Consider the following 141,944-nt stretch of genomic DNA (forward strand, 5'->3'; position numbering starts at 1 on the left):
TCCGTGTCCACAGATTGCCTAGAACTCGGGGCCGGGATTCTCACGTTATCTTGAGACCCCGCCCCGGCTACGTGCCCAAGGTTCCCACCACTCTCCCGAGAGACCAGGTGGTGAACCTGCAGGCGCTCCCCACCGGGGAGGAAGACCCAACCTATCCGTGTTGTGTCCAGTACGCGCACGGCGCCTCTACTTGGACCGCACGCAGAGCCCAGAAGCTCTGAGCAGCTCTTTGTCTGTTTCGGAGGTCAGCAGGAGGGCTGTCTCCAAACAGAGGCTGGCGCACTGGATCGTGGATGCCCTCGTTAGGGCATACCGATCTTTTTTCCTACCCGTTGGGGGTGAGGCACACCCCTCGTGGCTGGCTCAGGGCGCCTCTCTGGCAGACATCTGCGGAGCTGCGGGTTGGGCTATGCCTAACAACTCCGTGAGGTTCTAATACCTACGCGCGGAACCGGTGTCAGCCCGCATCCTGGCAAGGTGTGGGACCGGCAGCCGGTAGGGCATACGCCTGCGGAAGCCCTTCCCCCTCCGGGGGGAGCAGTGGCGATCCCGCCTCACTTCTTTCCCCTCGGGTAAAGAACAGGCATTCCATCCATCACTAAGCACCCTTCCAGGGGACAGGCTGGGCAGAGCAGCCCTGCCCCCTTAGGCCGGGGAACAGTTGAGTTATCTCCCACATAGCTCTAACCGGACCTAGTGCTCCAGACGTGGTAACCCCCCCTCCGTGGGCTGTTCCGTCTGATGTATCCTCATGAATGGTTCCCACCTTGGCAACCCATGACCTCCCCAGGTGGACTCCCACCTTGCGGTTAACTCCTGCAGTCCGCACATTCCTCCCATGAGTTCTCCCCTGATGGTGAGACCATGTGGTGTCTCCACTAATTCCTCCCTACGGTAGGTAGTGGCCTCTGCAGCGTGTTTTCCCCCCAGGGGGGAATAATGCTTACCCAGTGGCCCGTACGGTGCCGGGCGGCTTCTCGCCATTTAGAGAATCAGGCCTCCGCCCGTGACGGCCGGCGTTAGGGGGCTTCCCAACTTTTTGTGGAAAGCTCTGGGTCCCCCTTCCTCTCCACTGGAAGGTCATAATTTCGCGTTAGCGTGTTCGTCTGACTCGCCCAGGCCAGTCAACGTCGCTCCGCAGAGATTGTGACGCGGCTCAGTGCTGTGGCGTTTTCCATAGGAACCCCATTCTGTCGGTTCGACACAACGTCGAGAGACCGACAGAAAGGGAACGTCTTGGTTACGGATGTAACCTCGGTTCCCTGATGGAGGGAACGAGACGTTGTGTCCCTCATGCCACAACACTTGGCCGCCCACCCCAGCGGTCGGGGGAGGATGCTTAGGCTCCTCAGACCAAAGGTGAATGAATGAGCACGCCGGCTTCCCTCTTATACCCGGACATCCGGGGAGGAGCCCGGCATGCAAATTTCATTCGCCAATTTTCATTGGCCTTTTCAATATACTCAGAAGATGATAGGTTCTCAAGACAACCCCATTCTGTCGGTTCGACACAACGTCTCGTTCCCTCCATCAGGGAACCGAGGTTACATCCGTAACCGAGACGATTCTGTTGATAATGCAGATGTTCGCAGTAAAGTAGATTCTCTCACAAAAGCAGATGCTGTCAATAAATGTTGACATGTATTTAACCCTGTTTATTCATTTTAAAAGCAAAATTGGGCATTTTTCCTGTCTAACAGTTGTTCTAGAGGAACACATTTGCTGACACACATTCTTTTCATAAACCTATACCATCTGTACTGTCCAGACTGTACAGACTTCACTAACTACTGTTTATCACATAAGTCCTAATACAGTTTACATGGAGTCATGTACAATTTGAAATTACATTACATAACAGCAATATCTAAAAAGTCTCAGTAGAGCTTCTATGTATACCGTAAACCAACCTCCACAATCACCATGTGGCATAAGGGCAATATGACTTAGTGAAGCAGGGCGGGTTAGAGCGTTCCCCGGTTCCACATAATCATGATGGATGCACTTGGGCAATGCACCCAATAACTCCTTTCTCCCATCAGAACACATTCGCTTAATCACTTCAGACACCAGGATGCTCCAGCCAGTCACGCTTAATAACCAAACTAGAAATAGATGGTGCAGTGTCTCTTCTCCATGAATGTCAGTCAGACGTTTAAACCTTATCTTTGGATCAGTCGTCTTTTTATTGAAGCCATCAGGGCAGTGGGTCACAGTCCATTGGTAGGTGAACAGTGTAGCATTCATCTACTCACCACCTCCACCTGAAGCTCGATCAGCCTGGATTATTGATCACATCTTTATGATTTATATATATATATATACTGTATATATGATCTTTATATGTAATGCAATCCAGTTAACTTTCACAACCATCAAAAAGATGATGTAAGCTGGGTATTGACATCTAAGCAGCATCATTTTGAATCCAGGATTATGCATGTTAGAGCACCGGGGACTGAAATGGATATTTGATAACCTTGAAAAGCATACAAAGAAGAAGAAATCAGTCAGGATGCTATATTCATTGTCGTCCACTGTGTCTGCTGACTTGTTTTCTTTCGAGGAATAGTTCACCCACGACTTTCTTCAAGGTGGATTCTTGAAAAATATGTTTGGCCACTATTTTTAAATGAGATTTTTTTGTTAACTCATGTTCAGTGTTCTGTGTAACTAGTTACCAAGTAATTAGTTACTTTAATTTAATTACTTTCCCCTTGAAAAGATAAAGTAAGGGATTACTCTTATTTTTTCTGTAATTTAATTACAGTTACTTCTCATGTAATTGAACTAAATACTGTGTAATATATTCAATAGTGGAAATGACATAAAAATTATACGTCTAACTTTAAAATGTGTGCTTTAATGTATCCTTCTCACATTTGTATACTTTGGTCAGTTAATAAGAATAATTTATGTAGTTATTTATTAGAATTAATTAAATAAACCGTTTCATGTCTATCCTTGAATCAATTCTATTCAAGGTTGATGTAGGATATAGAAAGTAATTAATAATAAGTAATTAAATACTTTTTGGAGCGAGTAGCTTGTACAGTAATCTAATTACACTATTGAATATGTAATTAGTAACTAGTAATTAATTATTTTTTTCAGAGTAAGGTACCCAACACTGCTCATGTTATATTCTAAGTCTTCTGAAGCCATTTCATAGCACAGAAAATGAAAGACATCATTATTCACATTGTTTACTAGCTCACTTTGGCAACTTCAAGAGAGATGTAGACACGAGTGGTTCACAAACGAAACATTCTTTTGAATCAGACATGTGTAAACTGCCAACACAGTCTCACGGGAATATTAATCGAACTGTAATCTATCAACTCATGTTTACTGACACGAATTTCCCCCTGTTTTCATGTCAGTCAGCACGACTTTTTTCGTGTCACCCAGACTTTCAATCTAATATATTTTAATATGTGGTATCTTTCATATGTATAAATATATATCAACGCAATCTGATGGGAATTCATAACTATTTTGACAAGGTGACTCATTCGTGTGAATTCCTATTTCCTACGATCTCATTGGTATGTTTTGTTATGATTTACATTTCCCCTGTGACGTTAGGTTTAGGGGCGGGGTTAGGGAAGCCATTTATCATTGTTTTGCCACCTCGTGAAACTCGCGTTTTTAGCAAAATTAGCTTTTGCGGATGTGATTTTAGGGTTTGGGGTTTAGAAAGGTGTTGGTTAGCCACATCCTAAAATATGTACGACTTCTTTTGATATCAGGTTATAAATATATAAATGTAAATACACACGCAGTCCGTGTATTGAAAGTCGTGCTGAGTGACATTAAAAAAAGGTCGTGCTCACTGACACGAAAAAATGGGAGATTCCAAATTTCGTGTCTATGCCATGAACTACCGTGTGACTGGGTTGAAACTGCACTGTGCATAGCACAGCATTTGAAAACCTTTATTCAAACTATTGCAGATCCTTTCACTTGTATTGTATCTAGATACAAAAGGAAACGGCAGGATCAGGAATTTTTGCAGTCTAAAAGACTACCGTATTTTACATCTTTGGCAAATGTAGGTGCCTGAGAGCAGCAGGCGGTGGAATATGTTTCAGCAGACGCGATTCATTAGATTTCAGATAATGATGGATAATTGTGTTTTACACTGAAGTGCATTTTTGTGTAAGTGGTTTTGTGACCCTGGTGTATTTGGGCCAAATGCCAATGAGTCCCAGAGCACACATTCTGGTTCTCTCTGACAGCCTGTATTTGTGGTTGTGGGAGATTGATCACTTCTGTTTATCCTCCTCCATGCTCCCAGAAACAATGGCAATCATTTCTTCCTGTAAAAACGCTGCTCACTGTGAATTTACAGATGATGATATGCTGTAATAATAATGTTCATAATTCCCAATTGAACCATAGAATAGTCCATTGTGGTGCTGATGGTTGTCTCTGACTCATGATTTTTAATGAACCACAATTCCCCTGGTACCATGGCTTTCACAACCCAACGCTGCTGCAGCACCAATTAACCAGAGCAAACTGTGATCATATGAAGAGATTTGGTGGCGTGACCTTTGTCACACTTCAGGTCATTATTGGAAACGTGAGTAAAAGAGGACAAAAGAGAAAAAGATACAGTACAAGAGTTTTGAATATTAACTTTAGATTAATACATCTGTGGTGATGAACATTTGACACTTTAATATGTGACATTTTCATGGGCTACGTCATATAGACCTAGACTTTGTATGCCGTTTATTTCCTGTATTCTGTTTCTACCATGTCCGTCATGTATTTTCCCTTAAAGTATGACTTAATTTCTTCCGCATAACACAAAAGAAGATATTTTGAAGAATGATGTTACCTGGCCCCCATTCACTTGCATTGGTTTTGTGTCCATACAATAGAAGTGAACGGGGGCCAGTGGTGTTCAGTTACCAACTTTCTTCAAAATATCTTCTTTTGTGTTCTGCGGAAGATAGAAAGTCATAAAGGTTTGAAATGACAAGATGGTGAGTAAATGATGACAGAATTTTCATTTTGGGGTGAACTATGACTAATAAGAACTAATTCTTAATTTACTTTTTCATTGTTTAGTGTCTGTTTTGGTACTTGTTGTTATACTGTGAATGTTAACACACATGCTAGCAATAAAGCTTTATTGAGAGAGAGAAAGAGAGAGGTTGTCCAAGATTAGTTCATGCTGTTCAGGTTGGTTTTGTGTCTTTTGAAAGAATAATGAAGCAGCTTTCTGGTGGGAATCTATCTCACCATTGTCATTTTTCTATTACTCACATTCACACTATTTCACCCATGGCAGAAGAATTCAAATCCCGCTGGACTCAGTGTCAGTGCAGGCTATGTCTACATCCCTTAAATCCGCATGTGTGCTCTGTTTAAACAGCATTTGGAGATTATATTTGGATAGAAGTGAAGCACTAGGATAACTCCAACTCTGAGTAATAGCCATCCATATTTATATCTCTTTAAATCTCCTTTTCCTTTGTGGATATGGCTGGCTATTTGGTTTCACGCACTTCAGATTTTTTGTTTTGTTATAAACATGTGTTTGTTCACTGATCATTTTTTTCTTTTTAAAAACCACAGTCAAGGAGAGAAAAGAAGACTCAGGACAAAATTCCACTTAAAACTGGGTACATTTTACTGTAAAACAGATTAGGAAACATTTTCATTGCTGTGAAGTGGTTGCACAAGGAAAAACAACCTTTTCATAAAGTACAGTTTTACAGCAAACTACCTTCCTGAATACAACTTATGCAAATACTGTGCTAATAAAGAGTAAGAAACTTTTACATCCAGTCTTTAAGTAGCAAAAATAACAAGATGAGCTAGTTTCCTCAAGAAATGACCGTTGAACTAGACACTGTGAAATATTTGGCAATTTAGCCAGACTAAGAGAACATGTTACAGTCATACATTTTCAACACTTTCCAGATATTGTATCTTTCTAGGTAGAGACTATTATCATTGCTACTGAAAATGCTTAGAATAGTGATTAGACTCACACTAGAGAATATAAGAAAGACATAGCACGTCCTTTGTAAAAACATTTCTACTAAAAACATAATGCGCTGAAGTGTCCAACTGTGCAATCATGATGCTGTCAATCATTCCACACTTAATCTAATCAACAACATCACATCAAACAGCAGGACGTCACCTTAGAGCAGCAGGAGAAGGAAAAAGTAAAATAATTTTGTTCTGCTTTGAAATGCTGAAATAAAAGATTTTACATTTTCAAGTAGTCTAACATGGTCCAGCCATTAACAAATGTCTCCTTGAAGTATTTTCTGTCCCTGAACCAGGTATCACATTAAACCAGAGAGAATCATTTGCAGACATTACATTTCAACACATCAACAAACCCTTCAAGTTTTGGCTATACAGTATATGTTTTCATAATTCATGTCATGTCTGTCAATACTATATTCATATTAAAGTTCAGAAATTATTCATATCAATATTACTGCAATAACATAACATCATAACTCACAAATTATTTTATTGTTTCATATGGGAATCATCAATTATTTGTACTGTCAACATTAAAGTGAGACAAACCCTGCCTGAATCTTTCAGATAACAATGACTACGTTTACATGCGCACCAATAATGCGATTATCTCCAATAATCAGAGTAAGTACTTAATTGCAGTAACATGTTTACATGACATGAGAATTCCCATTTACATGAAAGTTTTATTAGTCTGATTATTTGCTATAATACACAGCACAAACAATGGTCTCGGGTACAGTAGGTGTGTTACTGGCTATCGTTTTAATGTATTCGCGTCAAATGCTAAATGCCTTCATCCGGATTTGTTTCATAGTTATTCTGTGCTGTGATAAATATATAAACATGATGAAAATGCCTCCACAGCGTTTGTGTACGCTGTCATCGCGTTCGCGCTGTTTCCATATGAAGATAAGGGGACAGACTGCTGACAGTAAGTTGTGTTGATGGTAAAACTTTAGACTGTCATGTTTACCATGAATTTGCGCTTACGATGCATGACAGAAGCACGAGTGCCTTGGTCAGAGCAGCATAAATGCGATTAAGGTGTTTACATGCATATTGCGATTAAAATCAGCATATGCCACATGACATGTTACTTCGATTATGCTTACTGTGATTATGAGCTTAATCGCATTATTTTGATCGAATGATTGCGTTTACATGAGGTAAAGTGTATCACAATATTGCCAAAATCCTATTATAATGGTATTATGAGGGTGCATGTAAACGTTGTCATTGAACAAAGCCTACTGACATCCTCCATCATCATGCCGCAAAGCCAGCATTTGTGGTTAAAATGGAGGCTGTTGAAAACATGATCAGCATCCAAAGATTCAGACAAGAGTACAAGCACTACAGTCTTCCCTAGAAACAATACGGTTAAGGTTACCATTGCTACAAAATCGCTCAAGATGGATGTATTATGAACGAAACACACATGCGATTTTAAATGGAGTAACCTCAGAGTAAAGTGCTGAGCTGAGCTTTCCATTATATTCTGCTTTCATTACTTTCAGACCCCCACACACATATGCTAAATTGAATATGTAAAGTTTCTCTCAAAGGTTTTAGCCATGCCTACATAATAAACTCAACACAAGGCCATAGGCCACACTAAATGTCTTATTGCGAGTGGTGGTGGTGGGGTTCATAGATCTTTCACAGAACCTCAAGCTGAGTATTTATGGAACATATTTCTTATTGACTGCACTTTATCTGAGACACCACACAATAAGAAACCTTCTAAATCTAATTATATCTTCTATTACTCCCACAATATTATATTAAATATAAATATATACAGCTGCAAAAAATTAAGAGAATTAAGAGAGAGAGCATTTCTAGATGTTTTGTGGTCATTTCAGTCGTGTCAAACATCAGGAGTGACATAAAGTCATTCAACAGCAATGTGAAAGACTGACAGCATGACAAGACACATGAAAACTTCGATAAAATTGAGGTTATCACATAAAAAATAATTTTTGAACTTCCCAAATGAATGTACAAATATTACTGTTGTATTGCTTAAAAGTGAACTGTGTTTGCAGTATTTGAGAAAATACGAAACATCTTTTCTGTTATTTTGACCCGTTTCTCCAGTTTTCATTTTCTGCAAATAAATGCGAATAGAAATAATGTTTTTAATTTAAAATTTGTTAGAAATATTGTTAGTAGTTCATAGAATGAAACAAAAATGACCGTGTTACATATACTGTATGTATTTTTAGATATATTTACTATTTATAAATAGTAAATTCCGAAAAACTGAAAATAAATTTGAAATGTTCTCTTAATTTTTCTGCGGCTGTATATTTATCCTTTTTGACATAATAATGGCATTCAATGGCTTTGGTAGAAATAGTGTAGAAAAGATTACATAAATCGAAATGAGCCAAAAGTCAAAACACAAAGGTTTTGTATTACGCAATTTGATACAATGAAACAATTGTATTACATATGAAGGCAAGCACTTGTCTGAAACAACAATGTTTTGATTTCCTCAGTAAAGGAGTGGTTGGATTGCTTTGATTTTATCTCAAGAGAACACACTCCACTACTCTGATGGACCTACAAGTACATAGATATGCCTTTGTGCTTTATTTGATTTTCTGGGTGGCTGCACGAGATCAAAAAAGTGTGACAACTCAACACAAGGAAAACACAGATGCATGAAATCACATCTCAGTGCCCTTTTCCACATCTCTAAACTTGAAAAGCCACACTCCCAAACACAGTATACAAGCACACACATACTGTACATGTAATTCTGCACATCAACAACTCAAGGCCACATTTAGACTGTTTGTTGTTCTAAAGGGCTACTGAAAACCTCTGCAAATAGATATTGCAATGGAGTAACCACACTGCAGATTATATATCTGGCAGCATTCTAATACCATTATTGTACCAGCTGCAAGTGACCATTAAAGAACAACTATCTACCAATCTATCTTGTTATCTCTCTGGTGCGTCCAAAAAACACCCACGCACCAACACGAGAGTTAAGAGAACATTTCCCTCCCCGGAGAACCACTTTAGAGTCTAAGTGTACTATCTTGTATACTATTTTTAAATTAAACAGCAAGTGTGAAAAGCTTTATATCTAAAACGTGGTCACGGTCACATTTAGTACTACTACTATGCAAAAAGAAATGTTGCAGATACAATTGCGATTTAACTTATGAGATGTAAATATTATCACTTTTCCTCCAGCTACAGAGAAAACAGCATAAAACAGAGATGCCTGCGATATTGAAGACCTAAGAACAGCTTGTGACAAATACATAAATTCATGTGACAAAACACAACCAGAGGAATACAAAACAAACATGACGCAATCTGCGAGAAATTCATCGTCCACTGTTGTCTATTTTTAACTGAATTATTTAAAACATCTAATTAAATGTTTGTCTAAGATACTACAAAATTTGAAAGATGTCCACCGACGGTAAATGTTAAAAGACACCACAAGACAAAATGTATCTATAATGAGCTCTGTCTACACATGCCTTAACATGACACATGATTACACAATTAATATGTAGAAATGTTGACAATGGATCTGCAAACTAAATCTATAGAAATCTAAAACTTACTCAATCAGTCATGAGTGTTATTTCATCCCAGCTCAGGAAACTCAATCATTCTGACTGAACAACTGTCTCTTGAGGGAAGTCAGAAATAAAATGAAACCTGAGTTTTCCTCCCTCTCAAGAATCCCAGTAAAACACCGTAATCATTTCAAAAATTAAACTGTGCAATATTTTTACGCTGAAATGTAAAGGACAGTAGTTATTCTATAGAGTGGATAAGTAAAAACAACAGATCTGTAGTTCCACAGTTTACCTGTACTTGTAATACGTCAAATCTAGTCTTGTTTAGAAAATGAACCTTGTATTACTGTCCCTGTTAGTTTACCACAAACACGACTACTCACGAATATTTCCTAAAAATGTCCAATTTTTCCATCCTCTTCGCTTTTCGCACAGAAACCGAAGAACATTGTCCATACCTTTACAAAGGCTAAAAGATAAGATCAAGTTATCTAGCGAATGTTCCTCTTGTACTTAGACGGGGTGAACATACAGCACCTAACAGTAATGGCTGCTTCCCCTCTCCTTACATCCGAAGGTGGAAACGTCTTCCGAACGTCATCCACCATCCTCAAGCTCATCTCCATCCTCCACCTCAGGACATTGCCTAGGCTCTTTCGGGAGGGAACGTTGGCGCGTGGGCCCTAAAGTAAGCTACCTGCCTCTTGGGCTTCTTAAATCCATGCCACAATGTCACAGAAGGTCATCGTAGTCGAGAAGTTTGGAGTGCTGGCGGCTCTTCCACAGACGGTACAGGCGGAAGTCAAAGTACATCTCGATCATCTCCTTACCTGAGAACAGAGAGAGTATTTTTAGCTCCCCTAAATATATCAAGATGATAAAATCACAGGCAGTATATCACGTCTACTGCACCATCCGCTGTGTAAAATACATCTATATTAGGAAGCATTTCTAGGCGTTTGTGGGTGTTTTAAATACTGTTCTCTATTTAAAACAGTGGTAATTATCCTCAACAGTGAGAATCAAACTGCGCAGCGTCCATAGGGGACAAAGGAGGATGGGAAAGGAGAGAGAGGAGAGAGATGGCCTCCTGAGTCCAATGAAGAGAGAAACAGCGGGAGTGATAATGAGGTTTTAATTGAAGATTAAATCAATGGGAAAATGGTGTTGGGGTCAGAGTTCACCTGGCACAAAGGTTTCGGCTCACGTAATCTGACATTTAAGGGTTTATTTGTCTGCCTGGTACAGCCTGATGAATTAAGGTGTCAATATACATCAGGTGAAATTGAAGAACGAAAGTGTGATGCAATATCGAACAAATTTGGCCAAAAAAGAAAACTGCAGTAAACCAAAGTGAACTTTCCAGAAATGTTTGGTCTGCCCGGTAAACACCTTCGATCTACCATTGGTCCATAGCCATTACTTTATAGGGGGCTGCGTTCTGGGGTACTGCCTTCTTTGACATGGGGATCTTTTGGGGTTTATTTAATTTCTGCATAAAAAATAGATAATATAAACAAAAACATTGCATGATCGAGTTAGGGAAAAGAGAGAATAGGGAAAGGCATTATCAATGACGGTTGATTTTTGCATCAAAGGATGCTCTCAAGAACTACGAAAAGCATGACAACAAAGAGTGAAGATGAGGTAAGCTAAACGCTATTGAATTTGCAATGTCTTTGTTTAATTTTTTTTACAAAAGCATATTTGTAAAAAAAGATCAAAACTAAAGATCTAAACTCAGTCACAAACTTCTTTTCTCCACTTCAGCAAAGAACAAAAACTGTAGTATAGAGGCCCTTAGGTGTATAGTATAGTGTAGTGTAGCACAGTATATCGATGCACTGTATGGTATAATCATCTGTTTCTGTCTGAGATGGTCAACAATGTATGTGTGTGTGTGCAGTACACTCACCCTGTGCTGATAGTTCCAGAGGAGACTTAAATTCAATGACTCGTGGTTTCATGAGTCGCTTGAGGTTTTGAAAAAGCTGAGGAAGAGGGAAAACGTTTTGTGAGTTCATTACAATTTTCGCAGTTATTAAAAACAAAAACAGACAAAGAAACAGAAAGTTCAAGAAGTGAAAATGTGAAAAACTTTTATTACTCAATGCACTTCTGGTTCAGTGGCATGGGGACTATGAAGCTGTGATGTCAATGTAGGGCTAATTAATATTCATAAGCCAAGTCCTTGGTACTGTTTTTAAAACAATTGATATACTGTTGTGTATAAATATTGTTGGATATAGACGTGCTTAGACATTCCATGCTATTTGGATCTGTCACCATTTATTCAACCTCATATTGTTCAAAACCTGTATATGATACTTTCTTCTGTGGAAACCAAAAGGAGATATTTTGAGACATGTCTTAGTTGTTCAATGGAAGTCAATGGGGTCAAAATATCTTCTTTCGTGTCATGCAGAAGAAAGTAAGGCAGGTGTGGAATGGCATAAGGTTGAGTAAATCATGAAAGAACTGTCAATTTTATGTGAACTCTCCCTTAAAAATGCCAACAATTTAACATCAAAATACAACTAGTTAAAATGATTCTGGCACCGCAGCTCTGGTTGACTGTGATGTTATTTTAATTTCATAGCCTGCTAATGGGAGCCATATGGTGTGTGTGCTTTACACACCAGTGGGAAGTGAACAGAAGCCAACGGTTAAGAGTTAAACTTGTTCTGCCATGCTGTGGTCGACCTCCGCTGGACGGGGTCTGGTAATGTCAATTAAAATCCTTCATATCAGGACAAAGCTTTCAGAGTGCATTATCTGCCTCCTGCCATTCCCCTCTCAATCCTTCGATTTCTGTTTTTGTGGTGGCTGTCAGCATTATCCCTCATCTGGTGTTTCCACAATTCATATGTACAAGAAGCTCCTCTCCACCTCTTTCATCAATCATGAAAGCCACAGATCGCCTAGTGAATCCCCATGCTCCTAATCAATTTGATTTTTTCCGTAGTGAAGATAAGTGTCAGCCCTTTGGGCCAGGCCATTTCCAAACCATTACTAAACAAAGTGCTGCCATTAAGAACCCTGTTTTATCAGCACAAGCCAAATAGGAAAGACGCCAGAGAAAGTGTTAACATTAAAAGTTAAACCTACTGGCAAGACAAAATAGCATAAACAAGCATAAGCTTGTATTTGTTGTTTTAGCTGGCCTTTGATTGGTCTAGCTCGTCATTAAAACTGGATAAGCCCCTAAAAATGAATAAAACCAATACAATTTTTTTTTTAAATCAAATTAGGCATAGGCACAATTATGATAAAACTAAGCAGATTCTTTCTATTTCATACACAGTCTACGGGCAGTTGTTAAAGACTTATCATCTTTCTGGTATAGAACACAGAAGACATATGGCCGCCTGCTTCTGCCTAACAGTAACACAAATCACTGAAACAATGCATTAGTGATTATCTGACATTAACACCACAAAGAACAAAAGCAGGAGTGTTACATCAAAGCAAAGAGAACTTGACACAGGGGATATTTGCTGCACCTGGTAAGAATCTATATAAAGAAACACCACCTCAGCTCCACTCCTGAAGTAACAGGCCACTGCAGAGAGGACAGCGGGGGAAAATTGCTAAATGCAGCAAAAAAGCCTCCATGTTGTTATTGTGCTCTCTGTGGACCTGCCTGCAGAAACCAGTTGGCTGAATTGCTCAAGTGGCAGAAATTCTAGCAAGGTACACGTCTGTGTGAGAGTGGGTAAGCACTACGGGTTCGTGCTTGCCATGTCTACATGCAATTAAGTCCGAAAACTGTGGCCACTTCAATCAACAGGTTGTATCATACAAGGATAGTTTACCTGGGGTTTGATTGCCAATGTCCAGGCAGACAAAAACTGATAAGAAAATAATATATAAATATAAAACAAAACAATAATGGAAATACAACAATAACCTTTCAAAGGGAACACTGCTACAGTGACATCAGTGGATAAAGTCTAAGAGGCATCTCTTATCAAATGTCACTGACTGCAGCTGTAATGCGTCAGAGGAGAACTGGCCCTCCCGGCTGAGACTAGTTTCTTGGTTTTTCTCCATTTATTCATCAGTGGAGTTTTGGTTCCTGTTGCTGTGTTGGCTTGCTTACCGGGAGACTACCATTATAATACCTTAGGGTAAAGCAAATTCCATTAACAGTGCTTTATTAGGATGGTCCTCTCTGTTTGTATTCTTTACATATCATTTTCCTCTTTTGTGTTTTCTTTTTCATATAAAGTTGCTTTGAAACAATGCAACATTGTAAAAAGCACTATACAGATAAACTTGAATCCTTGAATCCACAGCTAGCCGTGCGTTAAAGGGTTTTAATGCGAGGCCAAGAACCACCCGACGCGAAGCGGATCCTTTAATGCACGGCTAGCTGTGGATTATCCCGCTTATACCACGGTCATTTGCCAAGTTAAAGCTTTTATTGATGTTTACAGTGTAATTTTAGATCAAACAGGTGAAAATTACAGTTATTTTGTTAGTTAATTTCAAATGTAATCAAACTGACTGGAGCTACCCGTGCGCTAAAGGGTTTTAATGCACACCTTCCAGCCAATCAGAATCGAGTATTCAAACAGACCGTGGAATAATGTATATATAGTCTGTGCTGATAATTTTAGCGATTTCTTTAAATGCACATCCGCAACTTTAACACTGAAACCGTATAGACATGAAAGGAACTGGAACTACAAAACTAAAATGAAAAGACAGGACCGTAGTTCCTTTATTAGAAGACCACCAAATGACACACAGCATACACAGCATTCTAAATCTTATCACGGTAATGATGTTCCATTATAAAATGTGCTTAATAATGATTTGTAGAAATACTTCGCTAATTCTTAAATAGATTGTTGTCCATAATGGAGCTCCTCTTGGTCTACAGAATTTAGTTAATATATCATAGAGCTATTAAGAAAGAATTTTTGAGGAATGGATACCATACCACCATGGTACACATTGTAAAATCCAATGCTAGTACTGTCTGATACCATCACTGTACAACAGTGTACATCCAGCCTGACACAACCAATTACATGTCCAGAGCTACAGTGGCCAAAGGGTGTGTGTATGTGTTTGTGAATGTTTTTGTGCGAGTGTGCCAGGCAGAGAAATGCGGGGGCTGTGGGGTGACAGACTGTCTATCTGTCAGTCACAGAACAGTTGGCTGTCAATCTGGCACCCTCCATCTCTTGTCATCAAATCCCAGTTTGACCCTAAATGCACTCCTACATTTCTTATACCATGAGTGCTAAAGAATATATATACAGTATACTGTATAATAAGTACAAGTACTGTAGCATGAATTTAGTTCTTATGTTAACACTGACAGACAAAATATTGCTTTCGTCTTTTTAAACTGCAATTTTGAAATGAGTGTGTATACATTATCTACCTTTTCACCATTTGCATTTCCCAGCACATAGCAGCCCATTATGTGGATGAGGTTGGGCTCTGGATTTAATAAACTCATCAATCTGCCAAGTCTTTTCCAGAACCTGCGCATGAACGTTCCAGACAATTACAGCAAGAATAAATGACATTTCATAGATATTATAGTCTATCATTTGTTTTAACTTTGGAAAGAAGACCACTCACTGTATCATGTCCTCCTCCTTCTCCACCTTTGCAAATGTGGCCACCTTATTCTTCAATAGGTAAAGATGACCCGGACCTCCCTGGAGAATACAAAAGAGCCAATTTACACACTGCACCCTTACGTGCACATAAAAACACCACATGAACACTTCTAAACAAGCCAGATATGCAAATTACAACACATATTTTTCCAACCTGACAGAAGATAAGCATGTTCCAGATTTTGCAGCCTTTTCTGTAGGCGGTGAGCTTCTTTTCAATCTCCTCTGAAGAGCAGAGATGAGAGAAGATAGAAAGCACAGAAGTGGGGAGAGAGAGAAAAAGATGAGCGAGAGTGAGAATTAACAAGGGAATGAAATTACAATCCGGCATTTTCATAGTAAACAAACGGCAGCAGGCATGCGCGCAGAAACACATTTATCATAATATACCTAGTATATCATCAAAGGTGGCATGTTCGTGATCCTGTGGAGAGAAAACAGGGCATGCATGAACGATGCAAGAAAGTATATGCTGGTAAATAGGAGGTGACACTTTTATTTATTGTTTATCACAATTTTAGCATAATGTCAGCACTAAGTCCTCTGCATTACAAAGCAGTCGCCAGGGCAACCTCAAATGATGATTTGCACTACTAAAACTTACATGAGAGAGCTGACTGGAAAAGAGAATTAACACGAGGGCCTTTGTACTAGATTATAAAACTTGGGTAGCCTTTGATCGCGCGTGTGACTGCGTCAATAAACTACTCACGTAGAGAATAGGAATTATGGATGGGTCGTCCCGGCGGATGATGTTTGGAACGTACTCTGCCTTTGGTACTTTGGATGAAATTAGCTGTTCAAAAACAAAGATGAATAGAACATATGCTTATTAATGAGCCCGTCCGTGATCAAACAGCTCTTTGTAACAAGCAGGTCGTGAGGAGGTCATCTGCCCCGTGTCATGGCAGGATACACGCACCATGATTTTGGGTGGGATGAAATCGTCGCCCTCGCAGGCTGCTTTTTCCATCTCTCTCTCTTCCTCCCAGTCCACGTCATCACAGTCTTCTTCATCTAGGTTGCCAGATGATGCCTGAAGGTCTCCACCTGGGGACGAGAGCACATGCACGCGGGCAGAAACGCACGCAGGCATGAAAGCAACAAATGACTGGTCTGAGATGAGATGCATTGTATAATTCATGTCTTAAAAAGTAAGAGTTCTAATGTGACCCCCTTCTGCTCGTTGTTTGTGAGAAAGAGGTTTGAAGACGTCAAGAGCAACAGAAAACCTTAAAACAAGTCAGGGATTTTAATGCTATGTTTAAACACACCCATAGACACAGATTTACACACAGATGCTGAGAACAAAATGAAAACAGTGTCTGAGTGAGGATGTTGGCCAAAGCATGAATGTGTCTTTGTATTTTTTGTGCTTGTGTTTTTGTATATGTGTGCATGTCTCAAACCTGTCAAGACTGACAGAAAATATATTTTGCATATTGAATATTTTTGTTAGAACCAGTAGGGCTTCTTAGGCATTATTATCAATAATTAAGCACTGAGTTCTTATTACTGTGACACAATGCAAAAATCCAAAATGTCCTAAAATAGGTCCTAAAAACTTTGCTTTTAAATAGCATTTCTGCATTGTAGCAATTCCAGCACAGTACCTGTTAAATTTTAATAGAAACAAAGTCAGGAGTGACAAAGTCACCCAACAGTAATATGAAAGACTGAGAGAATGTGAAAACGTGAAAGCTGTCATTAATAAACGGTTTCAATCAAATATTCATTTTTGAACTGATCCTAAAATACATGTAAAACATTTTTTTAAGAAATGTTGTCAGTAGTTTAAAGAATGAAACAAATCTGATCATTTTACACATATCTATAAATAGTAAATTTTGAAAAACTGAAAATAATTTTGAAGTGGTCTCTTAATTTTTTGGCTGTAGCCTATACAGTATAAATACATACAGTACACATTTTGGGGGAGATAAAATATGACCCGGACATATTCTCGACTGGGTTCGTGAGGTCCACCTGTGTATGTCTACTCTTTCAAAAAAAAAAACCTTAGCTCTGTATACTGTGGTAGGCTATATGAGACCAGTTTGTTTTTATTGCACTTATGCTTTTTGTTGTCCTTATGTTGTTCCAATCGCTTCCATTGCTTTGGATAAAAGCGTCTGCTAAATAACTAAATGTAAATGTAAATGTATGTGTGTTTTGTTGCAGTGAACAATAACTGTGCGTTCAGACCGCGGCCGTCGACCAGGAGAGTTTGTAATGTAAATTGCACACAAATTAATGTTAATTAAAGACCAAGGCTAGTAAATGTCTCCTATAATGTTGAAATTAGACTAGCACTTAACCATGAACACAAAAGCCACACCACACAAATGGCTTTTATATTGGTTTATTTCGTTAGCAAACATGTAACTACAATAAAGTTCTTTCCACCGATCAATTTCTTGTGGTCAGTCTGCACAAGATCAACAAGCTTGTTTGCTTGCGGCCCCTTTAAATACAAGATAAGATTTCGATCTACATCAGAGCGTCAGCGCGCCCAAGACTCTTTCTACAGCGTTGCTGGCAGGGCGGCCAGAGCGATTTTTGACGCTCTCAACGGCGGCGGTCTGAACGTAAAGTAATGTGCAAGTGATCAAATCAGAAAAAAGACAATGTGTGTGTGTGGACTCACTGTCTCTGGAGTCATGGAGAGAGTCAGGCTTGACGGGGGTGGGGTCACTCCAGGAGCGGCTGAAACTCTTTGCTTTGCGATCAGCAAATGCTAATAATGAAGCGGAGGAGGAAAGCATCACACACGCTGCTCTTCAACACACACAAACACATTCTGGGCTCTTATCTGAGTCTGGACTGGTGTGACGTGTTTGAGGTTTTCTGTGTTTTCAACTGACTTAACTTTAAAAATCAATTTCACCGCATTGTATTCATTTCTGATGAGAGGGATATCAGTCTGACCCTGTTTACACCTTAAGATCTTAAAGCTTGGGTAACACTCGCAGATTCTGCCAATCTCACATTAATCTTGAGTGCCTATACGGTAGTATTGCATACGTCGTATCTTCGAAGAGTATTTAGTTTGATCAAATTTATAAAAGAGAGATACAGCTATACGATTATTTCTGGAAAAAGACAAGCTGCTGGAGGCAGGCAGGGGGACGGAACTACAGCACGAGCACACAATACATCATCTCAATAATCCCTTCGTGTTTTTTACATTATGCACATACACGCCGATTGCCAACAAAACACAGACATATGACTTGCACTGACCAAAATTATAAACGCAACACTTTTGTTTTTGCCCCCATTTTTCATGAGCTGAACTCAAAGATCTAAGACTTTTTCTATGTACACAAAAGGCCTATTTCTCTCACATATTGTTCACAAATCTCTCTAAATCTGTGTTAGTGAGCACTTCTCCTTTGCCGAGATAATCCATCCACCGCACAGGTGTAGCATATCAAGATGCTGATTAGACAGCATGATTATTGCACAGGTGTGCCTTAGGCTTGTCACAATAAAAGGTGCTTTTTTCACATCATGCTGCAACATGATGTGATGGTCATGGATGAATGGCACAACAATGGGCCTCAGGATCTTGTCACGGTATCTCTGTGCATTCAAAATGCCATCAATAAAATGCACCTGTGTTCGGTTGTCCATAACATATGCCTGCCCATACCATAACCCCACCGCCACCATGGGCCACTCGATCCACAACGTTGACATCAGCAAACCACTCACCCACACGAAGCCATACACGCTGTCTGCCATCTGCCCTGTACAGTGAAAACCGGGATTCATCCGTGAAGAGAACACCCCTCCAAAGTGCCAGACGCCATCGAATGAGAGCATTTGCCAACTCAAGTCAGTTACGACGACGAAATGCAGTCAGGTCGAGACCTTGATGAGGACGATGAGCATGCAGATGAGCTTCCCTAAGACGGTTTCTGACAGTTTGTGCAGAAATTCTTTGGTTATGCAAACAGATTGTTGCAGCAGTGGTCCGGGTGGCTGGTCTCAGACGATCTTGGAGGTGAAGATGCTGGATGTGGAAGTCCTGGGCTGGTTTGGTTACATGTGGTCTGCGGTTGTGAGGCCGGTTGGATGTACTGCCAAATTCTCTGAAACGCCTTTGGAGACGGCTTATGGTAGAGAAATGAACATTCAATTCACGGGCAACAGCTCTGGTGGACATTCCTGCACTCAGCATGCCAATTGCACGCTCCCTCAAAACTTGCGGCATCTGTGGCATTGTGCTGTGTGATAAAACTGCACATTTTATTGTGGCCAGCCTAAGGCATAACTGTGCAATAATCAGGGGCGGACTGGCCATCTGGCGTTCCGGGAGTTTTCCCGGTGGGCCGCTAACGTATGGGGCTGGAACGGAGGCTTGGGCCGCTCAGACGGATGTATTATAAATGCGAATGCACACAACGCGAATGCAGAGGACATGTATGCATGCCATTCCCCCGGTCAACAGACCCGACCATGCACCACCCACCCCCGTCAACAGAAATGGTGGAGGGCGAATGTGAGCCAAAAAAGCCCTGGCAATAATCATGCTGTCTAATCAGCATCTTGATATGCCACACCTGTGAGGTGGATGGATTGTCTCGGCAAAGGAGAAGTGCTCACTAACACAGATTTAGACAGATTTGTGAACAATATTTGAGAGAAAAAGGCCTTTTGTGTACATAGAACAAGTCTTAGATCTTTGAGTTCAGCTCATGAAAAATAGGGGCAAAAACAAAAGTGTTGCGTTTATAAGTTTGGTCAGTGTAGTTTGACTTACCGCACGCAGTTCATGTCTGGCATCTTTTAGCACCGGGACAGCGCCATCTATCATTTTCAAACGATTTCCAAACCCAGCGTTATATCCACCGTTTATATAACATCTATCACTGAAATGCCATGAACAAACAAACACACAACTTCTCTCATTATCGCAAGAGTAACAAGCTGCAGCTGCAGGCCCACACCACAGCCAATCTTGACACAGCGCAGCCAATCTTTATAAGTGGGTCTTCCTATCGCTCGTTGGTTGGTGCGTGGGCGGGCTATTTCTTTCGCCTTGCTGTGGGCGTGCTTTTCCGGGAGAATTGCCCAATAAAAGGAAAAGGACCCCTGTTACGAAACAGGGATCCAGACTTAGAAAAAACTTTCTGAAACAAGTTGGAGTGCTGGGGGAGTGTAGCACAGAAATACTACATCATACGTCCAACTTGTTTTTGAACAAGTTGACCATGTTAAGCATGAGAAGCCAGCACGTTTAAAAGTGTAAAGAAGCCAGAATGCATGAAATAGCATGTTACCCGATCTTTAAGATCTGATTCGGGTGGTCCCATCACGCATCAGAGGCGAGATGCATCAGCGTTTGCACCTGGAAGTAAAATGCGTCTCCAGTTGTAAACATGATGTCACAACCATGTTACCAGTTTATCAGACAAGAGCACTGAATGGTTTTGTTCCATTACTTTCATCAAATGGAGCACCATTCATATGATATCATGAATTATTGTCAAGCAATGACATGTTTATATTTTCATATAAGATTTGCAAAGCATAACACAAACATACAGATGATATCAGACAAACACATAACACACTCTTAGACATAAACACACACACACACACATTTCTTTAATCATACACAAACACACACACACACGCCAAAAACTCTAAAACGCAAAAAAGCACCCCACACACACTGACATCTGCAAACACTCACTTTGGACCTTCCCCCGCCTGCTGCCCACCATCCTCAGGTGCTTCCTGAAGTTTCTGGGATAGAAAAGATTTGCAAAGGTACAGTGGATTGTAAAGAGGTATAAGAGAACAAGAGAAAAAAATGGGAGATGGGACAAAAATGAAGATGTTAAATACAAGCCATGCTTGAATAGCAATGAGTGTTTGAAGTTATACGACAACCTTAGTGCACTCCAGACAAAACTCATTCCTCATAAATTCTCTGCAATAAATGAGCTGATATAAACAGTTTTCCCCCATTTCAACATTGCTTCGAGAGTATAATATACAGTGAGACATTTCTGTCTGTATTTAAGATATTTTCATTTCTCTATTCCCAAAGCACATCATCTGAACTATTATGTTAAACTAACAATAATTTCTTTACATCTGTAAAATGTATAGTACTTTAAAATATAATTTTCTATGATTTAAATAATGTACACAAAATTGTTATTCACAATGTGTTATTCTTCATAATGCACATCACAACCTCATGGGTGCTGCCATGTTGAAATCACATGATCAGACAAATAAATATTTATTGTAGTACTGTAATAAATTAATCATGGTAAACAAATATGCCTGTAAATAGGGTATTTTGCCAGTGTCATTGGAAACCAATGACTTTTGTGTGGTGACAGTATAATGTTTATATATGTTATATATGATAAAATATGATTTGCCATAAATAATTATTATTACTCTAATCACCCTTCATGTTTGTCACTGGATTTTGCTAATATCTAACCAATGTAAAGCATTAAAAAGTGTCAACTTTGACAACACAGTATTTCATTATTTAAAAAGTACATTTCCTGACAACAGCGAATTTGGACATCCAAGGTTTCGGAAGGACAGCAACAATATAGAAATATAAAAAAAAATTATTGACTGAATTTGACTGTGATTGTCACAGTGATCAAAGCATTTAAATGCGCTTCACATCATCATCAGTACCATTTGCTATTTTTCGTGCACTGAAACTAAAATCACACATATAGGCTCACACAAAATTTACCACTACAAACCAGAAAAACAAACCATCAGAAAACAAAGCAAGTTCAGCTGACCCTCTATATCATACACTCTCTCTCCTCTTGTTAGCACTCCACACTTGTTTACTGTGCATCACGTCTCCATGGTGACACCGTAGTGTGCTATAGTAAAGTAGGCGTGTGGAAAGGTAGATGGACTTTTCATTTTCCTACTAATAATACAGCAGCTCATTCAGTCAAAACCTTATAATAAATGACAGCTGGACCAGTGTTTGGTGTAACTAGTTACTAAATAATTAGTTACTGTAATTTAATTAATTTTCCCTTGAGTAAGGAAAGTAAGGGATTATTCTTATTTTTTCTGTAATTTAATTACAGTTACTTCTCATGTAATTTAATTAATACTGTATACATATTCAATAATGGAAACGACATCTAAATTATAAGTCTAACTTTAAAATGTATGCTGTAATGTATCCTTCTCACATTTGTATACTTTGTTCAGTTCATAAGAATAATTTATGTAGTTATTTATTTGAATTAATTAAATAAGCTGTTTCATGTCTATCCTTGAATCAATTCTAATCAAGGTTGATGTAGGATATAGAAAGTAATTAGTAATTAAATACTTTTTGGAGAGAGTAATTTGTACAGTAATCTAATTACACTACCGAATATGTAATAAGTAAGTTGTAATTAATTACTTTTTCAGAGTAACTTACCCAACACTGAGCTGGACTAGGAGGTATGGAAAGCAGTTGGAAAAAAAGGCATAAAACTAAACTGAAACTGATAGGCAGGGTGTCATTTCCAGCACTTGGTAGGCTGCTCATTTTTTACAGTTAGCAGTTTTTTATGCAGGCATAATTCTGCAGCATAATACCGCAATATTAGATAGCAGTATTGCAGTGAAATAAATAGCAGGATTACTAATATTCTTTCAGTGCAGTGATGTATAGCAGCGATGACTTTTATACATAGCTGCGCAGCTATGAGCTTCTAATCAAATCCACCAACGTGAACATTTCAGAAAAGACACAAAGGCTTTTTTAAAATACCTTTCTCATATTTGAGACGGTTACAAAGAGCACTGTGACAATGCATCTGCATCTGTTGTCAGAATAGATTTTTTGCATATGTCCGTCTTGCTGACATCCCTCTAAACTGCTGTCAAAGTCATTAGGCGGAGTGACAAGGAAGGAGTGCAGATCTTCATCAAGGTTCAAAAATAGAAAGGCATACAAAGAGAACAACGTCTTTTCAGCACTTTTTTCTGGCTTTTTAATGAAATGCTCTAATGATCGTGCTTAAAATAAAGAGATAAGTCAGATTGTCGGCCATATAAATTAAACCATATAAATTAGACGTTTCTCAAGGACCATAGTCGTCCACTGGGCAGAATGGAAATAGCTCATTCTGACAAACCGCTAATCAGGTCTGGATGGTTTATTGCAGTTGTTCTCAACTGGTAGGTCGTGGGTCAGATCTGAGAATGTCACAGAAATATGGAAATGAAAAATATTCTTCATAATAATAATAACACATAAACATGATTTAACTAGAAACTTTAAACTCTATGGTAGTCTGGCAAAGATTTATCTGTCACTTGCTAGGGCTGTTCAATTCAGATTTTTTTGGAGTCGATTCCGATTCCTATTCCGGGTTTGGAAATCGAAAGAATCGATTCCAAGAATTGATTCCTAGCTGCTGTTTTCGATCCTGCTCAATTCCCTGTTTTACAACAGATCTTTATTAATTATAAAAAAATGTACACATTTTTAATGCAATAAAATTTTCTAAGCTGTCACTTTTTACATTTATTAATTGTTTATTGTTCCTATAACAAATACCTTAACCAAATATGTCGATCTTGTCCTGCAATTCCAATGTATCATTAATAATATCATTAATAATCTAATTTACTAGCTGTTTTCAAATTAATGCACAGGTCAAATTACATGATTATGTTATTCAGCAGTGTACACAAAAGTAATTGAGGAATATAGATTGACAGATCGATAATCAATAAATTGTATTAAAAATATGTAAGAATACTGTGCGCATTCTCTAAGTGTAAATGACAGACAGATCTCTAGAGATCAGGTACTAAGTAGCTCTTTTTGGAATCTATTCCCAGGTACAAGGTTGCCAGATTGTTGGATTGTTGGATTCATATGATGTGAATCGCACAAAAACGTATGATTAATAGAAAAAACAATACTGAAACCCCCCAACCCTAAACCTAACGTCACTAGCGAGAAAGCAAATCGTATTAAAACATACAAATATGATACGATATGATACGAATTAGCCACTTCATAAAACATCTGTCTCACAGTCAATGGATGAACCCATAAGAAAGAAAAATCACAGATAAGATCTATTTCTGCTAGACATCAATGAGATGAAATGGACAGTCTTATGTGTCTCAGATATTTTTCAGAAAAAAAGCCAGAAATCTTGCATATTTCTCCATTACACTTTCATACGCGATCTCAACAGTATTAAAAAGAGAGCTTAGATTTGCCAAGTCTGCAATGAAAAGTTAATTATAGTAAATTATTATTGAACATTTTAATATAAACTTAAACATTTATCAACAAATTAACCCATATCCTGATTATTTTACGTATCCACTCTACATTCATTTTACAATTCCATACTCTCAGTGGGTTTTGACAATTGTCTGATTTTCCATTTTTATTTCTCCTATAAAGCAACATCTGAGACTTAAACAAAACACAACCGAATCCCATGAGATAATAAAGAGCAACCTCTGAGCAATAAAATTGGGTAAACAGGCATAACGTAATGTTCCCTTTCTGTCGGTCACTCGACGTTGTGTCGAGCCGACAGATGGGGGTTCGCTCTTGAGAACCTATCAACTTCTGACTAGTTTAGAAAAGGCCAATGAAATTGGCGAATGAAATTTGCATGCCGGACTCCGCCCCCGGATATCCGGGTATAAAAGGGAGAACCTTTTGTTCTTCGGAGCCTTCACACTGATCGAGTTCGAGACTTCAAACTCTACGCCGAATTACTGCTGGAATCTTATGACGTGGTGCAGCGGACTGTCCCTTCCTGCAGCGACTTCCCCGGGGCGTCTCGGCAGTGCCAGAATTGTTCAAATTTTTTTCTCTAAAAGAGCAAATTTCTCCAGCGTGGCATGTCCTGCTGTTCTCATGGGTGCAACACACTCATCGAGGAAGGGGACGGACATGATGTCTGCTTCCAGTACGCTGGGGCAGACGTTGTGGATACGTCCTGCCCACACTGTGGGCGGTTGACGATTCAGACGTTGCGTCACAGGTGGCTGTGTTCCCACGGGACTCAGCCACCACCTCGTCTGCTCCCCGTTCAGTGACGGCAGGACTACGGCCCTGCCGCCCGCTACGGCAAGCAGCGAGGGTGATATGAGGATACTGTGAGCGTTAATCCGCCAGCCACTGGCTCACGTACCGTTCGCACCTCGTCTCCCTCGTCTGACCGTTCCCCAGGAGACGGTCCCACCGTCTTGTTCCTCAACCACGTATTCGGACATGATGCGTGATGATGAGATGTCTCTTGCAGCATCGGGGGGTGACGTACTGCCATCCGACTCCGACGATTCCTCGGGCTCCCTCCCTCGGGGGGTCGAGCCCAGGAAGAAGCGGACGTCGAAATGTCAGCCATGCTTTCCCGGGCCGCCGTGAGCGTTGCGTTGCAGTGCCCGCACTGCCTCTCCCAGCGCTCGCACCTGCCCCCAGTGCCGTGTTTTCCGGAAGTGCATGAGGAACTTAGTAAGACCTGGAACGCCCCCTCTCCGGCACGTTCACGTCTAACAAGTTCTGTCACCCTCTCTTCCCTCGAGGGTGAGGCAGCTAGAGGATACGTCGATGTCCCCCAGGTGGAGTGTGCCGCCGTGGTGCACTCGTGCCCGCAGGCGGCGGCCACCTGGGGGACTCGACCTAGACTCCCGTCCAAAGCATGTAGGGTCTCGGCATCTCTCGTGTCGAGAGCTTACATTGCTGCGGGCCAAGCTGCCTCCTCTCTCCACGCTATGGCTCCTGCCAGGCCAAGGCATTGAGAGAACTCCACGAGGGTAAGACCGACCCAGCGCTTATGCAGGAACTCCGCGCCACCACCGACCTCGCTCTTTGGGCGACCAAGGTGACCGCGCGGGCCCTGGGTCGGGCGATGTCCACACTTGTGGTCCATGAGAGACACCTCTGGCCGAACCTTGCACAGATGAGTAACGATGAGAAGGTCCGCTTTCTTGACGCACCCATCTCGCAGGGGGGGGGCTGTTTGGTGATTCTGTCGACCCGCAGTTTTTGACAGTAAAGAAGCAGACAGAGGATATCAAGCATATCCTCCCGCGCCGCGACTCGGCCGCCTCGGCCGTTGAGTCCCGTGCACCGTCTGCTTCCCAGCAGCCCTGGTCCTCTTCGACGCCCTCCGGCTCTGGCGCCCCCCACTCAGGCGGCCCCCCGGAAGAGACATCGAAGAGGAGACCATCGCCCCGTCAGCAGCCGCGGCAAAAGCAGCGGCCCTCATGGGAAGACCCCGGGGAGATCGAGAATACCATCGGGCCCGACCCTAGCCATTCCACGCTGGGTGGTCGATCCGGGACGGTTCCTGCCCCGTCCCAACTGCCCACTCTCTTAAGAGTCCTCTCTCTCTGGGTGTGTATCACAGCCGCTCTCACCCTCTACACGATGGTGTTCGGCAACTCGACGTTGCGTCACAGCGAGACCCAATGTCGAGGATAATCAGTAGCCCTCAGCACTCTCAATCGACAGTGCATTGTGCTACATCATCGCCAGGTAGGTAAGCAGCAGAGCCGATCTCCTCCCCGGGGGCCTCCCCACGGCAAGGGATCCACACTGCTCGCTATTGAACCACCTCCCTGGGAGCCTGACTAGAGCCCCCAAACCGTCACGGGGCTATGGGATACGATCCGTCTCGGCTACACGATACAATTTACCAGACGCCCGCTCAAGTTCGGGACATCCTCTTACCTCAGTCAGAGGCGAGGATGCTCCCGTGCTTCGGGCCAGGGTCACCACCCCTCTGGCAAGCGATCGTGCTCGTCCCTCTGGCCGAGAGGTTCAACGGGTTCTGCAGCCCGTACTTCATCGTCCCCAAAAAGGGGGGTTGCTAGATCTGCGTACCCTGAACAGGCACCTACTCAAGCTGCCGTTCAGGATGCTCACGCAGAAGCGCATCCTGGCGTCTACCAGATGTCAAGATTGGTTCATGGCAATCAATCTGAAGGACGCTTACTTTCATGTCTCGCTTTCGAGGGCATGCATATCACTACAGAGTCCTCCCTTTCGGTCTGTCCCTGTCCCCACGAGTCTTCACGAAGATCGTGGAAGCCGCCCTCTCTCCCCTCGGGGAGAGAGGTGTGCGGGTACTAACTATCTTGACGACTGGCTCATCTGGGCACACTCGCAAGATCTGTTGTGTACACACAGGGACCTAGTGCTCCGGCACCTAGATCGGTTGGGACCACAGGTCAACCGAGAAAAGAGCAAGCTCTCCCCTGTGCAGAGCATCCTCTTTCTCGGTATGGAACTCGACTCTGTCTCCATGACAGCGTGACTGACTCAGAGCACGCTCAGTCAGAGTTGAACTGCCTGAAACACTTCATGCAGTCAGCGGTCCCCCTGAAACTTTCAGAGGCTCCTGGGCACATGGCGTCCTCAGTGGGGGTGGTCCCCCTCGGGTCGATGCACATGCGACTGCTCCAACACTGGCTACAGAGTCGGGTTCCCTGGACAGCGTGGCACACCGGCAGCAGGCGTATGGTCATCACGCCTTAGCACAGCTTCCGTAGCGTATATCAATCGCCAGGGTGGCATTCGCTCACGGCAGCTAATACGACTCGCCCAACACCTCCTCCTCTGGAGTCAGCAGGTGATCAGCTCCCTGCGAGCCACACACATCCCAGGCGACCTGAACCAGAAAGCCGATGCGCTCTCTCGTCAGTCGACGCCTTGCGGAGAGTGGCGACTCCATCCCCGCGCAGTCCAGCTCATATGGGAGCAGTTCGGCCAGGTGCAGGTGGACCTGTTTGCCTCCCCGGACTCCTCCCATTGCCCGCTTTGGTACTCCCTGACCGAGGGACGCCTCGGCATGGATACCCTAGCGCACAGCTGGCCGCGGGGTAAGCAGAAGTATGCCTTCCCCCCAGTGAGCCTCATGGCACAGGTCTTGTGCAAGGCCAGGGAAGAGAAGCATCAAGTGGTACTAGTTGCACCCTATTGGCCCAACCGGACTTGGTTCTCGGAGCTAAGGCTCTTGATGACAACTCCCCCCTGGCCGATCCCCCGGCGAAGGACCTGCTTTCCCAGGGGAAGGGGCACATTACGGCATCCCAGGCAAACCCCTGGAACTTACATGTCTGGATGGGATGAGGAGATCCTGAGAGGCCCACCCCCGGTGGTTGGGACATCACTCAGGCTAGGGCCTCAGCCACTAGGCGGCTATACGCCCATAAGTGGGGCCTCTTCTCGTCCTGGTGCTCTTCTCGAAGAGAAGACCCGAGGAGTTGCTCGATCGGGAACGTGCTGTCCCTTCCTCAAGAGAGACTGGAGAGTAACCTCTCTCCCCTCCACACTGGGAGTGCATGTAGCCGCTACGGCCGCTCATCACGACCCAGTTGCTGGGAAGCCTCTGGGACAGCACGATCTGGTCACTAGGTTCCTAAGGGGCGCGAGAAGGCTACCGCCTCATCCGCGCTCCGTACCCTCTTGTGACCTAGGTGGCGGGCCTCAAGAGGCCCCCCCCTTTCGAGCCCCTCGGAGCTGCCACTCTTTCTCACCTCACGATAAAGACGGCTCTCCTGATGGCACTCACTTGTAGGGGACCTACAAGCACCCTCCGTGTCCACAGATTGCCTAGAAATCGGGCCTGGTGGTTCTCACGTTATCCTGAGACCTCAGCCCGGCTACGTGCCCAAAGTTCCCACCACTCCCCCTAGAGACCAGGTGGTGAACCTGCAGGCGCTCCCCACCGGGGAGGAAGACAAACCCATCCGTGTTGTGTCCAGTACGCACACTGCGCCTCTACTTGGACCGCATGCAGAGCTTCAGATGCTCTGAGCAGCTCTTTGTCTGTTTTGGAGGTCAGCAGAAGGGGAGAGCTGTCTCCAAACAGAGGCTGGCGCACTGAATCGTGGATGCCGTCGCTATGGCATACCAATCTCAAGATCGCCCTGCCCGTTAGGAGTGAGGCACACTCCTCATGGGCACTGGCTCAGGGTGCCTCTCTGGCAGACATCTGCAGAGCTGCAGGTTGAGCTACGCCCAACACCTCGCGAGGTTCTAATACCTACGCGTGGAACCGGTGTCAGCCCGCGTCCTGCAGGGCAACGTGTAGGACCGGCAGCCGGTAGGGAGTACACCTGCGAAAGCCCTTCCCCCTTCCTCTAGGGGGATCAGCGGCTATTTACGCCTCTCTTCTTTCCCCACTGGGTAAAGAACAGGCATTCCATCCATCACTAGCACCTTCCTGGGGGCAGGCTGGGCAGAGCAGCCCTGCCCCTTAGGCCGGGACCAACTGAGTTATCCACAACATAGCTCTAACCGGACCTAGTGCTCCAGACGTGGTAACCCCCCCCCCGTGGGCGGTTCCATCTGATGTATCCTCATGAATGGTTCCCACCTCGGCAACCCATGACCTCCCTAGGTGGACCTCCACCTTGCGGTTAACTCTTTCAGTCCGTACGTTTTCCCATGAGTTCTCCCCTGATGGTGAGACCATGTGGTGTCTGCACTAATTCCCCCCGGGGGGATTACTGCTTACCCAGTGGCCCTTACGGTGCCAGGCGGCTTCTCGCTGTTAGAGAATCAAGGCCTCCGTCCGTGATGACCGGTGGCAGGGGCTTCCCACCTTGGGCTTTTTTTCCAAAAAGCTCTGGGACCCCCTACCTCTCCACTGGATGGTTACAATTTCGCGCTAGCGCTCGTCTGACTCGCCCAGGCCAGTCAGCTTCGCTCCGCTAGAGATTTTGATGCGGCACAGCGCTGTGGCGTTTTCCATAGGAACCCCATCTGTCGGCTCGACACAACGTCAAGAGACAGACAGAAAGGGAACGTCTTGGTTACGGATGTACCTCAGTTCCCTGATGGAGGGAATGAGACGTTATGTCCTTCTTGCCACAATGCTGGCCGCCCGCCGCAGCGGTCGAGGGATGCTCAGGCTCCTCAGACCAAAAGGTGAATGAATGCAGCACGCCGTCTCCCTTTTATACAAGGGTATCCGGGGGCGGAGTCCGGCATGCAAATTTCATTCGCCAATTTCATTGGCCTTTTCTAAACTAGTCAGAAGGTGATATGTTCTCAAGAGCGAACCCCCATCTATTGGCTCGACACAACGTCTCGTTCCCTCCATCAGGGAACTGAGGTTACATCCATAACCAAGACGTTTTTCAGTATTGTCATAGAAAAAATATATAAATATAAATTGAATCTGTCCTCTCAGTTTACCTTTAGTGCACTGTGCACTCGTTCTCTCTCTAGCAATTCAGAATTTTGTTGACATTTTGATGATAGAGCTGCCAGCGAGTCAATTAGAAGGTGTGTTTAAATATGAAAGCCAGCTTAGCCAGGCAGAATCAAATTTGCAGTTGAGTTATTCATCACGCGTATGGCGTCAGCGTGCCGCGTGACACTTGACTGAAAAACTAAACTCAGGAGGTGTTCACTTGTCAGCTCTATCGACTGACACACTTCAGGAATTGCACCCCGAGTTCAATATCTTGATTGGCCTATTGATCTGAACAGTCGGACAGACTCGCACTCTGGTGCTTGGTGTGTTTTTGATGGTTCAGATCAATAAACCTAACATCACGTGTCTACTAAGAGGTTTGCCACACTGCAACCCAAAAGTAAAAAGGCACCATTTTTTCTGTTTAGATGGTAATTTAAGTATGTCAGTCAACCAGATAGTTCATACTAGGTCTAGACAATCTCTTCATGTGAAATATTCCATATCAAATATGAACCAATTGGCCAAGTAAAGCGAGTCCTTGCGCCTATGTTGGGCAGTGGACACAACGAAATGTGTATAGCCGGGACAAAGGACAATGTGGGCAATAGACAGTACCTCTCCATCAGTGTGGTGGCTTCTTGCTCTCTTTTCCTCCTCTTTCTCTCCGCAATTCCACGAAATGCCCTGCTGGGACCGGTCACAACATTATAGGCTGTGAGTGTATGTGTGTGTGTATACTGTGTGTGCGCACAGGGAACAGAGCAAGGGAAAAATCTAGAGTTGGTTCAAGCCAAAAGGTTCAGATCACCACCCACAGGTCAATTAGACACAACCACACTCACAAATACACACTAAACACTACAACCACGGGTCAAGTGTAACAGACACTTATTCACCAACCAGCACAGAAGATAAGTAGGCCTATACAAACACCTATACAAACAAAAAAACTATTACATCCTCTGTGTGTGTGTGTATCCCTGCATGGCTATCATATCTAGCGTGTATCTAGGCCTACTGTTTTTGACAGGGTGACAGAAGATATATCCGTCAATATTGACAGCTGTTAAATCAAACCCTTGTCCTCAACAGATGAGGGTAATATAAGACCAGAGGCCAAATTCCGACAGTGTTTGTCTGTCTTTGTGAGTCAGCGCGTGTGAATGTGTTGAAAATCTGTGCTTGAAATCTGTAAGAAACCTGACAGATTGGTGACAGTCTTGAAACACTGTGTGCGAGATGAGTGACTTTTCTGGGGTACACCCAGGCTATATTTATATACTTCGCATGTAATATTAAACACGGTGGTGGTAAGTAAGAATTACTTAATTCCTTCTGAACAAGTTCCCATTTTGCTCTCATGTGTAAAACAAATCAAGATTTTTAGGATGTAAGCATAATTTATGTTAAAATGTTGCATTTGAAAGAAGTTTCAGATGTCAGGTCACAGCAATGCTACCGCAAACAAACTCTTACAAAACTGTTGAAAATGTGTTTAGCTTTACTAAATACTGTATGACTTTGTGTTTCGAATCAGATCCAATGGTTAATAACACACTTTTCTGTTGTGTGACAAACTCTGAACACATATTTTAATGTCACTTTACTCGGACTTTAAGGAAGCTGTGGCACACGGCAGCCATGTTTGCAATGCCACCGGCCAGCTATTTCAATCATGCAAGACTAAAGTCCTATGTTCTTGAATGGGGGAAGACAGATTTCTCTAAAGTCTCATGCTAAAATCACAATTAAATAACATGTTTATGACCAACAATTAGACTTGACATTAACTGTACCATAACCTTTGTTTCTTAAGCTCAAATTGCACTAAATAAGATTACATTTTTTAGGGTTGCGTAAATGAGCAAGCACCTCACAAGACTCTGTATAGAGTCCCTCCCAAAAGAATCGCCAGTCATTGTCAACTGATTGGTTCTTGTTATAGGAAGGCGGGACGTCCTTCATTGGAGCATGTTGAGCATTGCATTTCTCCCCGGTCATAGTAATAGTGCCACATCTTGTTACTATCTTTAATAGCTCAGTTCCAAAACCAAGTACACTGCCTATAGACGGTTTCAGGGGTAACCACATAAACACGTTATCTGGCTCACACTTTTAATGTACGTAATTAAATACACTTAATATACAATAAAATATTAATATGAATTAATATAAAATAAATTGTTATAACCAAACACAGACCGAAAGTTCACTTCGGGCCAATTACCAATGAAACCGTCATTTAAGCCATTTAAGCCACTGACAACTAATGTACTGTTAAGAGAAATGTAAAGAATCCCCAATATTAATAAAAACACTTAAATCAAAATGTAAATAATTAATAATAATAATAATAACTTTACACAACTTTTATACTTATTAAAGCAGCATCTGTTATCTTCGCAAACGGTTAACATCAAAACCTATAGCCTCGACCGTTAGGTCAACCGTTATTTGTATGCAAGTTTCTTTTTTAGTTGGAATGATGCTTTAGAGGGCAGTTTCCTATGTAGGCAGTAAGATACAAAGATTACAGATATTAACAAGATGGCACAGTTCTCTGGGGGCGGGAGGCTGTACAGAGAGTTGTGAACCTTTGCGTATGCACAGGAGCTGAAGCACAATTTGAGCTTAAAAACAAAATGTACAGTAAACTTGATGTATTTGGTCTGAAATGTGTTGTTTTGTATTGTGAACTTGGGAAGCGATTTTAGAGATATCAGTCTTACTTATTTATTAACTTGGTCTCGTATGACTAAACTAGCTGCCCAGAGGTGTTGCAAATATGGCCACCAAGTGGGATGACTTCACTAAAAAGGATTTTGGTAAGAGAGCAGCTTTTGGAACACAGCTTGTGAGTGTTGTTTGAGACATGTTTCCTTCATAACTTCAAACACTCTGTCCAATGCTGGTGTAGTGAGAGGTTTACACAGGACAGGAAAAATGCAGCAGCACAGAGGAGCAGAGGGTGGGGATGAGGTGAAGTGCTGACTCTTGGGCCAGTGTAAAAGATACTTACGATATTCTTTAGAACCGGAAAAGCATATAAGAAAAAAAATAGAGAGACAAAAACAAGTACTTTAGCCATCACAACATGGTATTAAGTGAAATAGCTGCTCAAGAAAGCCAAAGCATCTTCAATCAGCTGCCATAAAATGATCACCAAGTGCTTCATCACTAACTATTACAGTCAATTATCACTAAAATGACAGTTATACAGCAAACCATGAAGGACAGCAAAAACACTGACATTTCACACAAACTGAAAAAAGGTTACACCGTGAAAGTGTCAATTAGAAGTCAGTAAAGAGCAGCAACGAGCAAATCCGGAGTAAAAGTGAATTAAGTAGCTCAGGAGATAGAAATGGATTCTTATAGAGGGAGACAGCTGGATAAATGGCAGCAAAAGTGACGCCAGATGATGAGGTGGGAGGGCATCGCGAGGTTGAGGAGGAAACATGCATGTCGGCTGGAGGGAGGTGGACTGAACCCCAGTGGGGGGCTCAACTGGTGGGCTCTGTGATTAAGACTTCTGCCAGACAGGTGATAATTAAGAAGTCAGACTGAACAAGAACGTCGACACAGAGAATAATGAAGCTCAAATCCGCCTGACTGAACAGCTGAAGGAGAGAAATGATAGAGGAGGAAAAAGAGAAAAATAGAAAAAAGGAGAGAAAGAAATAACAAAAGAAATAGATAAAAATACAAAAATAGAAAAAAATTTGATGAGGAAAGAAGAGGAGAAAAAGAGAAAGACTGAAAAATAAAGATAGAAAGTGATCAATCACAGAAAATGATAAAAAGAAGAGATATAGAAACAAACATAGAGGGAGAGATAGAAATAGAAAAAAGAAAGATATAAAAGAACACCTCCATGCATGAGTCTAAAGAAACCTAAATTACATGTCTGCTTAATAAACCAGCCCTACTCCAGAAGAAACTGAAGATGAGCGTTCATGTCATGAATTCCCGTGTGTACTCACGCTTGCATCGTGGTGGTCGCAGTCTGGAAGCTGAACATGTTCTCTTTAGGGAACCAACTGTTGGAGTGATCCTCTGCAAACAAACAGAGTTGAAAAAGATATTTAACCTGCATTGTGTGAATCCCACGATGAGTAAACTAAACAAACAACCATTCACACAAAAGAAAGGTGTAATTCTCCTCACCTCTGTCCTCAGAAGAAACTCTGTCCTCACTGTACATCCTCTCAAGCTTCTTATGATGTCTGCCACCATCAAGAGGTGAGGTCTCCAGGTCCAGGGAACGTTGGCTCTGGCAGTGTGGCCGAATGCAGGCCACGCAATCTGGGGTGCAGTCCTCCCTTGACCTGCTCCTCCTAGATCCCCAATCCCGGATGTTATGTGCACTCCCTGAGCTCTGCAATGGTTGCGTCGGAGGAGCGTGGCCGCAGTGATGCTGGTGGGTGTGGCTACTGTTTCCACCATGATGGCTTCCTCGATGATGGCTGCCACGTGAAGCATTGGCTCGCTGTGGCTCTGTGGTCCTTTTTAGCACCTCCAGTTCCAAGCTCTCCTCGCTTGCCTGACCACCGAGCATATCTCGCTCTCTGGTAATAGTGTAGACACGAGCTGGTTTCAAAGAGTTCTCTATGCACCTGTGATGCTTCTGGTCCTCAGAAGAGAGATTGTGTTCTACAGAAAGACGCCGTTTGGATGTTGTGGGAAGAGGAGCAGACTGGCTGCCTGGCTGAAGCTCTTCTTGACTGGGCTTGACTATGAGAGTGTGATGGTAGTACGGCTGGAGGCTATCGTTGTTGTTTAGTCGGCTGAGGTCTGGAGAGTCCGTGTCTTGAGCAATGAATGTGTCAGATAGCAAATGGTCTGGAGAAGAAGAGTGGGAGAGACAGAAAGGAACAAGGAAAAACACATTGTTCTTAGTACAGTGTATTCATTGTGGCTTGGCTACAGGGAGTAAGCTGCCAATGAAGCTCTTTTCTTATGACCAATTAAATAAAGCCAGCCTGTGAAGGTCTGGGGTGGAGGAGAGCAAAACTAAGATGGCTGAGTGAGTGGTCCGATGTGGAATTAATGTCAAATGGCGACTTTTTGGACAGTGGCCTACTGGGAAGAAAAAAGAAGTGAAATGGAGGTGAAATGGACCTAACCTGATCTGTTGCGGTTCTCAGGGTGCGTATGAGAAAGGTATTCTCCAAATGCACGGGCTGCTCTGCAGAGAGACAAACAGAAAATCAAATCAAAAATTTTGAAACAGTAAAAAACTGTAAAATACAGATTTTTCACATCTTTTTGAAATACGGTAAAAATGTCAAATTACAGAAAAAAGAAATTATCAAGAAAAACATGAAAAACATAATTTTACGTGAAAACAAATGTAAGAAATTTTTCTGCCGCCCCAGCTGCCAATTTTATTTAATTTTTAAGGGATTTTTGTTTTACAGTGTAGATATTCACGCAACTTTCGAGGGGTTTCCAGGTTTCATTCCCTGTGGTGGAGCATTCATTTACAGATTATTTATCTAACAAAAAAAATCCTAGACAGCTTGGGTGATTCATGCCTTCATATATAAATGTACAATAATGCTTTATAATTGGACCGCATTTTTCAACTGAACACTATGTACTGCACAGTACGTGAGGTTTTTTCACTTTAACAGTATTCTCGCAACACGAAAACCTCACAAGCGAAAATGACAACACATTAGTGTCAATGTCATAAGATATGGGCTGCGATTTAAATGGGGTAACCACGCCCTCTCTCAAATGCTATCAGGAAAAACAAGTCAAACATCCCATCCTATGACTTCTAGTGGGTAATGAGGCGTAATGTCTGAAGTATAGTTCCCTTTTTACGCGTACATGAGGGACAGTGTACAGTGCGCGTGACGCATTTTCGTCATCGCGCATGTGCATTCCATTTCTTGCAGTAATTAGCTTAACCACCAGGTGGCAACCGTGTCCTGGGAGCATCGATTCAATGTAATAGAAGAAAAAAATCCCTGTAGGCCCGGAGAGGTATTGCAATATGTAGTAAAGCAAAGAATTAAATCTAGAAGCTTTCAGTGCAGGACATTCAGAGGGTGTCCAGCTGTGCTATGAGAACACAACCCCCATAAGACTCCCTGTTGTAGAAAGGGAGGGTGTTATATCTCTGAGCGAACAGACGGGAGGATGATAGTGATCAGCCGGGAAGATGAGTTTGGAGAATAGGTTATAGAGGAGGATAAGGGAAAACAGCTTGTTGATGTGGTCAATAATAACAAGCTAAATTCAGAGAACGCACTGTACTAGATTACACTAGCAGACCTTTCTCTCGTCTAACCAAAAAAAACATTTTTAAGGATCTTTATGGAATGTGTGTGTGCTTCAAAAATGCAGCAGTTTGGTTTTTAGGTGGAAAATAAAACAGATTCATTATCATTTCCAATAGTCTTTACAATCCGCATGAATGATTTATAGAAATAATTAACATAAAGAGCTGTCAAATTCCATTATGACTCTACATAAGAACTGTGAAAAATATGAACAGTCATGTGTGGCCCACCAAGAATAGTCCTCATGCACCCTAACTGTCTGCATCCACTTTGAGAGTACACAAACTAGCATGAACAAATGACAGAAAATGTTTTGCTCACTTTGTCTTTAATTTAGTCCCAGCAAATGATAAAAAGACTTCCCACACAAGTTGTTCTAGTAGCATGCACAAACCCTCTCTCTGCCTCACACACAAGACACGCAAAACACACACATTGTTAAATAAAACAGTAAAAACAAGTATGTCAATATACAGTGAGTTCTCTTTGCCTCCATCCTGTCTAAAAACGTGTATGCTACTCAAAAACCCCCAGATGAACTAAGCAAGCAAGCATCCCCACCAACACATCCCCACAGAGAAACACAAACCCATAATCAGCATGCTGTGATTATGTGCGGTCTCCACACATCTCACGGGATGCTAGGAAATGGGATTAATGTGATGTTGGAGTAGCCGTGCTTTCTCCAACGACACGCTGAATAATTAAATACTAGCCAGCACGTGCGTTTTGCTCTCTCTCCTCACTTAACAAACTCTTACAACAGATGGGAAGACTGATTCACAGTGGAATCATCCCATCACGGGCGTATCATTCACATTCACTCTCTCTCTCTCTCTCTCTCTCTCTCTCACTCTCTCTCTCTCTCTGCAGTGACGGGTCAATCAAAATCATATGAGTTGCAGGGAATGAAATGCGAATGCATACGCCCGTAATAGGTAAAGGATGTGAGGAGGGGAGTGATACATCACCTCACATCTGACCTTTAGGGTGAATCAGTGAACCTCAAACCCTCTGAGATTGCTTTGTTTCTTTGGCTTGCCTTTTTGAAATTTAGTTCTGCAAGAATAGCTTCGGCATAAGTGCAGGCGCAAGAAATGACCCCAAATTATCATGAGGATGGCTTACTGTTCTTTTCTTTAACTAGAAATCGCAGACTCAGATGAAAAACAACCAAAAGCTGCTCAGTCAGAATAAATTACAACATGAATAAAACATAACGAGAGCCACTGAAGGGTATTGGAGGGCCAAATCTCTCTCTCACTCTATTAATTGTCAAATTTCTCGATATGGTTGTTTTTCAAAAAATATTGTCTAAGCATCTGTACACATTCACATTTACATACACGAAAGGGAAACCAAGGAAAATATAAAGATATTAGGGCTGTCAAACAATTAATCGTGATTAATCAGAATAATAATGTGTTTACATAATATGTCTGTGTACTGTGCTTGTTCATTTTGTATTTATAAACACATACACATACACATACAGTACATGTACATATACATATCTAGGAAATATTTACATGTATTTATTTATATTTAAGAATTTGAATTAGATATAAATGTTTATACATTTTTATATTTTTCTTAAACATATGCATGTATGTTTTCATAAATACAAATATAATATGCACAGTACACAGACATACTGTATATTACTGTATGTAAACACAAGCTTTTATTCTGGAAGCGATTAATCGCGATGAATCGTTTGACAGCCCTAAAAAATAAGACTCTTACTGTATTTTAAGATGCTGATGCTATTACGTGGCATGCAGTAGAATAGATTAAAATAAACTCTGCACAAAACAAATAAATTTGTCAGTTTGAGGATACATGTATGCATCAAGGAGCATCTCACATGTTTTCAGCCATGTGACAAAATAGAAGGGGGAAGGGTAAGAAAGATTGAAGAAACGCAGAAGAGCAGGACGAGGCAAGAGTGGCACAGATAAGGTAAAGAACTGAACAGAGAGTGTGTGAATGGAGAGAACCATATTAAACATACAGTATTACTTAAATCAGATGCTTTAACCATGCTGTGGACTGCTGGATAAGAGGCGGATAGAGTGACTAAGAAGAACAGTTCAACATAGAGACACAGATGCAAAAACAATACACATAAAACGCTTTCCTGTAGATCAACAAGTAGTGCAGGTACATAGTGCTGGTAACGTCAAGGTCATTGGTTTGATTCTCAGAGAATTTCCATACTGATAGGATGTAAAGTCATTTTCGATAAACCGTCTGCCAAATGTATACAGTAAATATAAAACAAACTTGGTCACAAATACACACAGATTGAAAACAGACTATCCCCAAAGAGTAAGAGACAGGAGATGCGCACATGATGTTTCTACCCTACAGCTATTTTTCATACACTGCTGTTTTCGTGTCTGTCCACACACATTCAAAAGGAGCGCAAGTGCTTTTGCCTTGGGTGACTCTGACTTCAGCAGACTCACGCTAATTTAGTAAAAAGCCAACACAATTTGTACCCGAGTGGCTCAGCGTGCATTAAGCCGACCACTGTATGTGAGACGTGACCCTTCCTCCAGCATTCTTTTTCTCATCCTCCTCTTCACAATCTCAAGCTGAACTTGAACACTTTGTGTCTCTTTGCCGATTTGATTTTAGTTTATACTCTTCAATCTTTCATCTCACACGGTTCCTGCGGCCAGCTGAGAGTTTTTGTCATTGACAGCTATACGGTTGGATTTATGCAGGCTTCTAGTGTGAACTAAACAATGAGTCACAGTCATCGTTGAAAATTCTCAACATCTGCCATTGGCATTCAGCTTTTAAAATCTCCTCATTATTCACTTATTAACACTTAAAAGAGACTTGCAAGTCTCTAAACACACTGCACTATAGCAAACGCTTCAAAATATTTTCGACCAAAATCTTTAAGGGATCAAAATCTGATCCATTTTTGGGAACTTTCAGAACTCAAACACACTCCCCAAATTTTTAGAGTTCAGCAACTTGGCCTGTTTAGCTAGAGTGCTATAAATAGAGAAGCAGGAGAGATACTACTACTATTCATCACCACCAGGAGGATATAGTACATTATTCCAGATGGTCTATAACTAATGTGGGGGATGTTTGCCAAATGTTGTGCTGTTCCCAGGTGTGGGCTAACATCTCTGCCTTTGTATAGCTTTCCAAATGATCCCTATGTTGTATTTAATAAGGTCTCACATCACTCCGACCTTCACAGTTTGTGCTGCACATTTCAGCACCGGGTGTTTTGTGAATTTGTAAAGCAGGGTTTTATATCGCAAGTAAGCTTTGTAAAATGTCTTTGTTGGATTGAACACAGAGAAAGACACGTGGACGGATGCTTATAACCAAAGAGAACCCCATTGACCATAGTAGGAAAAATGACAATGTTAGTCAAAAGTGTTTCCTGTCCTACACTCTTGAAAATATCTTCTTTTGTGCTCAACAGAACAAAAAATATAAAAAGAAAATGTTCCTACTATGGTAGTTAATGGGGTCCAAGAACTGTTTGGTTACAAGCATTCTTCTAAATTACTTTCTCTGTGTTCATCAGGAAAAAAAATTATACACATTTGGAACTACTCGAAGGTGTGTAAATGATAACAGAATTTGTATTTTTGGGTGAACGATCCCTTTAAGCATTGTTGACTGTGATTGAATAGACAATAATGACATTAGTATCTTAAAGGTACAGTAACAAAAAATGAATAAAAAGCACAGACAGACCAACATCACATCATGTCGTTTCACAGAGCCAACACATACGTGGTTTCACATAATCTGGGCCTCCCTCCAGTACAACTGCAGGTGGTCTCATCTTCCAATTAGACCATTTACAGATCAGACTGTGAAACAGTGAGGCAGCTCATAGACCTACACAGTATAGCTTACTGCACAATTTTAATTGGCTTGGTCTGTCATTGCAGCCTGGTTCTCACTTTCTCTTCTTGTCCATAAATGAGGGGAAACTTTAAGGCTGAAAGTGCAGAGTAACAGAGTCCTTAAGTCAACAGCCATTAACAGGTCACTGTTCTACTCGCTTTTATCTCATTACTGTACGTCTTTAATATGACCTTGTTACACCTAAGCTTAATAAACACGATAATACTATGATCTTGAGTATGTTATTGTAACTGTAAAATGAAAAAAAAACAATTTAGATGCTAAATAACAATTAAGATTACAAAATGCCTTTTATGGTCATATATTTCTAATAATCTGTTTCTGGAATGTTCTATTGTTTTCTGTCCTGTTGATACATTTAAAAATTAGTCTTGTGTATTTTTTCATAATAATTAGCACTATAACCTATTTCTTTTGCATGTGAGAATGTGAAGTTTATCTCTTGCTACCTGATTTTTAAGGATAGGGAGATGAATCGCATCTCCAGATATATCGCTAGTTCAAAAGTTCAGGTGCCATGATGAATAAAGCATGCATGCAGAAGAACACTGTATACAAATGCGTAGCCTATAAACATTACACTTTTGGAGGAGCTGTGGTTCTGAGTCAATACTCATAAGTAGATTTTGCTTCTCTCATCAGACGAAGGTATAAACGAGACTTTCTATATGGTTGATGAAAACATTTTATGCAGAATAGATTCCAAATTGCACTCAACCTTGATTAAAAAATTTGCATTTCATCTTATCATCCCTCCAATCTTACTTTACAAGTTGGAAATGTGAAATGCATCTAGACCCACTAACTTCCTCTATTGAACGTTAGGCCCGAGGAGGGAATTGAGTAAAATTTTGTTCTGTGAATTTAAATGACAGCACAGAGTACATCAACTTGAAGTCAGCTCAAGCCATTTCAAGCTCCCCTGAGGTCTATGTAGTACAGTCTGGACTATATCTAAACGTAAATGCATCTTACACAACCATGACCCACCTGAGAGAACTATTACGACTAGGTTACATCAGCAGCAGTTGGAGAGGACACTAACTACATGAAGCATTTTTCATGTCCAGAGTTTGTTTCACTGTCAGTTCAACTGAAAATTAATTAACTCTGAATTGTCAAGCATCACCCAGATAAACAGATGAATTATAAAGGTTGGATGTGTAAGAAGTCACATTTGTCCACAAATTTTCACTGTTGTGCTGATTGGTCTAAAGTATGATGTAATTGTGGAAAATTGGTTGTTATCATGTGTTTAACTTCTTAAAGGTCATTGCATTTGGTGTGGGTGAAATGAATCAGTGAGTGAGTGTGATCTGAGTGTGTGAATGACACTGACCGACTTAACAAATGATCTGATAAGCCAGTGATTGCTGATATGATTGAATAAGTGAGAATAATGTTATTGAAAAAGTGAGTGAGAAAAGGGAGTGCATGAGAGTTGCGATCTAAATAAATTAGTGAGGGAGTCACTTAAGTGAGTTAACAGAATGACAGGTCACTGCCAACCTGCCAAGTGCCAAAGTACACAAGCAGGTAGAGAGTGTAACGGAATATTTCAGACACCAACATTATTTCAGATCACCTGAGACTTGGATATTCACTTTAATTTGTGCTGCATGCACTAAATGTGTAAAAGGTTTGTCATTTATGTTCACCTTTAAAACAGTATTGGGAGAGTGGAACAAGGGAGTGTAAATGCTATGTCCAATTCCAAAGCCCATTTCCTGGTAAAACACAAGGGTAGATTAGCTACGCGAGAAAGATCGCGAGAGGAGGCTGTAAACATCCAAACAAATCGTCAGCGCACACACAAGAGTTTGGATGTAAACTAAAAAAATGGAAGGTAAACAAAAACTCAACTGATACCAAAATAAAACCCCAAAATGATATTTAAAAGTGTTGATTGTGAATTGAATATTTTAGGCTGAAAATGCATGCGTAACACAACTGTTGCCAATCACAAAATCCTTAAAATAGACTTATATAAATTATAATAATACACAGAAAATCTTCTCAATATCCTCTTGAGAGACGAATTAAGATTTCAACACAGTATGGGGACAAACAGTGCAAATCCGATTTTTGGGCATTTCTTATTTTAGGTAGTTTTTAGCCAAAGCGATTAAATAAAATATTTTGCATGCATTTTTTTGCCGTATTTTACATAGTCGCATCTCTGAAAGGTTGTGTTTTGATCAGACATTTACATTCAACTAAAGGTTAAACGAAGAGTGAGATATGGTAACATTTCTGTTAGTTCCGTTTAGTTTTGGACCGCAACATCACACAATCTATTATGGCAGCATGCTGTATGATACGCAGCCGTTCTGTGCTGCAGAGACTCACCTAACTTTTGCGGCAACAGAAGAAATGGCATCGTTCCTTAAATTCTTCTTCTTGGACACGGCAGTTCCCATGCTTTAATGGAAACGACCGAGGTGTAAAAACAGCTCATTCCACTCGTCGCATCTATAATGGAGGAGAGAAATGCACAACGCAAACGAATCATCCGCAGAATGGCCTCTCTTCTCCTTGATTCAAACTGCTCCGTGAGCTGCTCATGTTTAGGAATGAGAGGTCCAGCATAATGTTACTACATGAAGTGTGCGGTCCGGTCTGTCGTGAGCTGAGTTTCAGAGAGCGCACTGCCAGTATGTGCCCGTGAGTGCCACCTCCTCTCTCTCTCTCTCTCTCTCTCTCTCTCTCACTCACTCACTCTCTCACACGCACACGCACGTACTTATTATTGATTGATTCGCAATTATACGGAAACATGACATAAAAGGAAAAAGGTTTGTCCTTCTGTGTTGCCCTTTTATATCAGGCTTGGAAAATATAACAAAATAAATGTATATTATAAAATATAAATAACATATTTCATATTAGGCTACAGTTTTTCTCGATTGATTAAACACATTTATGAAATTATGCATCCTTTTCTTGACACTCGAAACACAAATCCATAACTTCTCACCCAATTCCCCAAACATCCTATTTTCAGGTCAAAATGAAGCTCTCTTCTCAAAACCATTCAAACTTGCTGAAAAACCAAAATATGGCTCTGCACTTTTGGCCCAATTTCGTAAAAGTATTCCGAATTTTCTGCAAAAATACGGAACAGGTAAAAAAGGCTACAAATACAAATTTGTAAACTTGATAATCACAAATTTGAGGGTGTACACGTGCTACAGTTCACTAGATACAGAATAGTGAAATTTCTCTCATGTAAAGTGTGTACTGTAATTATACCGTATGTTTACTGTAAGTAGTATAAAGCCCAATAGATGATTCTAGGATGCACAATTACCTGCGCTCCTATTTATATTATCCTGATATTCTGATTGGTGTGTCATGAGTTTTGCTACTGAATGTTTACTGATGAATAAAAGTGTGCTATTTGAGTTTACATCTTGACACTTCAGTTCATTATTATGTGAATGTGTTTTCTGAATGAGAACATGGTTAAACCTTTGCAAAATGAGGCTGTATTTGTGTGGGGTTTGTACAAGTTGGTGTATTGTTCTGAGAATGTGTTTATAGTTGTCAGAAAATGGTGAATTGTTTTATGAATTGTGTTAGCAATCAAGAAAAACTGTAAATAAGGACTAGATATATATAGGCTATCTTTAAAAAAAATAGTCTCGGTTACGACTGTAACCTTTGTTCCCTGATGGAGGGAATGAGACGTTGTGTCGAGACAGAATGGGGTTTGAACTTGAGAACCAGGGCTGGGTTGGTAATCGGGCATACCGGGCATTTTCCCGGTGGGCCGATGTACTTTTTGGGCCGAAACGGACGCATGGGCGGGTACTGATTAGAAGCGTGAATCGGGCACGTATGCACGGAACGCGAATGCAATTGCAAATCGGACATGTATGCAGGAAAGGCAATGACAGCAGCACAACCAACCACTCCCATTTTGATTGGTTGTGTTTGAAAAAGGAAATCAATATACTTCCTGTCAGATTTTTGTGTCAAAGGTCGAGAATTAGTGTATGGTTTTGCCGAACGTGGTTCTGGTGTTTGAGTGTCAGGTTTCAGAAATTGTGTGACAAGTAAACATTTTGTGTGTAAGCAGTTGAAAAAACTGTAAACTCAGTTTTCTATTGTAAAACAAACTTTTTGCAAAACTCTAAACATAGGTCTCTACATCAGAGACAACATTTAAAACTAATAGCACATGTGTTTCATTGGGAAAATACTGACATTAAAAATTCTACACTCCTTTGCAGAAGTGTGTGAAAACACTTCCAACTTTTTTGTTTACTTACTGTACATGTAGAAAGTGAGACAAAGATGATGATGAGAGGATGAAGACAGCATGCACAATATTTTTTTCACTATAGCAACAAGCATATTTGCTTACAGAATCTTCAAATGTAACTGTTACTGTTGATCCCTTAGTTAAACTCAATAAAAATACAATGTTTTCAGAATACAATATTTACCTCCCCCTTCTTTTCTGTTTATAGTGAAAATCTATACATATATACAGTGTGTATGTGCAAATGTAGTGCGAGTGCTATGACAAACTCCTGAACACTTCACAGCACACTGGAAAAAGACACAAGAGTGTTTTGCACTGTTCACATCTGTGTGTAGTTTGGTGTGTATGTGGCTAATTATTTACATTTACATTTAGTCATTTAGCAGACGCTTTTATCCAAAGCGACTTAAAAGTTGGGTAAACAATGGAAGCAATTGGGTTAACATTAGGAAAACAAAAAGCATAAGTGCAATAAAACATGTCTCACAAAGCCTACTACAGAGCTAAGTTTATATATATATATATATATATGTATGTATAGATAGAGTAGAAAAGATATAGAAGTCAGAAATGATCGGTCAGGTGCTGACGGAAGAGATTCTTGTGTGTGTGTGTGCGTGTGTGTGTGTGTGTGTGGGGGGGTGGGGGTGCGTGTGTGTGCGTGCGTGCGTGCGTGCGTGCGTGCGTGCGTGTGTGTGTGTGCGTGTGCGTGTGCGCGTGTGCGTGTGCGTGTGTGCGTGTGCGTGTGTGCGTGCGTGCGTGCGTGTGTGTACATGTAGAGTTTTGAGAAATGGAGCCATAGTTTCAAAAATTGTGTGTAAGCAATTTGAAAAAACTGTAAAAAGCATTCTCTCATCTTTCAATTACAATTACATTTTCTTTTTAAGCATTCATGTGTCATTATAATTAGTTGCACTCACTTCAATTTAAGATGATTTTAATAAACCCGTGGGTATGGTTAGGGTCTAAAGAGACTATAGGAGACTTTAAAATAGCCACCAAGAAAATTTAAAAGCTATCATTTGACCATTTAATATAACAACAACAATAATAATAATAGAAAAGCTTTAGATAGAAAATTACAGCAATAGAGATGGAAAGTTTCCTTATTGAGCAGTGCAATGTTCAAGATATTAATATCTACCTCAGCATTACCACATTTCCTTCCACAAGTGATGACTGATTTAAACTTTGCCTTCTGAGATAAATATGACATTTTTATTCTACAGCAAAAACTCTTGTTAGAACACATCAAAATACTAAATACAATTAGAAATGTAATTAATACTCCCCAGTTTTCCATAAAGAGAATTTAGCAAGTTCAACCAGATATAACTAAAGACATGTACAGAACACATTATACAGAAGTATGTTCTGCTATGAGAAGGCATTTACTCATTCGGATTTGTATCGTGTGGATGGTTTGAATGCGCTCTGCCTCTGCATCGTAGCGTTCGGGCTGAGAAGGCATAAAGAAAGGGGTTCACGCAACTGTTGATAAAGAAAAGAGCCCCAGTTACATTGTTGCTTACATTTAAATTCTTTGGCACTGCTATTTGGACTATGTTGTTGATCATACAGGGAGTGCTGAATATAAAGAACGTCACAACAATTCTCACTGACAGTTTTGTCAACCTGTGACTGTTGAAAGAAGACGACTGACTTATCCTTTTATGGAGTCGAAGGTAGAAGCAGACAAGGCATATAAAAGGTACAAGAAACAGCACAACAGTCTCCATAAGTATGATAGCATTTTTTTCTTGATGATTCTTATAGGCTGGATAACAGTGCATCTTCTTTTTAATCTGATCAGCCATTCGATAAATGAGAGCATGAGAGCCCAAAATGCCACTTAATGTCCAAATCCCACAAATGAGTCCATTTTCACCACGTCTTCCAAGTTTAGCCCACCGCTGCGGATACAGAACCTGTAGGTACCTCTGGACACTCATCAGGGTCATGCAAAACACGCTGCTGTACAGACTCCAGTACACAACGTAGGAGAAAAACTTGCACAGACCTTGGCCAAAACTCCAGCCATTCAGGAGAGCATAGATCCACACAGGCAGAAAGATCAGACTCAGCAGATCAGAGACAGCCAGACTCATCATCAATTTTGGAGTGAAGCTTCCCTCCTTTAAATGTTGCACGAGCATTACCAGCACTGCCACATTACCTGGCACACCCAGCGCACAGCAGACTCCCAGAACAGTACTGGTGGTTAGCACACCCACTGAAGTATAGACAGAACTGTTGGAAACGTTCAGGTTCTCCATTGTCATCTCGCAGTTGCTGATGTGAATGTGAAGCTTGAGGTGTGTTGAGTGAGAAAGGCTGAGGAAGTATAGTCTCAGGAAGTGAACCTTGGTCTGGTGGCAAATCATTCTGAATCTAGACAAAGAAAATTTGGTTTTACTTTTCGTTTGAATGAAACTGTTGATCTGGACAAGTGACTTAAAATTTCAGTTGTTTCTTCCCATAATATGGTCAAGGTTCATGCATTGCAGTTTGGAAATGCAGGTATGCCTTAGCAACTAAAACACACAGGGTGGTTAAATATAAACAGTACCTCTGTTGGTCTGCAGCTTTGACCTTACGCATATTTTATCTGGAAATACAGGAAATATCAGAACAAACAGGAAATACATCACTGCTATTTACTCTTCTGTAAGTGTGAAAGTATTTCTACTGTAAACTAAATGATACATGCATGTAGCTAGAATATTTATACACATGTATATACACTGTAAGACTTTCCTGTAGTTTTGCAGCAGGTTTGCCAGTAAATTACTGTAGATTTAATTTAAACATAAATTTACCTAGTTCCAAGACTAAATATCTTAGGTCTCTTTTCTTGTTATGTAAATGTATCGTAATTTAAGAAGTTTTAAATAGTTTTACTGGAAAAACAAGACAAAAATGCTTAGAAGGAATGCCATTTTTTGCAGTGTTGCTGTGCTAATGCCAGTAATTAAAAGAAGACCAGTCTCTTCTTTCTCATTGTAGTGCGTCTTGCATTCTGTGAACTGTGCACATGCTGAGTCTATACATCATGTCATCATTTTAATAGGGCCATCTAGAGGGAAGATGCTGTAATCTGATTTACTGTATAGCTTCCTCTAGCACACAGAGACCTGGAACTGAAAAAGTTCCATTGCACTACTGTTATCAATACTGACTTATACTTTCGGCATGCTTGTATTATATTCTACATAAATGTGCTATGAGGGGATTTTTAAAACAAAAACTAAGTTTTAAATAGTAGAAATATCGAAACTCTGGTCATTTTTGAACGCGATGCTACTGGTCTAATTGGATTCAATGATCTATGCTAAGCTATGCTAAAAGGGCTATCGCCAGACCCGGAGATCAGTTTAATAGATTCCAAAACGGTAAAACTCAACTTATTAACTCTGGGGGAGTTGGAGAATGAGCCTATTTCCAAAAAAAGTGGAGTGTTCCTTTAATACCTCATGAATTATCAGGAAGTAACCTGAGTTCAAAGTCTTCCATTGACTTTATGAAAGAACAACATCTTAATTAAAACATTAACTAAGATGGGTACATCATCATGAATTATGATTTATTACGTATGATCATGATATATTCAATAAAGTATCCAAGTCTCCCAATCATTGACTAAAAGTGTGTCATTTAAAATACTGTCGTGACATTTTATTCATTTATTTCAAACATGTATTTATTTTCTCCTAATTCTCTGTCATTGCAGTTTAGCCTATATTCACCGACCGTAAGAAAAGTGATTAGTGTAGCCTGCTTCAACTAGCCTTGCACATAAAACAATATAACAAAAACATAGTTGATGACTAATAATAATCATGACCCTAGAGTCATGAAGAGTTTGAGAAGATTGCGGCATGATACTGTGACAAAATAAGTTTTTTGCCATAAGTATTGTTGGCGTTTTTAACGTGCCCTGATGGTTAAAGGAATATACAAAAAAGTACATTACCTAATGCATGATTAAAGGTTAGATCAGTATATCAGTTATTGTAAGAAATAATGTTTTTCAGTAATTATGATCTGAGTTATCAAGCATGATTATGTCTTGTTCATAGTAGCCTGTAGGTAAAGGCACAGATCCCAAAATTGGATAAACACTGCACATAGGACATGAATTCTGTTGACATCCAAATATAGTACTTATCATTTGCTTATCATGACTTCATCATGTGTGTGTGGCCCTTCAACTGAAGTGGTGACTTGATCCTTGGCGGTGAGCAATTCATGAAAAGAAAAAACACTCATATTTTGAGTGTGATTCATTGGCCAAAAAAGAGAAAACACAAAACAAACCAAATTGAAGATGAATTTGACCTATAGTATTGTTTACTTCTTTAAAATATTCAATAGAAATTGTGAGAATATTGTTATTGTGATTTTTTTTTCACCACGATAACCGTGTAGTGAAAACCTGATCATGACAGTCCTAGTCTTCATAATGTAGCTGACGTGGCCTTAAATATCAATACACCACAAATAGGGACTTTGCGTCCTCACAATGTCAAACTAGTACACACTCACAAAAAACACAGTAAACAAGCCAAATAAAATGGTCTGAAAAGGATGAAGTGTGCTGAAATTTCTCTGCACTGTTAATTTTCACTGTGTCAGGTATGTCTCTTGGTTTACAGTGTGCTAGGGGTGAAAAACTGAGAATAACTTAGTTATAATGAGCGACCGGTTTTTAAATCAGATTACAATGCAAACTTGTCTAATTTAATCAACAGAGTGCAGTATGACTTTTACCATGACCTTGTATAAGGGCAGAGCATGCATGGCAGGAGACTTTCAGATGCAATATATCTTACCTTGTCATTCTAAACGATTTTCTTATTGAGCAAACACAATTGATTGATATGCATGTCAATAGCCATTTGAAGGGTGATCTGTTCGTTTGTACGACCGTAATGATCACTCTTGCGTGATTGGACAGTGAGAAGCGCATGTGAGGGACCGGCCAAAAGAGTGGATAACATATACTCTAAAAACGCATAACAGAAGAGGCATGAAATAAACAGATTGATATTGAAAGTGAAGCAGAGAGGAAGAGAGGAGGAGTAAACGAATGGGCAGCAAATAACAAGAGGTCTGTTAATTGGATTGGTGGGAAGGTTAATCGAATCAGTTTTCTGTTCTGTTGTGGAGAAACTTACAGAATGATGTCAACATATTCAATGCCAGTCAAAAGTTTGAATTTTTGCTTCTCAGAACCGGTAAAAGTTTCAATTAAAGTAGTTTTATAGACAAATATAAATTATATATTTATATACATTTTTTGCTTACAAAATTTTAAATGTAATGGATGAGTTGGAAACCATCCAGCATGTATTGGAACGTCAACTTTGTTTGGAAAACATCCCAGGTGTATAAATCATGAGGCTAGCTAAGGGAATGCCGAAGAGGGAGCACATTTCCAATAAAGGCCAAAATGGCAACTTTGAAGAAGTGTGCGTGTGTGCGTGTGTGTTAGGCCGCGCGCACACCTGTGTGTTTGCAGTAATGTGACAGAAAAGCCAGTGGTAATAATATTATTTATTCCTCGTATTGTTTCTATCATCAGCAGTAAAAAAATCATGCAAAATTTTGAAAGAGTAGGTCTATCAAAATATAGGCTATTTGTTAAGCAGCATGAAGAGGAAAACAAACGAGTATCTATCAGTGTTTATGAATTCATTCTATTTTTCTATTCAGTTATTTTATTTATTCGATTTCAGTGTATTTCTTTATTGAAACGCTGTGTTTATTGAAACGAAACGGCACGCGTTTCCATTAACAATACAGTTTGACATTATAAACGTCAGATCAAGAGCAGGGTGCTTGTGTGCTGTGATGGCCTGTAGGTTACACTATAACCTTTCTGTTATTTAAACTTGGCGCAGTGATATCGAACTGTAATTCGGTCGACAGATGTGGAACTACTTCATAGGTGTGCGTTTGACTGAAAAATAATGCACACCCGTTGAACGTTCGTCAGCCAATCAGAATGAAGCATTCCACAGCCCCGTGGTATAATAACCAATAATAAATGTCAAATTCTTACATAAAACGTTAACCAGTCCACAACATCTTCTGCAAACCACTACAGCTATATGCTAACCACAGTACTAACATAATAATGATGTCTGCCTGAAAATCACAGATTCGGATGTCACACAAAAAGACACACAGACACTTATAAGATCAAGTCCCAGAAGTGCAGGGATCACAGAGATTAAAAAGACAAGCAGGCCATCTATGCGAAGTGTCTGAAGTGTGAGAAAAAACCAGAGAGATTGTGGAACTTTGTGAACTTCCCAGCCACGGTATTCATCACAGTTCAAACACAGACCTGTTGTTATATCACGCTTCTCAGAAATGTTGATAAGAAACGGCCAAGATGCTGAGAGGTGTTTTAACACCTCCCACTTATCTCAGGGTCATCAGAAATGGGCCGCGTCTCAACTTGTGAGGCAGGTCTGGTCATGGCTCTGTGAGGAGAGCATCGTGATTTTTCAATTCCCAACGTGGGAGCTGCGTGTTAATGATGCAAGCGACTTCAGCAGTTCTGAACACACCCTTATTTTCTGTTATGCTTATTCATTGGAGGAACCTGAATAGAATCTACATTTGTCTTCATGTTTAATATAGAAACAGCAAGCAGAGCTCTTTTAAAACATATCACTTGTGAATCTATAGTTTTGTGTTCTAGTTGGTAACCCTCGAGGCATACCTGCAGGTTTGACTCACTGAGAGAAAGCTACCATTTTATTACTGATAATAACAGCGCTAATAGTACAGGCAACACCACATGGTTCGTTGTGTGTGTGTGTGTGTCCTGCGTGTGCTTTCACGTGTTTTCAGAGCTGTTTTTAGGAATCGAGGTAACTGGTGACGCAAATCGTGAGGATTTATCTCAGCCTGCCCACCTTCTCACCAAAACATCAGTGCATATAAATAGCAGGCTCGTCTCGGTGCTATTATTACCCGCAACCTCATCCCAGAGCTCAACGTGCGGATTGATCCGGCTGTCTCCTCCTGAGAAGCAATGGGAGGGCTGCGAGAGGTCAGGCTGCTCTTTTTAACTGCACGCGTCACTGCTCAGGTCAGATGAGATATTTGACGTAAACAGTCAGTTTAATTGTACTGTTCTTTTGAGGTGACAGATATGAATCATGCTAAATGTCTGAATTTTATCAGACTATATTGGAAAGGAACATTGAACATTTAGCTAGCAGTAGAATGAAATAAATGACCAACTTGATATCATGAGACGCTTTAGCTATTAGAAGGTAGTAAAGCAATAGCACAGAAGAAAGAGTGCATTGGGGTCTTACATCAGCACTCTTGGAGCACTTCTCGTCCAATCAAAATCAAAATTCAAAAAGGTTTTAAAAAGAGGCAATCTATGACACTTTGCAGTACACTCTTAAAAATAATTGCTTCAAAAATATTGCTTCTCAATACCATAGAAGAACCTTTTTTGTATAAATGGTTCCATAAAGAACCTTTGACATCTGCAGAACCTTTCGGTTTCATAAAAGGTTCTTTGTGGTGAAAAAAGGTTCTTCAGATTATAAAAAGGTGAGAAAGAGAGAAAGGTTCTTTAAAGAACCTTTGACTAAATAGTTTCTTTGTGGAACCAAAAATGGTTCTATGGCATCGCTTTTTTATGGCACCTTTTTTAAGTGTATGGCTATTCAATGTAAGGATATATGTTTTGATATATATAACAGAATGAATTATAGTGTTTAAGCAAATAAAAAATAACAAAGAACAATGCCAAAAGGTTATCTGTCCTATGAACTTGAATAAATTGACATTCTGTCTCTGTTGTACTGTAAAGATGTGTAGGTCTAATGCACCAACCCTCAGATTTGAAAGTTAGTAAAAGATATTCAAAGAAACTTTAAAGTATTGATCCACAATATATTATGATTCACTCTCTGTTCAAATAATTTCTCACCACATTTATTTATTACACTTCTAGGGCGCCAATAATAAAATAAGCAGATGTGTGAAACTAAATCTGCCTAAAATTTGAAAATTATAAAGATGTTGACCTGTTGTGTGATTTCTTATCAGCAAATTCCTATAAAACTAGTTGAATGGATAATTGTACTTTATTTATTTCTTAATTTTAAACCTAATTATTTTGATCTTTGCATTTTAATTTCAAGGTCAAAGTTACATTCACATACAGGACAATTATACACTACACTCTTAAAAATAAAGGTTCAACACAGCGATGGCATAGAAGAACCATTTTTGGTTACACAACGAACCATTTAGTCAAAGGTTCTTTAAAGAACCATCTCTTTCTTACCTTTTTATAATTTGAAGAATCTTTTTTCGCCACAAAGAACATTTTGTTAAACAGAAAGGTTCTTCAGATGTTAAAGGTTCTTTATGGAACCATTTAGACAAAAAAAAGGTTCTTTATGGCATCAAAGTACCTTTTAAGTACCTTTATTTTTAACAGTGTAGCAGTAAAATGTTTTGTATACCTGCAACATGTGCAATGGTTTAAAACTATATACAATATACTGTATATACACACACTTAAACTAAATATTACAAGATTTAAAGAAGCGTGACCAGTTCATTCCAAGTATTTATAATACAAAAACACATTTGACCTAAAAGGTCCAAGACTCAACTCTGCTTTGAAAACGTTTATTTCAAGCCTTTGTCTATAATCGGAGACCTGGCCAGTAAGGTTTAATTGATACTTCTCCGTAAAAATAACTTTATTAAATAACACCGTGACCTTCAACGTCTTCTTGCAAATCTAATTTAGCTGTATGCCATCGATGTATTGAGCTCGATTCTATTTATGTAGACTAAATTATGTGAGAGTCAATTCCAGACACAACCAATCAGGTCAGGCCTATTTGGCTTTGTTTCAGTTCTCAGTTGGAAGACCAGCACCAGTTCCCCCAATGGGAAGAACCGGGGGAGGGGGGAGGGAACGATCTATAAGGAAAACTCAATTTAGCTGCTCATTTTCACTTTTATCTGCTCTCTTTGCCACCTGTACGTCAGAAGGGGGCCCAGTGGTAGCCAAACATGTCAGACCCAGCTGTCATTTACTCAAGCTAGTCTGCTGTGATCTCTCTGTGGTCCACTTTAATTACCCGTCCCCTCCTCTCTAGTCTGCTGAGGTCACACACTGGGAGCATATCCAACATAATGAAAAATCTTGCCACATTCCCATAGTTTGGGGAATGGCAGGACCCTGATGAACTGCATGGTCAACACGGCTAAAAGATGTTGACATGATAAGAGGTGAAGAAGTAAAGCCCTTTTTCGACTGTCTGTAAATTACACGTACAAAGAAATATAAAAGGATGCATTTCTTTATACATATATGTGGATACAGCACCTTAAAGACTTTAAAGATGGTGAAAAGAATGCATTATTGCTGACAGACTAAATTTATAACAAAAGTTTAACACAATTTTTTGCAGGCTAATAGAAGAGAGCTGAAATGCAGCAAAGTTATTATACATTATTATCATATCTTCGAAATTATTACATGGAGGTCCTGTGCGTATGTAACCCTATGCGTTTTGCTACTAAATAACATGTCAATGTAGTGAGATACTAAAATGCTGCACGATACAGCTATTTTATGGGCTCAATAAAACCAAGGACATCCACAAATAAGGTTAAACGGCTGAGAATATATATGTAATGCATAGTATGACTGCAATAAATGAAGAAAATCCATTAGGGAATCACATATTTGAAACTCACTCAGAGCTGACAATAAAATGTTCATAACATTTTATTTAAGATTTGTCATAACTTATATTACTAAAAAAGTCTTTACACTCTTGCAGGGTATGTACATCTATTTTTTCCATATGGACAATAAAAATCAATGTAATGTGAGATCCTCCTCTCTCCGCTTCATTTATTGTGGAAATGTGTGGTGTCTTCATATAAATAACTACTCAGGAGGCAGTTTGACCCTGATGCAAGTGAATGGCATTGAGCTGAGGATGGAGGGGATCCAGCTTTCCATGGGCACTGACCCAATTACCTGCTCGTACTTTTATTGATTTCAAAACCAACAACCCAACGGATGAGGAATACGGTTGGGATAGGAATAATCTAATACTGTATGATCAGATATTGCAGAGGCACTATGAAAGGGCCTCGGCTCTGTGCCCGTAACCCCTCTGGCAGCTTTTGTGTCCTATTTATCCTTTACACCCAAGTTCACACTCCTTTTTGTCACATTTCCTAGTGCTTAAGAATTTCCTACAGATGTAAGTCAATCCTCACACCATTGATTTGGTCCCTGTGACGCTTTTGGAATGTATTGATCTGTATTCCTACTTGACCTGATTTCCTTAACTGTTTAATCAAGGATTGACTGAATCAAGGCAAAGTATCAGAGGCATGCCATATTCTATTCATAGCTAGAAATGGGGATTAGACTCTCTTTCAATCGATCTGTGCCAAATATATACTTCAGGGCAGGTAATAAGCCTAAATTAAGGTACGTTAACAAAAAGTCCAAATGCAATATAATGCAAACAGATAAAAAGGAATAACTAACTAACCTTAGATTTTTTCTTCAAGTTCTTTCTCTGGCAGAAACCCCTGTGGGTTTCTTCTTGGATTGGCAGGCATCAAGCAGCTTCCTGCCAGGATTCTTGATTTCATCTCAGAAAAGAAAGCATTCCCCCGACTACAGAACTGAAAGGTGTCTTTGGGTGAGACGTACATACAGATAGACAAGAAGAGGGAGACATATGGACTTAAAAGGCTCATATATCCAAAAAACAGATTGAATTCCAAATGGTGATGAGTGAAATCCCATCTCAAGTGATACATGTATGTTCAGTCATTTGGACCAGACCATCCTCTTACAAAACACTGTTATTCACAATGCTTACACACAACAAACTTTTGAGGTTTTATGAGCAACACATTTATTTGCAACACTTTTTGTTGCCATTCTGTTGTAAAAGTTTTTATATTGTGTTCAATAAAATTTGCATTTGCTTTTTATTGCTTTTCTCTCAATGGTTGCAGATCTCTTGTTCTTATTCAACATTAATCTCCAACTGTACCTTCACAATATTGAACCACTGCGGTCTACTCACACATATTTAACTTATCAGTCTGCTAGTTTTATCTTCCCACTGTACAATGTTTAAAAGGGCCATAAACCCTCTCCCTGAACACTAAATTATTTCTTTAGTGGCATTATTTAAATGGTCCCATTATAGCAGCTAGCCCCATATCTTCTCACCTCTTTTCAATATAACTGCTGAATATGGAGGTTTTGAGGGCTGGCCAGTGTCTTTTATATGATTACATTATGTCTTTAAGTGGAGAATTGGGCTGTGACTTTGAATATGTTGCCAGCAGGTTGTTAATCCTGAAGATGGCTAGAGGAGAAAAGGACAATAGAAGGAGAGATACCTCAATACTAATCAGCTCAAAAATGTATCACAACTTAAGACTTAGCCAGGTGGCAAAACTCAACCTAAGAAGCATCTCTCGACTGCTGCAGCGGGCGGCAAGGTCCCCTACCCTCTTGATGGAGGTGAGCGCCACCAGGAGAGCCATCTTCATCGTGAGATGAGAAAGAGCGGCGTCTCCCAGGGGCTCGAAAGGGGGCCTTTGGAGGTCCGCCAGGACCACATCAAGGTACCAAGAGGGTACGGCGCACGGACGAGGCGGATTCAGCCTTCTCGCGCCCCTTAGGAACCTAATGATCAGGTCGTGCTGTCCCAGAGACTTACCAACGACTGGTTCGTGATGAGCGGCAATGGCGGCTACATACACTTTCAGTGTGGAAGGAGAGAGATTACTCTTGAGTCTCTCTTGCAGGAAGGACTACACGTTCCCGATCAAGCAACTCCGTGGGTCTTCTCCTCGAGAAGAGCACCAGGACGAGAAGAGGCGCCACTTAAAGGCGTACAGCCGCCTAGTGGCAGGGGCCCTAGCCTGAGTGATGGTCTCAACCACCGCAGGCGGTAGGCCACTCAGGATCTCCTCGTCCTGTCCAGACATGGAGGTTCCAGAGGTCAGGTCTCGGATGCCACAATGTGCCCTTCCCCTGTGAAAGAAGGTCCTTCGAAGGTCTACCACGGGGGAGAGCTTGCTCTTTTCCCGGTTGACCTGTAATCCCAGATGATCTAGGTGCCGAAGCACCAGGTCCCTGTGTGTACACAACAGATCTCGTGAGTGTGCCAAGATGAGCCAGTCGTCGAGATAGTTGAGTACGCGCATGCCCTTCTCCCTGAGGGGAGCGAGGGCGGCTTCCACGACCTTCATGAAGACTCGTGGAGACAGGGACAGACCGATGGGGAGGACCCTGTACTTATATGCCCGCCCCTCGTAAGCGAACCGCAGGAACGGTCGATGACGAGGGAGAATCGAGACATTAAAGTATGCATCCTTCAGGTCGATAGCCATGAACCAGTCCTGACATCTGATAGACGTCAGGATGCGCTTCTGCGTCAGCATCCTGAATGGCAGCTTGTGTAGGTGCCTATTCAGGGAACGCAGATCTAGAATGGGGCGAAACCCCCCGCCTTTCTTGGGGACAATGAAGTACAGGCTGTAAAACCCGCAGAACATCTCGGCTGGAGGGACGAGCTCGATCGCTTCCTTCGCCAGAAGGGTGGCGACCTCGGCCCGAAGCACGGGAGCATCCTTGCCTCGAACAGAGGTAAAGAGGACGCCCCGAAACTTGGGTGGGTGTCTGGCAAATTGGATCGAATAGCTGAGACAGATCATCCTCCCTTGCCACCGTGACGGTCTGGGAAGCGCTAGCCAGGCTCCCAGGGACCGAGACAGGGGGACTAGGGGTTCGATCTGCTTCATTGATCCCCGGAGGTGGTTCGATGGCTAGGGGTTGGGCTCGATGGTGGTCTCGATCTCCCTGGGATCATCCCATCAGGGTCACTTCTGCATCTGCAGCGGCTGGTGATGGGATGGTGCGCTCCTCCTCGACGTCTTCTTCCAGGGGGCCGCCTGGGTAGGGGGCGCCGTAGCCGGTGTCCAAGAGGGGCGGGGCTGCTTGGGAGCAGACACCGCATAGGACCTCGACGGCCGGTAGGCGGCTGGGTCGCGGCCATGTAGGATGTGTTCAATCGCCTCCATCTGCTTCTTCACCACCGAGAACTGCTGAGAGAAGTCCTCGACGGTATCTCCGGACTTTCTCAGCATCACGCATCTCTGCAAGATTGAGCCAGAGGTGCCTCTCCTGGACCGCACCGCCCTCACCCTCCGGGCGACCAAGGTTCCTGCATAAGCCCCGGGTCGGTCTTTCCCTCGTGCAGCTCTTTCAACACCTTGGCCTGGTGGACCTGCAGGATGGCCATAGCGTGGAGAGAGGAGGCAGCTTGGCCTGCAGCAGTGTAAGCTCTCGACACCAGAGATGCCGAAAACCTACAAGCCCCCCAGGTGGCCGCCGTCTGCGGGCACAAGTGCACCGCGACGGCACACTCTGCCTGGGGGATATCGACGTATCCTCTAGCTGCCCCACCACCGAGGGAAGAAAGGACGACGAAACTAGTTTGACATGCACGCGCCAAAAAGGGGGCATTCCAGGTCTTACTGAGTTCCTCATGCACTTCCGGGAAACACGGCACTGGGGGCGTGCGCAGCCCGGAGCCGCGCTCAAACCCGAGGTACCATGTATCCAGCCGCGAGCGCTGGGAGAGGCAGTGCGGAGAGGCACTGCAACCCAATGCCCACGGAAAGCATGGCTGACATTTCGACGTCCACTTCTTCCTGGGCTCGACCCCCCGAGGGAGGGAGCTCTGAGGAATCGTCGGAGTCAGTTGCCAGTATGTCAACTGACATTCCGAATACGTGGTTGAGGAACAAGATGGTGGGACCGTCTCTTGGGGAACGGTCAAACGAGCGAGATGAGGTGCGACAGGTCCGCGAGCCAGTGGTTGACGGATTAACGCTCACAGTAATCCTCATATCACCCTCTCTGCTCACCATAGCGGATGGCCTGGCCGTAGCCACTGCTGTCGCGGAACGGGAAGCAGACGAGGTGGTGGCTGAGTCCCGAAGGAACACAGCCACCCGTGAATGCAACGTCTGAATAGTCATCCACCCGCAGTGCGGGCAGGACGTATCCACAAAGGCTGCCCCAGCGTGCTGGAAACCCAACACTTGAGGCAGACATCGTGTCCGTCCCCCTCCTCGATTAGTGTGTTGCACCCACGAGAACAGCGGGACATGCCACGTTGGAGAAATTAGCTCTTTTAGAGAAAAAACTTGAACACTTCTGGAACTGCCAAGACGCCCAGGGGAAGTCGCTGCAGGAAGGGACAGTCTGCTGCACCACGTCGTAATATTCCAGCAGTAATTCAGCGTAGAGTTTGAAGTCTCGAAGTCGATCATGTGTGAAGGCTCCAAAGAACAAAATGTGAATGAATGCAGCACGCCGTCTCCCTTTTATACCCAGATATCCGGGGGCGGAGTCCGGCATGCAAATTGAATTCGCCAATTTCATTGGCCTTTTCTAAACTAGTCAGAAATTGATAGGTTCTCAAGACGAACCCCATCTGTCGGTTCGACACAACATGGAGAGACCGACAGAAAGGGAACTTCTTCCACTGAATAGTACATTTTGTTTTGGTTTTGACAAAAATTACATTCTGAACACTGAAGCACAGTATGAAACTTGTTCGCTTCTTTCATTTCTCATTCACAAATAACCAGCAAAGAAGCTTTTTTTAATCACAGATGATTGTCTCAGTGCTTTTTTATAAAAGAAGTGAAGGGATAAAATAAATGCTCTGAATGCAGGTGCATGCTAAATGTGGCGCTCATTCTTCACCAACCTCGACAACCTGCATTACTGGCTCTAATTCTAGACACTATTTTGGTCAGATTAGTCAAAGCATTGGGACAGGTCACCACCTGGGTGAAAAATAATAAGAGAATGAGGTCATTGCCATGGGCTCTGAAGAAGGCTGAAAAGTTGTATGTTGCTAAAATTAATTTGAACTTACTTGTAAAGTTAATTTAGCAGTAGTGGCATATCAATCATGTGTGAAGAATTAATGTCACAAAATAAAATAATGGCCAAAAGTGATGTCCAACTTTGGAAAATTGGCATCTCGTTGTTGATATTATATTATTTTACAGACATATATAAAATATATAAGATATATTAAAACTTTTGTATGTATTTACTACAAAATATAACTACACAAGAGGATCAACTAATCTTAATCACAGATAAAATTGTGACCAATATATGTATGCTTTATTCATGTGAGCATTTTTACGTATTTTTGTATATCAGAATAAAACCCATGCACATTCCCTGAAATATTATAGTTTTATTTTTGGGCTAATAATTTTGTTATACCATAAAAGCGTCTGCCAAATGAATAAATGTAAATGTCCATTTTTGCTTATATTTTGATGGTTTAATGTAACCTCCAGACACCACTTCTGGTCACTGTTGCATATCTTAAATACAGTTCAAATAGCTCTTACTGTATTGAGAGAAATTTTGCTGCACCCACATACAGTAAATTCCACATTTTGTGAAATGTATCATGATCTTGGTATACAATAATTATTTCATAACCCCACTTAAGGGCAAAACATCAAACAGAATCGTACAATGCAGGTACACTGTAAAAGATGAAATTCTTACTTAGTCTTTTTTTCTTGTTTTCCAGTAAAAATGTCTACAAATTCTTGAATCAAGATGCATTTTCTTGATGAGCAAAATGAAAATAAGTCTTGTTTTTAGTAAAAAAATATGAAATTTCAGTGAATTTATGCTTAAAACAAGCAATAAAAACTGCCAATGGGGTAAGAAAAATAATCTTGAATTAAGGTTTACCTTTTTCTTAGTCACTCAATTCAAGATTATTTTTCTTACCCCATTGGCAGATTTTTTTTTTGTTGCTTGTATTAAGCACAAATTCACTGAAATTTCCTATTTTTTTTACTAAAAACAAGACTTATTTTCCTAGGTCAGTTTGCTCATCAAGAAAATGCTTCTTGATTCAAGAATGTTTAGACATTTTTACCGGAAAATAAGAAAAAAAGACTTAGTAAGAAAGTCATTTTTTGCAGTGAGTCATCGTCCTACTCGACAGTATATAAAAAGGTCAGTGATACTGCCAAAGGCCAAGAAAACCTAAAGCAATCTCATCAAATCTCCAACATGACTCATGCAGCAGTTGCTGTCTTATATGAACTCTGATGAATAGATCAAACATAAGCCAGTCAGATCTCATACTTCACCAAATTTAGACCCAGAGGATAGTGAATCAAATAAGCACATCCGCCTGCCTTGTTTATAATTCTGAGAAAAAGCTTAATCTTCTTGTAACCGCAGGTTATAGTGTGTCTGAGCGGCCATTATACAGAGACCAAAGCTTACAGAAAGCATCAATTTAAAAAGTGCTGTTTTGATCCGAACATACATTTACACAAATACATTTACATCAAATAATGTACATACTGTACACTTTTTCTATATTTACTAAAACAAAACGTTAGCACAGATATGCATAAATCTCACAGGTAAATGCTGAATTATGCAGTTTCCAGATTGAGGCAGTCTGAAAGTAAGGATAATGTTGCATTATTAATCTCATATTCAGTCATCACTATTTTTCTAACCTTCTCTGTCAGCGGGTTGAAGTCTTTCCATAGCAGCCACCGTCTAGTTGAAGAGCCTTCACTGTGGATAAGATCAGTGTCATCTTGACTTCCAGATGTCTGGGGTGAACACTACTAGCTGGAAGTAAAGTAAAATAGGACAATGGGATTTGTGGAAGGAATCCTACAGTATGTGACCCAGTCTGTTAAAACCTAGCTAAGGTCATTTTTGTCTTAATAAATATGACCTTGATATCTTTATTATTGACTAAGCACAGTCATGTTAAAATCATAGTGAAATTAATTGTAAAAATCAGACTTTGATGCTTGTTATTTCATAATCAGATTTTGACACTTTACCCTGGTTTTCACAGACTTGGTCACATGTCAATAAATACATAAAAAACAATTAACTGCTGAAGTGCTGAAATTACATTATTTGGCAGAACAGAATATGTAAATTTGTAAAATATTGGACCATCAGTTTTTTACCATTAAAACCATTATAAAAAGAATAAAATTAATTATATACATTGCAATGTATTTGGACCAGTAACACTTAAATGTCCAGCTTGTGAAATTTAGCATCTAGCGGTGAGGTTGCGAATTGCAACCAACGGCTCACTCCACCACTCCCCCTCCCTTTCAAAGCACTATGGTGGCTGGCACGGAACTAAGATGTTGTCACGTTTTCACTTCTTTCCCGAATGAGATAACTTATTTACAAAACGCGCTCTGTAGAACAGTTTGTCCGTTTAGGGCTATATGTAGAAACAACATGGTGAATTCCATGCAAGGGGACACACGTTTATGTAAATAGCTCATTCTAAGGTAATAAAAACATATAATCTTCATTATGTAAGGTATTTATACACCTCTGAGGACAGAGTTATGTATATTATATTGCATTTCTGTCAATAGATCATCCTTAATATCACACATTGCACCTTTAATGCAACAAATGACAGTTTACCAGAAGCCAGCACATTACCAGTAGACATCACCATTAGTTTCCAGTGGTCCCATTAGAACCATTAAATCGATTAGATTATCTTTAATGGGTTCTGTTGTATTTCATCAGAATGGGTTGGATACTACTAGCATCTATGAGCACAAGGGAATATTTTTGTAATTTTATTATCAAGTATACATTAATGATAAAATGTCCATATTTAGGATGATAAAGAGGAAGGTACTCGCAGAAAGATACACTGGGATCCTCACTTCACAGAGAACATTAGGGGCCGTGGTGAGCTATTTCAAGACAAAACAAATGTTGGAGAAATAGTAAGGGGAGAGACAAAGAGCTCATCTATGTGTACTCTCACTGAAGAATCAGTTCAATTATGAAAATGAATGTTCTTATGCAAGATGGTCTATTCTACCTGAAGAAAGTTGTGTTTGATGTCCCCTTCATATCAACGGCAGATGCTCGGTGGTGAATGCAGCACTGAATGTACTGTATGCAACCTAAAGGCACCCATTTTTGCTTAATTTCTGGCAAGCTTCATTTGTGTCCTTCATTCACAGTAAACAAAGTCAGTGAAAATTATATTGTGTAATGACAACTTATTGTGATGAATACAGAACAATAGCTTACTTCTGAGTCGGTGTCATAGAAGAATAACGCTTTATAACTGAAAAATAATGTGGTGTTATTATTATAGCATCTGCCAGCACGGGCAAACTAAAGAGACATACATTAAACATTGGTCATTATGAAACCCCAGTCTGTGCAAGTGAAGCTACAGTACCACAAATGTTGGAGCCGCTCAGTAAACATCTGATGTCAAGTCTGTTATCTTTATCCAAACAGACACAAAATCCTATTGTGGTCTCGGATCATCTCAGAATCGCCACTGACGGTAGGCGTATATTTATAGGTTTTAGTGCTTGAAGCTCTCACAGAGAGTTGAACATAACTTTGATCAGATTCTCAAGGATAGCTTCTACATCAATAGCCCTTGGTCTCAATAGTATTAGATGGATATTGTGACTAAAATATGGACCTAATGTATTGGTCTCTATTCAAATTTCATGGGTGTCCTTTCTGATCACCCCAAAAAATGTTACCTCAGTTGGAGAAGCTGTAGTATACTTGGTAAAGCAGGATTAAATGGGTAGTTCACCCCAAAATAAAAATCCTGTCATTATTTAACCTCGCTGATGTGGTTAATCTGTACGACTTTTTCCTTCTGTGAATCACAAAAGATATTTTGAGAAAAGTCTCAGTGGTTTTGTGTCCATACAATGGAAGTCTGTGGAGTCCAATGTTGTTTGGGTTCTGCAGATGAATGTCATACAGGTTTGCAATGAAATTAGGGTGAATAAATGATGAACAAATTCTCATTTTGGGTGAACTATCCCTTTAATAACGAAAGTAAATGCATAAATGCATAAAGGTAAATGTTTGGTAACAGACAGGATCTCTGAATCAGGTGTGTTCCTTCAAAGACGAACTTCCATTAGGTTCAGCCTGTTTTAACTGGCTTTATTTATGTAGGGTATACATCACAGAGATGTTGCTCGAATCACTTAAGATAAAGGGGAAGGTACAGTACAGTATATGTCACCCCATGTCACACTTATTAAGTTGCCCATTAAAGGGATACTTCACCCAAAACTGAAAATTCTGTCATCATTTACTCACCTTCGAGTTCTTGCAAATTTGCAAAAAAAAGTTCATGCAAATTCCCCATTGACTACCATAGTAGGAAAAAATACAACGGTAGTCAAAAGTGGCCCAGAACTGTTTGCTGTCCTACATTCTCTTCAAAATGTCTTCGTTTGTGTTCAACAGGGGCAAGATATGTTTGGTTATAAGCATTCTTCCAAATATCTGTCTCTGTGTTCATCAGAACAAAGAAATTTATACAGATTTGGAACAACTCGAAGGTGAGTAAATAATGACAGAATTTTCATTTTTGGGTGAAGAATCCCTTCAATAGGTCCCCAAACCAGGTGTGAGAACTTAAATGCATTTCTTTCCGATACCAAAGCATGTAATGCACTAAAAAGAGCTGAGTTTCATGTATGTCTGATATTCAAAGTTATGTAAAATGAATATATGATTGTCTTTCTCCGTTTGTCCTTTGTTATAATATGTACACAAACTGATCACAGTCACCCTGGTGTATTAAAAAAGCCAGTAGAACATGAGTACTAAAACTGAAAAACTGCTGCCTAAACTGAGCTAAGTTTGACCTGGAAATAAACAATTTTATAGTAATTGTACAGTACAGTCATTTTTAAATGGCACCAACGTTGGTGAAGTGAATGTGGACAGTGCGCCCCCCAGTGTTGAAGTAATGTAATACAAATGGCAAAGCATTTGAGGACAATTTACCAAAAAATCATTTTTTGTGATTTTTTTCTCAATTAAAACATATCACTTTTTGTTCTCTGGAACACCAAAAAAAGATATTTTGAGAAATGTCTTTGTGGTTTTGTGTCCATACAAAAGAAGTCAATGGGGATCAATGTTATTTGGTTACCAGCATTCTTCAAAATATCTTCGTTTGTGTTCTGCAGAAGAAAGTCAGGTTTGAAATAATGAGTAAATAATTAAATAATTTTTCGTTTTTGGGTGATGTTTCACTTTCAGGATATGTAAAACGCATATGATGCAGAGGCAAATAGACAAGAAAAATGTAAGCCCTTTAATTGCTTTTGTGGTTATTTGTTAAAAAAATAGAAACTAAAAAGGAAAAATAAAATAAAATTAATAAAAAGTACAAAAACAGTATCAAAAAATACTTCTATGTGGAATCAAGAAGCAATAATGCTTTGCATGTTGCCACCATGTGGTCACAAACACAAAACTTGCAGGTGTTTTAAATAGTAATTAAATCAGGTCACAAACCTTTAAGAACAGTAATTATATCATTCTGTAATATAAATTAAGTTATATAAACCTGTTAAAAACATCAAGATAACAGTTAATGATCTGTCAATGACAGATTATCAATCAGCATTAAGACACAAACACACTCCCTGCAGCACCCAGTGAGAAATGTGTTTAGGGGTGTGGAGATCAGCCTCAAACACCAGTCCGACACCCATAGCGTTCCTCCTCATGGAGGTGGTGTAGACCGGAGTCCTCAGCGTATTCTAGATTCAAAATAATCCAGAAAAACACTTTATAGATTATAGCTTTTAAGACAATCAATTTAAAGATAAAAACAGTGTTTTACCTGGAGTTTAAGGCGATGTGCTTCGATCGGTATTATTCTCAGAATGGGCAGCTGGGCCACTAGGACTCTGGGTTTGCAGCGGACAAGACAGCTCTTTTCAATGTCCCAGTCTGCACCCTCCAGATGTAAACCTGATACAAAACAACCTGATAGAAAAGAAAACACCAATGAACTCAATGACAATGAATGTATTGTATATGCAGGGTATGCATGTGCCTGTGTGTGTGTTCTCACCCTGTCCCGGTTTAACTTTGACCTCATCCTCACTCCTGTATTGTGTGACCTCAGTGTACAGGGTGGAGTGGTCCAGTGGCCAGCCGTTCTTCCTGCAGGTGGCCTGGACCAGTGCAGTCAGGTATGATTCTGGGATGTGTAACCCTGACAACCACATCACCTTGGGTTCTCCCTCCTCCATCTATGGTGAGACAAAATTATCATTTACAACAACTTGACAGAAATAAATGAATAAATAATAAACGTAATTATAATTGTAAAAAAGAACTGTCTGTCTGGGTTTATGATTGTAAATTCTCACCCATAAACTGTACTGTTCATAGCGTCTCTTGAAGTGGATCATCCAGTTTCCTAGAGATTTGAGAGTCTCTGGGGCCAGTTTCCTCCAGATTATAGGAATCTGGCCGTTAAACAGAGCTCTCGCCACCTCATCCAACTCACTGCTCATTCCAACCTCTCCGGCCAGGGCCTGTACACACAAACACACACCTATATATCTACCTATATATATACTTTATAAATCTTATAAACAAAATGCATGCATGCATCTCAATATATCAAATGTCACTCACCCGTTGTAGCTCAGCCAGTGAACGGCACATCCTGACGGTAAGTTTGTTGAATCGCTCTAGCTCTTGTAGCAGCACTACAGATGTGGGGGAGATCTCGAGCCCAAACTTCTTTCGGATCACGTCCAGGTCAAACACTTCGGGCAGTTTGCTTTGAATGTCCCGCGCCACCTGGCTGATGTACTCGTCCCGACTGATGCCACCGCCGGAGTCACCTTTAGATTATATGTGACAGAAAATGTAATTAAACACAGCAAGCACTTGGAGGTAAAATAGTTGATAATTGACATTGTCACAGTATTGACTGAGGACTGATCACTTCTGACATGTGTTCTGACAAAGTCCTCTAGATTTTTTTCAATATAACCTTTTAATCACCTTTCACAGGCAGAGACCTCTGCTGAGCATGTGTGAGCACTTTATCTTAAAGGAACAGTTCACCCAAAAATGAAAATTCTGTCATCGTTTACTCACCTTCGAGTTGTTCCAAATCTTTATAAATGTCTTTGTTCTGATGAACACAGAGAAAGATATTTGGACGAATGCATGTAACCAAACAGTTCTTGGACCCCATTGACTACCATAGTAGGAAAAATTACTTTTTTTCTGTTGAACATAAAAGATGATATTTTGAAGAATGTAGGACAGCAAACAGTTCTGGGGCACTTTTGACTACCATTTATTTTTTACTACTATGGTAGTCAATGGAGTCCAAGAACTGTTTGGTTATAAGCATTCATGCAAATAGCTTTCTCTGTGTTCATCTGAACAAAGAAATGTATACAGATTTGGAACAACTAGAGAGTAAATCAAGACAGAATTTTCATCATACAGACACGTATGATATCATTCGAAGCTGTAAAGGGTTTACATTTATTTGCGTAGATCCACAAAAACCACAAAACATTGTGCTTTTGTAAAATAAAGAAAGCCAAAAGGATGCACTTTCTGCCATCTGTGAACTGTTTCTCTCCGTTCGCAGAAGAGCTTCAAGTGCACGTGTGATAAGACGTTATGTTGTGCTTTTTAGGCTGCCATTTACAGTTTTTCAATGCAACAGACACTATAATCCCTGAACCTTCTAAAGAGCAACACTCTGTGGTGCTTTTAAGTGGTCAGAACGGACTTACAAAACGTATTTTGGATTTAACACCTGTTATAAACTCAGAGATGTGGATTCGGACGGCAATTAAATTACCGCACGACCTTGGTGTTTGTCAAAAAACGGTAGGTAATTCGGCCGGGGATTTTTCCACAGGTGCTGGGAGAAAAACACAGATATTCTGGATTCGGACGGCAATAAAATCACCATTTACCCCCGTAAAGATCTGTACCTGTCTGTGGTTGGAGCTCTATAAGATGCGTCCACATGTCTCGGGCCGCCTGTGTGTAGTATCCAATCTCAGCATTAGGATGCAAACCAAATACTTCTGCTGTGTTAGCAAGGGGCAGAGACTCAATCTCATCTACAAAACATGACATGAAAGAGTTTGAGTCACACTCCAGTCAGATTCTTTCTGATGCTAGACTGCAGGCAGTGACATACCGACATAAACCTGCTTGGGTCCGTCTGGTGGAATCTTGTAGTCCACATTTTTATCGTGAAAGAAGTGAAAGGGCTGAAATGCGTCAAAGATGAAGTCTCCCAGATACTCATCCATATAAACTGTGAGGATCCTACGATCAAAGCTGTCAATAGCCCTGCCGCCATACATCACCTAAGACACATTCAAAATGATTTACTAAACATGCAAGAGACGTTTAAATGGTGTGAAAGATAAATATATGGTCTCTACCACTATTTTTATTAAATAAATTTGACCTCTCCAATTAGGTATTTGAGACTTCCCCATGGTATCATGGCATCTCCTTGGGTTTGGGCTTTGGTCAGGTAGGTGTCCAAGATTTCCATACACACCTGAGAGAGGATATAATAGATATGTCATGAAAAGTGCCTCAGAATCAATCAACGATCGATTTGAAAGCTAAAGTATGATCACTACATTTCAAACACATTTGGATTAGACCAGCTACAAAAATGTTCAGAACTTACCAGGAAGTCAGACTCATTGAAGTCATAAGGCACATTCCAGCCAATCTTTCCGTACTTGCGTCTCTCTTGTACCACAGCGTGGAAGAAGGTCAGCACATAAACCAGACTGCGGAAAGCTGGGTGAGCACAGCCCATCAGCTTGTCGTGAGGGATCTTGAAATACGTTGCCCTCATGTTCAGCTTCAACCCATTTGGAGGTTCTGTAACAACCTGAAGGCAAAAATTAGAGGCGTGATAAGAAAACTGGATAATATGGAAATTAAAAAACAGTTCATTTAGAATATACATTTTAACAATTAGTAAGAAAGTCCTTTGACCTGTGACTTTATTAGCATTGTAAGCGACATTCTCTACCAGTACTAGAAAAACACCACACAGCTATTGCTATCTTTGATTTCTCCCTTGATTCTAGTTAAAACCCACTTATTTCTTCTCAGGTGGTAAAATGCACGCTGACCTTGAAAGACTTCTGGAGGATGCCGATGGGGAAGTCTTTAATGGGCTCTGTCGTGAGCCACAGGCGGAAATCTGGGTGGGGTTTACTAATTCTTTCCAGTGCTTTCTCCAGATCCTTTAGCCATTTCACCAACAGATGACAGTTCTGCAGCATCAGCCACTGGCCTCGGGCCACTGCCGTATCCAACAACTGCAGTGCAACCTGAAATCCAAATCTCATATCTTTACAGTTCTATAGCCATCATAAAATTCAAATGTAAATATGTTATCTTAGTGACAGTCAAGATTCAATGCTCCACTGAAGCGTATTGTACTCTTGTCAAGCATTGTTGGACTGAAACATATCCCTGTTTTCATTATTTCTCAAAAAGTAATTACTATTGGTTACACTTCATGTTTGTATGTGTGTTTTGCAAATATTCAACCAATAAAACTTTCACAACATAGTGTTTAATTACTGATATTTTGTTTTCATTTTCTGTAAAGTGGCAGTTTTGGGGATCCAAAGTTTCTTCTCTTCTGTACCTTCTCTTGTCCCTGGCCCATAGCAAGAAATTTGAGTCTGTTGGTCCCAAAGTCTGTGCGTTTGGCCAACTTCATCAGATCATTGGCCGGTTCTGAGCCTGGACTCAGAATAAACACGATGGGAGAGTTTGGGGAGCTCTGCTCAAAGATAGCTTCAAAACTGATCACTGGGGGCTGCACAAATCTGAGTGACAGAGTACAGACGAAAAAAAGAGAGAAACACACACAGAGAAAGAGAGAGAGAGTATACATTTCTTCCTACAAAGACACATGCTTTCTGACACAAATTGCTTGGATTCTTCAACACTGCATTTTGTCATTAACAAACGCGAGTAGCGAGTACAAAGCAACAGAATGCATCAATCTGCCAATGAACATCTGATATATTAAAACCTTATTTAATAAGCATCTGATTTTGCTAATATGCATGACTTACTTCTCTCCCATAGTTAGCGTGACATAATCGCTGACGGCTCGGTAGACTCGGTCCAGCCTGAAGCAGCGGATCAGCAGAAGCTTCTGGAAGGGAGTGAGGTTGTCTTTGTACTTCATGGGAAAGGCAGCCTGCTCCGGACCATCCAAATTGTACCACTGGGACAGAGGGACAGTGTGTGTAGGACTGTGTTCATAATACTAAATATCTCACCGTGGGCATGAAATCTGAATGTTTTTCCACTCACTGTCTTCCATTCTTCAAGATTCTTCTCTATATCATCAGCCAAAGTTCCAAACTCATTAGGAAAGAGTTCCATAAGACGCACTATATCCTCCCAACCCTGATCAGGCAGCCAGGTACACGGCTTCTTACGCTGACTTTTCTCTAGGGACAGGTTACCTGAAGAGAGGAAGAACATCAGATAAGTAGTTGTATTTCTAGAGGTAAAGAAAGAGAGGGAGGTGGAGATAGTACTATGTCTAGCAAGAAAGTCTTCCTGAAGTTTTACCTTTGAGGAAGAACTCTAGTTCATCCTGAGGAGCCCGACCCTCAGCCTGCTCGATCTTAATAGTCATGTTGAAGGAGAAGAGAAGTTTGTGCCTCTCAAACAAACCTGCAAAATGTGTAGTTTTAGTTTGCATTTCTTTGCAATTCCACAAGGCATTGATAGTGACAACCTCATGGAATAGACCTTATTTTACCGTAGGTCATTTCAGACACTTTTATCCAAAGCACTAAATATAATTCAAGCTATACATTTTATGAACAGGTAGTTTCCTTGGAAATTAAACCCGTGACCTTGGTGTTAGCGCCATGCACTACCAACTGAGCTACAGGAAAGCATAATGGTTTGTGTTTCTGATTTAACAATCGGAGATCAAGTGTCCTCACCGGTACAGCCATAGTTATACACGTTCTGGGTGAGTGTATCCATGATGTTCTTCAGTCTGTTGGACAGGATGGCATGAAGCAGAGACTTGGACAGTGAGAGGTCAAACACATCCAGGAAGGACGCAAGCGAATATTGATACATGCTGTTGACCAGAGCCATCTCAGCCAGGACGAAGAACAGGACAGCCCCACGCTTGGCGGCCGGACGGTAGCCGTCTCTCAGCATGTCAATATCGATGGCTGTTTTTTCTGCCAGCTTTAGTTTCTCAAAGACCTGTTAGAATTAAAAAATACTTCATTTTACTCATTGAAAAGGTCTTAACATTTAACAACAGTATCTGTGAAATATTTACTGTATGGAAAAGTTAGAATGTCCTAAGCATTATGCATGTGTGTGTGCAATGAACTGACCTCGCCGGCCTTGGATTTGGTTTCCTCCAGGGTGTGGATCAGCTCTACATTATCCAGCATGTTTCCAGTAGACGTGGCCAGTTCTCTCAGCAGCGAGTCTTCTAGGTCTTTAAGCAAACGCTTGTTCTCACTAGTCTCCTGAATGAGACGCTCTCGTTGCTCCTCAAGCTCCTTACGCTCGAATCCCACAATGACACTCAGCAACTGGTCTTCCAGCCCCTTCAGTGTTACTAATGGACATTTAAAGAAAAGCATTTAACACTTCTTCATATTGTTATGCAACATCAGATTTTAGACCCATTCACATCAGAATACATTTACATTTAGCAGACGCTTTTATCCAAAGCGACTTACAGAGAGTTCAGGGAGCAATAAAGCGATATGTCATACAGGAGCAATAATACAATAGGTGATAATACCAAGTTACTCGTTTCCACAAAAGCCAGAACAATAATATGAGATTAGATTCTGAATTAAGGTTTCTTGTGCAAAACAGGTAGTTATCACATAAAGTTTGCTCTCACCGGTGTAATTGATTACCATGGCCTTCCCAAACACTGCAGGAGAGAACTTAGGGTTTGCCAGTTTGGTATTGAGGTAGAGTTTGAAGTTGGGATCATAGTCAACTTCTTTATCACCCAAAACCACCACCTGACGCCCCTCTGCTCCTTTAACATTCTTCTCCAGGACATTGTCAATAACTGGGTCAATGTATTCATCCACATCTTGGAATAGGAATGGGAAGCCATATTTGATGGCCAACTCCAGCCCCTTCAAGAAGTCTGGGTCATTGAATGAGGAGATCTACAAAGAGCGAGAAAAGAAGGACAACTGTTCCACATCTTTTAAGATTTATTTACAGATAAACATCAGACAAGGGTGCATGTTAAAACCTTTAAATTGTTTTTCTCCTCTTTCTTTTTGATCCAGTTGAGGGCTTGCTGCTGTGGGTCGATGCACAAAGGGAAGCGACTGGCTCTGGTGGTCAGGATGCCATTCTGTACTGAAAGCTCATCTGGAGGAAGACCTTCAGAGCCCCACCTAAGAAAAGTGCACAGATGTTTTTCCCCCACACACAATATTCATTCTTTACCCATGCACTTATATTTTATAAGCCAGTATCTCACCTGCTGATCTCCACCTCATCTGTAAGCAGGTTTTCTATTCGGAAGGGTCGGCTCAGAGGAATGCCTCTCTCCAGCACGTCCTTCTGCCAAACCTCATACACCATCTCATTGCGGAAGTCCCAGCTGAATGCTCCCTCATAACTGAGGAAGGCAGAGCAGATGAGACAATCTCCCAGAAGACGCACTCGCTTCTGCTTCAGCTCGTCCAGATCCTTAGTCCAACTACAAAGAATACGGAAATATGAAGCTAATAGACACACCGGGAGGTTTCTCAAAGATGTAAGATATGTTCTGTAAAGTAAAGTGTGAATTTATGTAGCACTATGGCATGTAAACTGACCGATCATTTTCTGATCCCAGGCCAGTGATAAGTTTGTCTGCAGCAATGAGTCTTCTCTCCATAACCTCAGCCTCCTCCTGCAAAAGCTGCTTTTCTGTCATAGCAGCTTCATATTTGTCTCCAAGAGCTCCAAGTTCCTTCTGGATGGCACCGAGCTCACTTTGGATTCGCTCTAGTTCGCGCTTACTCTGGAAGAAATTCCTCTCCAGTCGAGCCACCTTTCAATGTGACAGTAATGTACATTATTCCTTGTTTAAGAAATAAAATCTAAACACAGTTGTTATGATTCTCGCATACTGTATACTGTATAGTATCAAAAAAATGTACTGGTATATCAGACCTTCTCCCTCTTAGGTTTGATATCTCTGGCCACGTTGCAGTAGCCCATAACCGCCACCACGAACCTTAGCATGCCAGAACCAGCTTTACTGATGGCCTGCATCTCCTCAAGGCTGGTGTTTAGGTTCCTTAGGTAAGCTGAGAATATGATAAGGAGGCAATAAAATAGCTGACCACGATCATTTTTATGAAAAGGTTTATAACCAAAGATTTGAGATTTGAAATCATCCTGTTTTTTGTTGTTGATGCTGGTTTACCTTTGACTGTTTTGATTTGACCTGAATTGATCAAGTCACAGTCCATCTCCATAAGCGAGCGCAGGAAGTTGGCCTCTGACATCATGGCCTTGGCCGTCTTCCAGTTGATCTCTTTGTAGCCGCGTATTACCAGGATACACTCACACACAACCTGCACCTGTTTGGGTGGCTTTGCAAAGGATCTGTAACACCATGACGAAGAGAGATGAGACACAGAAGAGAACAGCATAGCAGATGACAACCATATATCAGAGGTGCCAAATTATCACAATAGCCTGTAATGACACAGGAACACACAAGAAAGGATCTTCAGTGTTCATTTTCTTCAGAAAAATGACCAAAAAAGAACAAAGAGTAACTGAAAGAAGTACAGAGAGAACTGGAACATCATGGTTGTAATACTACTTTTTTATACTTTTTGTAACATTAAAGAAAGGAACTTGTTAGATTTATTCCCTCTGCCTTTTTCTACAGATAGAAACATAAAACATATTGCACACAAATCTGTCCAAAGCTGTGTTGTGCATTGCAATGAAATCAAAATGCTGTTGCATTAGTACATGAATGTCAGGTTTATGTTATCTTCAATGGTTTGGTCTTACCTGAGTGGGGATGGTTATTGCCATGTATTCATATTTGCATTATACAAGTGTTTATAAAAGCATTCGATTCATACTTCATTTCATTTGACTATATTATTATTTAATGAGCAATGGATGCTTTGTTTCAGAGCACATCAGTAATTGATTTGATGCTACACCTGGTGCACACATACAGAGTAGAAGAACAGTTTGTACCTGATCTCTGTGACATCAGATTTGTCCAAGTCTTGCAGGGCGATGCGTGCGGCCTCCAAAGCAGGAAGAGCTTCAGCCAGAGAGCTCTCAGCATCTTTCTTTTCCACCACTATCACCTTATTTTGTTCCTCTATCTCTTTAGCCTTCTCCTCTGCCAGGGCTTTCTTCTCCTCCGCTGAAAGAAAAAGACCAACTTTACTATACAAAGCAAAAGGCATATTAGTGGTTTCTTAAAGGGACAGGTCACCCAAAAATGAAACTTCTGTCATCATTTACTCATAAGTTGTTCCAAATCTGTATAAAATGATTTGTTCTGACGAACGCAGAGAAATATATTTGGAAGAATGCTTGTAACCAAACAGTTCTTGGCCACCATTGACTACCGTAGTAAGAAAAATTGCTTTATAAATTCTTCGCCACAATACCCGTGTTGATTTCAATTAGGTTTCTAAGAGAAACATTTGTATCAGATGTGATTTTGTCCTTACCAACAGCTGTATTAGAGCAGATCTCTTGTAGAAGTATCTCACAGGCTGAAGTCTTTTCTGCCAGAACAACTTTCTGATCTGCCAGTTTAATGTTGAGCTCCGCTAGCTGTTCACTCGCCTCCTTTAACTTATCCAAACCCCCCTCCAGACGTTTGCATTGTGCTGAGGTGTGTGCACACATGTACATATATTCATTCAAGAGCACAGACACAAACATCTCTAAACAGCACAAGACAAATGCACTCTTACCCAGGATGTATTTATCTTTATCCTCCAGTAGGGTGGAGTAGGTGCTAATGAAGTCCAAGAAGTTTTTGGGAGTCACGTAATTGCTGCGGCGAAGTGTTTGCTGGAACAGTTTACTGTACTCGCCAACAGAGCTATGCACCATGCAGACGTGATCGATCACCGCTTCTGCATTGCATTCTGGGATCATGGGACTCTCACCTGTTATAGGCCGGGATAATAAAACATGACTGATACTGTTAATCATGAATATCCTGTATTTATAAATTTGACCCCGGATTAATTTAAACAGACTAATATAGACTTGCTGATCATATATAGATTATATGAAAATACCAAGGAAGGACTTGGCCACTGCATGTAAAGCCTGAAGGGGCCATGGTGAGAACCAGTCAATGCCAGTATTATTAACCAACCCTGAAAACCAAGAACATTTAAAACTTTAACATCAAAGAAATATGAATAAATGCGAACAAATGCATTTTTGAAGTGAAGCTCAAGGACCTGGGAAATTCCTGCAGCGTGTTCTGAGAGTGTCTCCTACAGGAGACATGGCCAATACTATGTGCAAGTTGTTAGCGCTCTTGTTTACAAAGTATTGCCACACGCTCTCTTTAGATGGCCCAGAACCCATCTTCATGGCCTCATCGCGCAGCTGATTCAGGACCGATTCCTTCTCATCATCTGGGAACAGGGCTGGAACCATCCCTAAACACAAATGAGTAAAAAACATCAATGAAAGACTGTGCCTTAATGTGATCATTTTTACAAGTTACACATCAGTTTCATGGATAATTTACAGTGTTATATACAACATTTACATCAAACATTTCTTAGATCATTTTTAAACTGAGAGTAAGCTTCACCTGAGGTAAGCATGTTGTTGATAAGCTCCAGAAAACCTTCCTCAGACACATGGGCATCAGTGAACAGAAAGACCATTTTCTTATTCTCTATACCCAATTTAAGGTAAAGAGTTTTCAGATCTTCACGGAAGTTAGCCTCCGAGTATCCTCTACTAAGCACAATTTCAAAAACCTGCAAATACACATAACAGTATCACACAAAAAAGCATTACAATGTAATTACCAATAATAAAAGAAAGACATTTGCACTGATCTGCTGATGATTTACCTCATAGCCTGCTGTAAAAGCAGCCAGCTTTGTAAGAGACTGTTTTCCCGATCCGCCCACACCGACCAGCAGCGCATGACCTCGGTCCATTCTGATGATGCGATGAATGACAGTCAAGTGCTCGAGAGCGTCATCAAACAGAACCAAGTTCATCCTGGTCTTGCTTTCATTGTATTCCTCCAGGATCTCCTACAGGAGTCAGTAGAGAGCTTTGAGTGTGATGACCAATAATAAAATCATCAGACTACCAGAGCCTGCTCATTTTTTGAGTTAGTTGATGGTTTCATCACCGCACCTGAAACAGAGCTTTGGATGCATCATAGTCTAATACGTCCTCATAGACTCTTGGCTCAGAGTTAAGAGCTGTTCTGTAATCTCCAAACAGAATTGGATCTCTCATGGCTGAATCGAGGTCTGGTGTGAAGTGCTCTTCAATCAGTTTCTTTATGTGTCCCTGAACCTGTAAAGAGTAAATATGGAGCATAAGTGTATAATTTCACTGGCTTTTGTGTCATCACATTCATAGACAAATCATGACAAAAATATGTTACTATAGACTACAACAGGAAGTCAAATAGCATACCAGGACTTTGTCGGTTTCGTTGATAAGTCTGTCATGGAAGACTCGTAAGCATTCATTCCTCCACACACGGACAAACTGGTTGACCGTGAAAAACCTGGTCCATAAAGTGAAAACAGAGGTTACATAAAAGTAGAGTTATTTTAGGTTTTTAGTTTGATAAATATTTTATTTTTTATTTTAATGCTAATTTTAATTTAATTATTTTAATTGTTTATTATATTAATTAATTATATATTTAATTATTAAATATACTTATTTAGCAGATTTTTATGTGCTTTTGCCATTTTTAAAATATATTTTTATATTGCTGTATAGTTTTAATTAAGTTTAAATTTTATTTATTTATTTTATTTATTATCTTTTAGTGCCTCAAACAAACAAAAAATGAGAATGTCGCCTTACTAATAAACTGAAGTACGTTTTTCAAATAATATATATTTATGTAATGACAATTGGTCTATATTTTATTTGACTTAATTTGACATAAATGTTTTAATAGCAAGAAAATCATCACGAGTCAAAATGGCGCCATTTAATTTTGTAATCAAAGTTTTCTTATTAAAATTCTTCACCTTTCAGGACTGGTCAGTGTCAAGCCATGGTAAACTCTGGAGAGGTCTCTCAGGTTAAAGATGTAGTGAAACTTGGAGGGTGTCGGTGGTAGATCTTTAATGATGGTTTTGTACAACTCAAGCGTACAGAAGGTCAACTTGTCGCAGATGTTTTGGATGCACTCCTCAAAGGGCTATATGAAACAAAAGCAACAATGAAGATGAAAATCTTCATTTCATACTGTACACAGATGTTTTGCATTACTCTATTACAGCAAATGTCCAAGATGGTGATCTGAATTACTTTAGTGTGTCCTTTCAGAATAGAATAGTAGATAAGATGGAGGGACTCCTCTTTGGGGAAGGGAATGTTGAAGACACTGAAGAGAGAGATGAATCGAGGGTCCACCTCATTCCTACCGCCGCCTGCTTTCCCCATGGCCGCAATAAAGCCCAAGTCCTTTATGATCTTATAGTTAAGTTCCTTGCCTCTGTCATACATCCCACCCCTGTCCAACAACAGCTTTAAGAGAGCTATAGGCTGCTGGGTACCATATTCATCCACCTGAAATCAAACAAATACGTGGAACTTTTTCATGCCCAAATACACACCAAAACGTTTGTTGATATGTTATGAAGGTATGTATGAGTACAGTATAAATTCAGTCTTACCCTTGGCATGTTGAGGTCATCCATAAAAACAAGGAGCCGTTTTCCCATTGGAGGTCCATATGTGTCCTTGGTTCTTTTCTCAACACTTGCCTCCAGAGTCCTCTGCAGGTCCATGGATGTTGTTCTCGAGGAGAAATTTATGGCCATCATTATCTGATAAAAGATGAAGATTCTGTATTATATTTCCTACAGAACACAGTTTATAACGTGCACATGGGATATTCAAAGCAATAAACATACTGTTGTGTCTGTTTTGAGATTGCTGAGGAAATTCTGTATGGTGGCTGTTTTAGAGGTACCAGACTCTCCAACCAGCACCACTGGTCTTTTCACCTTCACCATCTGTTCTAACAGCCAGTTAGCACGAGTGGTGTCCACTGTTGGAACTGGCCGAAAGCAAAAGGTACAGTACATGTATACAGTGTGAAGAACACTAATAAAAACATATATTGTGGAAAAAAACTGCACAGGACAAAAAAAAGAAAGCTGTTTTACCAAGGACATCGATGAATTTCATTTCAGGGTTATGAACATATTTTGACACCATGGAGCTCCAGGGAACCCACTTCTTCTTGCTCCCATCAAAATGGAAATCAAAGAGAGTTGGCAAGTAAACTGCAAAAGAAAACAAAACAGATTTCAAATATTTAGACACAGACATGATATTATTTCAATCATTCTTTCAGCAAAATCTCACCTGGTATCTCTCCAGGGCCAGCAAGCACCTTCTCATCATGAACACTGTTCAGCGAAGACAACTTTTTAATAAAATCATCAAACTTCTGTCTGCCTTTGTCCAGCAGAGATGCCCCGAGTGAACAGTACAGCGCCTCCAGAAAATAACACTCCAGCTCTTCAGAACTCAAGTCTGCATTCTCCAGCAGAGAATCCAGCATCACAGTCAACTGCATCACCTACACAAAGCATGAGATTTGAACTACATACTACAGAAACTGTCCATGCTGGAATGTTCTCCAAGTCTCTATCGAGACTTACCATGTTTAAATCAGTCTGAGGGATTACTGTCTTCAGTTTCTCTGTCTGTTTACCATCAACTATACCGTCCACTATCATATCAATGGCACTTGGTACATACTTTTCAAACAGTTTTCTGAGATCGAACTGCTCCTGTTGACAGAGAAAAATTATGTAAAAATAGCAAATAACACGGCAAAACATTTTTAATTAAATGTTATTTTTAATGGTTGCTCATTCAAAATGGTCAATTTATGCACCAAGTTTCAAGTTTATTTGTCATATGTACAGATGTTAGTGACAGTGTACATTGAAATGCTTTTGTGAGGGCATAGGCAGTCTACAGCAATACAATAGTAAAAAAATACATAAAATAATAATAATAATATAAGAAATATATAAAGAGAGAGAGGGAAATAAAGTGAACACAGTTAAGGATAAGAGACAAGGGAAGAGAAATAATATATACATATATTTACAGCATAACAATTACTGCAAATGTGGCAAAAATATAGAGAGTATTTACCATAAAAACGTACAGTACAGTAGTTAAGGGTGTATACTGTGTATGAGTAATTTGTGTATTCACATAAAGAGTAAAGAATTGAAAGTGCAGGTGCAGAACAAGTACAAAAAATGTATGCATGAGGTATACAGTATGTATTGAATTAAGATGTCCAGCAGAGTTTAGCATATAAAATGTCTTCATTATGCATCTTTAAACCATTAATTTTAGCATTTTTGGTTACTAATTATTGAGTAGCCAACTGGTTGTTTATGAAGTAAGATACAAATAATTTCTTACTTTAGAGTGTCTGCTGTTGATCCACTTTCCCCAGTAGGGAGCATAGCGAAGATTCTTGGGGTCCACAAACACCATTCCACACCGAGAAACTGTAGCTGGGGATGCATACTGCAGATCTCCAACCTAAAACATATCATTCCTTATCAATTATAACATTTTAGCAAAAACATATTAATCCTAATTACTTTACAACATTTACATTAAATTATTGATTTTTGTTATAATACTGTGAGTTTACACCACAGACTGTATAAAACATGGATCTAGTGCTCGTGATGTCACCCATAGGTTTCTGAGGAGCTTTTTTGAAGCCTAAAGTGGGCGAAGCCGGCCGTCGCAATTTTGGCAGCATGTCACCGAGCGTCACTCCGGATAATCGAATATGGGTAAAGACGCGGAACATGGTTGGAGCTGAGGTGCTTGGTTGCTGAAACCACTTGTCACTCAAGTGGCCAAGCCCTTATTATGCAGGATTTTAAGGCTTAATATAATTTAAACGGATGAGTTTCACACCGCTCACAGTTGTCATGAAGGGCAAAATTAGCTATACAGACCAATTACACTTTTGTACCACGCTGTAAACATGTTGTTTCCTGCTGTAAAGTTGGGCATTTAAACATGGGGCTCAATGAGATTCTGCTCTCTTTTGGAGCCAGTCTCTAGCGGCCAGTCGATGAATTGCAGTTAAAGTCACTTCCGTGTTGGATTCACGAGAGAGAGATCGGTTTACACTCTACCTCAAAAAGGAGTGCACAGTGACTCTGTAGACGGATTCTCTCTCCATTAGCCAATGTGAGAAGCTTGTTATCATCCATCACTGAATTCATATTCTCCACCCAAAGAGCATCAACATCTCCATCAAACAGTATGTACCTGTGAAGCCAGAAGTTTCTTAGAATTAGATTTTATATTATATTATTCAAAGCATTGTATCTGTTAACAAAAGTTTGATCTTCTGTCTGATAGTCTACAGGCATGGTTTCCAAAGCCTTGATCTTCACCTCCTTTCTTTTTTGTCTGTGGGTTTGTTGATGTCTCGAAATATGTTAGACAGTATCCCATCAGTCCAATCTCGTGTGACCGTATCCAGGATCCCATACAGCTCGATCACACTCATCGCTTTAGGGTTCAGGGTGTACAGTTTGGTCAGCAAGCCCAACCTACAGATACAATTTAAAGGGACGGTTCACCAAAACTGAAAATACTGTCATCATTTACTCACCCTTGAGTTGTTCCAAATTTGCATAAATGTCTTTGTTCTGATCAACACAGACAAGATATTTACTGTAGAAGAATGCTTGTGACCAAACAGACCTTGGCCACCATTGACTACCATAGTAGGAAATACTACAAAGGTAGTCAAAAGTGCCCCAGAACTGTTTGCTGTTCTACATTCTTCAAAAGAATCTTATTTTGATTTACAAAGCATTTTTTTCTACTATGGTAGTCAATGGTGGCCAAGAACTGTTTGGTTACAAGCATTCTTCCAAATATCTTTCTCTGTGTTCATCAGAACAAAGAAATTTATACAGATTTAGAACTTAAATGTGAGTATTTTCATGAGAGAATTTTCATTTTTGGGAGACTGTTCCTTTAACAGTTATGCTTCATTGCATGGGAGAACATTTGTTTTATGAAGAGAGCATGCAGAAGGGCGTTTTGTATAAAAATATATTGTTAGATATATGTAGACAGAGACCTGGTCTGGGATTGGCAGAGTGTGTTGATCACCACAGATTTCCCTCCCCCTGTTGGTCCAACCACCATTGTGGTGTGTCTGGTCATCATGGTCTCATACATTTGCACCACTTTGTCCACCTACATTCACAAATACAAAAATTACTGAGTCTGCTTAATCGTTCAATCAATCCTTTGAAGGTTAGATTCTGAAGGAAGAATAACCTGGTCGGGCAGCATAATATATTTGTTCTCCTGCATGGTGGCCTCCACAGCATCATTTAAGCTGGGGTAACGGACACGTGGGCAGCCGAGCCCAGGAAACAGATCTGATATAAGGCCCAAGAACAGAGGAACATCCTCAAATACAAACTTGGGCAGATTCATATCTCTAAGAGCCCTCATCAAAACAACATCCTAAAAGAGAGGGGGAAAGAAATCACAAAAACATTCAAAGAAAACCATAGCATTTAAGTGGTTTAAAGGATTGAAAGTATGCAAAGAGACCAGTACCTCACTGAGGTCAGGTGAGCCTCTCTTCAGCTCTCCGGCCATGACCAACACTGACTTCAGTGCTCTGAGACCAAAGTCATAGTGGGACTGTTTGGAAAGCTGCTCGCGCGCCAGTTTGTACAACACTGTCATCTTCTTTGCCAAAACCTGCAAATCATTTAAGCAATTTGTCTTTTGTTTGACAATAATAATTGATAATAAAAAGTGGCTCTTTGATTTGCTGGGCATCTCCAGGACCGGTGGCACAACGTAAATGTTGTGTAAATGTTTAACAGTATTTAAAGGGCAGTAAATCGTTTTCCTGCTCATTCTCATTCTCATTCACAACTCCTTCCTGGTGGAACATTCTTCCTAACTCGGTCCGGTCAACCACATCTCTCACAACATTCAAAAAACTACTTAAAACCCATCTCTTCTGTGAATACTTGACAGACAAAAAAACACTAACCCTCTCTCTTTCTCTCAACAGGTAGTGGTCTAGCTTTTGTTGAAACCAGTTACTTTGTATTGGCACCTATTGCATTATTGCTCCTGTATGACATATCGCTTATTGCTCCTTAAACTCATTGTAAGTCGCTTTGGATAAAAGCGTCCGCTAAATGACTAAATGTAAATGTAAAAAGGTCCAGTTTGAAATTTAGCAACATCTAGTGGTGAGATTGCGAACTGCAACCAACAGCTCAATCCACCCCTCCCTTTTGAAGCACCACGGTGGCTGACACAGGGCTAAGATGTTGTCACGTTTTCATTTCTTTTTCGAAGGAGATATACGAAACGCGCTCTGTGCAGTTTGTCCATTTAGTGCTACTGTAGAAACAACATGGCAAACTCTATGTAAGGCGACCCGCGATGTACTGTTTGTAGAAAGAAATAGCTCATTGTAAGGTAATAAAACATAACGCTACACTATGTAAGGTCTTTAAACACCTCTGAAGTAGGGCTTGGCAAGTGCCGATACAATATACTACTATGTATTTCGATACGATACAAATTTGCGATATATTACAATACTTTAACTAGAAAATGTAAAAAGAAGAGCTAGAAATACAACATGCTGTGCACCACCGGGGGTTTTCTGTAAGGATAAGTGTAAAAACATACATGGACCTTTAGATCAGAGGTTTGGGTTCTCAAACTGTGGATTGCGCCCCTCAAGTGGGTAGCACAGGGGAATAAGGTGGCTCACGCAAGTCACTTGGCTGTTGTGGTGCATTACAGTTAAAACAATGAACATGGGCAGTATAAAACCCCTGCTTCATCTGTGCTGTAAATGCGCTGGTGTCACATCCGTGAAAGCACAATAAATGTCATTGTTAGTTTTCTTAATAAACTTTTTGTCTAATGCACTGCAGTAGCCAAGTGACTTGTGTCATGACTTGGGAAGCCAACAAACAGCATTATTTTATATAACTCATTACTCCATTACTTATTTTGAAAACCAAAGCACACCCACACATCAGCTCTGAGAGCTCCAAGCGTTCTTATATTTTTCGCCATGCTCACTTCACTTACTTTTGGCCGTATGTATATGACATGATTTAAAAAAAATCTTGCGATAGTTACATGTATTGATATTTTTGCACAGCCCTACTCTGAAAACAGTTATGTGTATGATATTGCATTTCTCTAAATAGATCCTCCAAAAAATTACACATTGGGCTTTTAATGGCACAAGTGTCTTCTAAACAAACCGTTGACCCCAACACTTAAATAGCAAATGACATTTAATGACGTTCCAAATTTTCAATTGCATACAAGAAGTCCTCACCTTAGCCATGAGGAAGCCCTCCGAAAAGAGCATGATCTCACAGATCTGCTGCAGGTCCGGCACGATGACCACTACCGGTCTGAACAGAGCTTTCACTGACTCGGGCAACTCTGTGCGGCCAGCATAACCGGGGTTCATTGTGATGAAGATGCCAATGCGGTTGTCCAGACTGATCTCCTGGCCTTCAAACTAACCAACACAAAAACAAGAGACAGTCAGAGCCTGACATAATTTCAAATTTCCATAGCCTGACAGGGACAGGGTGTAATAAACTCACATGAAACCTCTTGAGGTGCAGCATGAGAGCGTTTCGGATGGTTTGGATCTGGGAGGAGATGACAGACAGCACCGAGGCATCAATGCGGTTAAACTCATCAAAACAGCCCCAGGCTCCGCACTGAGCTAAACCAGAGAGGATCTTTCCCACCGCCTGGGGAACAGAGAGAAACAACGATGTTACAATATATAATCTGACCATATATATAATATTAAGCAAAGCTTTTTTTTAGTCTGAGGTCTCTTACCATGTAATCCATCCCCTCTCCACAGTTGGTGACAACACACAAAAGCCCCAAAGCCTTGGCCAGATCTTTAGTGGATTCTGTTTTCCCTGTGCCTGCAGGCCCAGCCGGAGCTCCCCCCAAGAACATAGACAACGCCTGAGAGCACCAAACCTCATATTAATAACACATACACAACTCAGACCACTTAGGGCTGTAAAACTGTGTAGACGAAGTACCTGAGTAAGTGTGAGATAGATACGGTCAGTCAGTGGAGTAATGACCAACCGTCCATTCAGTCCCATATACTCGTAGCCGTAGGAGAACTGAGCGCTGCATTGTCGCACAAACAGCTCATCTGGCTCCTTAACCCAGTAGAATCTTAACTGACTCTCCCATTCAAACTCACGGGCGTCTGTGATGCTGTTCACATCAAAAAGCATGTTAGAGAGGATAATTCCCTTTTGCTGTCAGTAATTGACAGTAATGCACAGAATTCTTACCTGTCTCTGACAAAAGTGTCCACAATGTCCCTAGCATGGACATCTATGATGAGGACGGTATTGAATTTGCGTCTGTCATTCTTCTTTAATGGTTGCGTGATGCGTCTCACCAGATCATTGATCTGCTGGTGCATTTTCTTCGCATACAGTTTCAACGCCTGTTTTTCTCCATGATTTATCCTTTTGAAGACATCTTCTACCTCCCACGTCCACCACACCTGATTGGCTGCCAGCACCACCATGCCCTGGTAGTCCAGCATCCAATCCACCCTGACAGACAGACAGGAAGACAACGGAGCACTATTAATAATTAAACTAACACCAAAACATCTCACAAGCTATCAAATATGTTAATACAGATCAAATTCTCACAAGCACTATTTTGATGACCAAGCAATTTTGAGGAACAGTAAATGGTTTAGTGCGGTCTAGTCATTTCTTCACCTTGTCTTCTGATGACTGTAGAAGTAAATAGCCTCTTTGGTGATGAGTCTGTTAGTTCTTCTCATCTCCAGCAGGACTCCGGTCATCCAGTCCTCCACGCGCCCCTCGGCAGGTACAGGCTGCTTGAGCTCCATCACCTCACCCTCCGCGGACACCAACGCGTTTGCCACCATTTCTCCATTCGTCCCCGTATCAAAGCGCAGAGCTGCTATATTATCATACATCTGCAGAAGAAAGCAGCAGCACATGTGGAGACACACAGCAGAACGACAGTTAAGGTTTGGGAGTTGTTCTGCAGCTAATGATCTGAGACAATGATAAATCCAGGGCGTGATAGGGTATGTACGCACACTGTGAGTTACACTTTCATAAACATTTGAAAGAATTTATAGACAGAAGTAATCATCTATGATATACAATAACGCCAATGCAAACATGGTAAAATTACCTTGATCATGTGCTCCTGCACACAAGTAGCCTCACTGCTGCCCAGAATACTGAGCAGCTCATCGTCGGAGATGAAGAAGAAGCGTGGAAAAGCGTTCCGTTTGGAATCAAGGTAATCATTCAGGCTCTTCTGGCAGCGCTCTAACCCATCGCTCAGGTTGTGGAGGTCAGTCAGGCGATTCGGAACTAGACAACACCTCTTAATGCCAGGGTCCTTCACAGTGTCCGTCATTATCTGGAGGTATCCAAAAGTCAATATAAACATCGCAATACCTTTCAATGTTTTCCACAAAACGTGTGATGGTTGTGAAAGGCCTCACCTTTTTGAACATTTTGTCAATATTGTCAAATTTTTTGGCTTCTTCGGGTAGTTGAGAGCGAATGTCACCTCCAATAAAGATGCTCTCCAGGTACATCCATTTTTGCTGGACTAACATCCAAACCTACAAAATTCAGTGTAACAGTAAAAACTATTATGTGGACCTGAGCCAAGTGTCCGTTCTCCATTATAACATAAAAAGGGTTTAATAACAGTCAAAGCTATATGTTTAGAGCAACCAAAGACAACTGGATGAAACACAACTTACAACATGGTATTGTAATTGTTGCAGTATGATTACGGTAGATTATGAATAACGTTATTTTGTATACATCCCAGGGTGCAAGATGAGTCTTGAATATTTTGGTCATTTTTCCAAAGGACAATGATTTAAATGCATCAAATATATGTTATATACTGTATGTTAAAAGTTTATTTGGTCAATGTTTAGTAGTAAACTGGAATATATTGAATGAAATCTTTTGGTTTGGCTAACACTAAAAGCCAATGTAATGTATTTGTAATTTATTTTATGGGTCTAACCAAAGCCACTAGATGGCAAGCCTTAAAAAGTGATACGGCTAATGCTAACGCCCTGGCTTCAGCAGAACGCAGGACAGGAGTCCAGATGCTAGTTTTTTTAATGGATGTCAATGGGTTTTGTTAGCCGTTACGGTTTCTCCAATTGAAAGTATTACAGACATTTCCATGTCTCTATAATAAGACTATCTCTGGTCTAACTGATTTTTCCCACTGACCTCAATAATTTCACTAATGAGCGACAGGTTCTTCTCCCACTGCTGGACAGTGGCCAGGAACGGTCCAACAAAGTGGCTGCCTGCCATACTCTGCAGGTTCATGGCATCGTCATCCAGATGCTGGAGGATGTCATCCACAGCTCCGAGGATGAACCCATGCTCATGTGTGCCTTTAATATACCTCTGCACATTGAACTTCATATTCTCCCATGTTTCCTCCACTTCTTTCACTCCCTGCAAAGTACACAAAAATGCTCTTTGTAACCTTATATCATATCTTGCCACAGTATTCGTCTTATTTAAAACACAATTTGTCATCATTCTTAAGAACTTGCATTGCGATTCAACCTTTTGCTTATATGAATAAGAAAGATTTCTAACCTTCTCAATGCCAAGCTCCTTCACAGCTGAGTTGACAATGTCACTGATGACGTTGCCATACTTGTGCAGTTCCATGGAGAACATGTTCTCCAGAGTGAAGGTGCCTGGGTTCATCTCAAAGCTGGTGCCTGTCCTCTCCATGAGGTTCTTCCAGTGCCTGCACAAAACAAGTGAGCACGTGTGAGTCTCATGTGCTCTATAGCATATTAAAACCGGCAATCTAACACAGGACTACCTACCTCACCTTAAATAAAGTGAAGTAAAAGTGATTTATTTGTCAGATATGGTGACCCATACCCAAAATGTGACCTCTGCATTTAACCCATCCAGTGAGTAGTGAACACACGTACAGCAAGTCGTGAACACACGAACACCCGTACAGTGGGCAGCTATCACTGCAGCGCCCGGGGAGCAAGTAGGGGTAATGTGCCTTGCTCAAGGGCACCTCAGTCGTTACCCTGGCCCTGAGAATCGAACCGGCAACCTTCTGGTCACGAGTCCGACTCTCTAACCATTAGGCCACGACTGCCCACCATAACAATGCTTAACCTTAATGCTTGATATTGAAATATTATTTAAAAAAAACACCTGAAACTAATCACCTGTTTCTGAGAGCTTTATTCTTTAGATCTAACAGAAGGGGTAGTGACTCTTTGAATTCCTTCAAGCGTCCCTCCAGGAAGAAAGACACAGGAAGAGCCCTCACATCCTTCGGCAGCTTCCGCAAGATGTTGATAAATCCTTCTATACCCTCTTGGAGGACTTCGATTTTTAGATTTACCCACAGGGTCTGTGACCATTCTTCTTTTGCGGTCTAAGAAACACAGACACCAATACATTAAACTATGCGCGCAATAACTAAGAATGTATTATTAATTGCGATACTAACCTTCTGGGCCTTAGAAATCTCATAGATTTGTCTCAGGCCTTTCATCTCTTTCTGCACATTGAGGAGTGCTGGGTACATAGTGATGGGCAGGTCAAACAGCTTCTCAGCTTTAGCCAGTTCCTGACGGCTTGCTTCTACCTTAGCCAGCTCTGTCTCGTAGGTGTCCATGATCATCAATCCTATAAGAGCAAACATCCTGATTTAATAACCGGTGGATAAGACACGTTATGGAGAACTAAAGAGGTACACTGGGGCTCTTACCTTTCTCTAGATCATCTCCTACAGCTCCGGGCCCATGCATGTTGAAACTCTCTGCAAATATAGAGAGCTCCTGTTTATACTCCTCGGTCTGCTTAAGAGTAATCTAAGAGAGAAAGAATATTTGGAAAATCCCAAACCAGGTGTGTTGCATTTCTCTAAGGATTAAGCTTAGAATTTGAGAATGAAAAATAACTTGATCAGTGCAGATATACTAGCTCCATACACACATAACTGTGCATAATGTAAATGACTGGTAATTGGAAAAGCCTACCTCAGAAAAAGTCCTCTTTACTTTTCCCAGACTGCGGTCAACCTGTCTAGACTCCATAAACAGTCCGCTCCACATATTGCCAATGTTTGCAGACAGCTGCAACTCTTCCTCTATAACCTTTAGGAAAAAAAGGTTAATAAATTAAACAATTAATAATTAAACAACATTGTACAGTATGTGTTTATTATTTATGTTTGTTATTTCAGTGACTTGATTGTCATTGGCTGGACAAGAGTCTTTTTTATTCGCTTGTTTGTAACAAATTCATGTTGGCATAAGAAGAGAAATTAAACATTTAAGCAGTAATAGTCAATGTTGCAACTAACCAGAATAAAGTATTACAGATGTGTAACAAATTTAAAGAGGTAATTTTCAAAAACAGCTCAGTATTTAACCTTTTTTTATACATTTGTATTGTGCATTCCAATTGATATCAATCAAACTGCAGTTGGTAATAATAACTAAATATATATATATATATATATATATATATATATACAGCTAACTAACACAATAAAACACAATAAAAACATGATAACACAATAAAATTGATATTAATTAATTAATAATTAAATTTCCAACAATCCATTTTTATAAACAATAAATGATGATAGTTTAACCATATCAGGACAACTCACCTCCACATTGTACATGCTGAGTGTTCTGTATCTCTCTTGAATGTCACTGACTCTCATTTCTACTGACAGGGACATATCTCTGATATCCGTGATGGTACCCAGAACTAATTTCAGGTCTTCCAAGGTATTTGGACTCCTCTTCAAATTTTCAGACAATTTCTGTTCACAGTAAAAGCATTATAAGAAAACATAAGAAAACAATGTAAATATTTGGTTTAAGGACAACATTGAATAAACTTTGCAGATAACTCACCACAAGCTCATTTCGGAGGATTAAAAGTCCTTCTCGTGCCGAGTCATTGAGCAACCTGCCCAGAGAAGTGACCCACGCCTGGGCGTTCTCCTGCACGGCATGGGCCAGCGGCTCCAGGTTCAGGCTGATGATGTGTTCATTCTTCACCAAGGGCTGCCTCGCCACCTCTTGGCTGACCTTGATGTAGAACTGAAACTTATCGTCATACATCACGCACGATGGCTTCTTGGCTGCAAACTTTTCCAGGATGATAGCCTTATCGGGATTCCAGAGTGAGCGGTAGCTCATCCAGTATTTGAGGTAGACGCTTACTCCATTAAGGAGACGTTGCATACTCTGGGTGACAGCCGTGGCTTGCTCATTTATCTGTGGAACCTGACACACTTCACTGTAAAAAGTGTAGATGAATGGCTTATCTTCACCATCCACGTGCTGTGGAGGACACTGGATGCAACTGCCATGCATCCAGCGAACAAATCGCTACAAAAGATATAAACAGAAGAAAAGGTGAGCAGAAGGGCAAATATCAAGTAAATGGTTGTTTCTTTTTTTTATTTCCTGCTGTAAACAGAGGTAAATTCAGATTTTATTGAATTTTATTACATTTCTAACCACACAGAGATGTGGGTTGGATCTGGTTTATCAAACCTTGTGTCTCTTTGCTGTTTATTCTACAAACAACTACAATGTTTTAAAGGAATAAAATAAGCCCAAAATAAGCCCTCATTGACTGTCAATAGTAATTTTTATTCCTACTATGAAAAGTCAATGGGGGCTTATTTTAAAGTGAAGTACTCCTTTAAATCTGATATGCCAATATATCAGATTTGTGCTACTTTACTAAGCAAATGTTTTCTGATTAAAAATAGATCACTGATTATCCAAATATAGTCCTGGAGTGTACCTTGGTGCTCTCCACACAGTCACCGACACACTGTTTAATAAGCTTGTACACCTCAGTGCTCTTGGGATGCAATGCAATCTGAGGAGCGGCAAGGATGGTGTCAATTTGGAAGAGTGGTGTTGTGCCCATCAGTGCCATGTTAAAAGCTTGAATATTCCTGAAAAACATCATTCACAAAATACAACATCAAACTACATTATTCACAATATCTTTACAAATACGTACTGTGAGCGCAAGAGAACATCAAATAAATCTTACTTGAGCACCATCTTGGTGAGCGAGTCGAAGATCTTGTGCTCCCAGTAAGTGTAAAACAGAACCATGTGCTTGGCTTTGCCAGTGTTAGTCCCCATGATCAAACTCTCCATCTTGGTGAGAAGAGGACTGATTGCTGCATACTTATTCACCAGCAGATTCACAACCTTCGTCCTCTCAAGCTCGATGAAGTCAAAGAACTCCTTTATGCCTAAAACAACACCCAGATAACACTGTAACCCATTTCGGGAGCGCAAAAGAATTAGACACTCAAGCCATTGGAAATGCACATAGCACTCTTAACCTGGTAGGTGTCCTGTTTTGACTGGTGCTGGGAACTTGAAAAGGTTTGCCGATTCAATAGATTTAAGTTTGTCTTCAATGTCTTTTTCATTCTTCTGAATTTGATTCATAAGGGACTCAAACTTGGAAATGGCCTGGTTTCCACGTTGAATGAATTCTGGTATACCTTTAGAACGGTTGAATTTAAGAAACTATGTTAAAACTTACATTAAAAACAGTGGTACGGCAATTGCAAATAATGTGATACTGTACTTACTCAGGAAATTCCAGTTGAGTCTTTTGCACCCATAGTGCAGCACTTTTCTCAGTTCTTGCACCTGTTCAGTCATCAGTGAGAACTCTGCATCATTTAGATTGTCCATCAGAGAATGGTAATGGTTTACTAATGTCCGCAGTCCATTTATGTACCTGCATGTGAAAACATTGTAAATTTGTGGAAAGATCTGCCCGCTGCTACAAGATCAGCAGATTCTGTGGCCATCTTTGAGAATCGGCTGAAAACACATCTCTTCCGTCAACACCTGACCGATCAGTACTGACTTCTATCTCTTCTACTCTTTCTATCCTTAAAAAAATAGCTTTGTCTATTGTGGTAGGCTATATGAGACCAGTTTTACTGCACTTATGCTTTTTGTTGTCCTTATGTTGTTCCAATTGCTTCTGTTGTTTACCTCATTTGTTAGTCGCTTTGGATAAAAGCGTCTGCTTAATGACTAAATGTAAATGTACATGAAAGAGGGTCAAAATGTCAACACACACTTTACATAAAGTCAGTTAATCAATATAGAGATTAATTTTCCAGTAAAGCCACATTATCTTTTGAATTTTATTGAATGAATAGTTATTGGGGAAGCTTGGGGGTGTTACCTCAGAAATTTTTCTTCCTGCAGTGCAGCATTTTGTGCCAGTTCTGATATCGCAAAATCCAGCTGATCCAGGTATGTAGATTCAGATATGATTTCCTTCAGCTCAAAGGGAAAATTTACAATGAAGCGCACATCTTTCTCCACACTCCTCACTGTACCCTGAGCCGCCTGTAATCACAGCCATTTAAAGAGATTAGAAATGATGACCTGTATTCATTTTTTCACTGTTATCTGTTTATCAAAGCTGACTAATACTGTATGTCTCAATGTACTTTACTGTAAATAACGTACAGTATCTGGCTTTGTGAAGTCTGCACACACGACACCATCGCTGTTGACCATGAGTAGCACAGTTTTCTTCAAGAGGACGGGAAGAGCCTTCTCAGTTTCTGCTTTCCAGTGAAGATAGCGCTGCATCTCATAGTCTCTCATACGACTTGCCACCTCTGCGTATTTGGCTTTCACCTACGAAAAGGAAGAAAGTCAATATACGTTTTAGCAATATATTTCCTCCATATAGCTTAGCCATGAAATTACTTTGCTGACCATGTCACATAAAAAGACTTCATATGATGGTTCGCTTTCAACAGGTTCCCCCCTCCTTGTAATGTTTATGATGAATTATATTTGCAAAATGCTAAGGCCTGTTTTCTCCACCGCACAAAATGGTGATGACTGCAGACTTACTGCTTTGCCTTCTTCACTCTCCATCATCTCTTTCATTTCCATGAAACGTTGGATAGGGCTTGTCATGCGGTCCATCAGCGAACGCTCCCAATAGATTGCCCCTGCCACAGGAGGCTGATTCTTGATCAGAGGTGGATTATCTTTTTGCTTTACAAATAGGTCACTTATAAAGTCCACCTAGATGAGAAAATCACCAAAGAAGATACAACAATACTTGTGAAGATACAACAATACTGTGTAATGAAAATAAAATTTTAAAGATTTTTCGACAGTTTGGACCTCTTTGTCATACTGAGCGAGAATATCATTAAACTTCTTCATCAGCTGATTGTTAATGGCGTCCCTGGAGCGGATGTGCTTGAATTTCAGCAGCAGGTCAAAGGCCGCAGATGCAGAACGCAGCGACTTGAAGGACTGATCAATGAAATTGATAGCTTCTCCTTCAATAGCCTTTAATGAAAGGAAAAAATGTTACAAATATACAAAATTAAAATAGTGATTTTAATCCGTCAAGTTCTGACCAATTCTGTACCTGTACTTCAGTTTTGAATTCTTGCATGATCATCTTCCAACTGCCCATCTTGCGGATGTCGAAATGGTCAAAGGTAAGCTCCTCAAATGGCGTGACAAGGGAATCTACTCGGCGTAAAACATCATCTATTCGCTTTGGATCACCCGTCACCGCTTTTAATTCGGGTCCAAAAATAATGTAAAACTCATCCAGAGTCTATAAGTGAAAATAAAAGTTATTGTGTGTAAGGGATATTTTTTTTAGATTTCTTTATGTCATTTTAAACAGAGCTAACCTGCAAGACGTTGAACAAATCCTAACAGATTGAAGCCATAAAGTCTGTCTTTTCAAACAGTTTTTTGCGATCAAATTCCCAGCGGGAACAGAGATCTGATCCCTCAATCCGTGCACGGACCTCAAAATAACAGCTCTTCCACAGATCTAAGATTTGCCTTCCACCCTGAGCCTTTGCTTTGGCCACTACCCTCTGGTCTCTGCATAATATTAAAGATCAGTACAAATTCATATTGTGTCATTTTATTTATTACCAAAAGCAGATTAAAAAACATGGTCTTCAGCAACTTCGAAATAATCAAGTGTAAAAACATGTTCAATGTTAATAACCTTTAAAAAATCTAGATGACATAAAACAGATCACTTAGAACTCATACAAGAATGGCTTGAAAGTTTTTATTTCTGTATGTCAAAGTTGGCTTGTGGTTTAAGATACGTATGTAAACTTTGCCTACTAACTTAAAAAGAACACGGAGGTTCACAACTCTGGCAACCCGCTCTGACAGTTCCCAGGCAATGCATTCCATCAGAGATGCCATTCGCTCATCTGAGTTATAATGCCTGGATAATATCCAGATAAGACGCAATCCATTCATAATCTCAGGAATAGTGTCTAAGACCACTTTGAAGTCCACCCCTGTGACAAGGTTCTGTAAATCAATATCAATAAAACAATTTACTTTTTTTACCTCTGGTGGTGCTCCAAGTAAACTTTCATTTAAAGATCTTCCTTACCTTAAACTGCCTCTCCAATGTTCTAAGAAATAGTACAATGTTGGCGGACTCCTCATAATATTTGGATATTTCTGCTATGGTCTTTTCTAGCTCCTGCACTGTGAAGGAATCGGCACGGATCATCACATCCACAATCTTCTTGACCACGGGCAGCTTCAGCTGTTCATTTACACAACTCATGACAGCACTACGTTCACGCCAGAAGTCGATCTCTGCCAAAGGACCATTTCCCTTCAGTGGTGAGAAAGCAATAAGCCAAAAAATTTGAAAATGACAATTTAACCGGACAAAATGATGAAGAATAACAAATAATGCTTTATTTAGATTAAGTCACCTACACAGCAGAGCAAGCTAGGAATGCGCAAAATCTATTTTGAGGGTGTGGAAACAGCCAGGATGAGTTAATTTAAGCAGAAATACATCAAACTAAATTTCCAGAGCACCACAAATCATATCAATTTTCTTACTATGTTCAACACAACATACCCACTGAAATCAATGGATTTGCAGCATTCAGTAATGTAGTTAAAACTACTGATGCCCTTATGCCTTTCAGGTTTCACACAGACCTGTGGTTTCTTTCTTTTCTGCTCTTCAAGGACAATAGTGATTTGTGTCTGCCAGTTCATCACACACTGCTCCAGCTTCTCCACCATCACTAAATTGGACAAAATCCCATCCACCTCACCCTCCAAATCAAGATCTGGAATGTGTAGTTTAAATTCACCTGTAACAGAAAAGAAGTTAAAACCCAATATTGCATTCTGATATGACAATTACAGTACTTTTACATTTGAATGCATATTTAAAAAAATAACTGCTTTCATTTGGGAGAGTAACCGGCATACCTTCCAACTGTTGCAGGGTTTTATCTAAGACCCCCAAGAACTTATATGTGCCACTGAGGAGTTCATCCCGAACCTCAAAAGCCCCACGGGATTCAGGTAGCTGCTGCTCTTCATCTGCTTTTATCTTACCCACTGTGTCATTATCTTGAATGCCAGCCGCTCCGTTATAGCCACCATCAGTGAGGCTCAACTGGTGCGCTGACAGAAGAGGGATATAGATCTGCATGGGCAAGAAAGACACACAATTCAAAATAGATATTGTTCTTCTGCATCTATATTTATAACAAAGATGAGATTTTATGCCACACACATGGTTGAGAAGCCCTCTAAGGATCTTTAGGGGGTGGCCACTCATCCGGCCAAACTCAATAAGTTTGGGCATCAAATGATTTGCCTCATTTAAGTCCGCAGGTTCACTGATAGTTTCTGCGATGTATAAAACAGCAGACATATCAGTTATATAGCAAATATACACACAAAGAAAATAAAACAGTGATTCTGTCATCTTACCGTTAGTGTTCCTTAGAAAATAGACAACGGTGTTCTTCAAAAACCTTTCTGGGATGTTGTTCAAAGCCACATGGAGCTCAACCTGATACAGAACCTGAATCTCAATCTTGCAAACACAAATTTTGTCAAAATCTAACCAAGATTCTCACAAAAAAATACAGCTGACAGGATCTCTATACTGTCCTAAAACAGACAAACATCTTTATGGTTAATAATGGAGCATTACATTGCGAGGTGGTTTATCCCCATTTGTTGCCTCTGACAGGCCCTCAGAGGAGAGATGCTGAATCTGAGTGTCCTCTGTTGGGTGTAAGGACTCCTGAATGTTTCCTTTTTCACCTTCTCTTTTTCCTTCAGATGGTGGTAATGGGATTACAATTCAGATATTTTAAGCAATTTTGTAACTTTAAACAATTTATTTCTGGTAATATGAACTATTCAAAACCCCACTTACTGTCCCCAGGTGTTTTCGCTCTGCTTGAGGTGAGTGATAGCTGTGAAGCAACGGACTGACTTCTCTCTGTGCCATTCTCCTCAACTTCTGGTGAATCTTGGTGTGTATTTAGTAAGAAATTACAAACTCTTACACATGCAGTTATAAGTTGTATTTTTTTAATCAAATTTCTTTAATGAACAAAAAGACATTTCGAATTTAACGTATGTGTGCTGGTCGTTATACAACGTTTTAATACGTATGTACAGCTTTAGAAACGCACCGTTTTGAATACTCATAATAAAACGGTCAGTTTTGGTCCTTGATTCTGATTGGCTGAGCAGAGTTCTAAGCCGTTATAAAAGACCCCAGTTTATAACGGCTGATCCCATAACATAGCCTAAATATAATTTTATCTACTTTATTTTATGAAACCTAGCTACGCATATGGAATAACAGTTGTATAAAAGTAATAAACCCCTCGAAGCAGTGGGTTACAGTGCACTTATAACAGCCACTCCTTTGCTGTTATAAAATGCACTGTAACCCACTGCATTTGGGGGCTTAATGCTTTAATAGATATACCAACTGCAAACAAATGAAAACCTAACTTACCCTGATGGATTTCCACTTCAACCTCCCTTATATGCTTAAAGAAGAACAGCGTTGATGTCTCTTCCTCTTTTGTAACTTCATTTAAAAACTGCAGGATTTTCTGCTCGTCCTCCCCGTCACCGCGGGCAAGCAACTTGTCAATGCAGCCCGAATCAGGGAGGTCAAATGTGACACCTACTGCCGTTTTAATCCACTCTACTCGCTGATCATATAGAGCCATTCTTGTTTTGTTGTGGTGAAAACAACCTACTATAACTTTATGGCAAAATCTTGTGAAAACTCCAATGTACCATCTTGGCAACAGAAAGTGCGCTCTGGTTTCAGTTGACGTTACTATAGCAACATCAACGCTTCCTGTCCTGTGTTGCCAGATCGATCCTTAGTGCGGTATACATTATTGGGATTTCTTAAGTAATTTAAGTGAAGTAATCTAATTACGTTGATTTGAATTGCCTTTATTAATTGTTGAAAAGACAAATTTCTGTAATATAAAATTCACAAAACTGTAATATCAAATATACAAAATAACGTTTTACTGTGAAACTATGTAGTTCACGTGGCAAAATTAGACAATTCATTGTGATCCCACTGGTGTTCCTTATACTGTTTTTTGTCAGTATCTTGTTTTACGTTGTATTTGTTTTTTACGTAAAAGCTCGCCTGTGTTTAATACTTTCGTTAACCGCTGTCCACAAATCTGCTATCTCTACATTCCACCAGCAGGCGGCGTTTTACCCCACTGACTTACACCAATGCGTCTTGTTTATAAAGAAAATCAAGTATGACATTTTGCAAACCCAAAACCCCCCATTGCAAAGTAATGTATCTGTTAAATTTACAGGTACATTATATTGAGCTTTAAACACATTAAGGCTAAAATACACTGCAAGACTTTTGCTCAGATTTTCAGTCTGGACTTGTTGCAGAAAGTCTGTGCCAGTCTGTAGATTTGATCAGTTACATTAAATTTACATTTATGCATTTGGCAGACGCTTTTATCCAAAGCGACTTACATTGCATTGTATTATACATTTTGTTTCTGACTATGTGCAATCCCCTGGGATCAAACCCATGACCTTGGCATTGGTAGTGCTATGCTCTAACCACTAAGCTAGAGGAAAGCAGTTAGTGTGCTCCTATCTAAAACTTTAAAAAAGTCTGCAAGTGTATGTCCAGTTAAAAAAAATCTGTTCAGATTTTAAAAGTCTTGAAGTGTATTCCAGCCATTACGCTCCCTTTTTATTTTATGATTCTAATCTCTTGAATCAAACTTTCTTGACAAGGCTTCTCTCTGCTTTGACTGCATGGACGTCCTGTTACCGTCACTCATGACATTACAAAAGACAAGATATAGAGCTGCAATACATTTAGAAATAAATACACGCAAAAATGAGATTTTTAAGTTATATTTACATACAAACGTAATTACATAGGCTACATACATACAGAGCGAGAGAAAGAAAGAGAGAGATGAAGCTGATTTTTTGGAGTAAGAGTATTTTAATATCTCTCTCAAGTTATGACAACTTTTAATACTTTAATTTTAAAATGCTTTTGAAATGAAAAAAGAGAGGGATATAACAACTTTGAATTCAGTGTGAATTGAATTGTAAATCTCATTATTCCAATATTCTTTTAAATATTGGAGAGAAGTACCCCCACAAAGATTACATCTGTTAAAGCCCTGATATTATAAAACATTCTTCTCAATGTTTGAAAACTGTATTTTCTCCATGGTAATTAAGTAATTAATATGATTTTGAAGAGACCTAATGTTGAAAAAAAATGTTTTAAGTGAACTACACCTTTAACATGTCATCAAAACAAATCTTTACTGTACATTACAATTTGGCACCATATATTATGTTCAAAACATACACTTCTGTACATAACCAAGTCACTGTCAAAATTTATATTTTTTCCTGATTTCTTTTCCAGAGTGACTAACAGAAAACAATGCCCCAAAACAACTTTTGTGTTAGGTTTTTATCACACCCACTCTTGATGTTTAATGATGTTTTAGTGATTAATCAACAAGATTATGCATGTAAACTGTTACCATTCTAAAAAATGAAGTTGAAGGCAGTTATTAAGTTGACACCATGGTACCATTTTTTATATTACCCACCATATTATTCTTAGCATACTAAATATAAAGTAGAATAACAGATTTCAGTTGTATATTTTAGATTTGTTACTATCCCGTTTTGAGATTTAGTGAAATCAAGACTGTCCAAATTTTATGGAGATTCTGATTCAATTTCTGTTTCTTGTCTCTGTGTCATTATAATAACAACAACAATTATGCCGATGACCACTACACTTATTACTGCAGCTATTATCACTTTATACTTATAATTCTCCCACCGTTTCTTCTGTTTCACCTTAGCTGAGGTTTTTGAGAAGACTTCTCCCTGAAACAAAATGAGCACATACATTTAATTTTAACATTCCAAATATTCATAATATTCACTTTCACCCAAAGCTCTCATGATCCAAATGCATTGAATGTTTTTTTACAGTATAGAGAATGTGAAGCTGACGTCACGCCCTATGTTGCATGTTGCGATGGCGCCGCCATCTTGAGAGGATAATACGCTACTGCTATTATTGTTCTGATGTGTACCGTTACTTGTTTTGTTTGATATATGGAGAAATCGAAAGTGAAATTACCATGGGCTTTTCCTGAACAACTCTGCGTAATGCTATTGCAGTTTTTTAACACAGCAAGACCAACCTACCATAGTTATATTTCGTAATCAAACAAGAAAAACAAAACACTGCATTGAACGCACTAGCAGGAATCCTCCCAAGATGGCGCAACATTCAACGTGGCGTGACGTCGATCAACAAGCTCTATATATATTTTTTCCAATCAAAATTGAATTGAAAATGTTTCAAAACAAATACAGGCACTCTATTGAAATACAAGTAGTTAACAGTTTGAGGTTTTGAATTAGGCTTAATTCCTGCACCCAAGAATCTAATAGGATTTAGGTATGTTTGCATGATAAAATACAACAAATCTTACTGCCTGACCATATTGCATGTCTTGTACTCAGTCTGTGCACACCGACTGTCATGCTGCTGTATTACACAATAATTTGTTCATCTCATAACAAAAGGAAATAGCTTTCTAAAATTAACATGGTAAACTGGTACGAGTGTATGGAAAGAACTTGTGCAATTAACATCTTGAAAGTAGTTTACCATGTTAATTTTAGAAAGCGATTTCCTTTTGTTATGAAATGAATAAATTATTGTGTAATACAGCAGCATGACAGTCGGTGTGCACAGACTGAGTACAAGACATGCAATATGGTCAGGCAGTAAGATCAGTAAGACACCTACAGACTATTTATAGCAGGGGTCTCCAATCTTTATAAATGAGGGCTACCTGAAATGATAAATAAACTAGAGGGCTACTTAATGAATATACAAACAATATAAATATAAGACGCCATACATAAACTTCTAAATGTTTTAAATGATTTTTTATTTAATGTTTTATAAAGGTTAACAGTATTTTTCCCTAATTTAAGAAAATATTATGAAAAATTTTAAAATTGAGGCTGTTTATTGAAATTGCTTGGCAGGCAACTCACAGACTTGACGTGGGCTTGACTATTGGAGACTACTGATTTATAGACTCCAAAATAACATTTGCTTTGTGTTGCCAGTGAAATACCTGAACTTCCAGTAACCTAGTTTATGGTTTTAAGTGTCCTTCATAAGTCTTCCTTACCCACACAACTTTTACTTAAAGTTAAATAATGTAAAAAAAATTATAAAATACAGAAAAACAGAAGTCACACAAATGTGTCACCTTTTGCTTTAGTTCAACAGCTCTGTTTTCTAGCTCCCCAAGTTTTGCAGATCGCTCATTTGCCTTGTCTAAATTGTCCAGCATGACAATCTTGACTTCCTCCACATCATCCTGGGCCTGACGGAGACGGTTGTGTCCATTCTCCTAAGGAAAGATGAAATGGTTCATTGGAAAAAATGGCACCTGTTTGTCATATGTGACCCTGGATCACAAAACCAGTCTTAAGTAGCACGGGAACATTTTTAGTAAAAGACAAAAATACATTGTGTGGGTCAAAATTATCGATTTTTCTTTTATGCCAAAAATCATTAGGATATTAAGTAAAGATCATGTTCCATGAAGATATTTTGTAAATGTCCTACCTTAAATATATAAAAACTTTATTTTTGTGAGTGGATGGTCTGCCACAGTGCCCCTGATTAACAACTTCAAAGGCAATTTTCTCAATATTTTGATTTTTTTGCGCTCTCAGATTGCAGAGTTTTAAACGGTTGTATCTCAGCCAGATATTGTCCTATTCTAACAACTCATATATCTAAAGTTTATTTATTCATCTTTCAGATTATGTAAAAATCTCAATTTCAAAAAATTGACCATAAGACTGGTTTTGTTGTCCAGGGTCACATATGTGTTTCATTGGAAGTTCATTGATCAACTTCTAATCTATAATTAAGTATTGCATTTGAGCAAATGTTCATATTTAATTCAAGTATCTATTCTGTTTAGATGATGAAAACAACATGTCACACATTGATACCTTTCTGTTTTAATAATAACAACAGGTACAGTCACTAAATACATTTGCAGTAAAACAAAATTTGCCCATAAACAACCAGAATCTTCCTTAATCACCCACACATGAGAAATGAGAAAGTGCAAAAAGTGGCAATGAAGTTGTCCTGGACCCCTCTCATGATCATTTTTAGTTTATGTTTTAGATTTCCGTTTACAACAAGTTCTGGTAATGCCATTCTGGAACAGTGCCTCTGCCACAGGCCTTGTCACATGGGGACAAACAGAGAAATTTCTGGAAGCCATTGCATGAAAATTCACAATGAAGTCTTTGTGAGAGACAAAACAGCTAACGTGAATTAGGGGCATTTAAAGTTTGTTACCATCTAGACAGGAATCTCCACAAGATCAGACATATTTCATCCTGTATATCAGCAGAGCCTGACTCTTAATTCCTTTCTTTGTGCTCAGAAGAATGTGGGTAACGTAAGGTCAAGGTTTAGTTGATCAGTGGTCTATCACACAAGGGAAACTGTCATGCCAAAGGAAACACTACTTATTCATGCCATCTCACATAAGAGTCTGTACACAATAGATCTATGGAGTGAAGGAAACAACACTGTCTACCAACGATTATGACTAAACTTCCATTAAAACGTCAATGCAGAACAACATTAAAACGAGTAGCTAATTTTTAACTTCTAAATAGCTTTAATCTTTTAAATAGTTTAATTATGCCCCAGATTTTTAAATTGCAGGGTATAGACCTGATGTCCATGATCTAAACAGAAAATCTAAATGGCAATTTAAAAACATTTGGTATGAGGGTTCTATTTTCTATGTTTTGTAAACTAAATAAAATAAAAAAAGTCTAAACATGTTAGTGACAATGATTTTGAAAAGCTTTCTTAGAAAAGTTGTCCAAATGTTGCCACAACCTGCCAAACAAGAGTATCTGAACAAACAATTCTACATTGAACAAAGGTTCCAGCATGCTGATTCTTGCGGCATGAAAATATGAAATATGACAACTACAGTATGTTTACAAAATGTAAAAACGAGTATTGATTAAAGTGATAAAATAAATGGGTGAACTTTGTGTCATCATTTACACACCCTCTTGTCCTTTCAAACCTGTATGACTGTCTTTCTTCCGCAGAACACAAAATAATATATTTTGAAAAAAGTTGGTTACTGGCCCCCATTCACTTGCATTGGTTTTGTGTCCATACAATAGAAGTGAATGGGGGACAGTGCTGTTCGGTTACCAGCTTTCTTCAAAATATCTTCTTTTGTGTTCTGCGAATGAAAGAAAGTCATAAATGTTTGAAATGACAAGAGGGTGAGTAAATGACGACAGAATTTTCATTTTTTGGTGAACTATCACTTTAATTGTTTGTTAGTTTAATTCATACCTCTGTTGTTGTTTCTCGTTTTAGTGTCATGTTAATTTCTTGATGTTAGTGTCATGTTAATTTCTTGATGTTAGTGTCATGTTAATTTCTTGATGTCGGTGCTTTGAATTTAATTTGCCTCACAAGATAAAATATTTTCCTCTTGTTTCCAAAGGTAAATAATGCAAAGCTCATATTGACAAACTAGTTTCTTATGACAAGTTGGATAACAAAAAAAGCACTTACCAAGCAATTAGATTAGATAAACAAAGATTATTTTGTTGTTAAAATTCTGTTTGCTCGTTTAAGACTTTTCTTGTGCACAAAAATATGTACAAAAGCGTTAGTGAATACCTAATGAACAGCCATATAGTAAATGTAGCCTTACAGGATACACATATCTTTTCACATCCTTTCCTTACGTCCTTCCTTCCCTTCCTTCCTCTCTTGCTCTGACTCTACAATGAATATGGAATTTCCTTGAGACTAGACAAAATTCCCTTCTCCTGTTTGTTTCAGATCAACACTTCTGATGTTGTTATTCAAAACCACGCGAATTCTACCAACAATAAGGTTCAAAGACATTGAATGACATTCAAATGACTTTTCACGTTACATTTTTTTCACGTTTCGCAGACAAAAAAGGTTGCAATTAAATTAACAAAATTAGAACAAACCTTCGTTTTTGTGGCATAAATGAGCACAGCGAATAAAGTTAAAGCACGCGTCGAACAGTTGGTATTATCTGATAGCTTATCAACTAACCGAAACATGTTTGGAGTACATAAATAAAACCATTCAAGACAAGAGTAACGTTATTTGCAAACGAATCAATTTTGTATACAAGTTTAATCTTAAAAAACTGTTGTTTTTATTAGTTGTTCCTCTACTCCCATTTTTCATCAGCCTGTAATGTAGTAAAGTGAAACGAAAAGGAAAGTTCACAGCTTCAATGACAAGACTTACCATGTTTTCGATTTGTCGCGTTTATACAGTAGAAACAGTCACCGAATACAATGCATGTGAATGAGAGGCCAGCAACGGATCAGCGAAAACAACGCAATCGACTTCTGTAACGTTAAACGTCATGTGATCTTGACAACTGAACTTATCCAAAGCTTCAGTCTTTTGCACTGTGTCTGGTACAGTATGAAGCTCCTCCCATATCTGCTTTTGGGTACAGCTCACTGCGCAGCCGCCGTGTGTGACTTTCTTGGCAGGTTCGATTACATACGGCGCTGCGCATATCGATCGTCGTATAACATCATAACTGCGCTCGCCTGCGGATTTCGGCCAGGCCGCCTCGCCGTCGCGAGTTTCTTGGCACAAGTCTATGAAGGTATTTCAGTAGCAAAACTTGAGAGCATGTAGATTTTAATTTGTGAACTTGTAAAGTAAGTATGTGTACCTGTACACTAAAATGTACACTCACAGCCCCAATGTGAAAACTTGTAAAATAAAAAAACTGAAGTTGAATGTTGAGATTGGCACTCGTGGACAAAACTCACAAATCTGTCTTCTGAATTTGAAGTTGCAGAAAAATAGTCACAAATGTGTAAACTGGCTTGCAAAACTAACTTGTGCACTTGAAAGCTCAGAGGCGAGAGAAAGAACGGCATTTGATGACGTCATGTGGCTGAGCCACACCGCCCCCTAATGGCAGGAAAAAACACAATGAAAGGAGTTTTTTAAATCACTAATACAGTATTTAATTTAAGATGAAACTCTAAATCAATAAATACATTTTCCTTATCAAAAATACTACTTACGGCCACTTTTTTACTATAAATGAACTTTTCTATTTTATTCTCTTTTATATTTACTGCAGTATATCTTTGTTCTATGTTTGTCCTTTATTATATATTTATTGCTTTTCGACCCCATCTACAAAATATATATTTTTTTACAGGTACATACTGTATGACAATAAAGATCTTGAATCTGATAAGGGTGGTGTATAAATTAGCAACCTAATTAACAACCTAAATTAGCTAGACGATAATGATCAAAATTAAAAACAGAAAATGTACAGTCAGCCTGTCATTGTGTAAGGCTCCTATATCAGAATGATCAGAATCAGTTCTTGTATAACACTGAAGGGGTTTATTCGGCAATAACAACGGACTGGATGCATTATCCTGCGGCTAGTAATTATCACATGAGAAAATAATTGTACACTAAATATTGATTAAATATGTTTAAGCTCATCTGTTAAAAATGCAAACCTTCCATAAAAAAAGAAACTTCCAGGTAAACCCACAACCCCATATGGTGGCATTGCACAGTCCTGCATACAATTTCCGTTAATTTTCAATGTCTTTACATATTGAAAATAACAAAAAATATATAAAAAAGTAGAAATAGCTTAAAAATGCAATAATGGTCAATAATACATTGCTCACTGAATTTAATTTACATTTATATTATACTATCAGGAACGTGTTTTTTTTATATTAATATAATATTGGTAACATTATAACTAAAGCAATAAAAATAATTCTCAAGGGTTAGGCTATAGAATCATAATGTTGAACTGTGTAAATGTACATTTTTACATAGTATATCAATGAACATAACGGAAAATGTAGTCAGCCTGTCATTATATTTTAAAACAAACCATAGTACACAACGGATTATCGATAGTAGGGCCTATACAGAATGATATCGTTAAAATACATTACGAAATTATATATATACAAGATAGTATAAGTCATGGAATAGTTATACATGATAGTATACATAAGTGTGATGGTTTCGCTTTAGTTGAAAACTGTTTTATTTAAACTATTATTTGCTAGATCCTTTCATTGCAATTTTTCCCGCCAATAGGGGGCGGTGTGGCTCAGCCGCGTGACGTCATCAAATGCCGTTCTTTCTCTCGCCTCTGAGCCGAGTGCACAAGTTAGTTTTGCAACGGGTTTATAGCGAAAGCAGTAGCAAAAGTCAAGGCGGGAAGATTTGAAACTGCAGTGACAGGTTTGAGAGGTTGTAGATGCCTGTTTGTGGTTGCAATTCAAATCTGAATCTAGGAAAACGTGTAAATATGTGCTATGCATTTGTATCTGCCAATGTATTTTGTAAATGCCAGTTTACACATTTGTGACTATTTTTCGGCAACTTCAAATTCAGAAGACAGATTTGTGAGTTTTGTCCACGAGTGCAAATCTCAACATTCAACTTCTGCTTTTTTATTTTACAAGTTTTCACATTGGGACTGTGAGTGTACATTTTAGTGTACAGGTACAAATACTTACATTACAAGTTCACAAATTAAAATCTACATGCTCTCAAGTTTTGGTACTGAAATACCTTCATACAAGCAGAGGTGGGTAGTAACGCGCTACATTTACTTCGTTACATTTACTTGAGTAACATTTTGGAAAATATGTACTTTTTAAGTAAAATTAAAAGTGTGTACTCTTACTTGAGTAAATTTCTAATAGAAAATCTGTACTTTTACTTCGTTACATAACTTACATTGCGTGACGTTCCTTCGTTCCTTCATTTTAAAATATGCTTTTTAAAACGCGTTGTTTATTTCAAGGTTGTCGTCTCTTTTTACGGGCATTCCCGAGTGATCGATTCGTTTGAGTCGATTCTTTTGAAAGCATTAACAATGGGCAAAACCATTTGAATAGGCTAATGAATCAGTTCAAATGATTTGTTCAGTTCGCAGCACGACCTGAATCATCTGAAGCAGGATTACTCACTCCTCGTGGCGCGAAACTTAAGAACACGCAGAACACAAAGAGCGTTGGATGAAGTGGATATTAATCTATATCTATACAATCAAAACTGCAAATGTGTCATATTGTTTGCCAGCAATGATAAATGCCCGCCATATGCGCGCACCCGCGCGACCTGTTCGTCAGACACAGCAACATGCGCGTTACCTGTCAGACACAGAGACGTGGGCTTGCAGAAATATACATTTGAAGAACAGAAGGAAGAAAACTTGTTGATGGGCGTGTGGTTCACTGTTTACTGTTTGTTTACAAGTAAGAGCGTTTCACAACACACACGTGACACAACACGAGAAAACATGAGCTTTGTTCAAAAATGTGTAGGCCTAGGCTTATTTCATTTAAGAGAGCACTGCAGATGTTCTAGATCATCTTAGGAAATGCTCTGAGTTTAGTTCATGCTTTAGTTTGACATGGTCTATTATTCTAAATAAGTTGTGTAAACTACATTGACATCAGGACTAGATGAAATTTACAGAAATGCTTGTCTCTTCTGTGTTTGTCTATTCTTTAGTCTCTCTAGTATATTGCAAAGATATCTGCTTATGATAATTAAAAATATTGATCAAAATGTAATATTAAAATATTGGCGTTAATATTAATTTAATGTAGTAGGCCTATATAATCAGATACAAAGTAACTAAGTAACTAGCTACTTGAATAGTTTTTTCATTGCATACTTTTTTACTTTTACTCAAGTAAATTTTAAAATAGTGACTTTTACTTGAGTAACAATTTCTCAAGTTACTTGTACTTTTACTTGAGTAAAGATTTTGGCTACTCTACCCACCTCTGCATACAAGTCACCTTGACATCAGAGCAAGGCGGACGTAACTCGGACACATTGCGCTGATCACCAGCACTCACTTAATCCTTGGTGTTTCAAGTCTTACGAAACCTTTACCCTAACCCTAACCTTACTCTAACCATCTAAACTACCTATGATTGTTAAAATTGACGATAAAACACGTTTGGGTGATCACGTCTGACTCGAAACACCAAGGATTTAGTTAGGTAAAATAGGTAATTTACTTGATTCGGTTTTCTTCATGGTTGCATTTAGCTCCCGACTTGTTCTACTAATTTCCAATCTGTGTTCTGCACCATACCACCTTGCTTGAAATGTCCTACATATATATAATAGCTAAATTGCAGTACGGCTGCTCCCTGGGTCATGGAAAGGAACATAAAGTGTGGACGTTATACAGGACAGTGGTCCCGGTTAACAGTTACAGAGTAACCTGTGAATTATTCTGGGGGGAGGTGACGGAACCTGACTTTCTGGAGATGGATGATGAAACAACAGAAAGCTTTCAAAGACCTGTGTAGAGAATCAGACGAAGCAGGTGATTTGTTTTTTGAATATCCAGAGGATTTGTACACATTCATGTCAAATTCTTATAAAGAAAAAGGCTTGAGGGTCCACAGCAAGAATAATCGGAATAATCTGATGGTAATTTTGTCTAATTTAATAAGATTACATTATTTTTGTAAAGAAAAAACATACCTTTTAAGTATCTACATTTCATATCAAGTTGTTGATAAACAAGGCCAGAAGGTCAATTCCATGTTACTAAATGTATATAATCTATGTAGGGTAGAAGCAATCATTCTAATAAATAGGAATTTTTTTCATTACATAAATGAATAAGGTAAGGTATAAAAGTTTTTATTAACAATTAGCCTAACTTTAAATTAATACAAGCGTTCTGGTTGATGACGAAATTAGCTCCGCATTTTGTACATTCTTTACCAAATTGGGGTGGCCTAGATTTAATTTAATTTAGCCTAGACATCATTTAAATCGTGTATTAGTAAAACTAAAGAGAACATTTTATTTAGATTCCCAGACTGGCGTCAGGAAGTAGTGCATTTAACCAGGTTTCAGGGGCGGAACAGTGACGGTGCAATAAGTGCAATAAGATCTACTTTGTCCGCGCAGCGATTTAAACAGACCTTTTAAATGACACACCTATAGAGGGCAGAGCTGTTGTTTGAAATGTTTGAAATTAGTATATTTGCACTACTTATTCTATAGAAACTTTGATTGTATGTAACTTTTTAATCTATGTAATTTAAGTGTCCCAATAAACAGCATGTGGTCCCTTGTGGAATAAAGAATATATCTGTGTAGCTGTATTCTGTAATTGTGTTTACAGTATCCACGAATATTTAAAAAGATGGGATTAGTTCACAAGACTTCACGAAATACGTAACAGTTGCAATGAAAGATTAAATATTTATTGAGAAAATATTGCTTTTTTAAAATATTGCAAGTCTTATGTGAAGAATTTATTTCCAAGGCACTTCAAGGGTTTACAATTTCTTCATTAAGTTAAGCATCTCATAACTGCAGTAAATAACCACAAAACCAGCATAAACATTCATTTTTGTGACACAAATGAGCACAGACAAACGAAGTAAAGTTTTGGTGATCGTTTCATTATATGGAGTACCAAGTTCACAGAGGTGATTAAAACAATTACTTTGAGTAGAATTATTTAAAGAAAAATATTAAATGACTTGTGTATAACAATTATAGTAAGGAGACTAATACTTTAAAATAAAAATACATATATGAAAGCTAAAGGAAATACATCATGAGATTCAGGTTACAAACATTCAAACAAACAATTCATTCTTATAATATACAGACTAAAACATTTTGACCTCAAATCAAAGTGCGTACAGCTACCCAGCAGATTTAAATATGATCAGTTTATAAGACCAGGAATGTTTGTGAAACTACAAGTGATATGTGGGCAACTGGACATTACAGTACAGTGAAATATTCCTCCTTGACTTGTTCTTTGCAGAAAGACAAGTTGTGTCTAGGTTTTCAAAATGCTTCCACAGAGCAGGGCCAAACTTGGGCCAAATGTTTAAAGCGGTACATTCAAAATATGATTACAGTATTCACTGCACATTTTACTGTATCTGTGCATGTAATATTCAGTGTAGAGATATGACGAGGAAAGGCAAAAAGCACATTCAGCTAGAGAACAATAACCATTAAATAGACAGAAAAAGACTAGATGACCTTGTTCACGGGCTCTTTCATTCATTCTGTTGGAGGAGAAACTGCATCTTTGTTTTGGAGCTTGGGCCACTATCAACATTCAGTTATAATTTGAGAATGAAATTAACTCCAAAAAATTTGCTTAAAGGCACAATATTTAAGATTTTTGCAGATCCAGTTTTGTTCACTCGAGTACTTGCATTACCCCAACAATGTTTGAATCCAAAGAAATTTCCAATTTTAACCAGCGTAATGTCCCTTCTCATTGCGTATTGTGTATAAATTTTTACTGCCATTGAGACCATAGGTGTGTTCAAATTCATGTGCAATGTATAAACCGAATGTAATATCACATTTAAGTATCGCAAGAGGATTTTAAAAGCAGTACTGTGGCATCGCTCTCGCAATGATTTGTGAAATTCACCAATTGTTCTGTGCAACTCTGCATTCAGTCGAACATACATGGCAAAACAGTGAGTCTCAATAAAAAAACGTGAAACCACATTATAACATAACGACTATAAAACGTCATGTTCAAGCCACGCCTGTGTTACTCTTTTCCATCTTCTAGCGGCGAAGTTTACATATTGTGCCTTTAATTAAATAAAATTTCCTTAAGACAATGAAATCCTATCTCTTAACAGTTTTAATAAAACATACTTGGTTGACCTTTTACAAACAACATATAATTGTGAAAAATAACAAAGGTGCAAAGACAGTGACCGGCATATACAAAATACAAACTTTTGGAGGTCTAAAAGTATTGTATAATTACTAGTAACATTTAATTTAATCTAACTTCAGAATTCAATAGACAGAACTTTGCCCATTACCTTCATTCAATGCCAGTGTATATGATTATTTCATTATATTAATAATATTTCATATTATTTTTGGTAGTGACATTATCTTACAGGTTTTAGAGAACCATAAAAGCAGCTCAAGTGGATTTTAGGATGATTGTATAATATCCTCCAATTCAAGGTTTTAAAGCTGTCATTATGGAAGCTCTGTTACTTTATTATAAGGTGGTGAGATACTATTGAATTTGACGGTATATGAGCAAAATGTGCAAATTTAAGTGTTTGTTTGGGTGTATGTGTAAATTTATGATGTCATGAATGTTTCGGTGTGTGTGTCTGTGTAACCTTAAAATGGTGGTTTTTGAGTGGGTTTGGTTGATGAACTGGTTGGAATCACACCAGTAGCAAGGAATATGATAACCAGAACAATGATGAGGACTATCACAACAATAAGCACAATCAATTTCACATTCTTCCACCAGTAAGCACGAGCAACCTTCTGTGAGGTGTGTTTGAAGTTTTGGGCCTAAGAAACAGAAGAACAATAACATTTCCATTTTAATAAATAATGCCTAACACATCTTAATGTGTGTAACTACACACTTACAAGTGTATGGAACACTTTTGTAGTAAAAACATGTATCAGACTTTAATACTGTATGTGGCAAGAATAGTTGTATAAAGACACACCCCAGCCTGCAGGTCCTCAGATTTCCCCATCAGATCATCAAGCCTTTCTCCACGAGCCAGGATCCGATCCACATTCTGGGTCATAATATCCTTTACCCCATCCACTTGAGACTGTAAAGCTTTAACTCGATCCACCTCCTGGGCAGCTTCCACATCTATCTGTTCCTGCGCACAGAAGAATTATAATAAAAAATAGCACAGAGCATATAGAGGATTATGCAAAAAACCTACATAACTGTCTAATAGACACTCTGCAGGCAATGGAAATCAAACAATGAAAATCTCATTTCATTGTGGTGATGTGTTTGGAAAAAGAGTTTGAGCTGCATTATCATCTGACTTATAAATATCAATTCTAGCATACAGTTGAGCAAAAACTTTGAATATGCTTCCCGTTACAAGATATATTTCATGGGTACATCTTTGTAGTAAGTGTATACAAACTACACAAATAGAGAAAATGTTTAATAGGGACAGTTACATTTAAATATTTTGAAGATAATTATTTAAAAGTTTTTTGTATGTTGCTTTCTGTAATATAGCAACACCCATGTGTAAATTAAAATACAAAATGCTTTACTTCCCTTTAACAAAGAACTAGTACGCGATAAATGATTTCCTATCATGTTCAGACTATGTACAGTTCTCAGTATTATTTTAAGATGCTGAAGACAGATGTGAGATATAATGTGTGACAAACACAGTGTAACATGTCCCAGCTAGAATAGTTGTATAACTGTAAAGTATGTTTAGGCATCCAATATAAATTAGTAAAATAACACTGATTTGGATACTCAACGGTAAATAGAAGATGTTTTTACATATTGAGCATATGAGAAATTAGCTCACTTATCACCTTTAAGCTCTCTTGTGCTGCTGATACTTCATAAACAAAAGGTGTTACCAGGAAACTAAAAGCAATAGTACGTCACTCCCTGTGAATGGATACAATGGCTGTGTTTGTGTCACAAGGTCTGCAGAATGGCAGAAAGCTATTAGGTAACACTGCATACCAAGAGCACAAGGTTTAACTATTGTGGCAAAACGGCCAAATGCAATATCATTTATGACAACAGAGTTATATGAAATACAGGTATGATTTTGTTAACGGCCTTTTCTAAACTTGACTTCATAAAAAGTACGTTCAGTGCTTATAAAATACGCATGTGCCACCTTTTATTCTTGCCAACAACTTTCAAACGTGTGCATCAATCATAGGCATCAATAAGTGATAGAATGTAAAAGAAAAATCTGTGTTCTTAAAAATAATGTCCATGTTCTTTCTTAAACCACAGACTCAGGGGATGAAACAGTACTTTGTATTGCAGTGATGACAAAAGCAAACGTTGGGTGACAGTTGATCAACTTAATTTTAAGCAACCCAGAAAGAGGATCTGACATTTCTGTTCCACTTCAACAGTCAATGGACGTGAGATGTGATCAGCACATTTGCTTACTGTTACAACTAATTGTAAAAGCATATCTTAAAATTGGATTATTTAATATTTGTAAAACTGAACAGTCGGTTTTTTCAGTTTGGCAATCCAGTTAGATTTATTTGTTAAAGCAAATTCAATCCTACGGTGTAAACAAATCTAGAGTTGTAATGCAAATTAAATGAAGGTTAGGTATGAAACAACACATTAAGCTAGAAAATGTGTTATATTTTAACTTTATTATACTTGTTTTATTATACTTTGTATGTTATACTTTTAATTTAACTGCTCGGCGTACGGACAACAGGAACTTTAAGCATAACTTGAAAAACAAGCTTCGCCCTGTCTTCTGATTTTCAACCCACTTCACAAACTTAACACTCAAAACAAAGAATAACCTGCTCGTCGAAACTTTACTTTCCTCAACAACACTAAGAATATCTTGATTTACAAACGAAGAGATGAAAATGAAGAAGTTTACAGCTAGTTAGTTTAAATTTACTCGAGGTAACGTTAAGTGAAGCAAGTTACTTGATGCACCTGCCTGATCATCGATGTTTTTGTCACTTACCGTACTATTCGGATCAACCACCCCCATGATTCCGTTTCTGGTGGTTTTAATTTAGTCCTCGATAAAAGATTGCACGTTATTCTTTAGACTTAAAATATTTGAATGACCGACAATGCACAGTCGCAACACTTCCTGGTCTGTACTTTCTCCTCTTCCTTCAGCAGCGCATAACAACTTGTGGCCCTCGTCGGTACCGACACTACCAAAAGCAGCCGCCCTCATGCGGCGCTACATGACGCGCACACCTGCCTCCGAATCAACCCATCAACATTTTTCTCCTCAGGTATGGGATTGTTCTCGCCAGACAAAAACACGCCACTGAGTCACTTTGATTCGATGACATTATTAATGTTAACTCACTGAACACTATATTCGTTCACAACTATTATTTGAGTCAGGCTAGTATTGTCATGAACGTTTTCCCACCCAACATGGTTAAGCAGTCTCCGACTGATAAAAAAATACAACTTTTCTTCTACCAAGGCAGCAACTGACCCCGCTTTAAAGCCTCTGGCACGAAATGTATTCTTCCTGGCATTCACAAATGACATCATGCTGTAAACAAAAGCCACACAATGAAAACCAAACATTGAACGGTAAACAATTATTTAGCAATTACTTCGTATTATTTTGAATATGCACATTTTTTTCTTATATCATAGTTAAAATTAAACTTAAAAAAGTGACTGACAACAGCAGTTCCATTTTTACTTTTAATGAGGGCGGAGAAACAATTGTGTCTAAAACAAGTCATCAAAACAGGGCAATCCTGAAAATCAAGTTATGCGTACATTTTACATTGCCAGGCATTTTCTGGCACACACTTTAATCACATTTTTAAGTTACACAGAACATTTCCATGGTTGTTTTATGTACATTTTAACATGATTCTAAAAAACATTAATTTCTAGACAGTTGTTTCTGACTGACATGGGGTTTACATATAAAAAACCATCCGGGATATATGATACAAATAAGATATTTTGTGTTTTAAAAAAATATTTTAATGGCCTTGTTTAATGATGATATCAGTCATGCCATCAATCTTGTGCAGCTCCAAGTTCTGTTGATGGAAAGAACAACTTTTAGATTTATGAAAAGAATGTTACGATTACGATTATTAGCTCACGCATCTAAATAAGTGGTAGCCAAGACTAAATTCAAACAGCATGCAAATAATAATTCAACATAGAATATTCTAGTACAAACTCAAACAGCATTCACCTTCTCATTAGCCAGGTGCAGAAGGGCCACAAAGGCGAGGGGTACTGAGAGATTGGTGGCCATGGTGGAAGGGAGTCTGAAGGGAAAGAAATAATATGGGTAATTATGTATCATTAAATTAATATTTACCTACATACATGAAATAATGTAATTTTCCTTTATGGAGCAGAACATTGATACATAATGCAGAAAAAACTACCTTTGTACAAGATTCCTGATAGACTGGCTAAATGATTTTTCACCAGGTACTTCTGTTGTCTCCTCATTTTGTACCTCCTATAAACAGAAAGAAACAGGTTAGTAAATCAACTAAGTTTGCAATACTAAAAAGAAAACAATTCAGTGTGAAAAGGGTAACTTCAAATAAAATGCATTAAATATGTCATATAAATGGTCTAAAGCAGCGGTTCTTAATCCTGGTCCCCGCGACACTCCCCCCGCTCTGCATATTTTGTGCATTTCTCTTATTCCGTTCAGAGGTTTGTTCAATACGACCGTAAGTGCCCTGGAAAGTAAACATCACTCAATATTCTGCCATGATTCCACTTCAAAAGGAGCATATGTAAAATTTAAAGGGCATTAAAGTGCACAAGACGTATGCAAATCTCCCGATTACAGTTAAATAACCCTTGACATTTCTGTTGTAAGGTTTGTCTGTGTGGGAATAAGCTGCAGGTAGTGGTGTAGCGCAAATCTGTGTGCTTAAACTTCAGCTGATTTCCTGTATGCAGGGTAGAGAGCAATGGACACTGTCTAGGGACGTCAATCAAAAAACAGCTCGTTCATGGAGCGCTCTTCTAATGAGCTGTTGATTTGAATCAGGTGTGTTAAACAAAAGAGAAATGCATAATATACCGATCGGGGGTCTCGAGGACCAGGGTTAAGAACCGCTGGTCTGAAGCGGTTGCCTATAGGTTTGCAAAGCGATCCACAAAAGAAATATGTTTGTATTTGTGAAAACACCCAGGTCAATAGTGGTTGGATTCAGAATGCATTGACACACGTAGAGAACATAACACCAAGGACAGAAGACGGAAAACCTTGTTTTTTTCCGGACTTTCTATTAAAAGACTCCACATGGAGGTCTTCAGCTTCTTCATGTCCATTTTCTTGGCCATTTTAGCGTAGTTTATCTCAATAATGTTAATCTAGTATGAGGATTAAAAAAAAAATGAAGTTAAGAGTTATAATTCCTTCACACATTTCTAAAATGGGTAATAAAGTAATAAAAACTCAAATACCTTATGAGGCTCAGGAACAAGACAGTCATCTCCATATGTAGATATGTGTTCTGTGTCTAGAGAGAAAGGGTTTGGTCTGTCTGTCTGAGAGTCATCAGATCCTCCAAATCCTTCAGCATCCTCGCTGTCTCCTTCCTATTAACACATTGTGTCACCTGTTAACATCCACTTTTATCCATGCTTTAAATAGATGGTCTCTATGACCATTTATGAAATGTTACAGTACTGTTTGGTTTACCTGAAGACCAGGGCAGAAGTTGGCTGTGTCGTTGGCGTTATTGTAATCATACTCTCCTATTTCCTCACTCAGCTCACCCGATAATCTCTTTTTACCCTCTGCACTAAGCTGTGTGTATGCAAAATAGAAAAATTAGCAATAGTGCGATACATCTAATGTACAGCATTAGAATGACAATGCAGATATTGTATTATCACACAAAATCAATTTTGGAAAATATCCATGTACTTACTGTGTTAGAGGGTTTGAGGCTAAGTTGTGAGAGGTTACTGGGAGGATACTGGAAGTCTGCTGGAAGTGTGGTTTTCTTATTGCTGCTGTTTAGAGCAGACTTACTAATAGTAGTTGCTGACTGAAAAAATATCATTGTGATGCAGTAATTGTTACTTTCTTTAAAGGAATTCAATTAAATACACAGTATTATACTCACAGAAAATGCAATCTTACCGTATTGAAAAGTATTGTTTTCTACAAAATTATCATGGGAATTTTTGAATAGGTACCCTATTCATCATTGCAGACCCATGTTGTCATTAATAAAATGTGTATTTTACGGTAAAACATTCATTATCACTTGACTAATCCTTAATCTTTAGCTTTAATTTGAACAATTGTATTTTATGCCATGTCTATACAATTTGCACACAGTATTATTATAGCACATAAATTCTATGGACTATTCTTATGGTGTTTTTCCTTAACTTGACGGACTGCTTCCACTATGAACTGTAATTGTAACTGTAAATGCTTCACAAGTATTAATTAAAGTTCTCTTACTGCATTCCACAGAAGAGACAGCATTCAGGTTTAATTCAGGAGTTTTGTTTAAGGCAGTTTAAAGTGCTTAAGAAGGAAACAGGAACTTACTCTAGTTGTCTTAAAGTAATTATGAAAGTGGATATCTTCTTTAAAGTCAATAACCAGTGGATTTTTTGGAGCTCGCTTCCGAGGTTCTTTGTCTGGTTTGTGATCCTCTAGTTAAGATAAAATAGCATCAGATATTGTACAGTCAAAAGATGTGGAATAGATTACACTACTCTATACATAGCTACTTGCTACAGTAGACAAAATACACAGATTTATAGACCTTATAAACTATTTATTATTTTATAAAGTGGAAATTTAAGCAGCACCGGTAAAATCTAAAATAGCAAAAATGCTAAATACGGGAACGCTATTTCATAGCTTACGTTTATGCCCAGGTTTGAAAAGCCAGTAGCCGGGTCCAACCCAGGTGGCCATTGTCCTGGGACTGAAGTACGAGTATTCCCTCGGTTGATCAGACAACTGCAGACACATGGTAGCAATATCTACCTCCCTGATTGGAACAACACCTCTAAACACAACATTAACACAATCGTGAATGACATGCAGACACATACACAGAGATCATGATGTGTCGTACGTGAAATGGGAATTTTTCTGAATAAGAAGAAACAGAAAGCACAACTAAATCTAGTTTATCTAGGGATACTTCACCCAAAAATGAAAATTCTGTCATCATTTACTCACCATCGAGTTGTTCCAAATCTGTATACATTTCTTTGTTCTGATGAACACAGAAAAATATTTGGAAGAATGCTTATAACCAGTAGGGGTGGGAGAAAAAGTCGATGCATCGCGATTCACTATCTAACGTTTCAGAATCGATTCTCAAAAATTCAGAATCGATTCTGTGTTCAATTCAAACTGCACCACTGTGCGGCGCGCGGGCGCAGGCCAAACAGAATAACCCGTTGATAGACGAACGGCTTCGTTTTAGACAAAATGGACAAACTACGACCTGCTTCATCAAATTTGAAATCGACTGTGTGGCAACATTTTGGATTTTGTGAAGACAACGAAAAAGGTGTCGTTGATAAAAGCCATACTGTGTGCAAAGTCTGTGGCACCAAATTCAAATATTTTGGGAACACGACTAATATGAAGAAACATATTACGCGGTTCCACTCTGAGCTGGAGAAACAGCATTCTGTTCTAATCACGCACACTCCCGGTTACAGTCAAAGGACCCTCAAGCAAGTAGCAAAGCTTCCACCGAATTCTGAAAAGGCGAAGCGAATTACCCGGTAAGTGGCGGGTTTTATCACCAAAGATTTGCGCCCTTACTCCGTTGTGGACAACCAAGGATTTCGCACGATGTTACAGGTACTTGAGCCACGATACAGTTTGCACTCACGTCGTTATTTCAGTGAGAAAAGCATATAACTCTAATTTTGGTTAAAATCTAAAGTGTAATGTATTTGCACAGCAGGATAATTAATTACCAAAAACATATGTTAAGAATCGTTTTGGGAATCGAATCGTTACTCCCAGAATCGGATCGTTAAGTGCCTTAAGATTCCCACCCCTAATAACCAGACAGATTTTGCCCCCCTCCATTGACTCCCATAGTAGGAAAAAATTACTTTATCATTTTGTTCTGTTGAATTTTCATTTTTGGGTGAAGTATCCCTTTAAGGTCAAATATGATAGTCTTTACAGTAGGGATATTAGAGAAACATCTTTTTACACATCTTTTTTTCACTATAAGTTAACTATAGAAGCTTGATGACATAAGGAGCAAATACATTAGTGCAATACATTTCACAAGTACTAACCGTCCTTTTTCAGGGCTCCTTGAACAAGCTTCTCTGTGTTCTTTACACTCCTCAGAGTCTCCCGGTCTCCCCTCATCCACATCTGCATCAAAGTGATCCCCAAAATCTGGACCCTCATCCTCTTCCGGCTCAATATCAGCATTGACATCGAATGCATGCTCCCCCTGCTTCATCTTATCAAGAAGCTGATTGAGGTTTGTTGTCTACAATATGACAAACAAGAATGATCAAATCAACATCCCACATTTAACACATTATATAACATCTCATCACTGTCAAAGGCTAAAAAGGTCATACTTGCTCAGGTGTCCATCTAGTGAAAGAGAAATCCTGTAAGGATGGACAAATGGGTCTATCTTCCAGTGTCTTCAAATGAGCTGTGAAAATTAAAGACATGAATCAATGCATCCTCAAGACATTTAGTATGGTTGTTAAAGCAAAATGATCATAACACACAAGCCACTAGACCAAAACAGCAGAATAATGCTCAGTGCAGCAAAGGGTGGACTGACCCATGACTCAAAACTGAACGTAATGTACAAAGACCTTACCTGTGAACGGTGAGATGGGAACGTGTTGATGAGGCATCTGTACCGGTGATAGCTGTGACTTCAGCAAGGTCATATGTGAAGGAAAGCGCAGCTCACAGCAGCTGTCCTCGCTGAATAACACAGAGAGGAACACACCCGCTGTACTGTTCTCATCGAAGGAAGCAGCCATACGCTGGAACATGGGGTCCACCTGCACAGAGGATGTTTTAAATCAGTTTTTTGCTACATTCTCAAACGTAAAATATAAATTCATACCTAAAAATATAAAGAAAATATGCAGCTTATCACTGAATTATTCTGTACATACAGTAATTGCACCTGTTCACATTTTTCAATCACACTATTTACCTCACATTTCATCTCAGATTCAGAAAGGTTGATGTTACTGAGGTTCTGCTCCACTGTCTTTTTCTGAGGTCGTTTCTTAGTCGTCTGCTTAGCAGCCACATGTTCTCCCTGTCCAGCCTCCTCTAACTCAGCCTCCTCATCACCATCTTGACCTGGATTGACATGAAATTTTATTATGACTTTGTAAGGTCCTGGGAGGGTGTGACATATCCAACACATAACTGTGGTCCTAACCCTCTCTGAAAAATCCAAAAGTTTCCCACAGGACAAGACACCTTGACATGCCTCGGACAATTACTCACTCTCTTTAGGTTTGGTTTCCGAGCCCAACCCTCCCAGAACTCTGTAAGCATCAGCATGTACTGCATCCACTCTCACAGCATAAATTTTCGTGCTAGCATCCAGGGTGCCAGCTGCCACCTAAAGTAAGGCAACAGTATCGTTAGCAACAGTGCATGCAAACTTGTGATGGTAAATATAAGCGTGTTTTCACCTTGAAGTTGAGCTCGGAGTCTTTCTGCTTGAGAATGTCTGCCATGTAATCGATGAGGTGCAGACCAAATGCATTCTTTGTGGTGATTTTCTGCAAAAAAGGTCAGTAAGTTATTTGCACCTTTGCGTTTCAGCTCTACACTGACTAAATACACCTAACTCACATTTTCAGTGGAGAGCTTGATGCAGGTTGAGTAATGTTCTGAGATCTGTGCAGATGACAGCTTTGGTACTGCAGCAGGGGTGGTTGTAGAACTTCAAAAAGAAAAAAGTTTTTGAATGGGATGGATTACGTAAACACAGCATATGTGCACCAACTTTGGTTTTTAACTTACCTGTGGCTACCGGCCTCGTTGATGGACGAATCATTCACCCCATGAAGATCGATTACTTTAGACCTGCGTCTCTGGCGTCTCTCTTGTTCGTCATCGTTTCCCTGGATGTTGTCGAGGAGAGGTGTACTGGTGGCCGACAGAGCCGCTTTGTGTACTATGGCTGGAGAGGACCACTGCCGTGGACGCGACACCGGCGTACTAAATCCACTCATAGTGACTGCAAAACGAAACTAATGTTGCAGAGTAATGTTACTTTGTTGAGCAACCATTGACCGTCAAGACTGTTTACATTGTGCTTTCAGCTAACGTTAACGTTACATGTTACACACTAGGCCTGTTTTAATGCGTCGAAATGTAAACAACTTTAAATAATGCTTATTTTAACTCAAATTTGTAAATTATGCGCATATCTGCTATATAAACGTTCTGTTTCGAGCAAATGTTTAAATCCGAAAAGACATTTTACAAATACGAAAACTACACTAACGCTAGTTACGTTAGCACGCGTTTGACAATGCAACAAGCAAACAACAAACTGTAGTTCTAAAGCGTATTTAATGAGACTTGGGTGGAATAAAAACAACTAAAATGAAATTACCTGAGTTAAAATGAGGATTTATCCGTAAAATAACGCCGTTGACTCGTATTATGTTCTCTGTCTGTTTAGACGTCCATTTGAAAATTAGCGCCGAACGGTTACGTACGTCATCGGTGATGTCATACGTACAAACGTAAAGTCCCGACATGAGCAAAACCCTTTAGCGTTATTTATTTTTTCCATACATAACTTGTTTTTTCAAAACTTGTTTTTGTTTAGTAGTAAATTGTGTTAGCTTGGTTTTTAGTTTAAACAAATTTAACTGTGTATAAACTATTGTTACATATTAAGTATTATGTTACATGTTAAATGTTGTTACAGCCAGAATTCTACTATAATATCATTATAGGAAGTCATTTTCTTTCATGTCGACTAGTATATTTAGGAAGTATTCTCGTAATTTGGGATTTATAAAAATATAAATAGAAAGCTTCCTTCCAAGTGCTGACGGAAGTGCAAGAGCATTTCTTGTGTTCCACTAGATGGCAGTAAAGTCGCAGAAATTGTTTCATGTTTGCATTCTTTTAGCTCTCAGTTCAATAATGTTTTCAGTTGCAGTAGTCTAATCTTGTTCTTTAGATAAAAGTTGTACAAAAGTTTGATGCTCTTGTTTCTTCGCAGACTCATAAACGTGTTTTGTTTATCAAAACATCAATCTTATCAATACATCAATCCCGCTGTTGCAAATCATTACAAGTAATGCAATTTGTTGGCCTATCCTTCCTGTCAGGACATTAATGATGATTACTGGTGTAAACGCGAACTGGTAAACCTGGTGGAGTGACTACGACAGAGTCACGTATAAAGGTAAAAATACATTTCTACTGTATGCTAAAGCAGAGCAGATAGCGGAGGTTTGTCTACAATAATGGTAACCTGGCTAGATATGCTTTGTGGATTTATACTACTGTGTATATATGATATATATTTAAAGACAGTAAACAAGTGTGTATGTGGTAATGTATATCAACAACTATGGCATTTGCTCGCACGCGTGTAAAATGTCAGTAAGGCCAGCTAGTGGGGACTACACATGAATGACGTAACTGTTGACAATACAGCTGCATGTGTGCAGTGCACTGATGAAAATATATATAATCCATGTGCAAATGAATGCTGATTTGGCCTGTTCTTTCGTTCTTGATAATGATAATATGTTCTGCCTTTCTTGTAGCCTACTCCTCCCCCCTCTCTCCTTCTTACTTTTTTGATCACATTGAGTTTAACACCTCTACTATATTTTCTGTGAGTGACTTAAGCAGCTTACTTCAACCATAAAATCAATTGATGTGTACCAAGGCAGAGTTTGAGCCTGCTTTAACTTGGCTTTGGTGAAGGTCTGTCCTGCAGATAAAGACAATTTTATTAGACTGAATAGCTTGAGGAGGGAAGGTGTCTCAAGGTCGGTCATTTCTGAATTGGCCTCTGGTCGGTGATTGACACATTTATACTTTATCATGCATGCGCTGCAAAAACTGCATTTCTTCCAGATCCCGCAGGATGCAGACTGCTCATGTTAATGCAGCTGCTGAGCACAACATGTTCCTCTCCTGGGCCCTATGAGTAGGTTATACTACAGACGACTATAGAGTCAGGGACAATGTTCCCGATTATTTGCTACCTGATGAAGGTCTTTGGTTGGACGGAAGTTTTTAAAAACCTTGAACGTCCTAGACCTAGTGGCTGTTTGTATATCCTGTTTAAAAGGATAGTTCACCTAAAAATGACAATTCTGTCAACATTTACTCACCCTCATGTCATTCCCAACCTGTATGACTTTTTTCTGTAGAACACAAAAGAAGATATTTTGAAGAATGTTGGTAACCAAACAACATTGGACCCCAATGACTTACAATCTATATGGGCACAAAACCACTGGGACATTTCTCAAAATTTCTTCTAATTGCCTATAGAGTCACATACAGGTTTTAGGCAACACGAGAGTGAATAACTCAGAATTGTAATTTTCCCTTTTATATTAAATTGATTTCTTCCATTAACTGTAATTCCCATCTGTACTAGCCTGGAGATATGTTCATTATGTATTTGTTTTACTTGTTAGTATAAAATTAGATTTTCTTATGCTAAATTTTGATATATTCAATTTTGATCATAGAATTACATGTATTGAATAAACTAGCTAAACTTCGATTTCCGGCTTTCAAATATGGGACTATTATCTTAACAACCTCAAAAACCAGATCATCAGTGTTTTGCCAAGTTTTCTGCATTTTGTTTAATGGCTTTAGTTTATTATTTTGTATAGCTTGAGGAACAGGCTTGTAGATTCATATGATACCACACTGAAGTGTTTTGAAAAGTAGGAGAGGTGGGATACCTGAATTCACATAATGCACATAGCTTAGGATACTACTGTATTAAAGGAAGTTATGTACATGAATGTATATCTAAAATCCTTTATGATTTACAGATTTCTCTTATTCCTTAAAATATATATGTTTTTGACAAAAATTAAACAAGTCAATAAATATATACTACAGATACTACAGTCAGTTAATAATTGTTTCTATTGAGGAGTCATTTCTTTGTTTAAAGTCACCATGAAACCGAAGTTGCGATGGACTTCTTTTCCGTATCGTAACGTATATCTGAGTGGCTTCTGAAATTAGAAAAAAAAATGTAGGGCGGGGCTTCCCTTTTTGATTGGTTTGTTGTAAATTGGGCCTGGAGTAAGGCTAAAAATGCCTGGCCATTGGACAGTCAGTCCTACCTCTCTTTTTGTTTGTTGCTTCCGTCGTGTGTTGAAGAGTTGTTGTTGAGAAGGGGAGAGGAGCTTAATGTTTTTGATTAAAGATTACAAGTGCAAATTAATAAAAAAATAATAATGGTGTGCAGGGATAAATCATATATAATAATCACTGCAACACTGCGTAAGGGCATATCCGATTGGAATCCAATCATATTTAGCAAGTGTGAACAGCAAAAAATCCCATGAAATCCGTTTTAGGCTACATTCATATGTGGTTTGAAATCCTTTTCAAATCGCATTTCTGGAAATCCGTTTCAGTCTGACCGCTCAGATCGGATTTGAGTCTTACGTTACGTTCTTGCGCCGCCATGTTGAAACGTAAGCACGTCAGACGTCATTGCAGATATAATGCTGCTATGTTGTTTTCTGTGTGCTGGAGGAGACTCGAGCACTGAATAAAGCCACGCATACCAGCTTCATACACTTCAGCAGCAGGTTCATTAGACATGGTAATACAGTGCAGCGGCTACACACCATCATATTGTAATAAAAATTAGCTGTGTTTGACTCTACACAGCGCTGCTCAGATTGATCAGCGTATGACATCACCATACTGCGAGAGCGACACAGAGCAGTGTGCTGTGGTGTTGCAATGTCATACACCGATCGGTCTGCACAGCGACGCATGAAGTTCAAGGCTCCCTGTCATTGCCATAGAAACCAAATCAGATATTGCAAAAAATGAGAGAGCACCACGGGACACTCAAATCGGATCTGAACAGTTATACACAGTGTTGACAATCAATCATTTAATTTAGATTTCAATCGGATATGCACAAAAATCGGATTTGAGGTGACAGTCTGAACGTAGCCTTAGAATTTTCCTGTTTGATTTCATGGTGACTTTAAGGAACATTAGATTTTTTGAGCGGCATACGTTTCTCAGTCTTTTTAGAAATATTATGTTCTTTTCTTTGCAGAAGTTCATACTGTACCACGGCAGTGATATTTTCCCAGGTGAGGGGGCGACTTTGATGCTGAGTTAATTAGGGGGAAGCTGAGGTTTTCATTCTCAGTCTGTCCCCACCAACCAGCAGTGCAACCCAATTTCTAACAGATAATTTGGTCTCTTTTAACTCATGCAGTATATTGACCATGCTGTTGAGCTTTGCTTCAGTGTTCAGGAATACAAAGTCGCTTGTTATGTCTCCCATACTGTAAAAGTTGCAACCTTATTTGTATATTTTTCCTGATCTCACCCTTTCAATCCAGTCGCATTTATTTCTGAGTTTTAAGTGGCCAGTTATTCAATTCAATCAATTACGCACCCTCAAGTTGTTCCAAACCTTTATAAATTTGTTCTGATAAACACAAGGAAGGAAAATAAAGATGTTTGGAAGAATTTGGAAGAATGACAGTAACCAAACAGATCTCATCCCCCATTTACTGCCATAGTAGGGAGTAATGATGAAAGATTTTCATTTTTGTTTGAACTATCCCTTTAAGAAAAGATGGAGGGGAGGTTAATGGTTCTTATAAAAGATTATGAGGGCACTTGAATAAAAAAATGACCCACATGGTTAAATAATCTATTATAAACACTGCAATATTCCATACAGAAATAAGATTAGTCAGTTTTGATTTCGTGCCGGATTTCAAAGGGCAGGCCTTGTAGAACCAGAAGGTGAAAGGATGGTGAGAAGGTTAATGGCCCTGTGTGTCACTTATCTGGTTATGGATTCATAATGTTGTCAGTTATTAATGTGACAATATTGCAGCCAAATTTGAGACTTTTCGGCCACTTCCTCATGAATGCAATTACCCGTCTGCAGACTGCCCTCCTTTCTCTCACACCTCTCACACAATTGAGGAAATATTTGCTTTAATACTCAGATTACCTACCTGATACGTTACCATCTGTAGTGTCCCTAATCATGTTGCTGATGCCTTCATGACCTCAATATCCCCTCAGATTTTTAGGGTGATTTTAATTATTAATGCTGTCATGGCGGGAGTAATTATTATGTCATTCCAGCCAACTAATGACTAAAGGTTAGAGAAGAGGCGAATGCATTATTAGACCTGCTGGCAGGATGCAGTAAATCAGAGGTGTGGGGCTCACCCTATCCTCCTGCGTTGACTGATAGCTCAGTGTGATTTTTGGAAGCCCGGAGCAGATGAATACTGATGGGATGCTGCGAGGAAACATCTCTAGGCTTTTTGCAAAATGCAAATCACAGCCATACTGCCTATCTACCAGACCCTGACAAAATCCAAAAGCAAGCTACTACGAATCACCTAGGCAACAGGACCAACCTTAGCATACAAATGTCCCTCCCCTTTGAAAGATTAGTGGCTTGCACGTTTTTAGATGCGCACAGATATTGTAATTACCAATAATACAAATTTGACAAATGCAATTGGGACTGCCTGGCTTTAGTTAACGTGCGCTGTGGGTGATGTGATCATTTGAAGTCTTTGTTTGATTAAGTCTCCTCTGATGCACTTCATCACGCAGGCTTCTTGTTTTAGCTCAGACCTGGATGAGATCAGTCCACTTCTTCAGGTGAATGAGCCGGTTAAAGTGTTTTTTGCATCTCATAATCAGCCAGTCCTGTGAAAGCTAAGCAAATGAGGGCTGCTTAGTCCGGTGATAAATGCACTGACATGTTAATGGTGATTCAGGGTTTTATTGTGATTCTGACTTTAGTGTTCGTTGTTGGTGGAGAACCTTTAAAAGAGTTTTATTTTTAGTTTTATTTTTTTGTGTCATGGTTCTGCCCCATCTGGTCTTGCTTTTCTTGATCTAGTGGCAGAATCATTACAGAACCTCTTGTTTCATGTGGAGAGGGCCATTTTGGCACTGATGGCCTTCCATACTCTCCGGTCTTGTCATTGTTCCTGCCCTTTGTTTCCTCATTAGTGCTCATTATGATTTCATGCCCCACACCTGTCCCCTATTGATTTTGATCCCTTATAATGCCCTTGTGTTTTCTGTCCTGTGCTGGTTCATTGTCATTCGTCTGGTGAGTTCCTGTTGCGTGTCTAGTCTAGTCTAGTCTAGTCTGGTCTAGTGTAGTCCTCGTTATTGTTATCTCCAGTCTGGTCAGTGTAGTTAGTCTTAGTCCCATATTGTGGTGTCGTGTTATTCCCTTATTTGATTATGTTACCCCCTCACGGGTTTATTTTTGTATCATTTATTAAACGTCTTGTTAACCGCTTACGCGCTGTCTGTGCCTGGGTCCTCTGTTCTCTGTCATTGTGTCTCACATATTGTTGATGGGTTAACTTAGACCTTTTGTTACTTTTTCTTCACTCAGCTCAGATAGCAGTAAGCATTTCACAATAATAAAAATGTTTTTATTACAATATAAGTGAAAAAGTGCCATTGCCACAGTTTAACCTCAAATGTGACCCTGGACCACAAAATCAAGTAGCACGTGTATATTTGTAGCAATAGCCAACAATACATTGTGAGTCAAAATTATCGATTTTTCTTTTAATGGCAAAAATCATTAGGATATTAAGTACAAATCATGTTTCATGAAGATATTTTGTAAATTTCTTACCGTAAATATATATTTAAAAAAATCACCTACAAAAATGGCCGGAAACACGCCTACAAATGTCACTCGCTGCTGTTTCAGAATTACCCACTCAAGTTTGATATCTATGTAAAGCTTAAAATTTCCGCTTTCGGTTTTATCTACTTTCCACAACACCATTACAGCAATAAGCCAGTAGAGAGTGTTAAAACAAAACTGTTTCTTCTTAGCAACGGCCTGCTACAGTGCCTTTGATGAACAACTTTAAAGGCGATTTTCTCAATATTTAGATTTTTTTGCACCCTCAGATTACAGATCTCCAAATAGTTGTATTTCGGACAAATATTGTCCTATCCTAACCAACCATACATCAATGGAAGGCTTATTTATTCAGTATAAATCTCAGTTTAAAACAATTTACTCTTATTACCGGTTATAAACGTGCAGATTTGAACAAAGTGTGCTATGATTGGCCAGTTAACCAGTGCGTACTGATTAGTCAAATACTGCAAGTGTGCGACGGAAATGTAACGCCTCTTACCATATTTGGGCCATCAGGTTCCAAAGCAATTGTACTGACATGTACGCCCTTCTTACTTGCATATACATTTTGGCGGTCTTAGTCAACTCATACCACGAACTGACATGGATTTGTGGGGGTGTGGTTACACGAGGCGTTTCAGGCAGGTCTGTGTGAGCATTCGCTTTTAGATAGAATGCATCTTTTGTTTACAGCACTTTGATTTTTGCAATTTTACGTGTCTAATACATGCATGGGCAATTTATAACACACCAAAGACACAGAAAAACACGTGTTCGCCCCATATGACCCCTTTAACTATGGTTGCTATAGTGAGATCATGGTATTTTTTGTAGTGTGGTATTAAACCAAAAACACATGGTTATTATTGTTAAACTATTGTTAATTTTAGTAATCTAAAATCTAACCCTAATTTACAGCAGGTTTTATTAAACAACTGGATTACACCAACAAAAGTTTTTTTTCCAATAGCAAGAAAGAGAGTAAAGAAAAACATGAGAAAGAAAGATAATAAAGAGAGAGAATGAAAAATGGGCACTTTTGTGATGTTCCAGTAACATTTCCAGCAACTGTGCCGCACAGGGAACACCTACTGTGGCCAAATGTCTTGAGCATCCAATCACAGTGCTGTCTTTTTGTTCCTTCCAATAGTTTATTCTCTTGCCTCTTCATCCTACTGTGAACATTTACATTTAGTCATTTAGCAGACGCTTTTATCCAAAGCGACTTACAGAGAGTTCAGGGAGCAACAAGCGATATGTCATACAGGAGCAATAATACAATAAGTGATAATACAAAGTTATAGTTTCAACAAAAGCTAGACCAATACCTGTTGAGAGAAAGCGAGAGGGTTAGTTTTTTTTTTCATTTGTCTGTCAAGTATTCGCATAAGAGATGGGTTTTAAGTAGTTTTTTGAATGTTGTGAGAGATGTGGTTGACCGGACTGAGTTGGGAAGAATGTTCCACCAGGAAGGAGTTGTGAAGCAGAATGAGCGGGAATGCGATTTGATGCCCTTTTGAGAAGGCAATACAAGACGCCACTGGTTTGCTGAACGCAGGGTTCTTGATGGGTTGTAGGAGGGTGTGAAAGTATGCCGGTGCAGATCTAGTGATAGTCCTATAGGCAAGCATTAGTGACTTGAATCTGATACGGGCTTCAACCGGTAGCCAGTGGAGAGAGATGAAAAGGGGTGTCACATGAGCCCTTTTGGGCTGTTGGAAGATGAAGCATGCCGCTGCGTTCTGAACCAGCTGGAGTGGTTTGATAGCCTTTGCAGGAAGACCAGCAAGGAGAGCATTGCAGTAGTCCAACCTTGAGATTACCAGGGCATGGACAAGGAGTTGTGCCGCATGCTCAGTGAGATAGGGTCTAACCTTTCTAATGTTGAATAAGGCATATCGACATGACCGCGTTGTCCTTGCAATGTGATCATTGAAGGACAGCTGTTCATCGAATATGACTCCGAGGTTCCTGGGTGTTTTGGAAGGAGTGATTGTGGTATTGCCAAGTTGGATGGTGAGATCGTGTTGCATCGTGGGGTGTGCCGGAAACAGGAGTAGTTCTGTCTTGGCAGGGTTCAGCAGGAGGTGATGCTCTCTCATCCAAGCTGAGATGTCTTCAAGGCAGGCTGTAATGCAAGCTGCTACAGTGGTATCGTCTGAGTGAAACGAGATGTAGATCTGGGTGTCGTCAGTAGGGTTGGGTACCGGACTCGGTACTTTTAAGGGCACTGACCGAATTACGTCGGTACTACCGAGTATCGATTCACATTAAATCAATCGTGCCAAATTTCGGTACCTGAGAACGCATCGGGTGCTGCGCGAGAGCAGGTACGTTAGAAAGAGAGAGAGATCATTTTACTTCACGCAAGGCGAAAATAAAACCGCTAATAAAGCAGGCTGTCCTAATCAACGTACAAAATGAAAATAAACACTCGACTCTCGACACTCGACATATGGTTATCATATTTATTTCACTTGTTCTTGTTTAGAAAATTAAGCATACACTCACGTTAAGGAAATGCACGCTCCGACGCAGCTGGCACGCACACACATAACACTGCACTGAACATTTAAGTTTGTTAAGGCGCTTTGTGTTTTCTGTCCACCAATGAATAAAATCATCTCATGAAGTCCCGAAACAAAGTTATTAGTGACAGATTAGAGCAGTCGATGGAAAGAGGTGAGTGAGGCCAACCGTCAAGGTGCAGTTTGAAGCTGTGAACAGCGCAGCAGGAGACTGATGCACACTTAACATTATGTATTATTGTATGATCAACATTATATATTTATATGTAACTCTTTCAGTATCTCTGTTAAAAATGTATATTACAAATCAATCTGTTATTTTCAGCAATGATGCTGTTAAAAATATTTTTATGGACTTCAAGTTTTGTTTTTCTATATTATCTAATGGTCTGTTAATGGTGGAGGCTTCATGGTTTAGGTAAATTATCACACTGCATGAATAAATGATTATGTGTGTGATGAGGAAATAGAATAAGCTGGTAGTAATAATAATGCTGTAGTTATTTCTATAGTCGTTATATCTTTTGTGTAAAATTTCAACAAAATGTTGAAATTGAGAGGTTTGGACTTTTTTTCACTGAAATAAATGTTTTTTTATTACACAGAGAGTAAAGTACCGAAAAAAGGTACCGTTTGGTACCGGCACCGAATTCCAGGTACCGTATTGGTACCGGTACCGGCTAAAAAGTGAACGGTACCCAACCCTAGTCGTCAGCATAACAGTGATATGAGAAGCCGTGTGCCCGTATGATGGGTCCCAAGGATGTCGTGTAGATGGAAAAAAGCAGCGGTCCAAGCACCGATCCCTGAGGGACCCCAGTGATCATGTGGTGAGCAGTGGACAGCGAGCCCCTCCATGAGACCCTGAAGGATCTGCCGGAGAGGTAGGATTTGAACCAGTGGAGAGGAGTACCTGAGATTCCTAGAGATGACAGGGTTGCTAGCAGTATCTGGTGATTGACAGTGTCATACGCTCCAGAAAGGTCTAGCAGAATCAGGACCGAGTATTTAGATTCTGCCTTGGCTAGCCACAGTGCTTCTGTGACCGATAGCAGTTTGACCGATGGTTTGTCTTGAAACCAGACTGCTTGTCATCCAGTAGCTTATTCTGGGATAGGTAGGAAGACACCTGGTTGAAAACTGCCCTTTAAAGTGTTTTTGCAATAAATGGGAGGAGAGAGACAGGTCAAATAACGTACTGAAAATAAAAAAAATCTCTCCACCATTGTATCTGCATTTATGTTAGAGCGTGTGTCTGCGCGCGCGTTTGTGTGTGTATGTGCATTTGTTTGTCTGTAAATCTGTGACTGTGTGCTCACTGCTCACACATGGCACAGTTAGTCCATGTAATACAATGGCCGTGACAGTTTGGACATGAGGGACATTAACTGAAAGGCCTCCAGGGAAACAAGTTATTAACCAACATTACTGCATGTAATTCATTGTGCAAAATTATGAGTTTATTAATCCTACAAACTCCTGAAAGAATTCAGACCAGCTGGACAGATTATGCGCCGTGTGTTCCATCTTTTAGCTGTTCTGTTTCGAAAAAGATAAAGTGTTCTCCACAAAATTTTTCAAAAGTTCAGGATGTTAATAGAGATCACAGTGGCACGTAGCTTAATGTGATGTGCACAAATAAGAAGTGGTCCTGGATCAACATCCTGTGTTGTCTCTGGAAGAAAATCCCAATTAAAGGAGCAATATGGGATTTTTAGGAGGATCTATTGACAGAAATGCAATATAATATACAAAGCTATTTCTTCAGAGGTGTATAAAGACCTTACATAATGAACTGTTGTATTCATGTTTGTATTACCTTAGATTAAGCTATTTATATCTATATACACAGTGGGCCTACATGATTGAATTTGCCATGTTGCGCCGCCATGTTTTGTACAGTAGCCCTAAACGGACAAACAGCTCTACAAAGCGTGTTTCCTCTTCCTCTCACTCTCTACCCTGCGGTACGTAGTCCGGTTGTCCCTGACTTTACAAAGGGGGGAAGAACGTCTACTAACTTACTCCTAACTGCTATCTTGCTGTCAGATCAAACACCTTTAACAGCGTTGCTACTGTATTTAATGTTAGCTAGCTCTGCCCTCAAACATGCTGTGCAATGCAAGCACGAAATGCTTAACTTTATCATAGCTTAGACCATGCAAATAATAATGCAAATGAATAAAATAAGCGAAGACGACATGAGTATATACAAGCAGCACACTGGTTCCAGATAAACAATGACGCTCAAAACTGCTCCGTTACACAGCTAATATTACAACAACAACATATCTTGGTTCTAACAAACTGAAAAAACAATGTTACTCTCCTACTGGTCCGAATCAAAGCAACCTCCTCGGGGGTGATTTTTGGACAATCTTTCTCTCCAACATCTCTCTGCTGGAGAGTATCTCCATAGATATCTATGATTATCTCCGCTAGAAGCTAACGCGTCTCTGCTGGAAAGTCTTTATAATATTAACGCAGGTCCTTTTATCCTTCTTTTTATACTTAAAATTCGCTCTAATGCCGGCATGATCTCTTCTCTGCGTCAACATGAGAGGACACGTTGTCTCAACCGACGACATCTTTTTGTACTGTAGTGGCCACCATCGTGTTTCGAAAGGGAGTTGTGAGCGGAGGACTGAGAGATTGGTTGCAATTCTCAAACTCACCGCTAGTGGCCGCTATAAATCCCACTCTAGACCTTTAAGCAGTCATTGCCCTTTGAGTTTAGATATAGCAGCGGGAATAAAATCCATCAACAAAAATGTTCAGTTGCTTGTCATTTGATTGCGTTTCGCATGGTTAGGCTACGTTGTTGCAGGATTACGATTGGTTTATAGAAATGTGAGTGTTTTTCAGAAATGCTCTCTCTTTTACAGCTATCTTGTAATGTTTCTGGCTGTAGTTACTCTGCTCCAGTATATTAGCTGAGATAAACAAATGTATTTGTCTTCTCATGACTAATACATATTTTTTTCTCCATTATCGTCCTCATCCTCTGGGGTAATGACCCCTAAGGGTATGATCCTCATTAGCTAGGCACGTTATGCCATATTCAGCCCACCTCACCCCCAACCAACTGCACTGCATGCTTACCGCACATATCCCAGCATGCCTTTCCTCACCTTAGACTCCCCACCACTGATTCCTGCTGATGTCAGTTCTCACTGTCAAATCCACTTGACTTTACCACTGCAACTCATCTCTACATTGAAGTGGTAAAACTAAATAACCTAGTTCGGACAACATTTGGCTTTTAAGCTTTGGTTACTTTCTTAAACTCGCTAGAAGTTCTTGCTTGCCACTGGCATTTGTTCATTGTGGGTCAAAGATTTATAATCTGTAAAATTGCATTGAAGAAGTCTGAATTGAATTCAACTATGCGCATGCACAGAAAGAGAGAGCACATGTGTGAATGAGATCAGAAAAAAAACTCTTAAGAAGCAGTGGTTTTCTCACATATTTGTGTGTGTTTGTTGGAGCCATTGAGAGATCATGCCTTCGGTCTAAATTTAGTTTAGAATGCTTAGGCAATGCTTCAAACAAGCTCACACTTAAGTTGCAGTGGGTGGAAGGTGTTGATTTTATTCCACTACATTAAACTCTATTTTGAAAGAAGAGAGGACAGCTGGTGGTTAAGGATGTATAGATTACAGAGTAACAAACATTCTCCAAAGAACAGCAAGCATTACCTTGCTCAAAACTTTGTAAACTTTTCAAAGCACTTTTCCCGGACACAGGGAAGAACCATCTCAGTTATAGCCAGTTCCAATGGACGCACACGCCTGGCCCAAAGTTAACTTTTGGTCTGTGTTTGCTTATAATATAACAATTTATTTTATATTTAATTAATATGAATAAAAATGTATAATAATATTTGATTGTATATTAATTGTATTAATTTACATTAAAACTACTCAACAGTTATTGATTCTTTGCAGAGGTCTGCCGGAAGTTAAGTTTGGGCCACATAACGTTTGTTTATGTTGTTACTGGTGAAACCGTCTATAGACCTCTTCGGATGATGTATACAACGAACTTCATGTTCCAGTTACACAAAGGTTTGAACTAAATACAACCAACAATATATTTATAGTTGATTTAAAATGTTAAACAAAAATCTTTAAGATTCAATTATATATGTATAAGATATATAAAAAAATACATTAATAAAAACTGAAACCGGAAGTGCTTCTGGGGGTGAGTGTTTACATCTTGCGAAGTGGTCAATAGTACTATAAATCTCATACACTTACATGTCATTCATTGAAGACTTAAATCACTTTGTTTACTGTGGATTCTACTATAAGCAACACATTTTTTTTATATTATTTGAATTGTTTGAAGAAAAAATTGTTTGAAAAAAAATAGCTTTAATATGAACTGTACTATACGTAGCAATGCACTCATAAGTCTTCAGTCTGTTACATAATCATGTTAAATGCATTAAGACTATATTTCTCTGTGCAAAATATCTCAAGATGCTTTGTGCACTCCCTTTTAGGTAACCCTATGCTTCACTGAGTTGCAGGGTGTCTCGCAAGCCTTCCTGATCTTTTGGTATGATGAGGGTATTTACTTTCATCCTTTATTTTCCTAGGGTGCATCCTCAAAACAAGCTCCAGCATACAGCAGTGATCCTATATGTAAGATTTGTTTCTCCTTTCATTCTTATCGCTGTATGTAGAGATAAAACACTGTAATTGACTGAAAGTCAGGCTTGACCACTTCTTTCAAAAGTGCTTTTAAAAGTAAAGTATGACTATACAGTGGTGTCTGAGGCCAGATTTAAAGTCATACTTTGCTCATAAGAAATACAGGTGTCAGTATACAGGTGCCTGTTATACTATATGTTTTTGAGAGAATTCTTTAACCACACTAAAAGTTTTCTTTCTAGAAGAATTTTTTTCATGTTTTAAGAAATGATAACAAAGACATTTTGTATTGCCATTTTTGTTCTCTACTCGGGGTTGGCAATAATTCTAAAGGGCACTGTAGATTTTCAGTATTGCTATATTTAGCATTGTTACCTTTTATCTACCAGTGACAGGTCTGAAGAGGGAGATGTAAAAAGCAGCAAAATGAGCAACACAAATGAAAAGCCTTGAAAATTGTATGCTTTGTGGATTTTAGTGTGCATGTGTGTGTATATCTTCATGAATGTTTTCTGCATGCTGTGTCCAGCTGGAAGATCTAGCTGCAGTCTTTTAATTCCATTAGTGAATGAAGGAAAATGCACAGGACCTCCATCACTGTGCCATATCTGTTATATTAACAACCCCTGGCATTCCCCCGACACACATATATAATAGGCATCCAGCTGTCTTTCAAACCACTGACATACAGGAAATGGTTTCGCTCACAAGAAATGTGGTTCTTATCTGCAGGCTTCTGTACACCCTCTCTTTCTTAGGAGTTTACTTTGACTTTGTCTAGATAGGCTACTATAATTGTGTCACAAATAATGGTAGCAAAGTAGCTTTGTTGCACAAAAAACTGTGAACACACCAAAAGATTGATAGGTGGAGGTCGCCTAATAGCTTTTTGATTGGGTAAACACAGTATCTGACTGCAGTAGTGTTTTCACAGAGATATTTTAAAGGGTAAGTTCACCCACAAATGAAAAATCATTTACAGACTCTTATGTCAGTGCAAACCTGTATGACTTTCTTTCTTCTGCAGAACACAAATGAAGATATTTTGAAACATGTTGTTAGCCAAACAACTCAAAATATCTTCTTTTGTGTTTCACAGAAGGTGAATAAGCGAATGTTTACTTTTGTGTGAACTATTCAAGTCCATCCCAGTTTGGTTTTTCAACGGGGACATTTTTACTTCCAATGTATTTTTCCTTAGTATGCTCACGGCAGAGATGTGAATGTTTTAATGTTAGTAATTCATTACCAGGCATCCATTGTGTTTTGAAATGGCAGTGGAAGATGCTAATGATAGGGTTTATGCAGTATTTGCAGCTTTTAGCTGCCATCCATTACAGTTTATTTAAATACATAAAAGGCACTTCATGCATATAGTATTTATGTCTACAGCTGTGATTTAGACCATAATGCACCTGCTCCCATCATGACTGGCAGTGTGGTGGTTAAAACTATAACATCTCACTGTATTTTAAGTAGTGTTTTTAGACACCGGAGCTAGTGTAAAATCTATGGGCATCCACTGTTTAGCCTCACTGGGAGTTTCCGCTGTACTGCACATTTTGGCATGGTACTTCTCTCGGTTGAAGAATTATAAGCAAGCGGGGAAGCTGGAACAGGCTAATGCAGCCTGTGCTCCTCTCTGAAGGGTCATGGTCCCGGTGGGGGTTATTCCACCCTCCTCCTGGCTGGAATGTCAACATCCCCTCCTGCCGAGAAAATTGAAAAGACGAGAGAGATAGAGGAGGACAGACAGCGCATTAGTGGGGATGGAATGGCTGCCCTTTTCTTTTTTCCATTAGACCGAATAGAGTGGTAGGAGAGACCTTCAGTCTCATTATGGCTTTTGTCATGAGCAGGTGAAATCTCTTTCCACACTGGCTAAAGCAGCTGTATTCACCTTGGCCTTGCGATCAGCACATTGACTGTGTTCCAAACGGTGCTTAAAGTATGTTTTTTATAGTCCATTTGATGCGAATAAACTATTTTTATTGATACTTTCAGGAATTTTATGAATTCGAAGAAGACGTGTATAATCAATGTTCTTTCACTTTGAATCTTAGATTTCAGAACTTGTCACAGTGTGATCAAATTTTTGTGAAATAATTAATGTAGAAAATACTTTGATGATCTCATCATCTTGATATAATGAAATAAAACCTGGCCAAATTTAGATCCATTGTACTATGAGGTGGGAAAGCAAGATTTCTAGTATCATTATATCTGCAATAAGGATGAAAAATTGGTGAAAATAATGGCATTTCATCTCAGTATGTTATGCGGCTGTTTGTTACAGAAGTTCTATATGACCTTTGATTTTCTCCACAACAGGATGTTAGAATTAGATTAAAGTCAGAAATTCAATCTGAATCCGAAGAGTGAAAGATTAAAGGTGCAAAACCAAGGACGGAGATGTGGCAATGTGCTGGCAAAAAATCCACTACTGTACATGCTGAGATAAAGAAAGGATAGAGAAGAAAACAACTGAGAGTGAAAAAGCTATTGTCTGAGTTAAGGAAAACAACTGCACACTCTTTTATAATCCACATGCCCTGTCAAAAAGATGCAATGTAGTATGTCCCATGTGATTGCTGTAGGCTGAACACATCATTGCTGTTATTATTTAATCACATGTGGAGAGTTTGATGGAAAAGAAAAAGGAGGGTCACCCAGGCATCCAGGCAAGTTTTTTTCTCCTCAAATCCTTTGCCAATTTCTGACAAACCTTGCGTCTTGAGAGAAAGTTTGAACCAGGTCTTTTATGCTTGAGTTATTCATGCCTCAAGTCCATTTTTGGATCTATTTAGATAATAGTATCTCGTCCTTTCTCTTCTCTTTCTTTGGGAGAAAGTGAATGTTTAAAATGCTCTGCTGCCATTGTGCCATTACTGCATATGGCTGTGCAATGTAGCATATGACTAGCATAAGATGCAAATGTTATTCAATGAGGGGATACACATCATTGAAGTTAGTTTCTTCTGTACTGAGTTTTAAAATGTCATGGTTCATATGGAAAGTTTGTGTTGGGCTTTTTTAAACCCGATGCAGATTTACATGTTCACTGGAGCTGACAGGTGTCTGCAGTGACTGATTCAGAATGCCTTAATATTTGAAAAAGAAAAGAGAGAGAGAGGAGAAAGAAACTGATATTTTACTTACCCTCATGTCAGACTTGTATTCTGTTTGTGTGTGAAACACACAAGCAATCTTTAAAAATACTTTTCTATTCAACAACAATTCAGCATACAGGCTGTCATTTTTTTGTTGTCGTTGTCTAGTTTGGATCTTGACAGCCCATGGTCACTATGAACGTACATTGAAAAAACAAATAAAAAAGTTAAACAGAAATATAAAACAGCAAATGTTAGACTGTGATATTCCTTTAAGTTGGTCCTCATAAAAAAGAGACCATTCAATAAAACAATTGAAATAGCTGAATGTATTCAGAAGAAAAAGATCGTTTATTTTTAATATAGCTTAAACAATATAGTTATGCTTTGCTTCACAATAGCATTTTTATTAGTGACTTCAAACAACTTAAAGGGACATAAGCGACTAGTTTCCATTACACACATTTTACAATGGCGCATTTAGAGATAACAGCGTTATTCAATGATAAACTGTAACATCTTTTGAATTGAACATTAAAACATCACAATGTAATGACTGAATGCCACTCATAGGCACGATTTTGAAAGGCACTGACTGGACGGGCAGAGTCAGAATAAGATGGTACGACTGGCCTTTTTAATATCCATATTTTGTCCCAATTGCAGTTATTTATCAAGGTCAGAAAAGAGCCATAAAAGCTATAAAAGTAAGATGGAGTCACAAGCTCTCAAAGCTCCATTTTAAGACCACACTCTTCTCTGTTGTTTTTACACTACAAGGACTTTGTACAAGAACTGTAAACATTGTTGATATTCAGAACTGTCCTTGAGGTGGCAGCCTCACTGAATTCACATGAAGTCTATGACTTATTTCAAGATCTTCACAAACACTATGAGACTTCATTAGTATTATGAGGACATCCCAGTAAATCATCATGTAGTCTAGCTGTCGATCTTTCCCTTTCCTCCGAGAAATGATGATTTGAAGAGTTAAGGGAGAAATAAACCAAGTTGCTAAGACATTTATAAAGCCCAGAGGGATTTGCTCTTTCATTTTTTCTCGTTCTGGCTCAATTACTTGATGGTTGGGTCTATTGATTGTTTTATTCAGCCTGTTCTTATACCTGCCTATTATGACTGTGCTATTAATTTGGCTGTTTTTGTCTTTTTCTCTGCCTTTCTGGTTGCTGTATTACTCTGAAACATTTTAGTCCGTCACAATGAACCAATTTCTGTTAGGGATGCACCGAATGTTCGGCCGAAAATAGCACAAAAAACGTGATTCGTGATACGATCAAGCAGCAACCAGCGCAGTGAGAGCGAGAGACAGAGACACACGTGCGCTTTGTTACTGCCGCAAACATTTTGGCAGTACGCGCGCGTGCGTGTGTGTGTGTGGAGCATTTTAAAGTGTCAGAGAAAGACACAGCACGGGACTTGCCGCACGGAAGTAAATTTCCGAATGAAAGCGTCTTCACCGGTCGGTAACTTTACTTCAGACGGAAGCGGGCTGTCTGACAGTAGCCCCGCTGCTCGCGACATCCTTTGACATCATACAGTGGTCGCGTGCACACAGTTCCCTGTACTAAACAACTTGTCAAAGTATGTTCTGTTCCTCCAGGCCAGGAGTGCACCATCTGAGAGAACAGTCAGCTTTTGTGGGCGGAGTTTGGAGGAGAAACGTGAACTGAAATGGTTGTCAGTCAGCATCAGTCAGAATTGTTTTTTTTCTCAAATCATTTTGCAATGTAGCCTATAATAATCCAACAGTTGCTTATAGGTATCTTATAGGCCTAATGTGGAATGACAGTTTTTAATGAACTGTTTTGTTGTAGGGGTACAGAGTAACTTACATTACATTCTTTTAGCAGTCAGTTATAGGCCTAATTAATATAGGCTATTCATGAAGGGAGAGGGCTCAATTTTTTGTTTGAATTTACTTTGTTTTGCTCAATTTTATATTAAGTTGTATTGTATTTTATTGAAAAGCAAGACAAATTATAAAAAGCACATTTTGACTATTCAGTTGTGCAATAGTGAAAAAAATGGCTTAATAAATAGAAGAAATGCAAAAAAACGTGTTCGGTGTTCGGTATTATTCGGCCTTCGGCCAAGTGTTTCACATCATATTCGGCTTCGGCCAAGAATTTACATTTCGCTGCATCCCTAATTTCTGTCCTCTTTCACAAGCAGCTATTAATTTAATGACTTGATGCATAAAATTAATACAGTCTGACTATTTTTGGACACCTTAATTTTCCATTTCATTTAGCTGTAATACCTTGAACAACAGGTCCTTATGAATTTTAGTCGTGAATGCACGGCACACGGTCACTCACGTTGTTGAATGCACAATGACTAATGATTCCTTTGAGATTCATCTCAAGAACATCTTTAAGAAAAGAGGACAGCAAGCACATTGACTAAAAGTAAATCTTTATGACAGCTCTCATGGGAACAACAGAGATCAAGCTTCCTCTGCAGACAGAGACTCTTAACATCCGACCGGACAGACTGAGTGGAATTTCAACAAGATGTTGGATAGCTCCACTGTACGCCACATACTCGGGTACTTACTCTCTCAATAACTTAAAAGGATAGTTCACCCCCCAAAATATTCTGTCATCATTTATTCTCTCTTTTGTGAAAGAGAAGATATTTTGAGAAATGTCTCAGTGGTTTTGTGTCCATAAAGTGGAAGTCAATGACGGCCAATTTGGTTCATGCTGTGGTTTCGAAACAGTCTTGAAAGGGTTTTCTTTTCTTTCTTCTGCAGAAGAAAGAAACAGTTTTGGAATGACATGAAGCTGAGTGATGAAAGAATTTTCATTTTTGGGTAATATATCCTTTTAAGTGGCTCTTTTTATGTGTCACAAATAATATTTGTTCTACAGTACAGTGTCTCTCAATGTTTGTAATGTCAAATGGAGACATCCAGACCATAGGTACTAAAACATTATGTGAAGCCAGGTGTATCTGAAAGATATTGATGCATCTTTGCTCTGTCAACATGTTTCAAAAAGCAAGAACATAAATATTTGTCTTTGAATATTCATTACATACATATTTTGAAAATCACTGCTGTAATCATAAAATAAATATTTACATAATACGTTCAGGCATGGTAAACATTGTTATCAACAGTTAATTTAGGGTAATCTGTTGGTTAATCGGGAGTGAATTTATGAACAAGAACATTACCACCATACACTCACCTAAAGGATTATTAGGAACACCTGTTCAATTTCTCATTAATGCAATTATCTAATCAACCAATCACATGGCAGTTGCTTCAATGCATTTAGGGGTGTGGTCCTGGTCAAGACAATCTCCTGAACTCCAAACTGAATGTCAGAATGGGAAAGAAAGGTGATTTAAGCAATTTTGAGCGTGGCATGGTTGTTGGTGCCAGACGGGCCGGTCTGAGTATTTCACAATCTGCTCAGTTACTGGGATTTTCACGCACAACCATTTCTAGGGTTTACAAAGAATGGTGTGAAAAGGGAAAAACATCCAGTATGCGGCAGTCCTGTGGGCGAAAATGCCTTGTTGATGCTAGAGGTCAGAGGAGAATGGGCCGACTGATTCAAGCTGATAGAAGAGCAACTTTGACTGAAATAACCACTCGTTACAACCGAGGTATGCAGCAAAGCATTTGTGAAGCCACAACACGCACAACCTTGAGGCAGATGGGCTACAACAGCAGAAGACCCCACCGGGTACCACTCATCTCCACTACAAATAGGAAAAAGAGGCTACAATTTGCACGAGCTCACCAAAATTGGACAGTTGAAGACTGGAAAAATGTTGCCTGGTCTGATGAGTCTCGATTTCTGTTGAGACATTCAAATGGTAGAGTCAGAATTTGGCGTAAACAGAATGAGAACATGGATCCATCATGCCTTGTTACCACTGTGCAGGCTGGTGGTGGTGGTGTAATGGTGTGGGGGATGTTTTCTTGGCACACTTTAGGCCCCTTAGTGCCAATTGGGCATCGTTTAAATGCCACGGCCTACCTGAGCATTGTTTCTGACCATGTCCATCCCTTTATGACCACCATGTACCCATCCTCTAATGGCTACTTCCAGCAGGATAATGCACCATGTCACAAAGCTCGAATCATTTCAAATTGGTTTCTTGAACATGACAATGAGTTCACTGTACTAGAATGGCCCCCACAGTCACCAGATCTCAACCCGATAGAACATCTTTGGGATGTGGTGGAACGGGAGCTTCGTGCCCTGGATGTGCATCCCACAAATCTCCATCAACTGCAAGATGCTATCCTATCAATATGGGCCAACATTTCTAAAGAATGCTTTCAGCACCTTGTTGAATCAATGCCACGTAGAATTAAGGCAGTTCTGAAGGCGAAAGGGGGTCAAACACCGTATTAGTATGGTGTTCCTAATAATCCTTTAGGTGAGTGTATGGGTGTGTGAGAGTGTAGTGTAGTGTGTGGGTGTGTGAGAGTGTAGTGTAGTGTGTGGGTGTGTGAGTGTAGTGTGTGTGGGTGTGTGAGAGTGTAGTGTAGTGTGTGGGTGTGTGAGAGTGTAGTGTAGTGTGTGGGTGTGTGTGTAGTGTGTGGGTGTGTGAGAGTGTAGTGTAGTGTGTGGGTGTGTGAGAGTGTAGTGTAGTGTGTGGGTGTGTGAGAGTGTAGTGTAGTGTGTGGGTGTGTGAGAGTGTAGTGTAGTGTGTGGGTGTGTGAGAGTGTAGTGTAGTGTGTGGGTGTGTGAGAGTGTAGTGTGAGGTGGTGAGGTGTGTGTGTGAGTGTGAGTGTTGGTGGGTGTGTGAGAGTGTAGTGTAGTGTGTGGTGTGTGAGAGTGTAGTGTAGTGTGTGGGTGTGTGAGTGTAGTGGTGTGGGTGTGTGAGAGGTGTAGTGTAGTGTGTGGGTGTGTGGAGAGTGTATTGTGTGTAGTGTGTGGGTGTGTGAGAGTGTAGTGTAGTGTGTGGGTGTGTGAGAGTGTAGTGTAGTGTGTGGGTGTGTGAGAGTGTAGTGTAGTGTGTGGGTGTGTGAGAGTGTAGTGTAGTGTGTGGGTGTGTGAGAGTGTAGTGTAGTGTGAGGGTGTGTGAGAGTGTAGTGTAGTAGTGTGGTGTGGAGTGTAGTGTGTGTGTGTGAGTAGGTGTAGTGTAGAGTGTAGTGTGTGTGTGTAGTGTTGGTGTGTGAGAGTGTAGTGTAGTGTGTGGTGTAGTGTAGTGTAGTGTGTGGGTGTGTGAGAGTGTAGTGTAGTGTGTGGGTGTGTGAGAGTGTAGTGTAGTGTGTGGGTGTGTGAGAGTGTAGTGTAGTGTGTGGGTGTGTGAGAGTGTAGTGTAGTGTGTGGGTGTGTGAGAGTGTA

The 141,944-nt window shown here is 39.5% G+C and overlaps 6 protein-coding genes across 9 annotated transcripts; all 6 read right to left on the minus strand.

Annotated features, from left to right (window-relative positions):
• Positions 1-5,629: 5,629 nt before the first annotated feature.
• On the minus strand, positions 5,630-43,292 carry nsmfb (NMDA receptor synaptonuclear signaling and neuronal migration factor b). Of its 3 annotated transcripts, none has more exons than XM_057355699.1 (14): positions 42,969-43,292; positions 35,541-35,597; positions 34,582-35,256; positions 34,398-34,470; positions 20,922-20,974; positions 17,865-17,954; positions 16,140-16,267; positions 15,930-16,013; positions 15,608-15,641; positions 15,372-15,442; positions 15,177-15,256; positions 14,974-15,076; positions 11,491-11,566; positions 5,630-10,405 (listed from the first exon to the last, which is right to left on the minus strand). In XM_057355699.1, exons 1-14 carry the CDS (start codon positions 42,997-42,999, stop codon positions 10,308-10,310), a joined length of 1,653 nt encoding a protein of 550 aa, XP_057211682.1. In that variant the 5' UTR covers positions 43,000-43,292; the 3' UTR covers positions 5,630-10,307. The 3 variants fall into 3 exon arrangements, with proteins under 3 accessions (XP_057211682.1, XP_057211678.1, XP_057211686.1); XM_057355695.1 differs by having other exon boundaries at positions 35,541-35,602; XM_057355703.1 differs by lacking the exon at positions 35,541-35,597.
• Positions 43,293-46,282: 2,990 nt separating this feature from the next.
• Positions 46,283-47,273, minus strand: LOC130563815 (leukotriene B4 receptor 1-like). Its single transcript, XM_057349602.1, has 2 exons — positions 46,469-47,273; positions 46,283-46,380 (listed from the first exon to the last, which is right to left on the minus strand). The coding sequence occupies exons 1-2, from the start codon at positions 47,271-47,273 to the stop codon at positions 46,373-46,375; spliced, it is 813 nt and encodes a 270-aa protein (XP_057205585.1). The 3' UTR covers positions 46,283-46,372.
• A 17,893-nt stretch (positions 47,274-65,166) lies between these two features.
• On the minus strand, positions 65,167-96,391 carry dnah10 (dynein axonemal heavy chain 10). The gene is given in 79 exon segments (XM_057355716.1): positions 65,167-65,616; positions 65,700-65,845; positions 65,934-66,114; positions 66,235-66,402; positions 66,506-66,717; positions 67,837-67,968; positions 68,049-68,220; positions 68,325-68,420; positions 68,556-68,765; positions 69,013-69,213; positions 69,537-69,720; positions 69,973-70,127; positions 70,217-70,371; positions 70,481-70,585; positions 70,864-71,137; positions 71,275-71,504; positions 71,799-72,078; positions 72,168-72,315; positions 72,402-72,623; positions 72,742-72,959; positions 73,082-73,218; positions 73,338-73,519; positions 74,135-74,309; positions 74,623-74,784; positions 74,872-75,069; positions 75,205-75,285; positions 75,373-75,576; positions 75,735-75,906; positions 76,003-76,191; positions 76,298-76,462; positions 76,586-76,679; positions 77,158-77,330; positions 77,441-77,701; positions 77,809-77,961; positions 78,049-78,194; positions 78,304-78,423; positions 78,506-78,722; positions 78,805-78,936; positions 79,589-79,711; positions 80,326-80,461; positions 80,590-80,748; positions 81,288-81,406; positions 81,491-81,682; positions 81,779-81,925; positions 83,547-83,735; positions 83,824-83,976; positions 84,071-84,205; positions 84,286-84,469; positions 84,550-84,819; positions 84,994-85,217; positions 85,442-85,675; positions 85,761-85,883; positions 86,518-86,751; positions 86,899-87,055; positions 87,501-87,712; positions 87,788-87,966; positions 88,049-88,151; positions 88,320-88,436; positions 88,958-89,116; positions 89,211-89,690; positions 90,115-90,271; positions 90,373-90,580; positions 90,674-90,838; positions 90,929-91,080; positions 91,540-91,706; positions 91,830-92,003; positions 92,226-92,402; positions 92,505-92,675; positions 92,758-92,952; positions 93,032-93,230; positions 93,490-93,680; positions 93,766-93,996; positions 94,335-94,492; positions 94,614-94,833; positions 94,924-95,039; positions 95,124-95,229; positions 95,350-95,474; positions 95,578-95,703; positions 96,163-96,391. Coding segments are annotated over 79 exon segments (13,893 nt in total). The 3' UTR covers positions 65,167-65,469.
• A 1,177-nt stretch (positions 96,392-97,568) lies between these two features.
• Positions 97,569-103,279, minus strand: vamp5 (vesicle-associated membrane protein 5). Its single transcript, XM_057319607.1, has 3 exons — positions 103,090-103,279; positions 99,998-100,141; positions 97,569-98,585 (listed from the first exon to the last, which is right to left on the minus strand). The coding sequence occupies exons 1-3, from the start codon at positions 103,090-103,092 to the stop codon at positions 98,412-98,414; spliced, it is 321 nt and encodes a 106-aa protein (XP_057175590.1). The 5' UTR covers positions 103,093-103,279; the 3' UTR covers positions 97,569-98,411.
• A 5,008-nt stretch (positions 103,280-108,287) lies between these two features.
• On the minus strand, positions 108,288-112,583 carry vamp8 (vesicle-associated membrane protein 8 (endobrevin)). The gene is made up of 3 exons (XM_057328721.1): positions 112,386-112,583; positions 110,379-110,543; positions 108,288-110,214 (listed from the first exon to the last, which is right to left on the minus strand). Exons 1-3 carry the CDS (start codon positions 112,410-112,412, stop codon positions 110,035-110,037), a joined length of 372 nt encoding a protein of 123 aa, XP_057184704.1. The 5' UTR covers positions 112,413-112,583; the 3' UTR covers positions 108,288-110,034.
• Positions 112,584-113,084: 501 nt separating this feature from the next.
• Positions 113,085-120,127, minus strand: ncaph (non-SMC condensin I complex, subunit H). 2 transcript variants are annotated; one of them, XM_057363297.1, is made up of 18 exons: positions 120,013-120,127; positions 119,415-119,644; positions 119,244-119,334; positions 119,081-119,170; positions 118,890-119,007; positions 118,588-118,739; positions 118,240-118,429; positions 117,986-118,065; positions 117,689-117,891; positions 116,279-116,424; positions 115,956-116,062; positions 115,321-115,440; positions 115,089-115,196; positions 114,851-114,985; positions 114,650-114,757; positions 113,809-113,885; positions 113,610-113,685; positions 113,085-113,448 (listed from the first exon to the last, which is right to left on the minus strand). In XM_057363297.1, the coding sequence occupies exons 2-18, from the start codon at positions 119,624-119,626 to the stop codon at positions 113,389-113,391; spliced, it is 2,073 nt and encodes a 690-aa protein (XP_057219280.1). In that variant the 5' UTR covers positions 119,627-119,644; positions 120,013-120,127; the 3' UTR covers positions 113,085-113,388. The 2 variants fall into 2 exon arrangements, with proteins under 2 accessions (XP_057219280.1, XP_057219272.1); XM_057363289.1 differs by having other exon boundaries at positions 119,415-119,631; positions 120,013-120,119.
• Between the last annotated feature and the right edge of the window lie 21,817 nt (positions 120,128-141,944).

Source organism: Triplophysa rosa, linkage group LG2, assembly GCF_024868665.1.
Source record: "Triplophysa rosa linkage group LG2, Trosa_1v2, whole genome shotgun sequence".
In the NCBI taxonomy this organism is placed as follows: Eukaryota; Metazoa; Chordata; class Actinopteri; order Cypriniformes; family Nemacheilidae; genus Triplophysa; species Triplophysa rosa.

What these genes read in the sequence shown, in the direction of transcription:
- nsmfb (XM_057355695.1), bottom strand. Translation starts at nt 43,039, where the DNA reads ATGGGAACTGCCGTGTCCAAGAAGAAGAATTTAAGGAACGATGCCATT. An exon ending in TCTCCATGACTCCAGAGACA is followed by an intron (nt 16,268 to 17,864) that starts GTGAGTCCACAC and finishes TCTCGTCCCCAG; the next exon opens with GTGGAGACCTTCAGGCATCA. An exon ending in GAAATGCAAATGGTGAAAAG is followed by an intron (nt 11,567 to 14,973) that starts GTAGATAATGTA and finishes CCTCTTCCTCAG; the next exon opens with CTTTTTCAAAACCTCAAGCG.
- LOC130563815 (XM_057349602.1), bottom strand. Translation starts at nt 47,273, where the DNA reads ATGATTTGCCACCAGACCAAGGTTCACTTCCTGAGACTATACTTCCTC.
- vamp5 (XM_057319607.1), bottom strand. An exon ending in CTGTTGAACTAAAGCAAAAG is followed by an intron (nt 98,586 to 99,997) that starts GTGACACATTTG and finishes ATTTTGTTTCAG; the next exon opens with GGAGAAGTCTTCTCAAAAAC.
- vamp8 (XM_057328721.1), bottom strand. Translation starts at nt 112,412, where the DNA reads ATGGGGGTGGTTGATCCGAATAGTACG. An exon ending in TGGTTGATCCGAATAGTACG is followed by an intron (nt 110,544 to 112,385) that starts GTAAGTGACAAA and finishes TTCTGTGCGCAG; the next exon opens with GAACAGATAGATGTGGAAGC. An exon ending in CTGAGGACCTGCAGGCTGGG is followed by an intron (nt 110,215 to 110,378) that starts GTGTGTCTTTAT and finishes TCTGTTTCTTAG; the next exon opens with GCCCAAAACTTCAAACACAC.
- ncaph (XM_057363297.1), bottom strand. Translation starts at nt 119,626, where the DNA reads ATGAGTGGATTTAGTACGCCGGTGTCGCGTCCACGGCAGTGGTCCTCT. An exon ending in ACTCCGAGCTCAACTTCAAG is followed by an intron (nt 119,008 to 119,080) that starts GTGAAAACACGC and finishes GCCTTACTTTAG; the next exon opens with GTGGCAGCTGGCACCCTGGA. An exon ending in CTAGATGGACACCTGAGCAA is followed by an intron (nt 117,892 to 117,985) that starts GTATGACCTTTT and finishes GTCATATTGTAG; the next exon opens with ACAACAAACCTCAATCAGCT.